The following is a 144,179-nucleotide window of genomic DNA, read 5'->3' on the forward strand; positions in this document are numbered from 1 at the left end:
TTCCTTTCCACTGTCACCAAATGCTGCTCATAGGGGGTCGTTTTGACTGTTGGGTTTTCTCTGTATTATTGTAGGGTCTTTACCCACAATACAAAGCGCCTTGAGGCGACAGTTTGTTGTGATTTGGCGCTATATAAATAAAATTGAATTGAATTGAATTGAATTGAATTACAGTTTCTACTCTACTTTGAGCACTCCGGGGCACCCAGGGATCAAACTACCAACCTTTTCATTAATAGGTGACTTGCTCTACCTCCTGAGCTACAGCCAAGGTGCACCTCAACCAGATGCTTTTGGTAGCTACCAACAAGCTACTGACATAATTCTGGCCAGTTTCAGATGATTTGATCTTTGTGTTATCCCGCTGGAAGCAGCCATCAGAAGATGGGCACACTGTGGTTATAAAGGATTGGACGTGGTCAGCAACAATGCACAGGCAGGCTGTGATGTTCAAACAATGCTCAATTGGTAGTAAGGGGGCCAAAATGTGCCACAAAAATGCTCCCCCACACTATTACACCACCAGCAGCCTTAACCGTTGATATGAGGCAGGACGGATACAGGATGTCATGTGGTTTAAAGTCTGACCCTACCACCCGAATGTCACAGCAGAAATTGAGTTTTGTGAGTCTGTGTGAAATGCAAGCTCAGTTTTCTGTTCTTAGCTGGCACCCAGTGTGCTCTTCTGATGCTGTAGCCCATCTGCTTCAAGGTTTTACATGTTGTGTGTTCAAAGATGCTTTTCTGCATACCTTGGTACCTTCCCATCTGCTCAAAGCAATCTGGCCATTTTCCTCTGTCCTCTGACATCATCAAGGCATTTTTGCCCAGAGAACTGCTGCTCACTGGACACTTTCTCCTCTTTAGACTGTTCTCTGTGAACCCCTGAGATGGTTGTTTGGGAAAATCCCAGTAGATCAGTATTTTCTGAAATAGTCAGACCAGCTCAATCGTACTGCATTCAAAGGGTTAGGGTTAGCAATTAAGCATTTCAAAATGTGATTGTCACCTCTTCTCATTTCCCACAGAAGAGACTGGCTCAAACTGTGACCCATAATTTGAAACCAAGTTATTTTTGTGCTCTAACCTAAAAATGTGGTAGGAAATATAGCAGCAACAACTCCCATTAGTTGTATAAAGAGGATGTGGACAAATGATGTGGTCATTCAACTTGAAGAGCACATCTATTCTTGGCTGTAGAGATATGATTAGTTGATTATTTTAAACCTCATCATGATGCAGTTGCAACTTTGCAACTAGCAGGAGAGGAATACGCTGTCGCAAACACTGTTTGTTATTATGTAGTTTACTTTTTTTTGCATGTAACGGTGCTTGATTTGGAAACAAACTTTTTCTGTGAGCCATTTGTTATAATACAGTGAACTGAAAATAATGGCCTCCACAGGCGTTTTATGTTGCATATAACTTTGCAAAGCAAAAAAAAAAAAAAAGAAAAAAAAAGTAGTTTATTTTTTTATTTATTTGTTTTAACCTGCAGATGGAGACGACACTGAAGACAGCCAGAGCTCCTCCTCTTTGGCCCAGAGGGAGGCGGAGCAGAGGAACAGTTAACCTGCAGCACGCTCCAGCCAGCAGACAGAGAGTTGCAGGATGGACTGCAGCTGCCACCATGATGAACATGTTTGTCCAAAGTGGGCTGGTAGCTGGAGGGTAGTACCGTCACTGCTGATATGCCTTCAAGCAGGGCACTAACTCCCAAATTCCACTGGAGAGGTGCTGTGATGTGATCACTCTGCTGTGCACTAGAATAACAGATTGATTGCAGGGTGCTTTTCAGAATCGGGGAAAGCAGAGAGGCCAATTTGTAGCTCTTGTAAAGCTGATTTTATTTTCAGTCTTAGTTACTAAACAATACAGGCTGCAGGACTGAAATGAGCAAAGAAAATAGGCGAGGCTCCTATGTGAGTTTTGTAGTAGTTGAAGCAATTTTTAAGACCACTAACATGTGCTGAAGTAATGGCTCACAGTGGGAGTAGCATGTGTGTAGAAGTAGTGATGCTGATAGATTGTACTGCCAGTTTATGGCTTATGCTAATGCTAGTTGACAATACCGCAGAGCGAAATGGTTTTGGCTGAAGTAAAGAAAATGCTGGGGTTGTTTATGTGCTGAAAAGTGTGTTCTCTGAGTCTGATCTGTGCTGTAGGATGTAACAGAGCAGTAGCCTTGTGGACTGTTGACACCAACGTTACTTATTATTGCACTTTCAGTCTGTATAAATGTTGGTTGCTCAGTGATTAAAGAAGTGATGATGGTGTACATCCTTTAAATATACTTCTTTTTAAACTTTTCTAACAATTCCATTATCGCAACTTTTGAGGAACAGTTTGAGATCTTTGTAAATGCATTTATTCCTTTTCTTGCAGAATTAGATGACAAAATGTCTGCGTGCTGTCTAATGCGTGTAGCTGGAGTCGGTCTGTTTAATAGCCACCAGGGGGCGATACCTGCGGTTTCAAGAAAACGTCCTGTCCTGTAGAAGTCTATAGGAAAACGGCCCTCAGACTTGACCTCTGTAATCACTTTTGTGTTGAGTTTATGGGCTCGGCCACTCATTTCAGGTCATACCGAATCAAACAGTCAGTTTTGTAAATTTTGGTAATTTTGTGTCAGAAATTACGATTATCAAGGATCTACTCATTGACTCGTGACTTGTTAATCACAAGTTGTTAGCCAATCAGTGTGTGCTTTCTGACTGAGATGGCTATTGTCACATCCTGTTTTGAAACACCAAAAATGCTCCTGAGGAACTTCAGACACGTACTGTGTGGGTGATGTCACGGTGGCTGTGTATGGGGGTTAGCACTGAGGTGGCCTCCAGAGGGACATAGTAACTTATATAAAGTAAGCATATGGCCACACATTGGATAACAGAAGCTTCCTTACAGGTTGCAATTAAAATATTAATATTAAAAACATTCACCCAAATGTTACTTCTAGCTACTGCACTGATTCCAGACTGAGACTAAAACTTAAATAAACACTGATCGCAGTCACCTCAGTATACTTTATCATAATAATTCTCCCTCTTATTGGATTTTTTTGGGGTTGTTTTGTGTGTTTTTAGAATACTGGGAACCAGATTGAGGGAGTCGGCCCTTGGGCCTTATTTTGTCCATGTGCAGCGTAATGTAAAGACTGGAAAGAGGGGAAGGTTGCTCTGTTGCTCTGTCCGAAGGTAACAAAACACATCAGCCTTCACTGCTAAAGCTCAGTCATGAGAATGTAATATTTTGTTTGACAATGATGAGCTGTTTTGTCACATAATGCTGCTTGGTCAAGACCTGTTGGCTTCATAATATAACACACTGGCCATGTTATCTTCACTTTTCAGTGTGCAGGGTGGAGTGATGGAGTTCGCTGAGTGTCTAAAACAGAGACAATATGACCTCGGGGGGGAGGGGGTGCATAGCCAGAAACATGAGATACTTTAGGAATTTAAAAAAAAAAACTGAATCTTACATAGCTATTCTAGTTGACAGCTCTATAAATATAGAGCTGACACTTAGAATAATAGGTACCTTTTAAACTTGACAGCTAAGCTAATTATGTCTGGGCTCCAGCTACATTGGTATGAGGCTGAATTTGTGATCTGGCAGCAGTAAACTCAGTAAGTGCATTGCCCAAAATGTCAAACTGTTCCTTAAATGTAGATATGCAATACTCAATGGAGCTTCCAGGATTTGTAACATGTATTTGTTTGTTTGAAAGTCTCTTTTTCTGGCACTGAGGCTACGTTCCTGCTACTTTGTGTAATACTGTAGCTAGCTGACATTATCATCTGTACAGACCACCCTGCATGCACAAAACTGTGTGTCCCATCATTTTCTTCCACAGTTTTGCTAACTATAACCTTCCTGTAACACTCCAGCTTGACACTGAGCCATTCATGCTGACAGTAACGTAGCTATAACTGTTTATTTTGTAATCCTCACTCAATCAGGTGTTCAAGTTGTAAACTGCCATGTTACTGTTTTAGGGACTCACTCTGGTTTCAAGAAGACTGTGTAAACCCAGCTGTTCAGCATGTTGGATTTTGGCAGATGCATGGTTCTGCTAAATTTGTATCTGTCTGAATGTCTATAACCATATTTTCTACTCTCTGTGTTGAGCAAAGTGAAATAAATAACGACACGAGTGAAAATGCAAGTCTTCCGTGTTGTTGTACTCCTGCAGTTTGACCAGCAGGTGGCACTGCTATTCATGAACCCTGCATTGGACTTGAACCACGAGCAACTAGTAAGTGTATAGAATACAATGAGAGATCACTACAATAGGTGTAAATGGTGGGAAAAATCAATGAAAGGGATTCTACGATATATTGGAAAATTCTGCTTCACTTTAGGTTTAATAAGTGTAATATTTCCATATGTGCGGGGTTGAAAGACCATCTGTCTGCTGTGCCTCTCACTCCCCTTTATGTGTGTGTGTGTGTGTGTGTGTGTGTGTGCTGATTATGCAAATAATCATTAGACAATTGTACCAGGAAGTTTCAGTAAGAAAGAAGAAAAAACCCCAACCAGTTCCTATAAGTTCCTCATTCCCTCATTGGTGCAACAGTCTGTGTCGACCAGCTGACCCACATGTCAAGCCACCACAGCACCAGTGCTAAGTGTGTCACCCACTTCTATGTAAAACACAGAGAGGAAGACGATAGCTGAGGACTAACACGGTTCAACATTTTGGATTAACAGTTGTCTTAACTGGGGATACAGACTGAGAGAGGTAAGCTCCAATCGATACCGAGTGCCAAAGAAATCAGACATTTACAGACACACACACAGACACACACACACACACTCAGGAGAGGTAAAAGTATGTAATGTCTTCTCATTTGGAGGAAAAAGATAAATGTTTCAAGGGTAGGTTTATGAAATGTAATTATGTAAAATGAGGGTTTTTGTTTTGATTTTGTTAGACTTTATTTATCAAGCATAGTTACACTCTCATTAAATACAATTAGTTTTACAAACGTTCTCTGTGTTCCTGCATGCTTTAAACAATGCTTTATTTTTTTTAATTATAAATGTTTATTTCACATGTTTTCACATCTATTATAGCACCTGATTTAATTTGCCATTAAAATTCATTGTATTTCTTCACTTTTCCCGTCTTTGGCTCAGTCCACTGCAAAAGGAGGAAGTGTGTGCCAGTGTAATATATATATATATATATATATATTGCTTGTGTGTGTGTGTGTGTGTGTGTGTGTGTGGGGGGGGGGGGGGGGGGGGGGGCACTAAGCCCTTCAGACCTCCAGTTTCCGGGTGTTTGCTGACAAGTTAAAAATATAACAGAGGCACTGAAGCAACAGTGCAAAACAAGCTTGTGCAGAACTGCCAAACTGCCCCCTAATGGACTCCTATTCAACAACTTTTTTCCCCTCACCATGAAAAATGTAGATTTGTTCCTGTTTTGCTGTCATTTTAGTTCATATATATGTGTTTAGATAAGTTGGGCTGGTTCTCAGGTGTGCCTGTTTTCTGTTTGTGCTAGTTTAATGGAGCATTTCCCCCCCAACTCTTATCCAAATAACTCAAGCCAGCTAAGTCCAGCCAGGCAGCTTTGTTCTGCATTCAGCCCTTCCACCTCAATATAAAAATGTTAACCATTTTTAAAAAAATGATTGTTACTGAAAACTCTTACAAAAGTATCATTATATGGTAAGATAAGTGTAAAGATGTGTTATAGTTTGTCACCAATAAGCTAATTTAGCTCAACAGTCATTCATGTTTCCCTGGAGATGAATCCTGCTGTCTTTGGGATCCTCATATTTTTCCTAAAGTGATCCACTTTACAGATGAACAGATCCTAAAGTAACAGCTAAAAGCTATGATTTAATAACATTTCTGTCTGTAAGCGGTGCTTTCTGTAACTAGCATACATTAGTAAGCTACCACATGCCAACAGTGACTAAAAATCACCCTTTTAGGATGACTGTGGAGAGCATGTTAGCTAGCACTCTGGTAATTAATATTGGTGCCAGTATTAGCATGTTGCCAACTGTGAGCCTGACAAAAAGAGGCTGTAAAAAGTTCCAAAGGTTGTGTTTCTCCCAGCAAGGAAAATGGAAGTGCATACAGGATTTTTCATTCTGAGCGTCCTGGCTGTCGAGAGCATCTTGTCACATTTCCTTAAAGACAGCTGATATTATAAAAGCCTCCTGGCATCACTTTTGTAAACCATGTGTGTATAAACCTGAATATTGACAAGGCAGCAGCAGCTCACTTGGATTTAAGTCTGCAAACACTGAAACAGCATAGATACCTGCATATGAGACCAAATATTAAATTGGACTCGAAACAGTTCCCCATATAAATCAAAGGTTTTTCTTTTTGCTCACACCTTTTGACATATGATACAAAGAGCTTCAATCAACAGTGCATGCTTTTGCACCTGTTATCAGTCATCATCACATTCATGATATTTAACGTAGGCGGCAGGTGGACGGTTTTTGTGTCGCCTGCCGTGAAGCAGGCAGACACTCAGGACACTGTTGTCTGTGTGTTAGTATTTCAGTAACCGTGCAGGTGACACTTTTTTTTCTCGTTTACTTGCATCAGCTCTGTCTGCCTGATATAAACGTGATCTCATTCTGAAAACCAGTTTCAAATCTGTAGCTATTCCTCCGAGGGCACAGAAAGAATGCAGGTTTGTGTCCCACTCTGCCAGTTCCAGTCAGCATTAACTTGTTTAATATTTAACCAAGACTGCAAATTTTCCCTCTACACTGTAACCAAGGGCCATCGCAGCAACACCAGTTTGGTTCTTTGATTTCACAACAGAACTGGAAAGTCGCAGGTGTTTGCTACCAAGCTTTTTATATGTGCTCATATTTTTTTGTAGCAGGTGTAAATTGTAAATTTGTAACAGTTCACTTCTTTCTTCCTTTTTCTCACTTCCCCGTGCAAACAGAATGGGCTGCATGAAGTCCACACTGAGTCAAGGCCTGAGCGGAGGGGTGGAGGGGAAAATCATCCGGCAGGCTGCGCATGCTAACCAGTCACGCTACGTCACAGAGCCGACCCTCAATCCAAAAATCAACACAGTAAGTGAAAAGACCGGAGCGGGCAACATCTAAAGTGGGTTATTGGATTACTTTCATGTAAAGTAACAGCAAGAAAACCTGTGTTTGTAATGAAACATCAAATCATAAAGGGCAAACGTGCTCACATTTGAATTCAGTCAAAAAAAATGTTTTGTTTACTCCTCATTACTATAAATGAATAACAGAATCATTTTAGAAAAAAAGTGACTCAGTGAGAACTTCCTATTTACTAATGATGAGTAAAAAGAAAGGTAAAAATATCTGTGCAAGAGTGTGTCTCCTAAAAACGATGCCTGTCATGTCATGGTACAGTAGAAATGATTACAATAGAAACACGACATAACTTTAATTTTGTTTCCTTCTGCAGAATAACTCCCTGTTACCTGGTCAGGTGTTCCAGAAGATGGAGGGTATTACCCTTTGTTTCTTCCTTTCTTTCTTTCTGTTTATTGTTATCGTCTCTTACTATAATACCACACTTACTGTGACACCTGTATGAGGTAGCTTCTAAGGCAGGGATCCTCAAATCCAGGCCTCGAGGGCCGGTGTCCTGCAGCTTTTAGATGTGTCCCTGATCCAACACACTTGAATCAAAATGCTGAATTACCTCCTCAGTATGCAGTCAAGTTCTCCAGAGTCCTGCTACTGACTTCTATATTTGACTCAGGTGTGTTGAAGCAGAGACACACAGAGGCCTGGAGTTGAGGATCCCTGTTCTAGGGTAATGTGGTCATTTTTAAAGGTCTCATTTTTGTCCAGAATTGACCCACCTCACCTGACTAAACTGCATTTCTCTGTCAGTTACCAACCAGTAACACTAAACTGTCCATATTATATTAGAATTATATTAACTTGAGAATGTGCACAAAGGTGTTTAAGGTTATAAGTTCAAATTCAAAGAATAAATGTTACTCATTAGTAATTAGGTGCTTATAAACAGGTGCATAAACCGAGCTGCAGTCACGCTGTGCTGTTTAGTGGTCACTGAGATCGCTTTTCGTTTTGCCAGCTACAAAACCCCCGATGAAGTCACCACAGTCTTTTCGTCATTCCTCTTATCCGACATCTCTGTATATGATTCCTCTGATCTTTATAAAGTTTAAAAATAGCACAACCTTTGCTCTGATCTATGGGCTTACCTTCATGCAGTAAATAATGCCAATTTTTCTGCTTCCTGTTTCAGAACAAAAGGGGGTGAACAAAATAGTGATCGGCCTTTACCCGTATGAAGCTGTGCATCCTGATGACTTAGGATTCAAGAAGGGAGATAAGATGAAAATTTTAGAGGAGTGAGTGTGCGGTATTTATAGGACACTTATTCATCTTCAGGAAATGTTATTCATCATTTCTACGCTGCGTCACAGGATGAACCAAACATAACCTTTTCAGTCTCAGACTAGGAGATACAGTTAGGGCCACGGTATGTTGGACAAAGACTCGTTTGGTGGTTTTGATCACCGCAGTGGATTTTAAATCAATCAAGAAGTGACTGAAGTGCAGACCTTCAGCTTTAATTCAAGGGATTTAACAGAAGTGTTGCAGAACTTGTTTAGGAGATGATTTTATGCACCCATATCACCCATTTACAGAGACTCAAAAGTAATTGAACAAACTAACATAATTTTAAATATAAGGATTTTTTTTTATTTAGTACTTTAGTGAAAATCCTTTGCAGTCAGTGACTACCTGAAGTCTAGAGCCCATGAACATGAAGTAAAGCCCCAGCAGAGCATGTCAGGAGTGATGCTCTGCTGGGGCTTTACTTCACCCACCTTCAGCTGCTGCTTGTTGTGAGTCTTTTCCTCTTCAGTAACACAAAAGCGTCCTCTATCTGAATTTCATTTCTGTGCCTTGAGAAACTCGCAGGCTGCTTTTGCAGCTTTTTGGGTCATTTTGCATTTGCACTATGAACTGCTGCCGTCAGTTTTGCAGCATTTGGCTGAGTCTGAGCAGAGAGTACCGTACAGTTCTGCTGGCAGCCATACATGAACGTGACCTCCACCATGTTTGAAAGATGATGTGGTATGCCTCAGATCTTGAGCTGGTTTTCTCCTTCTCCTAGATATTTTGGCTCGTTTAGATGTTTTCTGGCAAATTCTAATCTGGCCTTTGTGTTCTGCACCTTATTGTAAACTCTGTACTTTCTCTTCATTTCATGAAGACATCTCTTGATTGTAGACCATGACAATGATACACCTCCTCAATCAATTTCAGATTCACAGCCTCACCTGGAAATGAAACTGCCTGTCAGCCAGTCATCCAGTTACTTTTGAGTCTCTGAAAAACTAAAGCTATGTATAAAAATGACTGTAATTCATATACAGTTAATGCAATACTTTTGTAATAGCTCTTGAATTCAAGATGAAAGTCTGCACTTCAGTCACATTTTGCTCGTTTGATTTAAAGTCTACTGTCTGCAGAGGCAAATTCACAAAACTGTGTCCTCCAGCAAACTATGAACCTGACTGTGTAAAGATGTCATTTCTAGAATTGGGTCTAAGAAAGAAATTCTAAAATGTGCATTTCAGGCTATATTCCTTACTGTAATACAGAAATAACATTTCAGTTTGGTTCATCCATTCACAAACAATATTTCTCACATTCTGTAAGTTCGGTGGCAGGCTAACAGATCCAGTGTCATCTTTCTGCTGCTCTGCCAACACAAGCGATTGTGCTAAATTGTGTTTCCATGAATTCGCAGACATGGCGAGTGGTGGAAAGCAAAGTCTCTGGTAACCAACAAAGAGGGATTCATCCCGTGCAATTACGTGGCCGAAGCCGACACCATGGAGACGGAGGAGTACGTAATTGTTTCTTAATATTGCTCCATGTTGTGCAGACTGCACTGCTCATTTGTGTATTCTGCATCAAGGCTATTTATGCTACCAAATATCGATTATGTTTCACGTTCACTGCAGTTGGTTTTTCAAGGACATCACAAGGAAGGATTCAGAGAGGCAACTGCTGGCACCAGCAAACAAGCCCGGCTCTTATCTAATCAGAGAAAGTGAAACATCAAAAGGTATGGTGACCACATTAGCTCTGAGATACCCGGATACGTTCACCAGCGGTCTCCACTCTGGAGTTCAGACAGTGCGCGTGCTTGATTTATACCATTTTGAAGGACCGGTCAGTCTTTTTTACTTGATGATTTTTCCACAGGGAGTTACTCATTGTCCATCAGGGACGTAGATGCTCGGGGAGTCGAGTCAGTGAAACATTATAAGATCCGGATGCTGGATAACGGTGGCTGCTACATCTCTCCCAAAATCTCCTTTAATGACATCAGCAGCATGATCAAACACTATCACAGTGAGTACGACTCTCCAATTGAAGGCAAAAGTCTGTTAGCACACGCAGCAATGATGTCATGGTGTACTCGTGTAGGGGGATTACTTACAGAAAGACATTGCAGTATATGCAGTATATTATTGTAATTGATGAAATATTTGATAATAATAATATATGGAAAAATAAAAGCTCATTAATAGAATTTTTTTCTACCACAGATCTATTTACAGTACTTAGATGTACATATGATGAACTGAAAATACAGTAATAATACTGTAAATAAAAACAATACTGCATAATGAAAATAATACAGAGTACTGTAGATAAAAAACAGTAACACTGCAATAAAGCAATAATAAAGCGGTAGTAATAATGTAAACACTTTTACAGTAACTTAACATTTTGTAGTGTAGCATTAAAATACCTCAGATCCTTTTAGTTTAGGCCATACAAACAGATATTTAAAAAATGACAAGAATTTTTTTGTGACGTGTGGTCAGAATCAGTCATTTCTTCAGGTGCCAGGTTAGCTCCCTCCACCTGCTTCCTATTTTTATGCTGAGCAAAACTAATTGGTTTCCAGCTCCCACTCCATATTTAATGACAAAGAGCGGTATTGATCTTCTCATTTCAAAAAGATTACATCTGCTATATTATTCATTGGGAAAACTGAGCACTGTGTGTGCACCTTGCAGACAAATCAGATGGCCTGTGCCGTAAACTTGACCGTCCTTGTGTAAAGCCCAAAGCTCAGAAACCCTGGGATAAAGATGCCTGGGAGATACCCAAAGACTCCATTAAGATGGTGAAGAAACTGGGAGCAGGCCAGTTCGGGGAAGTCTGGATGGGTGAGTACAAAAAAAAAAAAAAGAATCAAATTCATTTACTAGGAATGGTTTCTCATGTCCAAGTTGACAGAAGTAGTAGTTACTCCAGCCCTAAAGGCCACAATGAAGTCTCTTTGAGCTACACAAGACAGTTGTGTCTTAAAGAGCACGAGGGGCAGAGCATGTGTCTTTTTATCACTGGTAAATAATTACCTCATCAATTCTCTGACGTGTCCAGTATCATTTCTGAGAAAGGAACCTGCTCGGTAATGGCGTTTCAGCAGATTTGGGAGATCGCAAATCAAATGAAAGACTGATAAATAAGTAAAACTGAGCTTTTAGTCAAAGAGGCAAATAGGGAGCGTGTTCTTTTATGAACTCCTTCATGAAGAAAGAGGATTTCTAATTCCTTTCATTCCTCATTTACTGTAAATGCAGACCCAGGGAAGTGAACAGTACAGGGAAGTTCCATTTCCCTGTAGTTAAAACAAAAACAACTTCCTACTTTTGTTACCCGTGAGGTGCAGTGCTTATCATTCGGCCCGCATTCTCTGAAAAAGACTGGACTGCATCCCCGTCTGCCTACGGGCCCCCGACGATCCCATTCATGTGTCGATGAGCGCCGTCGTCTGCGGAGGAAATGTTTGAGTCTGCAGGCTGATTTGCGTTAGAGGTTTCAGAGAGGTGATGACACAAAAAAAAAACAATGCAAATGATGTGTAGACAGAGTCACCACAGAGCAGGTTTTATTACACAGCTTTATGAGCAAAGCTCAGTATAACCTGATACTGACTGTTTTATGGGATTTAAAGCTTTGTCGTATTTTTTTCTTGTTGTGGTGTCTGACTTACATAAGTGCTGTTTCAATTCTTTAAACGTGAGGGGAAGTATGTGAGAAGGTGGTGAAGTGTGTTGCACTTTGTGCAATCTTTGGGCGTGAAGTGGTGTGTGTGAAGTATAAGCTTTAGCGCCTGTGTCTGAATCTTTTTTCCTAAATTTTTCCTAAAGCTGTTTGTCGATGCACTTGGCTGGGTTAAGCTTTACGGTTAAATGCACCGACAAACAGCAAAATTACATAATAGCAACAAGAATTATTAGCAATGCATCGGGCACATTTTCAGTCATGTGAAGAATTGTATTCATTTTGTTGCAATAATACGTTCAGATGTTTTTCATTTGATGGCTGGGATAAAAAAAGAAAGAATAAATGATGTCAAAGGAGGTGTTACAGTTAACAGTAAATCTATAACTGACTCACAAACACAAAGCCACAACTCACTTTACACCTTTGCATTTAAACTCACTGATGCAGTGAGACACTAAGTCAACTCATAAATCAAATTATTATTGCCATTATACAAGGCAGTGACAGGTCCTTTCTCAAACTGAAGCCATAAAAGGTTTTTTTCTACAGGATGTTTTTTTTAACTTGGAGGCAAAAAAGCCGATGTGACCTGATCCAAGGATGGCCCGGAGAGCTTTAAAAGAGCTCTGCCAAAATCCCATCAGTAAATAATTGTGCATAGCAAACTGCACAATCTGATGCAGACTTTCAGCTGCAGGATCGGAAAAAAAAGAAAAGTATGCGACTCAAAATTTAGGTGGCAGAAAACGGCCTTTTCATCGTGAAATAATCAGCACAGTTTCCCTTCCTCATATGCAGCACATTTTCCTCCCTGTAGCTGTGCTGAAGATTTGTGTGGTTTTCATTTAAAAGCATTTCTCATCCTCCCTTAATTTTTTTTATAACACTAATAAAATATATAATATCCTGTAAAATTATTTATATAATACTTTCACAGGTTACTATTGAAGAGCCCATTCAATATTACTGACACAACCTGTCATAAATCATGTATTATTATAATAATAATATCATGGCACATGTAACATGTATATCATAATTCTCATCATATGATGGTTTGTCTTGTGGTGATTGAAATCTAATGTCCATGACAAAAGACAAATTTAATAAAAAAAAAAAAGACAAATTGCATTGGGGTGTAATGGTTAGCATAATCGACAGGCCCTCAGTTTCCTCCTCCCCTCAGGTTAAGAGTCTGGGTGTCATCCTCGACAGCACTCTATCTTTCCACTCCCATATCAATAATATTATCTGGACTGCATACTTTCATCTCTGAAACAGCATCTCTGTCCCTCCCTCTCCCCACATCCTTGCTCACAGTCTTGTTACCTCCCGTATTGATTATTGTAATTCTCTTCTATTTGGCCTCCCTCTCAAATCCCTCTGTAAGCTTCAAATTGTTTAAAATTTAGCCGCTCGCATTATCGCTAAAACCCCCTCATTTGACCACATCACCCCAGTCCTACAGCAGCTCCACTGGCTCCCGGTTCAATTCTGAATTCAATTCAAAATTCTTCTGAATACATTCAAAGCCATCCACAGCCTGGCCCCTCCCTATCTATCTGATCTTCCCATCGCCTCCTCCTCCCGCTTCCTTCGTTCTTCTTCCTTGGTGTACCCCCTGCCCGCCTCAGCACCATGGGGAACAGAGCATTTTCTCGCTCCGCTCTCCCTCCTGACATTCGTAATATTGACTCTCTCCCCGTCTTCAAAGCACAACTTCAAACTCTCCTGTTTAAGAAAGCCTACTCACTTTATTTCCCGGGTCATTTGAATTCTATTTCTTTTATGTGATTGTTGTTTTGTTTTATGTTTTTCTTCTGTAAGGTGTCCTTGGCTGTTTGAAAGGTGCTTACCAATAAAATGTATTATTATTATAATCCTGTGTTCAACTAACAGAGAGACTCTCCTCTGTACCCTGGCATAGAGGCTGGGGAGGCTTCGTAGTGAGATCCTTCTATAACTGGAGCACACCCTCCAGTCCCACTTCTTAAAAATGGGAACTACCACCTCAGAGGCACCGCCCCAGATTTCTATGTGGCATTGGAGAGGCATATCAACCAAGACATCACCACAACATCTAGAGCCCTTGGGAGGTCAGGGCGACTCTCATCCACCCCAGGGCTCCTGCCACCAAGGAGTTGTTTAACTGCCTCAGTGAGCTCACCCCTAGTGATGGGCAGGTGATTCCCATGTCCCCAGACTCTGCTTCCTCTATAGAAGGCGTGTGAGTGGTATTGAGGAGATCCTCCAAGTATTCCTTCCATCACCCAACTATATCAGCTGAAGTTAGCAGTGCCCCAGCTGCACTATACACCGTGCAAGTAGAGCACTGCTTTCCCCTCCTGAGTTGCCTGACAATTTGCCAAAATCACTTAGCTTTGTTCCATGGACTCCTACTCTTCCCACACCCAAGTATTTGCTTCAGTTACCCCCAGAGCTGCACTCCAGAGTCCCACAAGCTAAGCAAGTCCAAAAAGGACTCTTTCTTCTTCTTGACCGCCCCCTTCACCTCCAGTGTCCAGCATCTGGTTCAGGGATTACCGCCACAACAGGCACCAACCACCTTGCAGCTGCAGCTCCACGCAGCTGCCTCACCAATGTGCACAGGGGTGTGATGTGCAGAACATGGTCCATTTAGCTTGAACATGGTCCGTTTGGACTCAATGACCCCTCACTGAGGGCAACCCCAGACTGGAACAGAGTCCAGCCCCTCTCCAGGAGACTGGTTCTAGAACCCAAGCCATGAGTTGAGGTGAGCTCAACTATGTCTAGCTGGTATCATTCAACTTCACACACATCTCAGGCTGCTTCCCCACCAGAATGGTGGCGTTCCATATCCCAACAGCTAGCCTCAACAACCAGGGATTGGACTACCAGGGCTCCACCCGACACACACTGTACTTGAACCCTACGTCACCTCCTTTGGGTAGTGATCCCACCGGAGGGCGAGACATGTTCTGTCTGAGCTGCGCCTGGCTGGGCCCAATGGGCTATACTTGGCCACCAGGCAGTCTCCCTTGAGCTCCCTCCCCATTTTACTTAGGGATCAGTTTGCCTTGGGAGAGCCTAACAGGGGCATTAGCCCCTGACAACATAGTCCCTGGGATCACTGAGACACACAAACCCCAAGTCACGGAGTAGAGAGGGGTTTGTACTTCTCTGTTTGTTTCCATTCATCTCTTTTTACTCTGTTTATACTCCACTCTGCATTTAATCATCAGTTATTATTAATCTCTGTCTCTCTTTCACAGCATGCCTTTTGTCCTGTATCTCTCCCCTCAGCCCCAAACAGTCACAGCAGATGACTGCCCCTCCCTGATCCTGGTTCAGCCGAAGGTTTCTTCCTGTTAAAAGGGAGTTTTTCCTTCCCGCTGTTGCCAAGTGCTTTCTTATTGGGGGTTGTTTTTATTGTTAAGTTTTCTCTGTAATTATTGTAGAGTCTTTACCCACAATACAAAGCGCCTTGGGGTGACTGTTTGCTGTGATTTAGCGCTACATAAATAAATTTGAATTGAAGTGTTTAAGCTGCTGCCACAGCGACCCGCTAAATAAATATTCAGTTATAAATAAATATATGGTACAGCAGCAATGGCACAGGTAGTTTTATGATAGTTATGATAGCAGTAAAACATACTAATATGATAACTTCTGCATTTCCAGTAAATGGAATTGCTTAAATGAGCACAACCTACAAATCTGCCATAGCCAGCTGAATTTGTCTAACAGGCTTCAGCAGAAAGCAGATGATGATTTTTTATTTTTATTTTTATTTTTTTGCTGACAAGAATTATCACTTTAAAGGCTGTGCTGGCATTTAGAGGCTGTGCGTGTCCTTTTTGTTCCAGCTTTGAGGGGTAAAGAGTTCACGCTTTACTGGAACTTTGACCAGATATTGTATCTAATCCTTTATGTGTCAACAAGCTGTCTAAAAAAAGAAAAAAGAGAGAGAAATGATGTTGTCTGGTTTATTCGGCTCACACTCAGTCAGCTGAATAACCCGTAACTGGGTGTGTAACAGATGTCATGCCTGGCATCATGAGGGCATTGAGGGGCATTATGGGAACTGTAGGACCCAGTGCTTTTGGAGCGTTATCAGTAGGGGCCGGCTAAAAGTGAGCACATCCCAACATGTGTGTCATGGATTCAGGCCTCATTTATGTAGTCCTGTGGAATACTAAATTACAGGTGTGCCACATTACCTCATATCTGAAACCAACATAAAAAGAAAAAAAAAAAAAATCCCCCCTTTACAAACTCTCTCGTTGAATGAAACAAACAAATCAGTGAACAGCTTGTGGTTGTGTCTGATCTTTTTTCCGAGCCGTCACTGAACTTCAAACTATAAACAGTAAACACAGTGTTGCTTCCATTCATTTGCATTTTGTTCTGTCAGGTCCCACAAAATGATTTGGTTAACGGGGGAAATATTGGAAACACTCTGAAGTTAGTCTGATCCAGGGTGTGTAGGAGCAGAGGAGCTCAAAGCCACGCAGCAGGTCAAAGCAGTGGATGCTGTTCTTCTTTCCTCATGTCTCACTTTCTGCCCATTCAGCGTACTACAACAACGCAACCAAAGTGGCGGTGAAGACGCTGAAGCCGGGCACCATGACGGTCGAAGCTTTTTTGGATGAAGCCAATGTGATGAAGACGCTGCAGCACGACAGGCTGGTGCGGCTCTACGCTGTTGTCACCAAAACAGAGCCCATCTACATCATCACCGAATTCATGGCAAACGGTGACTAAGCTCTAAAATTTTCTACACGAAACTCAAAAGTTAAAAAAAAAACAATCAAACTGAACTGGATAGTATAGATGCATGCATGCAGAACCCTGACTCTGTTTGCTGCTCTGACTTGTGTTTAGGGAGCCTGCTAGACTTCTTAAAGAGCGACACAGGATGCAAGCTGCAGCTACCCAAGCTCATCGATTTCTCTGCGCAGGTGATTATACCAATATGCTTCTTTGTGACCTCACTGCTCGCTCCTCTCATTATTATGAATCCTGCACAATTTCAGTAAAACAACAAGGGAGCACACTGGCATTATTGTTAGACGTTAGATCCTATTCCTGTAGCAGTTATTGTTATTTTTAATAGCAAAAAATAATATGTTAACAGATTATTTTTCCTTCTGTTTTAAGCAGATTTTATGCAGATTTTTTTTTCTTTTCTGCTTATGCTTAAGGCCCTCAGTTATACACTACAGGCTCTTGTTCTTGTTCTGTTGCAGATAGCAGAGGGCATGGCGTACATAGAGAAGAAGAATTATATTCACAGAGACCTGAGGGCAGCCAATGTCCTGGTGTCTGAGAGCCTGCTCTGTAAAATAGCTGATTTTGGCCTGGCGAGAGTCATTGAGGATGATGAGTACTCTGCCAGAGAGGGTAAGGGTGTGTGTGTGTGTGTGTGTGTGTGCATATATGAGAAGTGAGTGTGTTTCCATTTCTTTTGTGGAAGAGGGGGTTTTCCCACCACAAAGGAGACGCTGCCCTGTCTCGATGTTTGTGACATGTTGAAACAAAAAGCCCCTGTTGAGAAGTGGAAGCATCCGGAAAGATTTATGTCGACATCAGAATCTTTTGGTTTCATATACTGATTGCTCCACTTTTTCTGACTGAAATCACACCACAGTGACCAATGCCTCTGATGGCCCTAAATTACACACAAGCTCCACCTTTGCTCACACTCCCACGAGGCTAGCATGACGCAGAGAGCGTACAGGGGCTTTAGGAAGAGTTCAGATGCCTTCACTTTATGATTTTGTAGATTTTATTCTCATTTGGTAAAACTGGCACCCCCCCCCCCCCCCCCCCCATCAATCTACAAAATTAAATAAATAAATAAAAAGTAAAACATGTTTTAAGAACTATTTGAGAATGTATTAAACGTTTAGAACATTTGTGACCTTTTTGTAACCTTTCTCAGCTGTGTAAGTCTTGAGCTCATTTGGAGTCTGATTTTGATTTCACACCTGTAATATCACTGCAGGACAAGAACAGAGGATTGATATGTAGGCCTCTGTCCACCATTTCTAAAGACTCGACCGATTAGTGATGGTGAAACATTTGAATCACCAGGATTATAAGACTGCTCAGATGGTGCGCTTGAGAAATAAAGTCCCCCTCTTGGGCTTTGTCGAGGAGAAGCCAGCTGTTTCTGTAACTGAGCTTTAGCAATCTTTGACACCGATAAGGGAAGTGCATGGCAGCTAGACAGCTAGACAGAAGCCATAATGAATAAAAGACATCACACTTCACTTTTTTTTCTTTTTTTTTGGCCACATTGCATTTCAAGCATTCTAAAAGCATGAGAAAAAAATTCTATAGTCAGCTGAAACATATGGTGACGTGTTTGCAGAACAAGCACGATGTTTGGTGAAGAGTGGGTGTCCGGTGTGTGTGTGTGTGGTGTGTGTGCTCTTTCAGCAGCAGGGACAGAGGATCCGATCATTCAGAAAAGCAGAAAGATAACTGAAGAAAACGTCCTACAGAGGTGGATGCAGTGGAATATCAGTGGAAAGATGGCAGATAGATGCTTGTTGTGTGCCTTAGATTGGATGCATCCCATTCAATATGATGAACAAAAAGATGTACCAAAGGAGCAAAGACAGTGTGCTGAATTAAAGGTTAAAGAGTCCTGGAGTCCTTTGTTAATGACACATTTGCATCAATCCATCGATTTTCTTCCACTTATCTAATTCAGGGTCTCAGGGAGCCGGACCCTTTCCCAGCTGGCTTTGGTCGAGTAGCGGGCATCGAGCTTTACAAGTTGCCAGTCCATCAGAGGGCTAGCACAAAAAGAGAGACAACCATTCACACTCACTTTCACACCTGAAGCTAATTTAGAAGTTAACCTAACACACGGGTTTGGCTTTTGGCTGTGGGAGGAAGTCAGAGTACCACGAGAGACCCTACATAGGCACACAGAGAACATGCAAAGACCATACAAACAAAAAAGGGGCCGAGCTTGCTGGTGGATTCAAATCCAGGACCAGCTTGCTATGAGGCAACAGTGCCTCATAGCATGTACTGCCATGCCATCAACGACCGCTTTCATGACTTAATTTTTAATAGATAAGGTGTGAAATTTCACTTTGTCATTGTGGGTTATTGACTGGAGGGTGGAAAAAAAGCACAATTTCAACTCTTTCAAATTAAAAGCAACTTTGTAGTAAAGTGTGCGCACTGAAGTGTGAATACTGTAGTCTCTCAAGTGACTTATGAAAGCTGTGATCAGCGATCTGGAACCGGGGCACTGAAACTGTTGTAGATGGCGTTTTAAAATAAATCCACCTGCACAAATCGAATCTGAACCTCCGTCTGTGAGAATGGTGCAGGTGATGTTTGAGAATGTTTGAGATAATCAGTTGAATATAATTTGCAGATTCAATCAATAGCATAACTGTGTGTGTCTATGTCTGTCTGTGTGTGTGTGTGTTTGTCCTTTCACAGGCGCCAAATTCCCCATTAAGTGGACGGCTCCAGAGGCTATTAACTATGGCACCTTCACCATCAAATCAGACATGTGGTCCTTCGGTGTCCTGCTCTATGAGATTACCACCTATGGGAAAATCCCTTACCCGGGTAAATATTAACTGCACTGTGTGCCAGCAGAAACGCCATCCTGAGCCATACTTTTTGCTTATCAGCACCTTTCTGCTATTTTTTCCTCTTATCCTCTTGTCATGAGGATGTACTTAGTTTTTCACACGCTTCTGCTCATTGGATTCGTTTTTGTCAAATAAATAATGAAGTGTGGCAATAATGGTGACGATATGTTTTGCTGTTCATCTCCGCTTGCATTTACCTAATTTCTGGAGCCTAGCCCAGCTGTCATAGGACGAGAGGCAGGGTACACCCTGTGCAGGTCGCCAGCCGGTCACAGGGCCAACACAGAGAGACAGCCAAACCATTCACACTAACATTAACACTTATGGGCAATTTAGAATCTGCAGTTAAGCTAACCCCAGTAAATGCATTTCTTTTGGACTTTGGTGTTTGTGCTGTGCTTGTGTACATCATAAATCTTACCCCTGACACACGCTAACCATAACCTCACCTCACTCTAAGCAGGGTGAGGCATTATGCTGAGAGAGAGAGTGCCCTCTGCTGGTGAATTGTATTTCTTGCACTGCATGTGAAAAGTTCTTTTTGCCAGTCACTGCTGCTGTTACAGCATCATTTACACTCATGTCCCACTTCTGTCACTTCTGCTCCTCCTCCTCCTAAGTGTCATCAGTTATTCCTCCTCTCACTACTGATGTGCCTGGACTTTAATGTGTGTGTGTCTGCATCGTCTGTAGGCATGTCTAAAGTAGAGGTGATGTCCTCGGTGCAGCGCGGCTACAGGATGCCTCAGCCCAACAACTGTCCCGCTGAGCTGTACGATATCATGATGTCCTGCTGGAAGCACAGACCTGAAGACAGGCCCACATTTGACTACTTACAAAGTGTCCTGGATGACTTCTACACCTCCACAGAGGCACAGTACCAGCAGCAGCCATAAATGGAGACAAAACCAGAGACTTTTGATGCATAAAGATATTCACAAGATGTTTGCATTATGTTTGGAGCTACTTTAGATACATGATTGTATTTTCTCTGTTTATATTCTTGTATATATAACATATTCTACAGTAAACTATGTGACATATTTACTGTGGACAAAATACACTTTGCATATTCCAGAATATACTTTTTACTGTTGCCATTTAGGGTGTGTAAATATGTTTGGGGCAGTTAAAGCCTCAGTGATTTTGAGGAATTTTATAAAAACATGAACATAAGATAGAAAAAAAAGAAACTGTATAATGTTACTTTTGCCTTTTGACACTAGAGTCGTATAAATAATTGGGGGCATTTTATGTTTTTGAAGGTGACTGAACAAACCACAGACATTATACACAGAATTTGTGAAGTAAGGATATGTAAGTTAAGAATACACTTTTCACGCTCTGCAAACTTTTAGTGATGATATTTTGGTCTCAAAAGAAGCTGAGTTGGGTTAGTTTTCATTATATGATTGAATTTTTGAATTTCATGAAATATAAATGTTTTTCCAGCAGAATGGTACTTTTAGATTTTATCTTAGAGTTCAGAACTTACTATTTCAGAAGCTGCTCTTAATTAAAAAAAAAAAAAACCGTTTTCTTGTGACATGAAATTTCTAAAGCAGGGTTGTTTTTATCACTTTGCTGTTGTTAATCACCTGCAAGTCCACTTCATATTGAAGTGCTGCAGCTATTGCTTGTGTGTGTGTTTTCTTTATTATGTCATCATTTCAAACATGCTTTGTTATTAAAAGGAGATTTATGCTTGGTGTTTGAATAAAATTGTGTACATTTTGTGTAAAGTGCAGTAATGTTTATGGTGTATTGAATGCCGTTGTACACATGTGAAAAGAGCTTTAAGAAATGCAGCAGGTAGCTGTTTCTTAATAGAACATGTACACTCAAACAAAAAAGACATTTAAAAATATTAACTTGTAAAACGATTTTTTAAAAAAGAAGACGGCTTTTATTTTGTCGTCTTGTTTCCTACTCTGGTCACGTGGTCTTCCAATATGGCCGCGCCCACAGGGTTGTAGCAGCTGATAGTAAGTTTGGTCCATGTGAGCGGGCTTTAAATGACAGTTGAGGAGCAGCAGGCTGCAGCTGACATCTCCACAGAGAGACGGAGGAGTTTGTGAACGCCTGCCTCAACCTCAGCACCGCCAACATGAGCAAGAACGATTTAATCCTGTGAGTACGTTTCTTTGTTTCCCTGGACAAACAGGAGCTTCTTACATTTGGCCGAACGCCGTCTAAACTGTGACCTTATGAAACCCGCGTCTGTTTTTCTTAAGAAACAGTTCTTATTGTGGGTTAGCGTTATTATAATTCCGCTTTCACAATAAAAAAAAAAAAAATAGCATTCCTCATTTCTCAAAGCTACGCAGCCCGGCACCGAAGCGAAGGTTCTTCCTCTTTTAAGAACTTCATTCACAAATCCAGCAGTCTAATACTGTCCTGTTCATATTTAAAGATCAGTTTACTTAGCAACATGAAAAACTACCTGAAGCAAATTCTGTGGATCGTCTAATTAATTCGGCATAGGTAATGATTTAAAAGTCTTACTAATCTTTTTGCTTCATTCTGTGTCAGTGACATCAACTCGGAGAGAGTCAGGGATTTCCTGAATTATCCCAGAAACCAAGACAAACTATGATAGAATTAAACGTTTAGGTTATAAAAACAGACTAACAGCAGCTATTTCAAGTTTGCACAAATCCTTCTTTTAAAGTTAAGTGAACTGCACGTAATTAGTCATCTGTGAAATTTCGATCCATCCTAAGCAGCGCTGTATTTAACTGTCGTTTCTCCTGCTTGGAGAAGATAAGCGAGCAGAGGAGTGTTATCTCCCAGAATCACTCTTTTGGTGAATGCCCTTCAGCTGGATGCCCAGTGTGATTGCAGGGGGGAAAGGGAAGGGTGGGCCTTTATTTTAGATAACACAAGGTCGCTGGTGTATTGTAAAGTGGTTAGGACACTATCGGCTCAGCTCCATTCTCTCAACTCTGTAATATAAATTGAAATCCCCAGTTTGCTTTGGCCATGCTGCAAATATCCTAAAGGCAAAATCAGTATAAATTTGTATTATTTTTCTACATTAAAGTGTTGTGTGATCAGTGTGAATAACAGGAGTCAATGTCGCCCAAGAATCCACCCAAAGTGTTCTTTCCTTACCATAAAAACAGGAAACACCAATTCTAAAATAGTGTTTTCCATCCAGCCCCAAGGACTTTCCTCAGCTGAAGAACGACACGTTCCTGAGAGCGGCACGAGGAGAGGAAACCGAACATGTCCCAGTCTGGTGTATGAGACAGGCTGGACGATATCTGCCAGGTACAGACTTCTGATCAGTTCTTGCCTCTCTGGTTTCTATCAAATGCACTGCACATTTCTGAATACCCTCAATAGGTGCCATCAAAATTTTTAGATTGTATTAGTCCATCTGGAAAAGGTTGTCCATGCATTTGTGTCATCATGCTTAGACTACTGTAATGCCCTCTTTACCGGCTTAAATAAATCATCTGTATCCCGGCTCCAAGTGATACAAAATGCAGCTGCTAGACTCTTAACTCGTTCTAGCAAACGAACACACATTACTCCTGTTCTGTTCTCTTTACACTGGCTTCCGGTTATTCAATTTAAGATCCTTCTGCTTACATTTAGAGCTTTAAATGGACAAACCCCTGACTATTTATCTCCGTTACTAGTTAAATCCATTCCTACACGTCGTCTTCGATCAGAAGATCAAAATCTCTTAGTTCCCCCACGCACAAGATTAAGGACTAGAGACAGATCTTTTCAAGCTATAGCCCCCAAGCTCTGGAACAACTTACCCCTTGAGCTCCGCCTAGCTGACTCTGTTGTTTCTTTTAAAAATCAATTGAAAACTTTTTTGTTCAACCAAGCTTTTCGTCAATTACTCTCATTGTATTGTCTTTTTTAATCTGTTGTTTTATTGCTGTTTTATTGCTTTTTTTTGATGCAAAGCTGTAATTCGTTTTTTAAATTGATTGTTTTGTACAGTGCTTTGTGACTTTTTGTCTGTGAAAGGCGCTTTATAAATAAACTTTACCTTACCCTTACCTTATTTTCTTCATGATCATAAGCATTAGGTTCACATCCCTGATAATCATTGATTCCATGTTACTGAGTTTTCCCACTGATTTTTAGTGTTTTGTTGAATCTAACCTGCAGAGTTCCGTGAGTCCAGAGCAGGGAAGGACTTTTTTGAGACATGTCAGTCACCAGAGGCATGCTGCGAGCTCACTCTGCAGGTATAGGCCTGGATTCTTGAGAAAAATCTAATTTCACAGTGTTAACATCAAGTCAGCAACATCATTATATTGTGTGAGATGAGGGAGTGGTTATTACACCACCCACAGGGTACCAACAAGAACAACATGAGTAACTTAGTTCTTTTTTTTTTTTCTTCACTTCCAGCCTCTGAGGCGTTTTTCCTTCGATGCTGCCATAATCTTCTCTGACATCCTAGTCGTCCCACAGGTGAGGCTGTTAAGACTCAGTATGTGTATGTGATATTTTTGTCAAATGTATAGTAGAAGAGGTTTTCTGTAATCACAAAAATTTACAGTTTTTCAGTAGAGAAAGTGGGTGTGTGTGGGTGTGGGTGTGTGTGTGGGTGTGGGTGAGAGAGAGAGAGCAAATGTTGGGTATAGAAAAGCGCTTGTGTGTGTGTGATTGGGTGACTGAGGCTTTTAGAAAAAAAGTGCTTTGAGTGCTCAGTTAGACCCTTATTCCACCGACCGGGTGCCGGTGCCAGTATTTGAACCGTTCAGCAGTTTTTCCACCGCGAACGCACTCGGTGCTCGCCCGAAAAAAGGGTTCAACTCCGGCCCCGCAAGCTAGCTGGTCTGGAACCAAGAACATGTGACGAAAGCGGAAGAAGGGTGTGACTCAACATAAAGTTTTCTACTGCTGTTTCACTGCATGGTGTGTGTTACATGAGAAAAGTGATGCAGTTTTCACAGCTGTGAATTAGGTTGGGCCCTAAGGCTGAACTTGCTGCTTTGTATCAGTTCATGTCAGAGATAAAAGGACGCAAAGTGCTTTCGTAATCACTGTCTGTGTTTACCTCTGTGCCGCACACAGATGCTGCAGTAGTTTTGTTTGGACCATAAAACATGTTCGCAGCACAAGAAAGGAGAACGTGTTCTCCCACGTTTGTGCCCTTCGGCTTCCGTGTCCAGACGAGGACCCGCCCACACTCATACGTAAAGGAGCAGTTTACAAAGCGTGGTGGAAACACGGGCTCGTTCTTAAGTGTTTCACCGGTTCATTGAAACCTTGCTGGGATAGGTTCCAGCCCTAAGATAATGCGTGATCAAGAAAGCAGATAAATTGGTTGGATTTCAACTGATAGTTCTATTTGTTGACGTTTTTTTTTCTTCATTAGTCTTGGTTTCTTCCTCCTCCCTTCAGGCCATGGGCATGGATGTCCAGATGGTGGCAGGTAAAGGTCCAACATTCCCAGAGCCCCTGAAGGAGCCAGAGGACCTGCAGCGGCTGCGGGTCAAAGTGGATGTAGGCAAGGAGCTGGCCTACGTCTTCAGAGCCATCACACTGACCAGACACAAAATCGAGGGCAAAGTCCCACTAATCGGATTCAGCGGCGCTCCGGTTAGAAGCGAACATAGGCACACAAACGTGTTTATACATTTATAGAAAATGAAACGCTTGGGTCTTCTGAAAGCTCTCTTTCTCCCCCCTCTTTGCTGTGTCCCTCTACAGTGGACACTCATGTCCTACATGATAGAAGGCGGAGGCTCCAACACCCACTCTAAGGCGAAGCGTTGGCTGTACCGGCACCCAGAGGCCAGCCACATCCTGTTGAAGATGCTGACGGATGTGATTGTGGAGTATCTACTAGGACAAGTGTCAGCTGGTGCTCAGGTTAGACTTCAGTGACATGTGCAAAGCTAACAGATCACTCGATATAAATCTTTTTTGTTTTGATTTGGAAGGAAGACCATATGACATTCTCCTAGAAGAAAACAAGAAGACTTAAAAATGTTGAAAACCTGACAGGACTGAGTCAGTTTAAGTCTCATAGTTTAGGACGTTTAAGTGACAGACTTCAATAAATGTACATAAATAAATGCAGATTGTTGATCACACACCTTATGGAAACAAACAAACTCTACATCAGCACAAAGTACAGCTGAGGCAGCAGTTTTCTTGCTTTTGAGCACAGTCTGGGCACAAACCTAAATTACTACAGCAAGTCTAGACAGTCCTGCAATTTTCCATATTTGGGGCAGTACTATAAGTTTTCAGTGCGTCTTTCTTTTATGTTAACAAAGCAGTTTCAGCTCCCCCAGCATGGGTCAGCATTTAGTCTGCTTCACCTCTCAGTTTCTCTTGTCTTGAAAGCTTGATTTCATGAGCAGTGCTGCTTATTATAATACAGTTGTTTCTTACTCACCGTGTAGCTCTGCACTGCATAAATGATGTCTTCTGTCATTCGCGAGACATCGTGTCACCATCCACATGATTTTATTCGTGTGTTTTCCAGGCTCTGCAGGTGTTTGAATCCCACGCCGGCATTTTGGGACCTGCAGAGTTTAAAGAGTTCTCTCTGCCTTACCTCCGAGACATCGCCCGCCGCGTCAAAGATAAACTGAAGGAGGCAGGACAGGATGTTCCCATGGTGAGAGAGACACCAAACAGATGCGCACATAAACATACTTTTGTCCCTCAGTGTATAATTAGAAACAAATTTCCTCCATTCACACACATGCCATATATGTGGCCTTCTATGCTTGCACATCAGCCTGAATGCATTGCAAAGAAAGAATGACCTGCATATCAGATGCTAAGCTTCAAGCAACGCGATAGTAAAAAGCAGTTCTGTTTGTTTTATTTACTTATTTATTTATTGATCATTAGTTGCTGCTTTATTAGTTTCAGCATTTGGTTCTATTCTTATCAGCACTGCTTCCTCCCTGGAGGGATCATTAAGGATTCATGCAGTCTAATGAGAATCACTGTTCTGTGGCATTACCTGTAGGTGGCAGCATTTCCCCAACAATAGTTCATGAAGAAGTTAATAAGAAAATCTGTTTGTTTGCTTTTCTTTTTGTGTGGTTGTTTCAGATTGTGTTTGCAAAGGATGCTCACTACGCTCTAGAGGATCTGTCTGAGTCTAATTATGAAGTAGTCGGGCTGGACTGGACCATTGACCCACAATCAGCACGGTAACACAGACTTATTTTGTCCTTAGATTTTCCTGCAGCAGCGTTTGGCTCCAGACTCTGTGTTGAAGTCTGAGCTTTAATCAGCTCTGGCTCTTTCTGTTGGAGTTAGTAAGATTTGAACCAGTCAAGCATTTCTGGAATGTGATCCTGAATAGAGACGTAGCAATACAGTCAAAATCACACAATCTACCGTTACAGTTACACTGCAGAAAACTGGCTTGAAGTGAATGTAGCCAGACACAGCAGCGATGGTGGGCCGTACTGCTGACCTCCCTCTTGTTCCTGATCTACTCATCAGATACTTAACCTGCTGGTTGAAAGATTAACTTGTGTGTCCTCTGGTGTGCGTGTTTGTGAATTCAGGGAGCGCACAGGAGGGAAGGTCAGCCTGCAAGGAAACATGGACCCGTGTGCTCTGTACGCTCCAAAGGTAACCTCCAACTTCACTGTGCTTTAAAAGCCGTATGTAGAAATCTCAAAGCTCATACACTCCCTCACACACTCACAGCAGAATGATTAGAGAAAGCCTTCCATCCTCAGTCAGTCTTTGTAAAAGAAAAATATCTTTTTACTTTACATACAGCGAGGGTCAGTAGTGTCACACTGTTAAACTGTAGACGTGCAGGCCTGTAGACATATTTAACACCCTTCCACTTAACAAAGCCGATTAACTCTGGTAAAAGTGACATCCACTGTTTTCTATTCCATTTTTTTGCCTTTGATTTTTTTTTTTTTTGCTATAATTACATAATCATACACTGTTGATCTGGAAAGTTTTTGTCTTTGAAGTTTTCCATGCTTCTTCTTTAATCATGTTACTTAGTCTGGGGTCAGTTTCCCAGGATATTGGCTGTGGTGTCATCTGTACCAGCTGTTGCTGTTGGTCACAGCAACATCAGGCTGCTTGGCAACTGGATTATTGTCATCCCCTCAAACATCTTATTTTCTGCTCGGTGTGGTGCAAAAAAAAAAAAGATACCAAACGGCACAATGAAGACTTTTATAATATTCAGTCATCTGTGATGGTGATTAAAGAAAGTAATCTGTTTGAAATGTCCCTCATTTCACTCCACATATTTATTACCATGTCTAATAACTGTGTTCAGGTCATTTTAGAAGATCCTGTGTGACTAAAGAGCTTTTAACCACTATTGGAGGAAAAAAAAACCACTTACCTAACCATGGATACTAATTTTTATTGATTTATTTAGTTATATTTCATTAAATAATCACACTCTGTTCTGTCCATAAATGCAACCCTGCAAAGTACAGAGTCCCTGTTAAACAGGTGTGATGTAATCTATGATTCCAGTAGCACTGTAGCATCTTTGAAGGAGAGCATCTCTCTGTAGGAGTAAAAACTCGCTCCTTTATACTGGCAGCGATGACCTGAAACATCTCTATCTCTTGATTATGGTGGCCACAGACAATCTGCTGAGATTAGCTTGCACTCCTTGTCCTGATTCCCTCATTATCATTCAGAGAACATGTTCTCTCACAGTTGCGCTAATTTCATCTAAAATTACACTCCGCCACCTCTTACACGCGCTCTTCTTCCTCCTCTGCCTCTCACTCGGCTTCTGTCAGTTGCTGAATTCAACCTTCAGCTCACCCGTGCACTTTGAACTGGTGCGTGTATGTGTTACATCACATCATTGGCGACGAGTGTGAAGAATTGTGTGTTTGTTGCAGGGAATGACATCTGTGCTGTAATTGCGCTTAACTTCTGCCACCTGTTGTTGCTGTTAAGCATCCCAGTGAAAATGTATCTTTGTGACTGAGAATGTGTTTTGCCAAAAGGGGTGTCGTCCACAATTTGTGTGTAACGAAGCGGAAGATTGATGGATGGATAGCTGGAAATTGTAGGACTGTGACAAAGGACTGAATCAATTAAACGTTTTTGTTCACAGAATCCAAGTTGGTGTTTTAGCAGTTCAGAAAAACTTTGTTGGGGTTCTTTTGTTTCGTTTTTTAGCTTCAGAACTGTCTTAATTCTTGGCATAAATTGTGAATCTCTGTTCCTCCACATCCCAGAGGTGCTCTGTTGGACTGACTTGTGGTGACTGCGGAGGCTGTTTGAGGACAGTGAATTCATTTGTCATGTTTAAGAAACCAGCTTGAGATGATTTGAGTTTTGTGACATGGTGTGTTATCCTGCTGGAAGCAGCCATCAGAAGATGGGCACACTGTGGTTGTAAAGGCATGGATGTGGTCTGCAGCAATACTCAGGTAGGCTGTGGCATGTAAAGAATGCTCAGTTGTTGCCAAGTGTGCCAAGAAGATATCCCCCTTACCATTACTGCAGCAGCAGCAGCCTGAACTACTGATACACGGCATGATGGATCCGTGCTTTCACGTTGTTTTATGCTAAATTCTGACCCTACTGAATTTTGGTGAGCCTGTGTGAATTTTTTCCTGCCCAGGGCACTATTATTTATTTTATATATATATATTTTTTTTTTATTGTTTCTCTGTAAACCCTAGTGATGGTTGTGTGGGGAAACTCCCAGTAGATCCAGTTTCTGAAACACTCAGACCCACCAACAACCACGCCACATTCAGTCACTCGATGCTTCTTTCTTCCTCATTCTGATGCTCAGTTTGAGGTTCAGGAGGTCGATGCCTAATGTATCGAGTTGCTGCCATGTGATTGGGTGATTTAGATTTGTGTTAAACAGCCAATAAAGTGGGCGGCGAGTATGAAACTAAAACTCGTTACAGCGAAGTTTATGGTTCTGAACGCTCTCTTGTTCTCTTCAGGAGCGCATTTCTGACATCGTGAAGAAGATGTTAGACGGTTTTGGCGCAAGGGGCTACATCGCTAACCTCGGCCACGGCGTTTACCCCGACATGGAGCCGGAGAACATCGGCGCCTTCGTCGAAGCTGTGCACCAACACTCTAAACAGCTCATCAAACAGATGTGAAGATAAATATGTCTTATGAGGCTGATGGAAGAAAAATGTATGATGATGCATTATTTTATTAAAAGAGGAAAGTAGCAGGTGTCTGTGTTTGAATCTCAAAACAACAAAAATCATTAAAAACATTTTGTTTTCAGCACATGAAAAATGGAAAATCCTTTCTCTGTTATTTTAGACAATTTTCATTATGGGGCTGATTTTTTTTTCAACAGGGGAAAAACAAATGTGTGGACACTAATATAAGATGAAAAACATCAAAATCAGCGTGTAATTTCATCTGCCGGAGCTCTCCAGGACAAACATGGTGATTTTGTTTTTTTTCCAAAGACAAGATTTTCTATTCAGCTATAATATGTTTTTCTGACCACGACTGGATTATGTGTTTGGACTGAAAAGGAAAGTACATGCACGCTGCATTTTAACTGAATGGGATTGTATTTTTATTAATATTAGATCAAAAAGGTCTAAAGAGCTTTGACTATGTACTGTTTTTTTTTTTTTTTTAATCCAATCTCAGTTCTCTAAAATGTCCCTGCAGCACTTCCAAAAAAGGAGACAAATTTCTAAATATCTGTAAACATCTTCAAACTGAGCTCTTTATCAGTACGAGGAGTTTCTTTCTCAAAGGCTGCCAAAGTAAAAAAATAAATAAAAGACCCAAACTGCTGTAAAAACAAAAATGGGTGATTTGGCAGCAAGGGACACTCTGCTGCAGTTATGAAATCAATTTTTAAAGGAAAAATGTCAGCACGCAGCAGTTGATCATTCCGCCATCTAACATCTTAAATGTGAACAAATCTCCTGCTGAATCGCAGCAGGAGGAGTTTTATTTTTACTCCCGCTGATAGAAAATCTTTTAACAAATGCACATTGTACAAGACGATGTTGCTTTGGTCTGATTTTTATCTTAAATCTGAATTTTGTATAGAAAAAGTGGTTTATTGGGGGCAGTGTGTGATTGAAGTCTATTTATTTCTTTTCCATTAAATAAATATTTAAGTTTAAATATAAATATATTATTCACTTCAATTCAATTGTATTTATATAGCACCAAATCACAACAAACAGTCCCCTCAAGGTAAGGACCGTACAATAATACAGAGAAAACCCAACAGACAAAACAACCCCCTGTGAGCACTTGGCGACAGTGGGAAGGAAAAACCTCCAGCAGAACCAGGCTCAGGGAGGGGCAGCCATCTGCTGAGACCGGCTGGGGCTGAGGGGACAGAGACAGGACAAAAGACATGCTGTGGAAAAGAGACAGAGATTAATATTATATTATGTTCTTAAATTTCCATTTTACAGGAAACGCACAACCCACGGCCACTCAGGCTGGACAGGCTTTGAGGAGTGTATTAATCCTTCATTCTGTCCACCACTTTGATGCTGGCTCAAATATGTCCACCAATGGGGGAATTGCTTTGACAGCTGGTACATGCTGTTCTCAAGATGAATTGTAACAGTACTCCTGGTGTAGTACTGTAGACCTAATACCCTAAATTACAGTGGAAATACTTTGGCGCTGGATGGACTGAAACATAATGTCCCTGAGGTTGGATTTAGGATTGGATTTAGGTCAGGCGAGCGCGGGGGCCACTCAGTGGTATCAGTTCATTCATGCCTGCATACTTTTCGCCACATGAGGTCGGGAATTGTTGTGCTCCCAAGACCAACCGCACCAACATAGGGTCTGACGGTGGGTCCAAGAATTTCATCCTGATACCTGATGACAGTCAGGGTGCTGTTGTCTATCCTGTAGAGGGCTGCGCCTCCCTCCCCAGACCATCACTGACCCACCACCAAACCGGTCACGCTGAACGATGTTACAGGCAGCATAACGTTCTCCACAGCTTCTCCAGACCCTTTCACGTCTGTCACATGTGCTCAGGGTGAACCTGCTCTCGTCTGTGAAAAGCAGACAAATGCCAGTGCTATGCAGATGATACCCAGCTTTATCTATCCATGAAGCCAGATGACACACATCAATTAGTTAAACTGCAGGAATGTCTTAAAGACATTAAGGCCTGGATGACCTCTAATTTCCTGCTTCTAAATTCAGATAAAATTGAAGTTGTCGTACTCGGCCCCACAAATCTTAGAAACATGGTGTCAAACCAGATACTTACTCTGGATGGCATTACTTTGGCCTGCAGTAACACTGTGAGAAACCTTGGAGTCACTTTTGACCAGGATATGTCCTTCAATGCACATATTAAGCAAATATGTAGGACTGCTGTCTTTATTTGCACAATATTTTTAAAATGAGAAACATCCTGTCAAAGTGATGCTGAAAAGATAATTCATGTATATATTACTTATATGCTGGACTACTGTAATTCATTATTATCAGGCTGTAAGACTGCTGGGGGACTTCATGTGATACACTGAGATGCTCAAAGAATTTCTTCTCCATTTACCTCTTTTCACTCCCCATGTGTTTATATACCACTGCAGCGTGTCTTATCTCCCGTAGTCTGTCTGCATATGTTCTCTTTCTTCTTTTCTTTCCCTCATCCCATAACTGGTTGCAGCAGATGACCGCCCCTCCCTGAGCCTGGTTCTGCTGGATGTTTTTTCCTGTTAAAAGGGAGTTTTTCCTTCCCACGGTCACCAAGTGCTTTCTCATAGTGGGTTGTTTGATTGTTGGGGTTTACCTAACAGTATAAATCACCCTGAGATGGCTGTTGTTGTGATTTGGTGCTATATAAATAAACCTGAATAGAATTTAATTGAGTTGAATCCCAGCAGATTTTAGAGCATTTCGTGCTTTTACATGCTGACCAGCTTTATGGAGATGCAGATTTCCTTTTCCTGAAGGACTTAGCACCTGCCCTGTTCCAAAACTACTACCAAATGGTTTGCTGACCATGCTTTTACTGTGCTTGACTGGCCAGCCTACGTGCCCAATTTTTACACCTCAGAGGAATATTGTCAAGATGAAAATGAAGAACGTCCGACCCCAAAAATCCACCTTCAGTAATACCTCAGCAGCACCACAAATGGATCACCTCTATGCCACACTGATGCAGTAATTCACGGTAAAGCAGTTCCAACCGAGCATTTAGAGTGAAGATATTTTTCAAAAGCTGGACATCAGTGTGTAATTTGAGATACTAGATTTCTGATTTTTAATAACCTATAAGTCATAATCAGATTTAAAATATTCCACTGGATATGGAATATATGAAAGTTTACTTTTTAAAATAAAGTCATTTTGATTAGGCATTGAGTTTTGTCACACAGGCCTGGCAACCCTTGTTAATGCAACCCATATTATTTTAATAACTGAGGCCTATTCTAGGTTTGGGGTAAAAGGGCTCAAATAGTGCAAAGAGTATTTCAAAAGCCACTTATATACTTTATGTTTGCATTGATGGCTTAAACAAAGACAGTGATTCAAGGCTGAGGTCTGGGCTGGAAAATGGGACAGAGACGTACCAGTGACTGGGTCTGTAACTGGGACAAAAGTGAGACGGTGTCCTGCCTGAAGGTGTGGAAACAAGTTTTCATCTGACAGTCTCAAGTCCTTTGAGAAATGCTTTGTAATGAACATCTTTATAAATAAACAGCTTAAACAGCACAGAACAGCGTGGCCTCTAGAACACAGTAAATTGAACGAATCAGCTCCTAAAGAAAAAAGTTACACTGAAGATATCTTTAATTCTGACCTGAGTTTCCCTCTCAGCTCTAGTAGGCCTGGTTAACAGCTTGACCCTGATGGAACTGAGCAGTTTGCACTGTTCTGACAACATGTTACATAATAGCTTCTCAGACTTGGCTAAGTCCTTCACAGTTTCTGCCATTTGTGAAGTCAAATCCAAGTGATAACCACCACAGCTGAGAGCTGTTTTTCCAAAGATCCCAAGACAAGTCAGGCTGCCTGTGTCAGCACTCCAAATGGGAACTAAAAGTCTGCGCTCATCTTCTCAGACTGCAAATGACTGATTGGAAGGAAAACCTTCAAAATGACTATAATGAGTGTCATGAAGGAGAAACATCTTGGATGGCCCTGTTTTTCAGCTCTGGAGGGATTACCCCTGGCAGGTACGTGTGCGGGTGTGTTGCGCCCTTATAGTTTATGGATGCAGCGAGCTCATTAACCTCTCCGTGAGCCTGGATGTGCTGGAGGTTTCTTCCTGCTATAAAAGGGAGTTTTTCCTTCCTACTGTCGTCAAGTGCTTGTTCAGGTTCATCTGATTTTTGGTGTTTTCTCTGTATTATTGTAGGGTCTTTACCTTACAATATAAAGCACCTTGATTTGGTGCTATGTAAATTGAATTGAATTGACTTGAACAGCATTTTCTCCTTTATGAATTCCTGAATGAATGAGTGTGACCTTGATAGAAGTTAAAGTCAAAAAATAAATAAAAATAACAGCATTCTGCATTGTGCTTCATAGTCTGATTTCTCCACTTTGCCATCGAGTGAACTTAAATTTTACAGAAAAAACACTGCCATGAAATATTATATGACTTAACAGTTAATGAACACACCTTTAATGAAGGTTCACCTTCGTGTTAATATGACTGAACAAAGTCCAGAGAGCTGTCTGGACTAAATCCAAAGATCATCTGAGTTGATTTAGAGCTAAAAATACCTTTCGAGGAGACCATTGTTAAAGGCACCCACAGAGTTGTATTTCTTCATTGGAGAGACGGGTCATGCTAACATGATTTTTTTCAGGTTAATGAGGTCATGAATGTCTTAATTTGCTAGATGCAGAATCCATAAAACAGACACTTTCCTACAAGCGAAACATTCACTCAGTCAAGCCCAGGATGTGTTTTTACTGTTGCTGGTGAGTCAAAGAGCAAAAAGTGTGGAATCACTTCATGCCAGGTTCAAATGTCACTTGACGACAGGCAGTGGTGTTAAAGTTGAGCATAATCTCCACCAATCAGGACTCATCACTCTGAACTCCTTCCAGCTCAGCTGCCAATGAAACACTTTACCAAAAAAAAAACAAAACATTTACTGGCACCCAGTCACAATCCTCAAGGTCTTTAGTCGCCATGAATTTAACAATTTAGTAAATGGGGGATAAACACAAAGCTACATTTTATTACACAGAAATCACACGCATCATTACTTAATCATAACAGGAGCTCAGAGAAGAAATCAGTTAATCCAAAATCGTGGGTTTTTTTTTTTTGGTTTTTTTTTCCGGGAGGCGGCTAAGAGCGTCAGATAAGCAGATTCTAGTAAATCCGTTTGTTGTTGCTGCTGCTGATGCTGTTGTTGTTGTTGTTGTGAAGGATTCCAGCAAACATCATGTGACCCCCACTGAGGGGTTTGAGGGAGCTGACTTCTGGGGTTTCCTTCAATCCGGTCTGTGGATTACAGCAGTGACGCCGGGTTGTTGTTCCTGTGGACAGCTCTAAACCGAGTCCACTCATTTTAGCAGGTAGTGGTTTGATGGAGGCCTGAACTTTATTGTGAAAGGATTTCTCCACAAATGGATTTCGGGCAGTTTGACGGGGCATTTGAAAACAGTCATTTCTTCAACATAACTTAATGTGTAAAACATGAAGTAATAACAATAATACAGGAAATAAGGTGAGAAATGGGGGATGGATATTGTGTGTTTTAGTAAGTTTGGTCAATTAAAGGATTTTTATTGTTTAAAAACCCAACAAACTATCCAGTTAAAGCATTTAACACATCAAAATCTGTTCATCTGTCCATTAATAAACATTACATTTGGGTTGCACCCCCTCAATTTGCACTTTAAATAGCGTGTTAATGTTTCATGTTGTTAATCCACACAAAAAATACATTTAAAAATTAATGCATCTACTTATTAAATGTAATTTTGCCATAACCACAAGAACAGAATTTAAGCTGACTAATATTTCAAATTAACTTCTCAACTAGGAGGAAGGTCTCTAAAGTCATGTTGAAACATACCTTAAAGTGGGCCCAGTTATTTATTTATTTTTTTAAATGATCAATCACTTATATTGCATGTTTCATGTTATTTTCCTGAAAAACAGCTGGAGTTTTGTTAATATTACAAATGCTACTTTAGGCAGTTGCAGACTATTTAAACTGTCAAATCATCTGTAGAGCCTGTGAGCGTTTACAGTGAGCCTGGCTGAAAACATGCAGAAACATGTCATCCAGCACGGTGCAGCAGTGTGGCCGTGCAGCAGTGCCTTTGTTGTTAAAATGGAAGCTGAATGAAAAGTAGAAATTCAGCTTCCAGATAATTAAGACTGTTCAACAGTGAGTGTTATTAATATGTACAAAAATACACAAAGCTCAAAGCAGCTGATGAGAGGGGAAACAGCAGCAGGCTTTCATTCATCTCAGTCCTTTGTGTCGCTGCGGTAACACACACTCTCTCTCTCTCTCTCTCTCTCTCTCTCTCTCTCTCTCACACACACACACACACACACAGTATACATGGAGGCTTTTGTTGTGGCCCCCATATTGCGTAAACAGTGAAGACAAATGAACAAAAATCACCGCTGATTGTCGACAGGTAAGACTGAAGCGCCTTGGGCTGTGTGTCAGTGGGCCATCTGGGAATAAAATGGCAGGCTGAGTGTGTGTGTGTGTGTGTGTGTGTGTGTGTGTGTGTGAGTGTGAGTGTGAGAGAGAGAGAGAGAGAGAGAAAAGGTAACAATGAATCTATGCTCTTTAGAAATGGAGATCAATTTCCACATGGTCGCTTTAAAGGCTTTGGCAGGAGAATAATATATAAGTGTGTGTGTTTCTGTGTTGTGTCTGTGAATCATTTCATTGTGTGCATTTGTGTGTGTGTGTGTGTGTGTGGCTGGCTTTTATGTACTTATTTTGTGCACAGAGACTGAACAGGTGGATGTGTGGTTGTGGGTTTCTCCGTGTGTGTGTGTGTGTGTGTGTGTGTGTGTGTGTGTGTGTGTGTGTGTGTGTGTGTGTGTGTGTGTGAGAGAGTGCCTTTGAAGGAGGTCCAGGCTCCATCTCTCAGCAAATCAGCAGGCCTGAAAATCCAATCTGCCTGGAGAGACAGCAGGCTGTACATCATCTGCCATGGATGGACACTATCAGCGCTTTATCAGTGACCGCCCCCCACCCAATACACACACACACACACACACACACACACACACACACACACACACACACACACACACACACACACACACTTTCAATGAGCACATGCATGAAAGAACACACACAGCCCACTGTGACAGAGACTGATGGGTATTATTACCATAGTGGTTGTGTGGAGGGAGGTGGAGGCAGAAAGTGAAACTCTGGCTTTAGTCTGAGGACCTTGAGATGCTTTACACTAATGCAGATGCTGACAGCTGTGACAGTCCCTCTTTGGTGATGATACCTTTATATTCTAGCATGTATGCCATGCTGATATTAACCTCTGTTGGTACCAACGTACTCACAAATGGTCCTACATCACACCATCACACTCATTTGAATAATGGCGGACTGTTTCCAAAAGACTTCATACCATCAGCAAGTTGAAGCTGACGAAGTGAAGGTGTGGGAGGAGGGGGGGGGGTTTCCAAGGCTCTATTTGACCGTTAAAGAAACTCTGATGGTATGAGTCATTATAATCAGATAAAAATAAATAAGTTGAAGGTAAAAAAGAAAAAAGTTAAGGCAGAACTCTCAATAAGAGTGTTGCATTTTTTTTTTATGTTCAGACTCAAAGCTGTCACGTGCTCTCACTTTGTCACAATTGGACGGCTATTTTTGGACAGGTTAGAGGACCAGAAGTGTATATACTGTATATACACATGTCACAGTAGCCACATCTATCTCTCATACACCCCGTGGGCAATAAAAGGCACAAGGAATACAGGGATGGTGCACTGACTGGCTGCAGGCTAACTAAAGGTAACATATTATAGATCAGAAAAAAGATTCAGCTCTCTTGTGACACATCTGCCTCTTTTACTTTTCTAAGACAAGCAGCAGAGACGGGACCGGGTGCAAGGACGGCCACGACTTCCTGAGGAGGCTGACTCAGTGCTGAGATTCATATTTTTTAGATAAATAGCATGTTAGCTTTAGTTGGCCTGCAGATGACTGAGGCCAAAACAACAAACCTGATGCTATCGTGTTGTATTATTTAACTGGCGCCAGAATACCAACCCACATGAGAGCTTTATGTCAGAACTGAAAGTGAAACTGAAAAATGAGGCAGCAGAACTGGAGAAAGAAGTCCACACAGAGCAAAAAAAATCCAGATCAGTACAAGAAAGAGTAAAATATATAATCCAACAGAGCACTATTGTATTTGTTTGTATTTTGAAAGGCTTATAGGTCATGAAAATCAGAACTCCAGTGTCTCAGAGTTTTAGAGTGTTTTATCTTTTGAGCTTGAGTAAATTACTATTCAGACAGTATAAATACTGTGTATATCTCGGTCTAGTGCAGCACACACCACCACAATGATGGGAAAGACCGCTGACTTGACAGTTGTCCAGATGATGATCATCGACAGCCTCCACAAGGAGGGTAAACCACAGAAGGTCACTGCTGAAAAGGCCGGCTGTTCAGAGTGCTGGACCGAACTGTACTAATGGTAAACTGACTGAGAGGGAAAAGTGTGGTAGGAAAAGGTACACAAACAACAGGGATGACCGCAGCCTTCAGAGGATTGTCAAGAAACGTTTATTCAAGAACTCCGGCAAACTTCACAAGGAGTCAGGTATGAGGTATTACGAGAAGCCCAATAATATCGACGAGCTATCAAATCAGCCTGGCCTTCAATAATGCCACAAGCTGAGCTCCTGCCTACAACGCCACATGATGTAGTGGTTCATAGAAAAGGAGCCCCAACCAAATACTGATTGTATAGATAAATATACTTTCCCAAAGTTTGACATTTCTGTATTGTTTGATCTTTGGGAATTCTCTAATTATTTATTTCAGAACTGAATTTCTGATTTCCATGAGCTATAAACCATAATCATCAAATTACAAAAAAAAAAAAGAAAGGCTTGAAATATTTCACTTTACATGTAATGACTACAGACTACATGAAAGTGAACTTTTTTCAGTTCTAATTTAAAAAATGAAGTTTTTTAGAGGTATTATTTTTTTCGCATTTGCTAACAAAAACAAAAGCAAATAGAGCCTGCAAACAAAAGCTGGAGAAGTACACAAGACATAGGAAAACATAATAAAACATGCAGACAGCATCAGCTCACTTTTTAAACATATAATTAACTAAACTTGTGATTTAGAGAGCACTGCGAATTGTGAGATTGCAAATAAATACCACCAGCTTGGCAAGTAGATGACAGGCGGGTTGTGTTGTTGTGTTTGGGACAGGAAGCACACTTGGTTCAGTCACCCCACAGAGCGAGCGTGTGCAGGGTGTGAAATATACGCAGGATATACATGTCTACAGTGTTTCGGTGTCTAAGTGTACTTACGAGTGGGAGGGGCAGAGCGAAGGGAAAGAGAGACAGATTGGGGGACACAGTGCAGAGTGAGGTGAAAAAGACTGAGCTTATAGCAATCACTCTTCCATCTCTCTGTCTGGATAATTAATATAAATCTGCTCATTTATCTTCAGCCAATCAATCTAGATCCACACTCACACACATAGGCGCGGACACACACACACGCAGCGTTACGAGCACACTTAATGCTTCTTGATGCCCTGATTGTCTGCTTATATGGCTCTGCAGAAATCTGTAATGAGTGAGAATGAAGCAGGGAAGGAGAGATAGAAGAAAAATATTCTGATTAGAGAAAAATGAGTGAAAGATTGATGGAACTCCATCAGCCTCCGTGTGCTTCATTTATCACTCGGGCAGATTGGTTGGATGGGTGAAAATACAAGGACTGCACCACAGAAGCTGGGAGGATATATGGGCTTTTAGCCATTTTGGATCACCTGCTGTTGCAGAGTTTGAGATTTAGCTAATGGAATTCCAGGTTATTACAAGCTGGCTGTTATATATTCATAGTTTTGTTTAAACAGCAGTAAAATCACATCACATGAGCTGCTTTGCTTTGGAGGCAAAAATAGAACAAGAAGTTGGTGGGGGAAAAACTGAAGTTTCACCACTTGTTCCACTTCCGGTCCATAATATCCACCCACGAGAGCTTTGTTTTGGAACTGAAATTAAGAAAAATGAAGCAGCAAAACTGGAAAGAAACAGCACAGAAGCAGAATAAAGATAAACAATGAAATCTGTTATTTCTTTGAGCTTTTTTTTTTTTTTTTTCTTTTTTGCTGTATTTTTTATATTTGTTTTGTTTGATTCTTGGAAGATTGTTTTCATTTGTTATTTAACAGATCAGCCTTTTTGGGTACAATTCAGATCACTTTGAATGGTTTAGTTTTTAGAACCTGTTGTTGGGGGAAGAAGGGAAAGCCATAAATATAGTGGAATTAAAAGAGAAATAATTCCCTGAATAATATAGCAAAGTAGAAGACACATAAAGTGAGTTTTCGATCACTGCCCACAGTAGCTCACAGGTATTGGGTGACATGGGCACCTGCCTAAGGCTGCAGCTTGCCAGGGAATGGAACAAGGCCAATACGTTCACCGAGTAAGTTGTACAGGGCTCTGCAAAGTATGTAACTAGGCCCCACCTTCACATTGTGTCAGACTGGATGCTGGTGTTTAGAACTTCAGTGAGAATGTGATGCAGAACTGTCCTTGTGGTCATGTGGAAAAACCATGACAGTGAAGCGCAGGAACAGCAGCTGTAAAACTCTGATTTTAAATAAAAGTAACGGTCCTAATGAGCCAGCTTGGAGTGCATCCCTCTCTGTTGCCTCTGCCTGCTTGCCAACTATTTACTACATGAACATGTTTTCCAGTATCAGTCTGTCAGACACACAATACATGGGCACGACGGCATTTCTCATAGGGACACACAACCTAAAAACACACAACAGGTTTTAATGTCATTTTAGACAGACAGTTTATTGATCCAGAAGGAAATTCAGGCATTTTGAACTAATACAAGATGAAAAGTAATGGACTGACCCAGAGTACTGATGTCATACTGACTTTAAAATAATAACCCGAGCAGTATGGATGTACATGTTTTGGTACTAGCATCTAATCTGGTTTTAAATCCTGACACAGTTCTGAATTGCCACTGTTGAGGGTTTTTAATGATCTTATTTCAGTCACTGACTCTGGTCACTGCATTGCTCCGTTTCTGTTGGGCCGAGTGACACCTCCAAAATTAATGTTGATCTGGTTCCTTTAAGTCAACATCTGACACAGACGGCAACAAACCGGGTTGTAAAACTGGACAGTGATCCTAAACTCATTACACAGAGTAGATCAGTTGTCAAGTCCAGCTTTTTAATTTCTTTCTCTGCATCACTTCAAAATTTTAATCCATGCTTTTATCACAACTCGTTTAGACTCTGCCTTTAAATCCTCTCTTAAAACAAATTTCTTCTCTTTGGCTTTTAACTCAGTTTTTTTTTTTTTTATTGTTTTATCTGCGGTTTTATTTTATTTTGGCTCTTATTGTTTTAACTGCTGTCTTCTATGTGTATGTTTTTACTTGTGCACAGCACAACAGCACTGATTTGAAAGTGCTTTATAAATAAACTTGAGTTTTCAGCCAAGCCATGGTATCTAGCACTAGATGAAAATCAAGCTTTTTAAAGGAGGGAGGTTTGTACATTTTCTGTCTAACCAGCATGCAGAACGCTGGATAAAATATTACAGATTCATCACAAGTGTAGTTGGTAACGAATCAGTTTTTGCCTGACGAGCACATTATCGATTTGGTTAACTTTCACTGAGGTGCCATCATAAAGGTTTGCTGTGTTTGCATTGACAGTGTCCTGAGGTCAGTGAAGGGGAATTTCCACTGCCACAGGGCCACCTTTAAGGACGTTTGCACTATGCTGAACTTTTCAACCTTTTGTGATGTATTAAATCTTCCAAGAGCGTCTCATACCCTAGAGTTCAAACGCTGTACGTGCTAGTGTCTGCATGCACCTCAGCAGATAAACTTTGACCCAATCCATGCTGGTTCAACAGACTTTATAAAGAAAACATCCTTGTAACGTGTTTCACACTTTATTCATAGAAAAAGCACTGAGATTCCAACACAAATCAATATAAAATGGTAGTAGCGTTACATAAATAGTAATAAATTCTCGCTTTATAGACAGTAGCTCAAGAAGTCGCACAAAAAAAAAAAATTACAAAAAAAAAGTGTTGATGATAAGCTATGATACTTCTGTGGCAACAAATACTGGAGATACCTTTTCATAATCAGTAGCACAAAGAGGCAACAAACACTTTCAAATATCCCTTAAAGATGGAAAGAATTCAAAAACAAAAACAAACTGGGAAAACAGTAGGTGAACTAGATCTCTACCAGCACATATTACTCGCCTACAAACCAAAGAAAGACAGGGAGAACAAAAAAAAAAAAAGCTCAGGAACTGGCTGAGTTAGTTCATTAAAATAACTTCTTTGTTGTAATGCTGTCAGTGAATGCATCACATAAAGGCAGCTGACTGGAGCTTCTCAGCAAAATAACTTGTCTTTTGCAACACAGTAACCAAGAGATCGATTTATCCTTTCATTATCTTCATTATGTAGAAACCTTGCAGATTTACTTTGTTCTCCACAAGCTATTTCAGTGCACTGATGTCACCGTGCTTTAGGGTGGCAGAGGAAGGCGTCGCACTCAAATAGAACGGGCTTCGAATCCAGAGTCGTTCCTGTGTGCTTAAGAAAACAAACTATGGCAATGGGATAGATGACCTGAACTCAGCCAGTTTAATTAAGTCAAATGGAGCCAAGAAAGCAATAAAAAAAAAAAAAAAAAAAAGTTAAAAGGAACACGAGGTCCAGGCCGTCTTTTTGTTCATACAGTTGCGTTTCTTAGACGTTTGCGTATTGTTTTGTCTCACCACAGTGTTGCCACGCAATGCGACACCTCTGAGAAGACACTGAAGGCTTTAGTCCTGATTAAAGAAAACCAAGAAACAAAAATAAAAAGTAACAACCTTTGTACATTGATTGATCAGAAAGGCATTTTCCACCATCTTTCATTTTTGCCTCCTCTAAATGTTGCAGCTGATACAGGCTGGCGACTGTGCACTGTCCAAATACAAGCATGCTGGGTCTCCTTTGATCCCCCCCCATCCTCATTTTAATAGTGGTTCAGCCTGCTGGGTCTCTACACTTAGTTTTAAGGGGGGTATATTTAGGAGGGGACAAAGACCATCAAAGTGGTTCTGCATAGTCAGGTTTAGTAAGAATCCATTTACAAATGAATGCCTTCCTCACGTTACTCAACTCCAAATAACATGCTTACTTTTGGAAAACACATTTCCCCCCCAAATCTAAAGAACACAAATAATAATAGTAATTATAGCAAATAAACAAACAAAAAAGAAAAAGAAATGTACACAGGAGCACCTGAGAAATGCCTTGAAGTCTTGCTCTTAAAAAAAAAAAACAAATGCTGTCAAATACCCCGGTCCAAAACAATTCAAGTACACCCCGCCAAAAATCATAAAACCAAAACCATAACATACTTATCATAAATAATTATAACTTTACAATTTTCTGAATTGACACTTTAATATTTACAATATTTTAAATGCTAAATGCTACTACTTTTTGTTTTGTTTCTTTAAGTGGTGTCCCTGAGAACTGAGTTTAGCCTCTCTTCTTTTGCTCAGTTTTCCTCCCCCCCCACAATCCCATTCCCATTCTTCTATCTGCATTTCTTCAGATCCAAAAAGAAAGAAAAGAAAAGGAAAAAAAAAAGGCCCAGAGTTGTGACTGACTACCCAGGTTCTGGGTGAAGGTAGCTCTTGTGGAATGTAAAAGCAGACAGGAAAATGTTCCTCCATTCAAAAAGTGTTCCACCAATAAATAAATGCTGAAGCAGGCAGGAACGTACTGAAGAGGTATTTGTGTGAAGTGCTTTAACGATGACATTTAGTCTGACCAGTAAAAGATTCAAGCTCTTTCTGTACTGCATTACTGCCATTAACAACAACGCTTTGCCACTGGGTAAGAGAAGGGAGTGTGGAGATCCCCCGCAGAGACAAAATAGCTTTCTGTGCCAAGATATGTGGTCTCAAATGCATACAATGAAGTCATCAAGTATACTGTATCTGTGTTTGCACAACGACCCTCTGAGAAAGACGAGGACTCATCTTCAGTCTGTAATAATCACAACCAGCAGCCTTCCCAGGTAACTTTATACCTTTTCCATCACAAGACCAAGAAACTGAAGGAAACCTGTTTAGTTTAGCTTTTTCCCATGATAGGGACCAGTCTATTTACTTCTGTAACCATTCACCTGATGTTTAACATTTTACATGCAAGTTTTGTTTGGTTTTTTATGTTTTTAGTGTTTCTGAACACTACTTGAATACCTTTAATATTTTTTTGTCCATGTGGGACAAGAAGAATAAGCTAAAACCAAAACTGGATGCAGCAGGGCCAAAAAAACCCCTGTGTAGCATCAAGCTTAACATTATATTAAAATTATACTGAGGCTGCTGTAATCTGCCCCCCCTGCTTGGTCTAAAACATTCTAGGGAGTAGATTTTTTTTAAAGGCCTGAATTTTTCTGGCCCACGAATGCATGTTACTAAACCAAGTTAGTTAGCATAAGTAAATAACTCCCGCATCATATGTATATTTTTTATATTATATTATATATATATATATATATATATATATATATATATATATATATATATATATATATATATATATATATATATATATATATATATGAATGAGGCGACAAGACCATCAAAGTGGTTGTGCATAGTCAGGTTTAGTCAGCATCCATTTACAAATGAATGCATTCCTCACTTAAGCTAACCACAGGACTAGCCATCTGACTAGCCATGGCTAGTCCCATATAAATAGTCTATATTGACATATAAAGATGGTTGAGCTAATGAATTAGCAAATACCTGTTACCTTACACATGATCTTTTGTCATAAATGTCATAAAATGTGTCTTTTTTTGACAACCAAGCAGCAAAATAAGCTAACAGCACACTGACATATTTGCATATGGTATGTGTTCCCTGTTCCTGTGTGGGTTCTCTCTGGGTGCTCTGGCTTCCTCCCACAGTCCAAAGACATCCTTGTTAGGTCAGCTGGTGACTATAAACTGGTATGAATGTGTGAGAATGCAAGCATGACCTGTCCAGGTGTGCCCCATCTCTCGCCCTGTGACAGCCAGGATATGCTCCAGCACCACTGGCAATGCTTCCTAACACAGCTTGGTGTAGACATCGCCACAGCACACAAACTGAACACTATATTAAATGGTGAATAACATAAGTTATCTTACTACATCATCAGACAAATCTAAGCATGTTCCAGCAGCTCAGACACATCAAAGACATGCTGTCAACAGGCAACAGTGTTGCCACACACTGTCTTAATCCCAACATGTCCTGTATAGAACCTTTAGCATCATGTGCTGTTAGTGGGGATTTTAACCCAAACCTAAACAAGTGATTTTGGTGCCTATACCTAACCAACCAGTTAAACCAGTCTAAATTAGAGCAAGTAAAAACCAGATGCTAAACCAAAATTTCACCATGAGACATGATGCCAAAGAAAACCGCTGCAAGTTTTTCTAGGCCCAACTTAATAAGACTGCTTTGGCGACATCTGCTAGAAATGCAGTGAATTTTTGTTGGTTAAGACATGTGACCACAGGCCTCAAACTTCTCCCTTCAACAGTGTCATTCTGTGGTTTTACTGATTATTCAGCCAGCATCACGACACACCCAGGAAAGCATTTCTTTGAGAGAATACATCTGAGTTCTGGTTCTTGTGATGGAAAAGGGACTAACAGTCAACAAGTCCCCAACAGGTTCCAACACTTCCTTGCATAAACACAAGAAGGTGAACTTGTTTTTAAGTGATAAAAATGAAGCAGAGGCTTGATTGGTATTACTTGCCGACTAAATCTCAATGTAGTGATGGAAAAGTGGGCCCTGGAGTCTCACACATTTAAAAGGTTTTGGCCACAAATAGCTGAAGAGTATATTGAGACTCCACCAGTTATCACAGTTGTATTTTATCACTGTAAATAAGCTTATAGGAGGGCATAACAGATACACTGTATTTATATATAGACGTGTACATGGAGACTCAACCACCCTACCTCAGCTAAAGCAGCCTGAACGTCACTCTCAGAGTTCTGGATTTATAAAACACACACCCTGTGAAGCATCGTTGGTCTTCCTATTAAAGATATTCTTTAGAAACCAGCAGGTGAAGGTTTTTAAATCTGCAAGTAGTACCAACTTCTCCTACAGCGAGACCACGTGTGTAGTTCTGTATTCTGTCCTCTCTAGTCTAAAATGCCCTGAATGAAACAAGAGGCCATTTCTGATCAAGTTAAAGCTGACAGTACAGTCGAGGTATGACAGCAACACTACGCGTGTTTTTGACCTCAGTGGTTAATTTTTTTTTGGAATGACATTTCTTGCACTTTGAAAACCTCTTCTTCTTAACTCCAGCTGAAAGCATCTTCAGTACATGCAGCTAAATCATTTGGTTTTCATATCATTATTTTCCCCCATTAAACAAAAGTTTCTTTTGCTTTTATCATCACATTCTTTTGACTTTTTTTCCTTTTTTTTTTTTTTACATTAAATTTAACATCAGTCGGAGGGCAAAATACTTTCTCTCTCTTTTTGTTTAGGTGACATTTCAAACTTTTCCCCCTTTTGCAGTCTTAGTGAAGTAGAGCAACATACTGCAAACACTTCCTGGTTCACATTCAAGAAACAGAACAACAGGATAAAAACTCAGTCAGCAAATGGCTCAAAATACGTAAAAAGAATAAACAAAAACTTAAATTAGAAACATAAGTTTAACTGCTTCCCAAGAAGAGGGTCTCTGTGAGAGGAGGGTAAGGTCAGCCGAAGCGCTCCCTGACCAACATCATCAGTTTCTTCTTGCCCTTGTAGATCTGTTTCAGGTTGTCTATGAACTGGGCGAACTGAATGTGGCCGTCCTGCGCCAGCAGAAAAGTCTCCCGTGCTTTGCTCAGGAACTCTATGAACTCTCCATAGTGCCGCGGACTGATGTGTGTCAGTCGAGAGTGCGTGGTGTTGATATACGCCGAGATCGTGGCGTCCAGGAGCTGTCGCAGCGGTGCCTTGTCCGTTGACATCAGCTTCCCAGAGTTCCTTCTCCCGGGAATGCCCGCAAGACCCGGCGCAGTCATAGTACACCGCCGTAGGATGTCGGACAACACCGTGGCGCAGTGCACGCTCTTCACCACCAGCGGAATAATAGCTGCGAGCTCATTTTTCCCCAGTGAGTGGCTGAGCGCACAGGCCCACAGCACATCATTAATAGCTGGGTGAGTGTCTTGGTTGTAGGCCAGGTTAAGGTGTGTCATGGCCAGCGAGGCCAACTTGAATGAGCGCAGGGGGTATCCTCTATGCTCCATGTACCTCGCAATGGTAAACAGCTGCGAGTAGGTCATACCCGTCGACGCCGCGTCGATCACGATCTGATAGGCCGTCTCAAAGGCGATGTGGTCCTTCTCGCACAGCGTCAGAGCTGACAGGGCGCAGTTCTGAGGGTCCTTCATGGCACACTGCAGGGCCAAGGTCCTTGCACAGCTTGCAAGCTCCTCCCGCTGGGGGTAGTCGAGGCTGAGGCGCAGGATGGTGTTATGCGACATGACGGTGGCCGCCACTATGCTGGTGGCTTCAGTGGGTGTGAACAGAGTATACCAACTTTGTAAGATGCTCACCAGTGCCCGCAGACCTGATGAGAGAAAGAATAGATTTACCATTCAGTGGCTGTGACAGAATCACTCACTCTTCACTATAGTAAGCTCAACACTTTGGAGTACCGTCCAAATGCAGTACACTCAAAGCATCCAACAGTGCCTCACGAAAAGCAGCGTACAGCTGATGGTCACTACCAGAGCACTGTATACAAGCACACATTGAGCTGAAGGAAAGACTGATGAGTGGAAAGAGAGCAGAACATCGCTACATATACAGCCACAAAGTATTTGTACTTTTTATTTTATTATATATAGGAAACTACAGATGGAAAGAGAAATTCTGGGGGGGTTATTGGAGATAAAAGTTAAGTTCCAAATCATCATCATCCTCCTTCACCAGTTTTGATTACTTTCCCAGAGAGTCACTTTTGGTCAGTCTGTGAGCTACAATCAACATTAACTAGTAACTGACTGATGTGCTACTTTTCAAGCATTTAAGAGGAATTTTGAAGTTGTGTCTCAACCTGCAATTGTCCCAAAATGCTAAGTTGTTAAAATCGTGTAATCATTTTATTATACTTGAGGTAATTTGAGTCTCTGTTCTTGAAGGGTTCTGGATGCATGAATTTGACTCCTTAACCAATGGAGCAACATATCAGTCGGCCCTCTCGCGCACACATCCTCAAATTATCAAACGAGGGAATTTCGCTTGGGGGAAAATGCCGTTAATCTCTCCTCGGTTTGACTAACAAGACTCAAATGAAGCCTTAAAGCTGAACTTCGATGCCTCACAGCAGACTAGAGAGAACGTCCTAACACAGCATGGAGGCTGTAATTAGAGCATGAATCCTGTTTTAAAATGGCCGCACATACCAACTTCAGTGGCGCAGGTTACCAGCCAGCGAACCATCTCTCTCCTCCTCCAGTTCAGAGTGGACAGAGTCATCCTCATCACCTACAAAACACACAGAGGACATGATGTACACCGATCTCACCATTTTCTACAATTAAAATAAGAAATGGCAACATTACACATTTCATTACACATACCCTCTTGGCAGTTTTGATAGACTACTTGCATTTGGGAATCATAACATTTGTGTTGTGTGTGATTTTCATAATTTAGCTGTTAGTACAGCACCACATGGCTCCTCTGATGGCAGATGTAACCAGAATATGCTCGTAATTGCACAGATGATGATTTGTGACCCTTCCATTTTGAGTACTTTATTAGCAGTTTTGCTGACAGGAATTCAAGCCGATACTCTAAATACCAGCAGAAAGAGACGAGGGGGAAGCCACAGCAACACTGCTGCCTGATGATCTGAGGACTTCTCTGTGTTTACTGTGGGACCCATAAGGTTTAATTATGTGGTTTCTTCTCATCAACAACGGTAAGACTCTGTGTGATGTTTTTGCTGTTAATTTGTAGCGGGGCAGCAGAGGGCTGCAAAAAATTACAAGTTGAAGGAAACTGTTGCATGTTTTGACTGGTGATCAGTGCTCTGATTTCTCTTTTTTTTCCTCCTGTGGTGAAACGATCTGTGAAAATTACTGACTTGCCCTCATACTTTCAGTGCACACTCTCTAAAGTACACACACACACACACACACACACACACACACACACACACACACACACACACACACACACAGCACCTGCAGTCCGAGCTCCAGTGCCACGTTGAGCAGGGTTATATCAGGAGGGTTGTCTGCGGGTGTAGCTATCTTAAAGGCATCTTGGGCCAGTTTAAAGATTAAGGAAGAGGAGTGGATGTTTTTCTGGATAGCCTCGAGCACCGTCCGCAATCTCAACATGTCCCCTGCAAGCAAAAACACAATGCAAACTAAGATCTTGATGGAGAAACACCTCAATGACAAACGCTCTCATTCTGAGTAACATCTGAACGGACATTTTCCGATATGGTGGCGGTACCTTTAGCGGCAGTGAGCATGGTGGAAGCCAGCTCACACTGCTGTGACTCCAGATGTCCCAGCGTGAACCAGCGAGGATATCTGCTCGGAACTATGGAGATACCATGATGAGGGTGGCCGACGTCCCCAGAGCCCGCCGATGACTCCAGCACCGGCAGCCTGAAGCATACAGTAAACGATCTGTTTTAGATATTAAAATATTAGGCACTTTGTCCTAATATTTTATTTATTCCAAGATGAATTTTAACACTAAAAGAAAAATACACACTGAATTAATGCAGTATGTGCAACCATATGACTTTTACATCAAACTTAAAAGTAGGACATGAAGCAGTTTAACACGACAGATTACCAAATCATTGAATAAAACAATCACAATCTACTACTTTTGTACACTCACTTAGCCAAGACAACAGCCCTGCAAAAAACTGCAACTTCAAACCTAAATGCTCACCAACACCTCTAAAGAACTTATAGCCGGTGTTACGGCCCGGCTCAAAAGCCACAACATAAAGTGGAGACTGACACCAGAGTTTTAAGAACAAATGGGTTTTATTTTGTATCCTGTGGTAAGCACTGCTAAAACCATTGCACCCAAGCAAGCAGAAGAGCAAAAATAGTGAGCCCTGCAAAGCTGACCTCATACCTGCCTTTATCCACACCTCATCAGCTGCAGGTAATCAGCAATGAGCAGAAGCAGCACATGAAAGTCTCACTGCCACTACAGAGAGCAGGGATTGCAGATGGGCATTTTTCAGACTGCCTTTCAGCCAGGACCACTATAGTGAGAAGATGATTGACATTTTTTTTGTCTGCAACAACTTATATTTGGTGTCATGACTCCGTTTTGGAACATTCCCACCCATCCATGTGCATACAAGGAAAGCCGGAGACGAGGAGAACGGCTGCATAACCCCACAGAATAAAGCTGGCATCAATGAAAAGAGACATGACATTGATTAAGTCAGATTCAGCACCATAGAACAGGGGTGCCCAATACGTCGATCGCGATCTGCTGGTTGATCGCAAGAGGAGTGCAGGTAGATTGCACGGAACGCCCAGTGGAGTTGGGGAACAAATGTAGATCGCACGGCATTAAAAGAAGTGCAAGATGGATGATAAGCTATCGTCCATCTGTTTCGTTACCACCCTACACACGCTCATTTAACCACGCTGGCTTTGCTAGTGGCTTGCAAGCTGAAAAAGTGTGGGCACCCCTGCCATGGAAGGTGCTGGGGTGCAGGCGGGTTGCAAAGCAGCTTGCAACTCTGGGCAAACTAAAGATTTGTGATTTGAGTGTAAATTAGTCACAAAGTAATCATTTAGAGCACATTTTTCTTCTGAATTTGGAACGCTACTAAAATTCAAAAAAGCCACTTAATGAAATGGAGGCCCTGTTCATTTTATTGTGGCCTTATTTGTATAAAGGCAATATTAACATGATTTACACATGCAACATAAAATACTATTAATCAATAGCTGATTAATGCTGCAGTGAATGGGAAATCTGACCTCATGGCGCGGAGAGCCACTTTATAAGCCAGGTCTGCGTCATGTGGCAGCAGGGCAGAGAACAGGTACTTGGCGAAGGTGTGCATTGGAACGCTTTCCCTGTGGATGACCTCACCCAGACCGCTGAACGGGCCAGCTGGAGCAAAGAGAAAAACAAAGAGAAAAAAAAAATAAAAAATCTTTACCTTCTGTCTCAAGAGCATGCCAAAAGCACCATTGTGTGAGGCATGGTCTCCACTGCCTGGATGTGACTCACGCTGAATAAATATTGTATTGTGAGTTAAGCTTGTCAGTCACACTTCACAACCTTCGCAATAAAAACCTCCAACTTTAACATTCTGAACTCAAAACTGATTTCCCAAGTTTCAAAATCTGATATAATCTTTTGTAGAATGTGTTTGATATTGGACAAATAAAAACAACAATTTTAAAAGTAAATTCACGTCTTACCTTCTAGTAGCTGTACGGCCTGCTTCCGTAGTGTCTGAACCAGGAGATCATCCAGCTCCAGTTCTTGAAGCTTTGCAACAATCTGCTCTTCATTACGACACACCTAGAACACAGACACACAAATAGCATTCACTAACTATAAAGTCCATTTTCAGAGAAATATGGTCTGAAGTAGCCAGAAAAAACAGACACTATTGCAAGTGTTTCCAGTGGAATTCAACTAATTTCAAGAATTTCAAGACTGTCTAAATAAATCACTCCACTAGCATTAAAAATGATATGAAAGAAAAGGCCTTGGAATTTTAATACTTTAAGGATTTTGAGTTTGAGATACACTATATTACCAAAAGCATTCACTCACCCAACCAGATCATTGAATTCAGGTATTCTGATCACTTCTATGGCCACAGGTGTATAAACCAAGCACCTAGGCATGCAGACTGCTTCTACAAACATTTATGAAAGAATGGGTCGCTCTCAGGAGCTCAGTGAATTCCAGCATGGTACCATGATAGGATGCCACCTGTACAACAAGTCCAGTCTACTACTAAGTATTCCACAGTCAACTGTTAGTGGTATTATAAGAAAGTGGAACCAATTGGGAATGACAGCAACTCAGCCGCGAAGTGGTAGGCCATGTAAAAAACACAGAGTGGGGTCAGTGGATGCTGAGGCGCAGGGGTCACCAACTTTCTGCAGTCAAACTTCATATGGCCTTCAGATGAGCTCAAGAACAGTGCACAGAGAGCTTCATGGAATGGGTTTCCACGGCTGAGCAGCTGCATCCAAGCCTTACATCACCAAATGCAATGCAAAGCATCGGATGCAATGGTGTAAAGCACACTGCCACTGGACTCTAGAGCAGTGGAGACGTGTTCTCTGGAATGATGGATCACGCTTCTCCATCAGGCAATCTGATGGATGAGTCTGGGTTTGGTGGTTGCCAGGAGAACAGTACTTGTCTGACTGCATTGTGCCAAGTGTAAAGTTTGGTGGAGGGGGGATTATGGTGTGGGGTTGGTTTTCAGGAGTTGGGCTCAGCCCCTTAGTTCCAGTGACAGGAACTCTTAATGCTTCAGCATACCAAGACATTTTGGATGATTTCATGCTCCCAACTTTGTGGGAACAGTTTGGGGATGGCCTCTTACTGTTCCAACATGGCTGCACACCAGTGCACAAAGCAGGTCCATAAAGACATGGATGAGTGAGTTTGGTGTAGAAGAACTTGACTGGCCTGCACAGACTAGAGTCCTGACTTCAACCTGATAGAACACCTTTGGGATGAATTAGAGCAGTGACTATGAGCCAGATGTTCTCATCCAACATCAGTGTCTGACCTCACAAACGTGCTTCTGGAAGAATGGTCAGAAATTCCCATAAACACTCCTAAACATTGTAGAAATCCTTCCAAGAAGAATTGAAGCTGTTATAGCTGCAAAGGGTGGGCCGACATCATATTAAACCCATGGATTAAGAATGGGACGTCACTCAAGTTCATATGTGTGTGAAGGCAGACGACCAAATACTTTTGGCAACAAAGTGTATTAAACGACCAGCAGGTTATCACACACTCTTGCATCTGTTCACATCTATTGTTACAGCACACACAACAAATTTATTTTACTGAAACCAAAAAAAAAAAAAATCTAGTTCAAGGCCTTTATGCACATGTGATTAGTTTTAAATGCAATTCTTGGTTGAAACATTAAGGCTGCAGCTAATTCTAGTGACATTAGGAAAGGTCTGTGCAGTCATGTTAAGCCCTCTAAAGCAGATTACCATTTACACAAAGAAATGGTTTCTTGGATTTATTCTAAATCACAGTGAACACACACACACACACACAAGTACTGTGACTTCCTGCTTGTTTTTCAGGAAACAAAAATGCCGCAACCCCCCCTCCCTCTCTCCTTGCATGGCATTTACTTTCAACAAATGGTAAATTACAGTGATTTACTTTCACGGTGACATCTACAGATTTACACCAGCTTCTTTATATAATGAAGTGTGCCATAGGTGTATTTTAGTGTTCATTAGCAATCCAAGCATCCTCACTTTAATGTATTCTCTATAAAAGGTATGGAGTTAGTTCAATGTGATATTAAATTATTACCTTATCCTGTGCATACAGTCCCTCGGGCATTATCCTCTGTTGACCCATACCCATCAGAGCCACCTCTAAGGCCAGAGTCAAGTAAGACTCCCCTGCATCTGGACTGCCCCACACTGGCACATGGTGGTACACTGGAGGTCTGGGGTCACAGTCTAAAAGGAAAGAAGCCCCAAAACAAAAAGAAATTCAGTCATCAGATATCTAAGAATGCAGGGGACAGAAAAACAAAGACTCAAGCATTGCAAAGCTTCCTTTCATAGCAGAAAGGAATATGTATCATATATACAGTACCAGTCCAAAGTTTAGAGTTTATGGGCAAGTGTGTCCAATGAAAGATTTCTATAATATCAATATTAATCTATTCTAGCACTAGCATTTGAAAAAGCATCGTTTTTCCCCCATAAATCTTTCATGAAAAAAAATAAAAAAATCTGGCACTACTTTTTGAAATATATAAATAAAAGCTGTGTGGAATTTATATCAGTGTGGCTTCGACAGTAGGTTGTGTTGACAAATCTAAGATGGCTGCTTGCCCTACACTAATGCTTGACAATTATAACTGAGAACAGATGCCACAAGAGTCTCAGCTGTTGATTGGTGCCCATTTGTTCTCTCTTGCTCCCCCTCCCCATCATTCTGCTTAAATCCCCTCTGAGCAAGAGACACCCCCCCCCCCCCCCCCCCAAAAAAAAAAAAAAAAATCCTGTTTATTCTAGGGATGTATGTGTAGTAATCTAGAGAAAAGTGGAAACTGGGCTTACAGACTTAACCCCATTGCTAACTTGCTCTTGTTTTCTTTCTCCTCTCGACTGATTGGTTGATTTGAAAATACCAGAGAGGGAAGCATATTTTGATTGGGTTAAACAAGGTCTAGATACACCCAGTTTACAACAGATGTTCCCAGCTGTCTCACACCGGGGAATGAAAGCATGGTGCCCACGCTATACTCCCGAGCACGCAAAATTATCATACCACTCTCCTCAAACTCCCAAACCACCACAAGACAATCATTCTTTCTGTAGTTCTATCTTCAACACACACACACACACACCAAACAGATGAGTGTGCCAGTGGTCAGCATTGTCTGAACTGACAATAGTTCCCTGTAGCCTGGTAACAATGAGAAAACCAAGCCCCTATTCTGTTCTGTTGCAATGGCCACTGGTACAAAAAGAAAAAAAGAAGAAATCCCTGGACAGAGTGAGAAATGCAAATGGTGATAAATTCTATACATACCACACACACACACACACACACACACACACACACACACACACACACACACACACACACACACACACAGGAGTGTGGTCTGGTCTAAATGAGCAGGGTGTTCCAGCCCAATCCATTCATGCTCTGCTAGTTTATGGCTGCCTGCAGCACAATAGTGCCTAGTCCTCGTATAAGACCATGGCGACTGTTGTGTGATGAGTCACTGCTGGTGAACCTGATCACCTCGAGTTCGGATTATATACTGCATCAGCCGGTGATGTGGGCCCAAAATTATACCTTGTGTTTAGCAATTGGCCTCTTTGTATAGTTGTGTAAGAAACCTGGGATCTGACTCATGGTTATGTATGCATTTTGCTGAGGTGTATGTTAAGATTTTGGTTTGCTCTGATAGATAGATGCTTCAATAGATGCTTGGCTCAGTAGTGCTGCAGACTAAACAGCGGACGCCCAGAGGCTGAATTTTTTTTTAAAAATCCAAATAACATGTTGCAGCATGGCAGCAAACGAGGATTTCTAAACTTCTTTCCTCAACCAAAAAAAATAAAATAAAATAAAAAATAAAATAAATAATTGATCAGTTTAAAACTTTGTGCTTGTATTGACTTACTACACACATTACAGCCACAGCAGTATGGTTTTTACCCCATTGATACCATTGTCCATCATATTCTACACCATAAACTATAATTGGTTTTGCACTGAAAATGCAGTTCTTGCTGAAGCCGTCTTACTATCAGAAATGGGATACCTCAGGGTTCTATCCAAGGGCCATTGCCATTCATGAATTAATATTTCTAAGCCACGCTTCAATGGATGTTTTTTTTTTTGATGATACATTTTTATACGCCCCAGGCTCCAACTAATCGTCAGTCTGCATTTGACAGTTTCAAATCAGCACTCTTTAATCACAGACTTTCGATGCAGAAAGCAAAACACATTATCTACTTCTACCACTGACTCTCCGACTACCCTGCAATTAAAACTTTAAATGGCACCCATATTATCCTACAAATACCTAGGAATTTGGCCTATAGGAGACTTTCATTTAATTTTCACACTCAGCGTTGCATGGTTCAGAAGATAAACATCACACTTGGCTTCTTGTACAGAATTAGGGATGCGTGTCTACTAACCATAAAGCAGCAGAGCTGTTCTGTGTAATCGTGCTGCTCCAGCAGTTAAACTTTGTACACCACAGTCCATCACGCTTTATCAATAATGACTCAGCATCCTTCTCTGTGTGAAAAAGTTTTTTAATGTCCTTACAGTGAAAAAATAATTAGCTGTTTTGCTTATTAGCTATTACTCTATAATTAACTATTATTTGCTTTTATTTTTATAATAAATACAGCACACAATCCATTAACTGCTTAATTTGAGATGTTCCTTATATGCACACTAACCTCTGCAGATCTGCCCTCAGACTAGAGACCCACATTCTGTCCTAGGAGACCTTTACTGAAAGCTTTGTTATGTGATGTTTTATATGATTTCTGAAACTGGTTTTATTCATTTCTGCATGTCTTTTTATTTCTCAACCAGAGGGCCCAATTATGTAAATATAAAATTAACAAAATGATATTAAATAAAAACAAAAGAAAGATTTTCTTTGCTTATGAAAATCTAAGGTGACTTCAACTCTGAGTCCAAGACCTGAGCGATGGCAGGAAACACAGAAAACTCACATTCACAAGGTAGAAACACCATTTCCTGTTTACAGTGTAAAGGAGGTTTGTGAAGGCAAACCATAAAGTGCATCACCCTGAGAGTTTGGTTAACAGCTGTGATAACTGCTTGAAATAAAAAAAAAAAAAAAAAGCACTGTGCCTTTGTTTTCATACCTCCGGTGTCCATGGTGTTGTCGTCATCAATGCGGCACATTTCTGTGAGCGTGATGAACAGACAGCCAATCGGGTCTAATGGGTGGCCCACCCAGCCTTCCAGGTTGGTGGTGGAGGTTACACCCCTCTGAAGAAGTTCTGAGAATGGAAAGGGAGGCTGACATTAGAGTGACCATTTGAGATGCTGCGCGCTCTCCAGAAAACAAACGACACTCGCACCTTTCTTTTGGTGTTTGTAGATGTCCATCTGCCTCTGCTGCTGGAGGCGGAGCGTGTTGATGATGGCGACAGCCAATCGTAGGGCTTCTCTGGAATAACCATGTGAACGCAATGCGTCGACGCGAGCGCATGCTGTTGGGACGTGGTCTGTGCGGTGAACACAGAAGAAAGATAAGGACAAGACACCTTCACAAGCACAAACTCCTTCCTGTGTACAGGTGCATTTTTCTTGTAAACCTCCACTGCGCGCGCACACACACACGCGCACACACTCTGTCTACAGGACATATGAGGCAGTTAGTAATGGCATGCGCACACTCAAACTCACATACACACTCAGTGCAGTCTCAGCAGAAAGCCTGTGTGTCTGATAGCTGGCTTAAGTTGCAGAATCTGACAGATCTTAGCTGGAAGCTGCTTACTGCAGATACTGGCCTCAATATCAGCAGAATTACTGTGTGTGTGTGTGTGTGTGTGTGTGTGTGTGTGTGTGTGTGTGTGTGTGTGTGTGTGTTTTGGGCTGGCTTTCAGTTGAATTTGAGATTGTGTGTGTACAAACTGTCACAGAAACACTGTCATTCTTCCTGAAAGTGAAGTTTTTCTATTCGCTTGCAATTGAGAAACTGATTCTCAGTGCACGTTTGGAAATCATGCATGTGCACTCTTACACATTACAAACTGTAAATGATGCAAAAGGTAAATACCATTACTATTCCTGGACATGAGTAATGAAACCCTACCTAGCCAAAGCGGCAGACCCTGTGGGTTGAACAGCAGGCTCTCCCCCTCTCTCTGATAGGACGGAGACATGTAGTAGTCGCTACTGATGATCCTCTGCAGGTGGCTGTCCTGCCAGTGGAGGTCGCAGGCCTCGATGGCCCGACTGAACACAGTCCTCCTTGGCCTGGACAGAGAGTCTGACACAACACACAGCATGATTATTAGTAGAAATGAGGCACATATAGTGTATATTGTTCACATTATTAAGTCTTTATACTAATTCAGATTAGTTCTTGCTTGCATTTGCAGTGAGCTCAGATTTTAATGTATGCATATTTGTGGGTTTTGGTGCTGACCCTGGGCTAGGTTGCTCTGCGGCAGAGCGTTGGTAATGTTCGGAAGCTCGCTGCCATAGTTGCCGTCCTCCAGAGGGCAGATGTCCATGTCCCCCCATTTCTTCAGCTGCTTCAACCAGCCACTCTTCTCCTCACTCTTACAGTGAGGATTTAGCACCACGCACACCCACAATGCACCTGTGGACAGGGAGGTGGTCAGATGTCAGAATCAAGGACAGCAGAAGCTCTGAAGCTCTATTTCAGAGAATGATCCTAATTCTGTGAACTGAGCTTGAGGTGCGAATGTGCTGCTTGGTTTCCTTTTCTTATAGCACTGGAAAAACAGGAGCTTTAAATGTGACCTCGTGTTTTCCTTATTTTCTTTAACACACTGTTCCAAGTTTGGATGCTCATAATCCCTGGGAGCCAAAAGCTCAGGCTTTAGGCAGTTCTAAACACTCAGTTTCAAACCTTTGTTTTTTGTTTTTTTTTTAAAAACTCTTGGCTGTGTGTGACATCATTGAGAGCGGATATCCCTAATATGGTCATCTCAGAAACTCTGCTGACCCGCTGCTCAAAAATGTTTTCTATCAGGTGCACCAGTCAGATGAATGTAGGCTTAAAGTGATCTGTACCAAGGCCTTAGTATAAAACAGCTGATAAGCTAAGAAAGAAAATGACCACCAAATTAATGATACAAAAATGAAGCGGTGGTTGCAGCCATCAAAAACTTTCCAAGCTTTTTAAAACCCAGAAATTCATTCTTTTGAGAGTTGCTAAACGATTCAAGACTGAATTTGCCAGTGATTTATTTCTAAAAATTAAAATTAGATTGTTAATCCTAACAGGCAGCTTGATGCACTAAACTCACCTGTTCAACATAAAAACATTAAAATCCAACTGTGTCAACAGTCAGGCATCCACATATCAGAGAAAATCAGGCCGCACACGCCGACTGTTATTTCTGTCTGTGTCATGATCCCCCTAGCTCACCCAGGAAGTGTTCTTATTGACCTCCTAAATACTGCAATTGATTGCAGAGAAGCTGAGCAGCAATATTGATCGGCAGCCTTTATCATTCACTCAGTGCAGGCAGAGAGGAGAGGCCCAGGCATGAGGAGGAGCAGTGGACTGGATAACCTAATAGCTTACTGGCGGGATAAATGTTTACCTGGCACAGTGACTAGACATTTGTCAGAGCAACAGAAGGAAGACTTCTTTAGGCCCATGACTGCACCATCAGGCTGATCGCTCTTGATTTTCCAAACTACCAAATTGTCAGACATCTCTCTCTCTGTGTGTGTGTGTGTAACTGGTCTTACCCAGCTCATCCCAGAGCTGCCTGCACTTGTCCGTCATTCCCGTGCCTTGTTGTCTCCATAGCGACAGTCGGGGGTCCGCCATGAATTGTTCCGTTATGAGCGTTAGCATTCGGGCTCCGTTGGAGTCTCGCATTCGTAACATCTCTCGCACCTGGAAAGAGAGCAGGCTCAGTAACGGGGTGTAATTTGACAGTTTGACTGGAAAAGCAGCACGTAGCTGCATCCTATACACAGTCACACAGGTTGAAGCGGAAGGTGGAGGCAAATACAAAGACAGCAGACAGCTCAAGTTAACCTACTTGTCAATAACGCAAATATTTGACATTTTGTGCATATTTGCCTTCTTTCTGGGAGTTGGATATGAAAATGTCAGTTTAGTATGGAGCTGGAACATAACACAATATATTGTTTTTGCATTTTAGATATAAATATAACAGATGGGTATCATTATCCATCCTCTGAGCTAACTATACAAGGTAAAGAGTGCACTTTCCCATGAGTACTGCTTTAATACACATAATAGAAGCAAGTGTCTAAAACCCAGAAAAGGAGTAAGGACATCTAATTTGAAATTCAAACAAATGGAAAAGACAGAGCATGACTTTTGGCTATTCACACTGCATGTATTATACACAGCATTCTGAATGCCAATTAAAACAGAAGAAACAGTTTGGCCCTGAAATTGAGAACTTGGCATTATCAGAATGTGTTAAGTGGGCTTGTTTCACTCAGACAAAGGAAGCATAGAAAGCTACACTGACTGATATTTAATCATAATTGCAAAGCTGTTAATGCCTAATTGAGAGAAACAAAAATATTGTGAAGCAGATATTAAAAGGTTATTCTCAGGAGCTGCAGGCACATATTCTGTTGAATTGTAGAATTGTTTTTTAACATAGTTACTATTTACTAGAAACTAAATGCTGGATATCCATTTGGTCAGGATTACTGTAACAAATATTTTGAGGTATGGCTAAAGTGTTGCCATACTCTCTGCTATGTTAACCATATTTTAGTCAGCTGTTGTAGAAGTGGGCACTCAGTTAGCAGAGCTGTTTTGCTGAGCTGCCTGTTGGGGTCCAAAACAGTGTGGAAAAAAATCAAAACAACGAGCTGGAAGATGGTTTAAAAAAAAACAAATAAAAAAGCCACTGAGTGCTGAGGAGGACTCAGTGGCTTTAGAGATGTGGGTTGGTCACTATGAGCAATCCCTTTCAAAGTTCGCCTTAATTTTGTTATTCTGGTAGTTATTTTGCTGGTTGGATAACCATCTTGCCAAAACAAAACAATTAGTGTTAAAATGATGGAAGGGAAGGGAAGTGGTGAACCTTAGCGAACATGGAGTTGAGCTGCTTTCCGGAGCCGTAGTATCCTCCCTGGGACAGAAACTGTTTGACTTGCTCCCTGACTTGATCTTCATCCAGATGCCAGCAGTTATCATCGTCAATGCTGGCACCTGCAGTTGGGTCTGGGGCACCTGAGAACACACACACACACACACACACACACACACACACACACACACACACACTAAATGACAGGGCTAGAGAATCCCACAGTGCTTGAAATGTATGCAGACAGCAACAAGACAGCACATGCATTCTAACAAAATCCTTGAATTCGTAGCAAAACTTCATTCCTTCCCGTCCTCAATCCACACCAAGAGAAAAAGATAAACAGACAGTGACCATGGGGAAAGGGAGTTTACTTAAAGGAAGCCTCAGCTGCAAAAACACCATTTTCTTAGCTCAGTACAAACATTTCATCTAAAATGTAATCCCTCAGTGCTGAAGGATGGCTGGAAATTTTTACCCAGAAACAAAGGTGAATTCCTCTGAACCTCTGCTGAATCATGGCACCGATCCTCTCTGCTCTCAGGCCTCTTTGTTTAACTTTGAACTTATAGCGCACCTACATGACACTTAAGAAATGCTGCTCATGTTTGCTTCATATCCCCCCCGAGTGAATAATTAACCTCTTTATTTTTCTTCTGTGTGTGTCGGACTAATACTACAGGGAAATGTGGATATGCTCAGCATGTGGAAACTGCTTTGATCTAGCAGGAAGCAAGCTGAGGAAAGCCCAGAGATGCATTTCCAACTGGCTGGAAGAACGCCGCAGCAAATAGCAACATTCTTCCATCAAAGCCAGACTCATGCCTGGATCAACTGAACTTCAACCCCCATGATCCCCTTTGTCAAACACAGGAAGCACAGCGCAGGGCTTCCTGGACGAGAGAGCTGGAGAATGTCAACATTTAGCGAGCAGGATGAAATAGAGGAGGAGATAAAGAGGTTTGTTTGGTGAAAGGATGTGTCGAGTTTGTCGTTTCCCCGATGCAGAGCTGTTCTGGCTCTCCTCGTTTTTAATCTCTCGACTTTCTCTGGCCCTTTCATCTTTCCTCTCCTTTCTGTCTCCTCTCTTCCATTTCCCCGAGTGCCATTGCTTCTGTCTCTTCCTCTCAGTGTCCCTCTCCTCTTCACACATCTCTCCCTATGCCTTCTCCTGCATCCATTTCATCATTCAAGCTTTTTCCTCTGGCTCCTTCAACCTACCCCTGCCAGTGGGAGGAGGTAGCGACTGGAGAGTGGGAACAGAGAAATCAAACGAGCCATTTGAAGCCCGGCTTGCTGCTTTGCCGGAGTAATCAGGGGCTCTGACGTATGACAGCCCGTAGGCTAGCATGCAGCATGTTTCAAGTTGCAAGGCTTTTAAGTGTGGCCTGTTGCTGTGAAGATATCACTGAAGAGGGATGGGCAGCACCTCCACAGAGCAAGAACTTTTTTTTAAGAATTAAGGAAAGCGCTGTACTTTCTGCCTGTCATGAATTTATGGCATTAAAAACCTGGTGTAGATACAGTCTGTGGTCTCACCGTGGACCTGGTTGATCTCGGAGTTCGAGGAGAGAATCTCATCGGCCAGTTTCTGAGCGGTGGGCAGCACCTCGGTGTGGTGGGCTGTGATCAGATACTGGACCAGCTTCTGTAGCTGATCTCGGTTCATCTGGAACAATGTCTCTGAGATAGGCAACCGTAGCTTCACCTGCGTCAAACAGAAGTGGGCGTCCAATGTGTCAGCTAAATACATTCATTACTGTGAAGCTTTCTAAAGGAAAGTCCCAGCTGGAAAACTCATTTGGTCTTCAATCTCATGGGACATGCCTTTATCCAATGGTACTATACATGTTCTAAGCAGTTTTTAAATATATGAAATTAGCTTTTTTCTCACTGGTCTTGTCAAACAAGCTGTTAACCAATGAGCATACCCCGGGGTATCTCCTTTCTAAAAAACTTAGAATGACCAAGATTTACAAAATGGACTCCAATATTTTATTTGATAAGACCCAAATTCAGTGACTGGAGCCATAAACTCTCCAGGAAAGTGTTTCCAGAGGTCAAGTCTGTGAGCGGTTTTCCCCATAGACTTCTATAGGACCAGAAAACTTTTTGCAACCACAGGTGGCCATTAAAAAGAAGCTGGAACAGTCCATAGAGCCACTTTAATTTCTGGCCCTACATGAGAGAAGCCATCACTGCTAACACTGATTTTAATGCATGTGCATGTTTTGGTTACGTGATGTTAAGTCAGTGCTGCTTAGTGTTCAAAGTACTATCAGTGCATACCCTGTGCTGTGGTTATTACCTGTTCAGGCTTGCGAATCCGATATAGTGAGAGTGCCACCACATGTGCGCAGTAGAATATGTCTCGATTTCCACAGCCACAGGTGACAGAGGTGATCTTGCAGCGGTCAAAGCTGATGGCCACCTTGTGGGTGACCTCTGGCTCTGACGAAGTGGCCGGCTCGGTCACCGTGCCACTGAGGTGAAATCCTGCAGAGACACAAGGAGGGAAGGAGGACACAGGTGAGATTTAAATGGTCCTAATAAGTATGACAAATTAAAACATTTTCAACAGTCTCCTTTGTTTAAGTTTTATGTGTGGACCACTAAGAAATAAAGAAGCAGAGAAGAAAGAAAAAAGTAGGAGAATCTTTGGTAGTCTGAGCTTCTCCAAACATACAGGGTGAAGCTTGAGTACAAAACACATCTTCATGAGGCACAACAGTGCACTATGCCATCTGATTCTCTGGGTCTCTCTCTTTAACTCTATACATTTGTGTGTGTGTGTGTTGGGGGGGGTTAAGTTGGAAGGTTGCTAGGGTGGGATCATTTCCTGCCCACACACATACACACACTGCCCCCAGGATAGTAAGGCTAGTTGGCTAAATAAATAAACTAACTCCACTTTGCATAATTCGTCTTTAGAGCCCTGACACACCAGGCTGACCATTTACTGCTGGCCTCGGTTGCTGAGTGTATGCAGATGACCATTTCCTGTACTTTTTACGGTATGCCAGACCTCGATGGCTCTAGCGGGCCCTTAAAAGTAGCCACTTGGCCAATTTCACACACAAATACACAGACACAGACAGAATTGAGTGGATGGATAGCGAACACTAACAGAGCCATAGTTCCCTCTCTAGTTCACATTGGCCATGAGCAGTCCAACCAACCAGTCTTTGTGGTGTTCAACTGCATTTTTTTAAACAAATGATTCAAGCTGAATGAAGCCGCCCCAACCCTCCACTTACCCAACACTAAGAGATCTCTGTCAGTTGAGTTCCCTGAGAAGTTATGAAACATATTCTCCAGTTAAAATTGCGCAGAATAGAAAAACCTGCTTAAAAGGTGTTTGTGGCTTTTTAAAGGGATATCAGAAACTGTGTTTAACCAAGCGGCAACCTCCTGGACTGACACACAAGTGCCAAACCTGCAGTTCATGTCGTGGCATGAAGCTGGCTCCAAAGGCTGTGTGGTAAAGCACAGCCAAGAACTGTGTGTTTTTTAAAGCAGTGCCTCTATGTTGCACTTGCACAGTTTATGGATGCAGCTTGCTAACCAGACTTGCTAGTGTCAGCTGAAAACTCTGCTGTCTAAATATGGTCACTTCTGGTTTAAGAATAAAACATTTCAGCAGCCAAAACACTCATGTTGAGGTTTTGAAATGCCAAATCCAGAAAACAGTGGATAAAAACAGACGCACAAGCAATGAATGATGTTAGTGTGGCTGCATCCACTCATATAAGGTTCATTGATTAACCCCATGTGACATCCAGAGTCTAGAAGCAGATGAAAGGGAGAGCAGCTGAGTATCTCCAGGCTCTGTCTTTGATCCTCTTCTGTTTTCTAGTTATTAAATGCTTAAACTGTCTTTTCAACACAACACAGTTGTCACAAATATGGGTATCCACAAAGATTGGAACCACCACCAGACTGATGTCAAGTGGTAAATGTCCAATAGAGATCATTTTGGAGGAGGGGGAAGAAAAAACAAACTCAGGTCAGCAAATGAGGAAACAGGATAAAGGAGCTGAGTTTTTTTTTTTTTTGGGGGGGGGGGGGGGGTAGAGGCAGGGAGAGTATCTGGTCCGTCATGTTTTCGCACTTTGACAGGTCAATTATTTATGAGGTGAGGGGTGTGTGTGTATATACACACACAGACTTTGGATTACTGCATCTGACAAACCACTGCAACCCCACTGCTTCTTTTACAGCCAGAAGTACAAGAGAGAAAAATAAAGGGATGACAAACATGCTAGCAATATTATGGCTATATTAGGCAAGGCAGTTGTGGTTTAGGTGGGAGGTACATAGCTAAAACCCTAACAAACCAACAAACATTGGTGAAAACACAAAGACCCCCACAGACACACACGCACACTTCAATTCTGGGGTACGGGCCAGCATGGTAGAGTGGCCTAATAAGCTTGTTTTAAGCCATCCCCTGGCAAAATCCCACAACAGGCTTTTCCAAACCAAATGTTGAGAGCACAAACACAAGGTAGCTCACAAACACACACACACACACACACACACACACACAGCCAGATCCAATCAACTGTAAACTGCTTTCACCAAGACAAAGGAAGATAAGGAGCCATGGGAGAGTAAGTGAAGAGAGTGATGGCAACACTGAGCGCACGCATTGTCTCACCAACTCAAACACCTTCTGAACCAAAATGAAACCGGTCAGCTGCCCACATCCTGCAAACATACTCTATTTAGGTCAAAATCTCAAACCATTGCCCAGACCACTGACAAAAGGGCTATAAATGTTAAGCACAGACACAAAGCCGCAACTAATACCGAAACCATCCCAAGTGCAGAGGCTCAACCTAAAAAATAACAGTGCAATCCTCTGCTGCCCAGGCAATTATATGCAGTCGTACCTTCCAGGTAGAACACCTCGGAGTATGAAAAGTGTGCATTTGTACTAATTACTCAAAGCTGTCAAAGAGAAAAGGCTGATGTTTTTGTCCAACTTTACATGTCCTGAGTGCTTTCAGCATCTCAATAATTTTCATCAACGGCTAATGGTGCAATGTCCCGGTAGTCATAGCCTTACTGGATTGCATTTTATTCTCTCAAGACTTGATTATACTCTTTACACCACGACTGTTTAGTCATTCCTATTATACTGCTTTCAAGACTGCTTCAAGTTCAGTGTCTGAGACACAGTTATAGCTGGAGCATTATACTTTAAAGTCTCCAGAAAAGTTCACATGGTGACACAAAAGTGAGGCGCGCAAACATCCGCGTGGACTCTCGTGCTCACCGTCTGACGGACCCAAGTGGACAAAAACTAGAACACCAGCTTCAAAGGTAACACCACCAACAGTGGCATTAATATGAAAGATGGACTTTCATGTCACACACTGAAGCTTAAAACTTCACAACACTTTACCATCTTACAGTTTTGAAACCAGATATGATGACTGAGGAGCGGATCTGAGTGAGAAACTGAGGGAAATTGACAGGATGCTAGACTGTGAGCACGCAGTCACACATGAATACCCTGTTTTATCCTCTTATTCCAATATGAACATAACTTACAAAATTAACCAAGTGCTGCATTTAATACAAATTTAAAATACAACCAGAGGAGTTTCCCACTGATGGCTGATTAGAAAGAATGCAGGTTTGAGGCATTTCTGCATTGGCTTCACTTTTCAGACCCAGAACCTATGTCCATCTTCTAAATACAGTCCATAGTGGCAACACGCTCGTGCCAAAGCAGCCCCCTGCGGTATCTGCAGTGCGGGTAACCCTTTCAATCTGCGTGTGGCCACTTGAACTACCCACATGCATACCTACTTCTATACGCCAACACACCCAGCAACCACCAAAGCCACACTGACTAATCTGACATACTGCTCTAGCTGGCTGCAAACCATTAAACACAATAACCTGTTTACAGCATCTCTAAACGTACCTAGGGATCGGTCTTAACATTGCCTACTAACTGACACACCAACTGATTTACAAACTGTCCGCTGAGCCAAACGGGCCATCTGACTATGAGAGGAAGGACAACTGAGACACTGTGAGTGAACAGAGGGAAGTGAGGCCGATGCATCTGTCAGTGATAGACATAAAGAGTCCTCCAAATTGTTGAAATTTCTCCCTCCCACAGAGTCCGTCTGTCCAACCGATCTTTGTGTCTTGCAGCATAGTAATATTGTAAATGTCAGAAATGGCTTTCTATTCCTCTGCTCCATCTTTATAATGGACATACCTGTAAAATCTATTTGAATTAATCACAGCTTAGAATAAGGGAATTCAAATGTGATCTTCCTGTGCTGAAATCATCACAGCGGAGAGCTAAAAGATCAGGCAAAAATCAGGGGAGTGCATTTCTCAAAAGCATTGGGGGAACATTAGAGAGCCATCGTCCCCACCGAGCTGTCTAAATAATGTCTTGTCAGTCATCCCTGACTACTGCACTTGTCTCTAAAACTCTAGTCTTAGCATTTCAGATGAGGAGAGAAGTTTTGATGGTATGTGATATTTTGTTTTAAGTCTTTTCCAAAGCTGAGAGTGCTGCTTTCTCTCCTGTATTTCTTGGGAACTATTCCCCCTCCAATTCTTTCCATTGTCTGACAGGTTAAAGCCTATTGTTGCTCAGGCCACAGGGATGATTGTGATGGTGACACTGCTGCTCTTTTCACTTTCAATTAAGTCTGAAATGGCTCACACAAAGTTCAGTCCGTCCGTCTGGCACCCCGTCCCTGCGCCCCTCCCTTTATCTTTGGCCAGTTTTCCTGCATTGTTGCTGGGTTTAATAATCTGGGTAAGTTAGCAGCTTCTGGCAATCACACCTTGGTCACATAATATGGCCACTCAGCAAATTAGGTGAAACTCATGCAAGACTTTAAGGCCCAGTTTACATGAGAACATTTTCAGTGGAAACGGTGTCGTTTTACCATTTTCAAAAACTAACACCACAGCTATTGCTGTTCATATACACTCGCACATGTGCAGAAAAAGTATGGCGGTCGCAACCTTAGTGCACATGTGCAAGTACCCCTGTTTTCATGTAGTTCTCATGGAAATGGGAGGCCGAAACGCATCAAAACTTGACTGTTTTCATCTGAAAACGTTCTTGTGTAAACGGGGCCTTAGACTCTTGTGGTTGGATGACTCAAAGAAGAAAAAAAAAAAAAGTTTCTGGCAGATAAAAGTTTATCCTTTAGAAGCTCAAAGGACTTCAGGAAGTCACTGCTTCTAATCAGAGTTGAAAACTCAAACAGGATGTAGTATATACTTGCTAGGGCAGGCAGGTTCTCACAGGCTTCCCAGTTTCCAGTCTTCAGGTTAAGCTAACTAGCTACTTATCCTTTTACAGTACAGATATGATATGGGCAAAGAGACTACAGCTGTTTTTCTTTGTATGACAAATTTATCTTAATAGAGCTGCTCTTGTAAAAGCAAATATGTTTGGTACACCGGTGCATTCAGATGATCATTCTGATTGTGAAAACTGGTAGACATGACCCCCAAAAGCTTTCAAAAATATATGATTCCTGGTTCCTCTGATTTAAAGATTTAAATTCAAGTAAAGAGCCTGACTCTAACCCTACATTAACCTGATATTTTGGAGAAATGCAAAAATGGACATTTTTGGGAAAAAAAAAAAAAAAATGTAAATACGATTTGATGTGTAAATTATTACTTTATTTTATGCCTGATTGCCAAGATTTGGGAGGACAATTAAATGAAAACAAAAATGATATATTCTAAATACCTAGTGTTAGAGTTAGGATTAGGGTTATCACTGATGACGACTCAGACAGTGAAGCTTGGTGTAGCCATTTTTCTCCAGTTATAGAAATCTGTGTGTGTGTGTGTGTGTGTGTGTGTCTCAACACTGAGGGTGTCTTCAGCAGATGGGGATGCAATGATACTTGATAAAAAAAAAAAAACGCTGCATCAGACAGTCTGCAAGAACACACAAACACACGTAAACATGGTGAACAAAGCAACCTTTTCAGAGCCTGTCTGCTTTTGTTCTTAATGCCACAGTGAGCAGAAAGATGAAATGGTGCAAACTAGTCAGTGATATTCACAGAAGATACCGCTAATCTCTCTCTCTCTCACACACACACACACACACACACACACACACACACACACACACACACACACACACACGCTTCATGCATCCTAGTTGTGAGTCTGGATCAGCAAAACAGATGAATTTCTAACAAAGGTGAATTGGGAGTGTGATGTGTGTAAACTGGGAATGTTGCCAAGTATAACGATCTGGCCAAATCCTTGGGGGGGAAAATCACATGGCACTGTGGATGCATGTGTCTGTGTGTGTGTGTACCCAGCATGTGTATTTGTTTTGTGTGTTCTATTTCAGGTAGGTACGTGTGCCCTGAACACCCTACCCCAACACTCACTCTCTCTCTACCACTATACTACTGACACGTTTTATGCCCAAGAAACTGTGTGCATGTGTGGTATGACTGGTTACTAACACTCACTGTGCAGGCTGCTCCACATTTAGACTCTCATACAGGGCTGTGTCCATTCAAAGCTAAGATATAATCTTTGTTTTGACTCCGTTTAGGGAAAGATGGAATATGATGAACTGCCAACTCTCTTGTGGCATAAAAAATTTAGGTTTTGACTGAATTTGCTCTTAATCTGGATTACGTATATTTCAATCAACGCATATAGTATTGCAAGTGAGTAAGACTTCAGAGTGTATAATTTTGGTTTGTCTGTAGTGTGGAAGTTGGTGCGTGAGAAAACCACAAACAGCATGAGAGACTGGAGGGACCTCCACTATACATCTTTCTATTATACTTTGTGACACCCTGCAGCCAACCAGCTACACACACACACACACACACACACACACACACACACACACACACACACACACAGCACTGTGCCTGTCTCCCTGTTATACACCATCTGTCACTTGATGGCAACCCCGCCTACAGAAGCAAATCAGCCTATCAGGAGGCCAAGAGCTCCCTATGCTAGGCCATTAACCCTTAATCAGCTGGGGATATGGAGCTGGGTGGTGAGCCAAAGTGTGTATGTACACACACAGACACACACAAAATAGACTATAGCATTATTCAACCAAAGCCTCAATTTAGGTAGACAGAAAAACCCCGCCTACCCCTTCCACTACGCTTTAAAGCTGTGGAGGAGACCATCCTTGATTCTATTCATCTACTCTCCCCACAGCACTGTGCCTACACGACAAACACTTTAACGGGGGATGCAGCGATCCTTTGTGGGCGTCAAAATGAAGGCGTAGCATTTGGCAGAACAATATTGATGGGTGGCTAATTAAAGGGAAAAATTGAACTTAAAAAAACCCCCTCAGATCTCCTTGACTCCATATACTAACCAGCACCACCCATAATGAAAACCATGTCTCTGCATGACTTGGTGAATTGTCTTGTCCCCCTCCTGCTCTGGAGAACCTCTTTAAGAAGAGCCTGCAGAAGGTGGAGAACTGGTCCAATCACTTGCTGCTACTCTGCGCTCTTAGAGACTGCAGAGCAAAGAGACTACCACTGGTAGCTACAGTGGAGTTTCCACAGGATGAGAGACTCACTTGGGCAGTACTTCCAAATAAAATATTTACAAGAGAAACAAATGTCAAAAGCTCCTTTGGTGACACATATGCACAGATAAGTACGAAACACCGTCACGTGTAAAAAACATCTATGTTTGAAGTACTTTAAACATAAGTGACTTGTGACAATATGCCATTTCATACAACATGACTTCATTTATGAATGAGTATGAATTAAAAAACAAAACGGTATTAGTGAGAATTTAAAAACAGATCATTTTTACACCTTGAACTGGCATTTCTGTTCTCAAACTGTTTCCTACTAATGCGCCACAGCTTAGTTTAGTTAAATAACCATCTTAACTGCTCCCAGTTTTACAAGATGCCTAGATAAACACATACAGTGCAGTTATAAAAAAAAAAAACAAAAAAAAACCTTGTACACTAAAAATCCTCCTCTGCCACCCACAAACTCCCTGTCTCTTCACGCCAACTGTCCTCTGCTGTCATTTCTCACTGCGCTTCTCGGTCTGCGATGACACATTGCTATTTCCAACTTTTATCAGGAAACTGCATCTCAGCAGAAGTATGCCCTGTAGAAGAAAAGAAAATCCAAAAAAACCAAAAACCAAAACCATGTTGGTACCTCCCTCTTCCTTCCTCCCCCCACCCGCTATCTTACTTCCCCCTTTCCTAAAGTAGCCCAGGATTCGTCCTCCTCCAGCAGCCAACACATCACTCTCAGCCTGTGGCCCTCCCTATTTCCCATCTGTTCTGACAGCTCCAAGGTTAACACAGCAACCCCCCCCCCACACACACACACACACAGCCATCTATTCAATCTACCATCTATCTCTGCACTACACACACACACACACACACACACACACACACACACACACACACATAGAATCCTCTCCTCCCCTCTGCCTATCAAACCATCCATCCATCCATCATTCACCCATCCATCCTTCCCTCCTGCAATGTTTGCTGATGCGATAACAACTGATTGATTCATTTGTGATTTCCCAGCAGCCCTGTCCCAAACACGCACGCAGACACACGCACACAAAATCCTTGCTAACCGGCGGGACTCATTTGTCATGATTACACTGAATTGATTCCCTGATTTGCTCCATTCTGTTGCAACTTGTGGGGGGAGAGAGAAAGAGGAAGAAAGAGAAAGAAGTGGGAGAGAAAGGTTTAATCAAGTCCTTTTCAGCTGATGTGTCACTGTGAAAACAAAAAAAGAAAACTGCAGATCTGACAGTACACATGCTGGTAGAAATCAGCTGACGAGCCCCAAACCCAATTGAGCAAAGGGCAACAAAGAAAGAAAGGAAGAAAAAAAAAAAAAAAAGAGGAAATGAGAAGAAATTCAGGGGGAGGAGAGGCAGGCCTCGGATTACTCTGAAGGGACGAGCGTGTTCAGCAAAATACTTGAGAAGTGATAAAGACAAAAACCAGTCACAACCATCCGAATGAGGAAGAACAAATAAGACAGAGCCTGCACACCCTATTTTAGAGGTATCTTGACTGAGATAAAAAGCTGTGAGGCTGGATGGCTGACATCCTTTGCTTGCCGTGCATGAAATTCAATCAAGGACTCGATTTGTCTACTTTGAAAGCAAGCTGAGGCGATCCATTTCAAGACTCTCACACATTCCGCTTTTAATGGAGAGCCGTTTGGTTGATTCATAGCATTGTGAACGACACTAGAATGAAGGTTACTTGGCGAGGAGAAACGCTATAAATGGTGCTTTCAGCTTTTCAGGAAGATACAGGACCAGAAACCTGAGAGCACCGAGAGCTGAAATGCTCACACGCAAACACAAGAAATACATTGTGGGGAAGACAAAGCTGAAGCTGTGCGGAGGTGAAGCAGAGTTAAAGGGCTATAGTACAGTGTCCTACGCTGAAGCGTTCGCCGTTCACTCAAGGCTACATTAGTGATAAGGAGGGCACATTTTTTTTTGTGCCAGCCTGTTTGCTGTGTTTCAGTATAGAGGCATTATTGTGCTGCAGCCTTGTCGTACAAAGGGGCGAGCAAAAGCAATTTATCATGCTGCAAACACTCAGACTCAAGTCACTCCTTGCATGTGGTGAAGCCTACAAACATGGTTAAGAAGAAATCCTGGACTTCCACCTCCACCCTTTTTTTTTTTTTGGGATCCCCATGTCTTAAAACAGGTGACGTATACGCACAGAGGAAAGCTACAGACAGACTGCAGAGGGATGGAAACCTGCTGCGACGCTTTAGAGATGCAAGAATGCAAAGCAGCTTCGAGCGAGGCAACAGTTTTCACTTTACACAAACGTCCCGCAGCACACTGGGCATCAGATCATAATCAAACAATAGCACTTGTGTTGATTCCCACAGAACCTAATGCACCCAAGTGTCACGTCAGCCAATCAGAACTGAATATGTAAATAAGATGCTCAGTGCAAACCAAAGTGGAGGTGTGCCTGAAGGCTAGAACAATCAGGGAAACAGCCTACTTCATATCTGTTCTGGTAGTAAATATTAGTCCAGGGAGCCATACAACTTTCTATTAACCCCACTGTACAGAAATCCAATTAATTACATCTGTTTCAAACACACACACACACTTTTCTGAAATGTCTGAACTGAAATTAAAAAACAACCCCAAGCTGCCCTAATGCTGTCTGATGGTTTAGAATAGGACATAATGTCCTCTCTTGATTACACCAGTTTCCAGATGTTTACATGTGGAAAAGAGCATCCATCTGCTACCTTTCCTATTTGCTTTTCAAGACAAAACGCACACACAACAGGACACACAGACACCAAGAATACACAGCAACATTTAAGCTAATGAAAAGAAGCCTGTAAACTGATACTGCACTGGATTTACCCTTTAGTTACATTACATAGACTTACTGGATGTATACACAGTACACTCGTGTTGGTGTTGCATGTATACACTCATGTACACATGCAACACCATTTTTTTTTTCCTTTTAACTTAAGTGTAATCACTTACAGTCCCACATACTTGTGTGTTTATCAAGTATGTGAGACTTATGATATGGATGTGTGTGTGTGTGTGTGTGTGTGTGTGTGTGTGTGTGTGTGTGTGTGTGTGTGTGTGTGTGTGTGTGTGTGTGTGTGTATGTGTGTATTCTCATCAGTGTGGGTTGATTTATAAAAATGTGTGCATTGTGTAAGCTAAATATGCACACATATATGCACATTTAAATAAGCATGAATTTCCTGCGTGTGTTTACGTATGCCGAGCCTGTTGTCCCCGTCTCTCCCTCTGCTGCCCTTTTGTCTCTTCTTTCTCAGTCTCACTCGCACTTTGCCCTTTTCCTAAACCTGCCGTGGCCTTAGCCATGGTTTTTGTTTAATATGGCGGCATGCAAAGCAAAAGGAACAACCATCTGCCATATGCATGCAGCGGCTGTCTTAGGAACAACAAGGGCTGGCATCACAATGCCTCTCTAGCTTGTGTGTGTGTGTGTGTGTGTGTGTGTGTGTGTGTGTGTGTGTGTGTGTGTATTTGTTCTTCATGCACAGTCTGCAGGGCAAGATAAGTATGCATTTAAGAGGCTTATATTTCATTTCAGGAACTGAAGGAGACAAAATGGCTCCATTCTGAGTTGGCGAACACAACACAAGGAATGGTGGGGTGGCAACAAAAACAGAAAGGAAAAGAAAAAGCTTGCTGTGATGCTGTTTGTGTATGCACACACAGAAGGAAAGGAGGCACAAAGCCGAGCATTTGTAGTTAGTGCACAAACACAATTGAGCACAAAGCGGAACATTTCAAATACAAATCCAGCTTTATTAATCTATGTGTTTTGTTTACTGTACAGCTAAAAGCCAAAGTGCGACGAAAGCTGCCAGATCGCCGTCTGAAGACTGAGCAAAAGTAACTTTTAGAAGTAGTGAGTGTTGACCCAGGCTCATCAAACACACGCCACACTCTCATAGAGCTTCTGAAGCAAAGTGTGCTGGATACACGAGCGCACAAAATTAGCCAAAACAAAAAAAAAAAAAACACAGTATGAATAATTAAATAACTTTTTGATGCTTTGCACAGTACAGTAGAGCACATCAACGGCATTCATGGCAGACGCTCGTGTGTTTCAACTTTAATTCTGACAAACAAAGGGTGCAAAAACACTTTGACTTTGAAGCCAATAACCTCAGTTAATTTTAGATACTAAGATTCACTGAATCTGAATTTGGAGCTGAGCAAGCCAGGGGAAATAAAAGTGAGCGCTGTTGGTTTACTGGTTAATTTAGCTGCCTATTTACCATAGTAACAGCCAGTCCCGCTGAGGCTCCGATCAAACAAAAGAAATTCAGACGTGGACTCGGTTCAATCCCTGCTGGCGCACTAAGTTTCAGCAAATCAGAAAATAGTCACTGTAGTTAGGTTCAGCTTCTGCAAGATTATTTTCTTTAGTTGCGTTTTTAAATTGGAAAGATTTTGTCTAATGCAAAAGGTCATGACATTTGTGGTTTTGTTGGACCGTCACCACGTCTGAGTTTAGAAACCTTTCCGCCCCCTGATTAGCCTCCACCCTGTGGAGCTGATCACTGCTCACCATGCACAATCATGCATGAAACATGAATAATGAAATATAATAAAAAAAAAAAAAAAAAAAAGCAGCTTGCAAGCCAATATACAAGCTGACGACTCACATGTCCCCCTTCTCTCAGTCTCTCGCACACATGCACAATGGCTCTACAAGGGTGTAACACTCATTTATCCATTAGCTGAAAAGCAATCACAGATTTGCACAGACACATACACACACACACACACACACACACACACACACACACACACACACACACACACACACACGGGTGGGGGACTTCTGGTTGACTTCATCAAGCTCTCATCAAGCCAAGCCACCATATGGGGATGGGGCCCAAAACAGAGGGGGATTGGATTGTGTGTGTGCATTTGTATGTATTGCAAAGGACCCCCCCCCCCTCCCCAAATCCCCAAATACAACACAAAGGAAGCATGCATCACCAAATCGGGTTTGTCTTGCATGGATTATGACGCTACTGCTGCCCCATTAAGACTCCCCCAGCGCGCACACAAACACACGGACACCCTGAAGGTGTGTTGAGCTACAACAGCTGAAACAAGGCAACGAGCGGTCCAGACACCCTGATTGCTACCCCCTCCCTTTTCATATCCACATACGCGTGCATTTCTGCTCATTCCATCATTGGGTCTCCATTTCCGCCCCTTTTATTTTTAGTCTCACATTCCTCCTTGTTCTCTCTCTCTCTCCAAATGTAACCAGCAAGCCAGCATGGCACCCCGAAAATCCTGAGAATCCCAGCACCCCCCCTCATCTGTCTTCTCCTCCTCACACCCACCGTGTACCATGGGCAGCTTGCTGACGTAGGCAGACATTCACATACATTGAATTTTAATCTGGGCGTGACCTGCTTTTTCTTGGCTTCACTCCCTCACTGGCTGCCCCCAAAGAGTCAGCCTTTCACAGGCAGGCACACCCCTTCTCCCCAAGCACCGTCTACCTCGACACCCCCTCTAAAAAAGGTCCACATTGCAGGCCTCGAGGCTGGGGCCTCGCCTGCCATTGTTAGCCCACAATGGGTAAGAGGCGGCTGGCAGGCTAGCAACAGCCAGGAGGCCTTGTGGAGGAAGCTGGGGAGAGAGCAAGGCGAGCAGTCCCTTAAGGAGGGAGGATGGAGGAAGAAGGGCTGCTTACAAATATGCAATATAAACCTAATTTTTTTGAATGAATGAGAGCTAAAAAGAGACTGAAGAGGGGAAACTAAGTACCATAAACACCATTCACCAACTCAAATAAAACCCCCAATATCTAACAGAAGAGGGAGGCAGCTTAACCACCACAAAAGAGGGTGTGTGAATGATGCAAGCTCTGTTGACAAAGCCACTCTAGCATCGTAGTGGACACAGGCTGTCTACTCTATTGAATCCACCATCTAAAGCTGGGATCAAGCTTAACAAAGTGAGCTTTATCCTCCAGTGGAGGTTCATTTATTTATTTCAAATCGCAGCATCTGTCAGTGCAGCAGGGCTGTGTCTCAGTGTTTACAGTGTTCACACAGACATCGGCACTGTACCGTCATTTACTTCAGCAACACCACAACCCTGAAACCACTTCTGCTTCGCGTGGAGGGCTCCAGGTCAATCGGTGATAAACTTTCAGGAGCCGTTAAACTTTATAGACTTATTAAGTCTATGTATAATTATCAAGTGCTTATCATTATGTTGTCCATGGGTTCTAGATTTATTAAGCAGTCATTGACTGCAAAGGATCTTCATCAAAATACTGAAAAAACAATCCTACTTGCTTTAAACATTCAACTTGTTCAGTTTTTTCTACTCTTGGGATCTGTGTGATGTCAGAGAGGGGACACCATGAATATGCCCATCTCAACGACACAGCTCTGTGAGCACAAAACCCCCAATCACCTTCTTTTGTTTAATTAGGGGCAGCCAATCAGAAGTAGACTGACTTGAAAGGAGAAAGAAGGGAGTTAAAAATGGCTTGTTTCAGACACAGGGTGAAGATCCAGTATAAGATAAATAAAGATCATTTTTCAACTGCAAAGCATGCAATCATGCAAAGCAACTCTAGTAGAAAAAAAAATATGCAGCTGGAAATGTACAGATGTTAGAATCATCTTTATATGCAGTGTATTCCTCATCTTTGTGTTTGAGTTCATATTTGAGAGAAAAAAAAATATTGTGAGGGAAACCTAAAGTTAAGTTTTTTCAGCTGCAACACTTTTTTTTAAACTTCAGGATCTTCCCCCTTGTTCAAAAACAAGTCCCATTTGACTAAGGTTTGGCTGCAAAGAATGAGTTTGAATGAACAAAGCATTAGTTGAGATTTACATGGATTAAAAGCGCAATGAAAACCAAACAGCCACCACTGACTTTTCAACAGCTGACACGCTAGGATCCACTGACCTGTAGCATGACAACACACCAGAGTTTCAGCTCCAACGGCAACACGTGACGCATAAGGTAACTCTTACTCTGCACCTCGCTGTCGAACCACAAGCCACGATCGAATGGAAAAAAAGCACACACACACACACACACACACACACACACACACACACACCGGCAGTCATACAATGTCAACCATCACACACAAAAGCATGCAGCTGTGCATGGGGACACACACACACACACACACACGCTCCGTTCCAATAATGTCTGCCGTCATGTTCACGACCACAGGCATGCTTGTGCATGAACACACACACACACACACACACACACACACACAGCTGAGCCGTGGGAGCAATCATCTGATAATGTCAACTGTCACAAGAATACACAAAGTGCGTGCACACACGCGCGCACACAGAAAGAGAGGCAGAACAAAGAAGTGGAGGCTGGTAAACAATGCTCCACAATGCTCTCTGGCAGGGACTTGAGTTAACAAAAGAAAAAGGTTTCCAATCACTAGACATGCATTCACTCACACACACAAAACTGGGGTGCGAGAGAGGGACAGAGACCTTTACAACACGCACTAAGGGGCACACAATGCCAGGCAGACCATTCAGTTGCTCTTTTTCGTCTTGGCCCCCTTCTCCATCAATGAGCTCTGAAATTAACAGTTTCCCTGATTCCATTTCTCTTTGCTCTGCTTTCATTAAGAGGGTCTTGCTCATTTTTCTCCAAGTTGGTAATATAGGAGAGATCCGGTGTGCACTCGTTGGCAGACTCAGTATGGCACCACACACACACACACACACACACACACACACACACACACACACACACACACACACACACACACACACACACACACACACACACACAATAGTTTGGATTCACAGTGCAGGGATGGGTTAAGATTGAACCAACAGTGATGCAAGCCTTCCAACTGGTTCTGTGCGGACAACGAAGGGCTGAGAACAACAACCCCAAAGACGACAGTATAGCATATAGACTGAATGTATGTGAACATGTGGGCTGCTAGTATGCAGGGTTTTCATTCAACCACAAAGATCATACAAATTACAGATCAATATCGTTTTAATATTGAGAATGGAAAAAAAAAAAATCTACATAACAAGAAAGCACAGATCCATGTTTCCCAAAGGCAAAAAATACACCTCAACTCAAATCCTCCTCCTCTGAGCCCAGACCTGCAGCAACTCTTAAGTGTTCAGTTGTCAAGAAAAATCAAGCACAGGTATTTGTCAGTCATCCCCTATCTTCTGCCATTTCCCTCTGGCAATGAAAACTTCTACTGTGAAACGTCTTAAAGACAAGCAACCTGGACCGACATTCTTTACGCTTCAGCGATTCATCTGAAAGAGTTGCTTTCAGAAAAAAGTGTTGAAAAATTAAAGGCCAAGCCTAATTTAACCTGTAAATGTACTCTGCAAAAAGTGAATGTACATATGGCTTTATGTTCACTTTAGCACTAGCTGGAGTCTTAGATCTTTGAGCATGATATAATTTTTACATGTTTTAATAATATGGAATCACCCAGGGCTCCATTCTGGACCCTGTGCTGTTTAAAATGTAAGATACATGCTGCCTGTAGGACTGCATGTTTATATACTGTTCAAAAGAAATTAAAGGAACACTTTTTAAATCAGAGTTTAGCATCAAGTCAGTTAAACTTCTGGGATATTGATCTAATCAGTTAAGTAGCAGAGGGGGTTATTAATCTGGGTTCCTCCTGGTGCACAACAATGCCCAGCCTCATATGGTAAGAGTACGCAGGCAGTTCCTGAAGGATGAATGTGCTGATGCCATTGACGGGTCCTAACGCTCACCTGACCTAAATCCAACAGAACACATAGGGGCCGTGCAAACTACTGAGTACCATTTTGAGATATCAAGCATAATCTGCCCCCCAGTGAGATCTGATGTGTTTTCAACATGTGCCTAAGTCAACAACAGTCAACACTTAGAACCTGGCTGGCCTCTAGCCTTACTGGTGATGGTCAAGTAGAGGACAAAAAAATGAGGGGTTGTCTATGACTCCTAATTCAAGCCCATCCCAGTCTGTATAATTAGTACTCATTTACTTCCAGGTGATACACTGACATTGCAAAGGTGTTGCGCATCTGGAACTGTTAATGTGACCAATCACGTAAACTAGTATGTATTTGAATGAAAAAAAAACATTCAAAGTTCATGCAAAGAAGGGGAATATTTTTATAGAGACAATGAAAAACGCTTAAACACATTACTCATGTGCTCTCTCTTAAAGCAGTCAGAGAATGCTTCTAATTGCATGGATGTGCATGAAAAGGTTCAGCATCTTGTTTTCTAAAACCACTGTGGCAATTTGCTCTTGTGGTTGACCAACATCAGCTGGTTTTGCCTTTTTTAAGCCATAATGTGATTTCAACATGATGCTTCCTCATCTCAATTGACATTTTACTTCCACCAAGTCTAACCTCTGCACAACTTACTTTCCTCACCCCACTCAGTAACCCCTTCATTCAATCTCTTATCTGTGGCGGGTTTTCCCCCTGCAGCCATCTCTCCCAGTTTGCCACTGACACAGACACAATGAGAGGCTGATTAATAAGTGTGTCTCCCCTTGTTTTTGGAAAGTGTCAGAACAGGGAAGGCCATCTGAAAGGCACTTCAACCCAAATTATGTAGATTTAAAAACAGCTTTGGACACACGAGGCAGCAGGAGGTGGGGTGGGAGGGGGGGGGGGGGGGGTCGCAGGACGGCACTCTACTCATGAATATTGATGAATAGACACTTTAAACATATCGTCTCATGGTTCGGCACATTGGGAGAACCAGCCAATCAACTTCTTTTGAGACATTCTCTTCCCACCGTCCCAGTTCAAATCTGTCGAGCGGCGCTGCCAAAGCATTTAAATACTGTTTAGTAAAAAGGCCTAAAAATAGGACTGTTGCATAACAGGTAATATTCTCTCTGTCTACAAACAAAGGCCTAAGACTGATGTGTTTTCATAACTAAAGCTGCCATGCACAAAAGAATGTGATATGTAACTTAGTTTTTAAAAAGGCATAAGTCAACAATATGAATGTTTTTTCAGTAACATAAAGTCCTGTTTACAGCCAGAATCCCGGTTAACTCGCTTATTTTGCAGGTAAATTGGTATCCCGCAGGAACAACGTCACTATTTGTGGAGGAATTTCTGTTTCAGATCTATGAGGTTCTGGCTGGACTCTGAACCTAAGTAGTTAATATGAATTTCTGTTTAATGTCAATATCTATTTATGTAGGCAAGAGATTTGCAATTTTTGCCAATTTATCACAGCGAATTGCCGTATAATCAAAGATTTCATATAACCGCAAACTTGACCCCATTCAACTGCAAACTGATAGACCGTTTTCTGTATTGCTGCCACTGAAGAAGCAAGCGACTGCGAGTGGTCGCAAACCTGGTCCCCGTCTTTGAAGGCAGTAAGATTGAAGGTCACTGCACACAATCGTAAGCATTTTGGTCGTGCTGCGATCTCCATGGTTTTCATCTAGTGTGACTGCAGCATGTAAAAGACCTTCAGCGTGTTAACCCTAGAACACTAAGGTGAGTTTTGTAACACCGTCACTCCCAGTTTCACGCGGGTGAAAAATCACCTGACGCTGGTGTTCTAGGGTTAAAGATAAACAGCTTAATGTGTTTCAACTGAATGTTTTTGCAGGAAGTGTCTGACCACATCTGACTTTTTCTAGAAGACTTATCACTCTCGTAGTGACGGTGCAAGAGGTGAATTCTGCAAATGGGCAAACAGTGGAAGCTTTTGCTGTGTTTCTTTTTACATATTTTCTCAGTTGAACTAGTTTTACTTGCAAAACAGAGGATGAATTAAAAAAAACTCAGAGAGCTTCAAAGAGAATCCCTCATACTTTTCTACCACTTCCAAAAAAAAATTTGTTAGTTGTGTAAAGTTAAAGAGTGCTGAATGCAGCCACCTTAATCCTTAAACAGGTTTTAAACACTGTTTGACAATATAAGAAGAACTCCATTTGACGTAGACGGACACCTTTACACATTTACGTGCATGCATCGTGTTGCAAAGCTCTTCCCTCTCATTCACTTTGAATATGGTGATACAATGTGCCAAACTTTTTTGCACTCAAAAAAAAAAAAAAAAAAAAAAAAAAAGCTCCAGCATGGCCACTGAAGCAACGTGTGTACCTGCCCTACAGCCGTTTCATTCCCATTAACTTTTTTAGTGCATTTCAACTTTGCTGATGAACTGGAATTTTATTGGAAAAATCAATCATTTCAGATCCTCTCTGTATTAATACACTGCACACAGTTTAAAGTTGCAAATGAGATCCCGCAGTCAGGATGAGACCACAGGCAGCATCCCTTCACCTCTTTGGTGTAGCGAGGGCAGAAAATCAGAGTTACTGCATGTCCAAAGTCAAACACCAGTGGCAATTACATGCAGCCGTGTTTAATTTCCAATTCTCTTGACTCGCTTGTGTTTCTAGTTTTTGCCACGTCAAGGTCACGGCCATTAAAGACACACACATGCAGCAGCACACATGCAAGGGAGGGACAAGAGAGGGAGAACGAGTGAAAGCCTATTCACAACAATGTGTGTTGCGGGCTGAATACAGAGCATAGCACAAAACAAAAGCATGAGCGACAGCCAGCTGGCTTGGCACCACTTGGCACGGGACAAGCCTGCTTGTCCTTGGCATGACAATGAAATGCATGCGCGCACACACACACACACACACACACACACACGTAAGAACACACACAGACGCGCGCACACAATTTCTCCCTCTCTTCTCAGGTATAAAGAAAAGTGGAGCTACAAAGAGGCCCGACACTTAAAAAGAGTTGTGATCATCAGATCCCAGTGAAAAGAGCCAGTGCCGGCTACAAAACAGAAACAACAGGATCCTCTTTTCATCTCGGAAACAAGAGTGGGATAAGAAACACAGAGGAACTTGAACAAGACTCAGCTGGCTGCTGTGGAGAGAGCTGGACTGATATTTGGGACAGGCTTTTTTTTTTTTTTTTTTTTTTTTACCTCATTTGCAGTGCTGAGAAATAAGTGGATGGGTTCAACAAACACGTTTCAAGTTTTGAGTCAAGAGCTGCAAGTTCCAGCTTCACGAAGGACAAACATCCTTAATAAAAACACTTTCCATTATTTGACAAACTTGTGCAGCACTCTTAGGAAAAGGAGTTAACTAATGACTGACATCAATTTTAGTTACTGTAATTTAAATGGCACACATTTTGATGTGACTTAGCCTTATTTATGCTAATAACTGAACCCCAAACTGCCACCTGTGATGAAAGGATAAAGCAACATTGGTCACTGATCCTGAGCAAAAAGTGATCAGCAGCTGTGTAGAACTGCTGGTCACAGATCAGAAGCCCATCAACATCAACAACTAGGCACAAACAATCAGCTCAACTGCAGACCACAGTGTCTCAAAGCTGACCAGCTCCAATTATGCAGCATTATACAGTTTCCCAGGGAATCTAACTAATGCAGAGGGTCAGTACCAAACTAATCAGTATCAAACAGTGGAGACCAAAACCATAATCGAGTGTAAGCCATTGTACAGCCATGTTTGACCACCATGTTCAGTGACAGTAACAGGTCAGGGCATGTCAGGAGAAGATTTATTGGAAGTCTGAGTTCATACATTCAGACTGCAGAGCTGCTCAGTCATACAGTTCAGATAAGAAAAGAAAGAACCGATGGTGCCAATACTAAAAACAGCTTTGATTATCAAAACAAATTCAACCATTTCCAATTTAGTGATGAGGCTCTTGTGCATTAATGCTATGTTTCAAAACTGACCACAAACTAATGCGAGAACAAACCGGTTCCAGTTATTGATTAGAGGTGTGATGTTAATGAATGACTGGTTCACTTCCGTCTGTGTGGGTTTGTTATTTTTGTTCTTTACCTCGTCCCGTAATACACGTGACTTGAAAGGCGCTTTTCTCATTGAGTAAGGCCAGTGAGCGTTGGTGAGGCATGTAAGGGCGCGCTTTAGGCCAACACGCAACTGGCCGCAAACTAAACCTGAAAGTGAATGTATAAATAGTGAAAGGGACTTGAGGCACGTTAGAGCTGAAGGAATTACTCAGTTGGTGATGACTCAGTGAATGGCTACCTCTTAGAGGCCCATTATACTCGCCAGATTGGCTGTGTTACGGGCAAACAGTGATGTCGCTGCAGCGCTGTTCCATTTATACCAGCAAGTTTTCTTGTGAATACTTCAGTATACTCCCCCCAAAATGATAGGTGGCGCCACTCACAGAACACCTCCACATCGGCACAGGGAGGAGAAGAAATCAAACCCAGAAGCAAAGAGATGCAGTTGCAATAATTGTACCTCACTGTGAAATACACCCGACACACAGCATCTGCTGGAGTACTGTAGCCTCTGAATATGCTGGCGAACACATCAGAACAAATATTTTAGGTGAATTTCATCAAACATCAGTAACTTCAATGCTCGTGTGGCTCCACGGTGTAGTGGTTTACACAATCGTTCCCTGGGTCGAGTGTAGATCCTCTGAAAATGTAATAGACTGACTTTTTTAGGTTTTCCATATCTCAGGATGTACAGTTGGCTTTGTTAACAGCATCTTCAGAGAAAACAACCTTAAACCTCCTTTTGACATGAGTTTTTCTTGACTGACGGCACCTTACCTTATCCATACCTTCTCCTCAGTCACTGCAAAACCTACCAAAGAATGAGCTGAGAGGAGTTCTGCTCATATTTCTCATACCAGAGCTATGTTTTCATAGAGAGTTAGTGTAGTTAGTGCAGTCAGTGCATAGGAGAAACTACCACAATTTAAAGAAAACACACTGTCTGCCCACTTTTCACTTGCCCTAAATACTATTATCATCTATATGGCTCACGGGACAGTAGTCATTGTATGGAAAACAGCTTAACAGCTGTTCCAGTGACTCAGATGTCATTCAGAGTATAAATCCTGTAATCACAGTCAGCATGCTCACTGTGTTCCACTAGTCATGCTAGCACAACTGTTCCAAACATATTGATATCTTAAGTCAACTCTTTTTTTGCAGCAGCTTTCATCAATAACTCATATGAGTCACAACGAGGGGACTGGGCAAGCCTGGCAATACACTAGCTACCATTGTGCAACACTGTCTATAGCTAAAGGCTAAATGTAGCTGCCTGAATCCCAGACGCCCCACCTCTAATTCTTATTTGTTGAGACATTACTGCCAGCAGGAGAATAAAGACATGACTAATGGCCAGAGTTTAATCTTCACATCCAGTTACAACGTGTCAATTCAGAAGCATGCAGTGGGGCTTAGCGGTGCTGGAAAACGGCTGACTGTAAAACCTTTTCAAGGATTTGATAAGACAGGCTGGCATCAGGAAATAATGGGTGAGAATGGGAGTGTCCTGGGTTTACTCATTCTCTGTGGGCTGAGGATGTGTTAAATATGTAGAAAGAGATGAAATGAGGCAAATGTATTGACATAAAGGGAAGGAGAGAATGCTGTTCTGAAAAGGAGCTTTGTATTATATATAAATATATGTATATATATTTTTAAAGAGACAGAGAGGGCCTCCTTACTCAGCAGGAGCCGTCTGCCAAGGCAGGAGTCAGGCAGGGGGAGAGTGAGAGTACGAGTGTGTGTAAGAGAGAGAGATGTAGGGGAGATAGTGGCCACGTGCCAAATACAATGACCCACAAAGCTGGCAGGGCACCGGGTGGTCGTGAGTGTGCGTGTGTGTAGGAATGTGGTGAATGCTTGCATTCCTGGGATGCATGCTGCCAGTTTCTCCGCAGCAACAGTGAGAGGAGGCTGTAGAGTCTGTCTCAACAGCAGGAAAGGAGGGGTGGGAAAGGACTGGGAAAGAGCAAGAAAGGGTAAAGGGTTGTTTGTAGTGAGGGGGGAGAAAATAAAAAAAAAAAAAAAAAAAAAAAAAAAAAAAAAATCAAATCAGCCTTTTATTTACAACCTGCTTTTTATTGCAGAATTGTAAATGCACTACATTTGGCATCACATTACTGAGACCATTAACCAGGAGCATCTCCCTCATTTTTCCAATTCTGCCAACTTGATCCACTGTTGTGTCATGTCAACATGTCAGGTGTCGTAGAGAAAGAACAGATGTACTCATGATCTTTTAAAAACTGATGAGGGCCTCATATATTCTAAAGCAAGAGCTGATGTGCGCTGGGTTCTGTTTATAATACATGAAGAGGCTCCACAGGCTAAACAGTCACACATTAGTTTGGATCTACATTAAACTGTGTATGGAACTAAATTACTGTCAGCAGCCTTACCAGGATGTCCATGGCTCTAAAATACAACTAAAACAAGGAGCATGTGACACAGGACAGAGTAAAATATTACATATCAGACCTAACATGAAAATCATACGCCTTCCTTTTGCAGAGATGCAGTAAAGTACTGCAAACCAAAGCTCGATAATAATCCTTGGATCCATTGTCTCATTATTTCAGTCCATCTGACACCACCAGGTTGCACCTGACTGTCCAGGAGCTCAGTGATGCCCCGGTCCACGGAGGAGATCCCCCCCAGACACCATCCATTGTATCACTAGGGAGCATGCCCTGACAATGTCAGGCATACATACAAACATGTGGGAGCTATACAAGCTACTGAGTACAGTTTTGAGTAGCTGCAATGAAATTTCAGCAAAATGAATGAGCCTGATATATCATTTTTCCACATTGATTTTGAGGGCATCTTTGAATTGAGCCTTCTGTAGGTTGATAATTTTCATTTCCAAACAATGCGGCTTCCTTTCATTCCTAACACATTAACTAGTCCATATCAGTGTAGATATCCGGCATGATGTTTTCGTCTCTCAGTTCTGATGTGTTTCCAAAGTGTTCCTTTAACTTTTTGAATATATAACTGGGAGGCCCACCCAAGTAAAGCCTGTGTGTGAGAAGCACACACACACACACAACACACCGTTATAGCTATAAGTAAACTCTGATGTAATTATATGACATGTGTCATGTTGCTAATTTTCTGCATCTAAAATCAATTACTTATCAGTATGAAGCAATACTTGGTCAAAAATCACTGTGATGCTTTGTTGTGTCAACACAGCCCAGCTGGAAGTCAGCAGACAATAGAAAGGAGTGGATGATTGGACAAAAACCAAAAGAAAGATGAGGGCTAGAGAATGCAGTGTGTGTTTCTGATTTTCATAGCTGAAAGAGGCACTGGTCCCATCTGGCAAGGACGGGAACACACACACACACACACACACACACACACACACACACACACACACACACACACACACACACACACACACACACACACACAGCTATTGTCTGTAGGAGGGAAGAGGGTTAAAGGGTCCCCCTCCCTCCCTGCTGACTCCTGGATGCTTGGAGCACTAATCCTGTTATCTCCATCCCAATAAGAAATGAATTAATGAACAGAGCTTGGAAAGACACTGCACAGAGCTTGGTGATGGTCCTGCATGGAGGCCAGTGCGCTCACAGGTCTCTGCCTGCTTTTGCTTAAATTAGTAGAAAACACAGGGAGGATTCTCCAAGCAAAGATATGCATTTTTCCCTCCTCATTTCAAAATAGATGTGAAGCCAACACAGGCTTTCTTAAATTGAGAAGGAAAAAAAAAAAAAAAAAAAGCAATACTTTATATATCGATGAAAAACTAGCAACACTGGTGAAGTCTCCCTGGATGAAACCCTCTGGTAAATGCTAAATTTAATATAATGTAGAATGATGCATAGGGTAAATTTGTGATCATATCCACTTTCCCCACAGGGGCTATTAAAGTTTCATCTTATCAGACTCCCACTGGAGATTATGGAGCGCTTGTAAAAGGCAAACTTCACAGAGAACCAGTCTTTGAAAGCTCAGAGTTCTTTGTATGAGTCTGGCATTCAGTTCAGGATTCTGTTTTAGTTTCAGTCTCTCATTTTGTTCCGGCCGATTCTAGGAACTCAACACTTTGCTCGCTTCTCATGAATTCAGTCAGATCAAGACAACAACTGTCTTATGCAACCAGTCTTTTACTCCATTCTGGCTGGGAGTTGACCAACTTTAACGCTGTGCTTAAAATAAGTGCAAACTCTTGATAAGAATCATTGGGACTACTATATTAGCACAGCACGAGGTCTCCTACAGTCTTACAGACAAAATTAAGTGTCATCTGCAAAAAAAAAAAGATCCTCCTCAACTCAATCTCTGCTGTACATTCCCATCCTGACCCCAGCTTTGTAGCAACACACCCACACCGACATTGGACACTTTCCTCCAAAGCCTATTTGGTTCTCACCTGAAGGTCTAATGGGTGCTGTGCCTATAGTAAGAGGGAAGGTTAAATTTTAATCAATGCCTGTGAGATGACAGACAAAATCTTGTGATTTTTGCTGCCCCCCCCCCAAAAAAAAATGTTCATATGCAGATAAGAAAAAAACCCTGCAAGTGTAAAAATACATGGACTTGACTCTTAACACAGAGACAGATGTAGATTGAGGATAAGTCAGTCAAATACACTAGTGATAGACCGACCTGAGCAAATGCCCTTCAGGACTTTCAAGTATATTAACTGTTAAAGAAGAAGAATCAAAGCAAGCAAAGAGATAAGGGTAGTGAATTTAAGCCCTTGGCTAGCACCACAGATATTAAAAGAAGGATTTGATGATGGTGTGGATTTTCCTTTTGGTGCCATCATCAAAAGGGAAAGCGCACACACGCTCGCTAACGCACACACACACACAGTGACTGCCCAGACTTCAGCGTGTGTTCATGCACAGCTGCTGTGCACACAACGCTCTAAACCTGTATGAATGAAAATGCCTCTCATTTGACACAAAACCAGCCTGGTCTCACTTTAAAGCCACAGGGGGAAAACCATCCGATCAGTGCCGTGAATACATTGTGTGTGTGTGTGTGTGTGTGTGTGTTGAGGGGGGGGCTGTTTTCAGCTCAAATATCTTCCATTATTTTGTTTTTAAGAAAAAAAACAAAAAACAAAAACAACATTGACTACATTTCTATAATGGAAAGTCAATGTGGAGATCATTAGCTAGGAATGAAATACCATACAATGCAGGGGCACAAGATGGACCACAGGACAAGCTCTAAGGTTTCAAGCTTCAGGGTGAGGCAGGTTCATAGGGTGGGTGGGTGTGTGTGTATATAGAGTAACAGTTTAAGATACTGAGATCTTATAGTTACATTCTTGAGTCATAAACACTCCCTCTCTTTGCTTTGAACCCAACAGAAAAGTGTCACTGCAGTCCTGTCCACACACACACACACACACACACACACTAACAAAAGGAAGGTCCTTTCAATGTGAAGACCTGAGGGAGAACAAACAGACAAATGGGGAAACTCCCCCCTTAAATTAACAGACAGCTACAAGACAAAGCTGCAGAGAGCAGAGGGGGGTGCAACTACGATGACACAGAGTGGCCAAAAGAAGGAGAGAACATAACAGATCTATTACACTGCATATAATCATAGTGAAGGAAACTTGCATGGACGCATTGTTTTAAGTATGAATCACCACATTAAAGGTAATAATTGCCCTTAATCATCTTTATAGTTTTCATATTTTGCAGGTTCCCACTAAAAACACTTTTCCACCCACTATTGTAAATAGGCAAAAATATTTGGCCAACACTTGACCCAAGTCCATGATATAAATATCCACTCTTTTTTTAAAAGCTCCATTTTGGTCTCCACCAACTCCTGGGGTGTGTGTGTGTGTGTGTGTGTGTGTGTGTGTGTGTGTGTGTGTGTGTGTGTGTGTGTGTGTGTGTGTGTGTGTGTGTGTGTGAGTGTGAGAGAGAGAGAACTTTGCCAAATAAAGTCGATCAATCAACTACAAAATATGTGACTAATATTTGCTCAAATACGGAGCAAAAATCTAGATGTGTTAATTGGGTTTTGTTAAAGAAGATAATGAGCTTAATGCAGTTATACTAATCAAACAAACGCCTTAACACAATAGCCCGTTTTTACCTTAATCTGATTAATGTGTAATTACTGACGTCCATGTAAGTGTACTGATTTTTATTTATTTATTTTAAGCTAAAGTTTTAATGAGCAGTCTGTCTCCAAACACATTAGATCAGTGATTTAAGTTTGGATCATATCACGTGCAGAGCAGAGGATGAAATCAGCCAGCCTCTGGTTTCCAGCCTAGATGGCCAGCAGGGTCGTACTTCGGGAGTTTATGAGGTTGCACATCGTTTTCTGGGATTCATCTCTGCATCTTGTTGCCATGGGAAATGTAGCTCTCTATAACAAAGCAACCGGTACTCACAGAGTGCCAGCAGCATTTAGAGCTGGTTCCAGGCAAGCCCTGAGTGGCCTTTCTCGGCTTTTGCAAAAAGACTCTTTCCTGGCTTTGTGGTATTTGATATCAAAAGCATTCTTCAGTTTTCTGCTCGCCAGTCAGCTACTGTTGTGCTGCCGTCTGCTGAGCCTGGTGAATCAGTCACCTGGCAACACAGTAAAAACTAGTGCCCGGTTTCACCTCAGCACTTCAATTTAAGTCAGACTACCAAAGCTTCTCCTAACTAGCATGCATAGCAACTTTTTTTATTTGTCAATTCACATGTGAATTACTTTTTTTATTGCACTGACTTTGATCAGAAAGGTGGAGTCGAGGAGGTTGAAAAAAGAAAAATAAGAAGAACAGGAACTGGACAGTTGAGGAGGTTGTGATCATGGTGCTTTGTATCTGTGTGCCAAAGTACCCTCGGGCCTCAGTAACCACTGGCTTCCAATGAAATGGTCTTTGTAAAAGGTGTGCCAAACTAGGCTATAGACCAGTCCAACAAAAGCAGTGGTTAAATAGCATGGGAACCCCCCTAGGGGTGTAGGCCAGGGTCACTTAGTGTATGCACAATGTGTGACAGTGTGTGTGCAGTTAAGTACTATCAGTTTAGCATGCACAGGAACAAAATAGAGTCTGTATCAAGCTCCCAATATACTTGTGTGTGTGTGTGTGTGTTATGATATGTGGATTGTGTGGCAGCCACAGGGGAAGCAGCTAATAGTCACAAATGTGAACAGGCATCTGTTACTGTGGGGCCTTTGCTGTTATCGGTCTCATGACCCTGAAAACCAAGGGAACGCCTGCTCGCTGCACCCTCAACAGCTACTGCATATGGTATGTTTGTGAAAAATGACTGAAAGTATAAATTTCACAATATAGTTGCATTTGTAGTTTTTCTTTCAGCATTAACCACTTACTAGTACTTCTGTACTACTCATTTTTATGTATTTTCAAAGGATTAAATGGCTAAACGTAATGTCCAAGGGCCTGATGATGATGATAATGAGAATACATCCACAGAGAATGCTGACCTGTCTACCTACTCTTGCAGTGGCATAGACAGACCAGTGGAACTGCATACAAGCAGCTCTGCAGAGAAGAGGAAAGAAGAACACACAGAGAGAAACCTATGGGAGAACACCAGAGTCTCACTATTCACATACAGCAATGAATGATTTAGCCTACCCATTTTCAGTGGACATAAGTGGATGATATCAACTTTACATGTGTATGTCAACAGCAGTCTGCAAAGCCAAGTTAGCGTAGACTCTGTGCAGAAAGTCTGTAGCTCTGCAACTTTGAAGGCTGCCTCTGCTCACCCAGAAGTTCAGAAGCTTTAATCTCAACCTTCTTGTAAATCTCATTCTTAGCACCAGGAGCCAACAACAGTACTGCTTTACTGGCTCTTCCTGTGTGCATGTCACAGAGCACTGTTCATGATAATTGCCACTGGAAAAGAAAAAAAAAACCAGAACTCCTGATCCAAAGGCAAAATGGCTGGACTTGGATTCAACAGAATAGCTTCTTTAACCAGCTGAAGATCAGGCAGATCAGTTCAATGAAACTCGAGAACCCCGGAGCTCTAACTGCAGAGAGATCTGTGCTCAAAACCACTCCCTATCAGCTGCTGGATGCAGGCAGCCACATTGCCTCCAGTAATCTCAGTCATCACTTTCAGTTTCAGAGAAAATTCTCAAAACACCCCAAGAAACAGTTCAAAAAATGCTAAAAATGAGTTATTGCCTCACCCAAGCTTATCTGTTGATCTAATCTTAACTCTAAAGACAATGAGAAAGGATAAAAATAATAATAATCAGTTTGGAGGATATCACCTACATACCTTACTGCCACTTTTATGTTACAGTCAGGCCTCCATGGACAGAGGCAGCAGAAGCAGCGAAGGAGAGATGAATAATAGGACAAAAAGGCCAACTTAAGGCTAAGTAGCAGCTCAAATGCTCACCATGGCTGAGACTCCATCAGAGAGAATTACTCTGACAAACCCTCTTCAATCAGACAGCCATCCAACCACCCCCACCGCCACATCTCTTTACTTTACTCTCATCCATCTTCTTCTACATCCTACCACTCAGAATGAAGAGATGAAAGATGATTAAAGGTAATAGCTGTGAGTACCCAGTTAGCTCTCCCCCCTCAGAGAGAGAAGAGGAAATGAGAGCATTTATTGTTGGTGATGAAATGCACAATAAGCCTCATTTCTTAACTTACCATAAAAACATGTCCCATTAGGATGGACATAAGGGATGGGTATTAAATTAGTACTGCTTCCACAGTAGTCAGTGGCAAAGTATTGATAAGTACCCAAACAAATAGCTGCTATTGGTATTTAATAGGTGTGGGGAAAGGGGGAAAACCCCCCCAAAAAACAAAACAAAAAACAGCATAGCATCGCAATATTTTGCGTGGCGATATTGTATTGATACTGAGATGCCACATATTTTATCAAATTAAAATACTCTGGAAATGTTATGAACAAGAGGGCTCATCTCACACACCACCATCCAGAGATAATGTTAGCCACTTACATGAAATCAGCCCAAAAAACCCTACAACACTGGACACACTTAGCGTGACAAATCTACCTCCTAATTCACAGAAAGCTAATGGCTCAGTCACGCAGGACAGCAGCCTCCTTGCATCTACCTAATAAATAAATAAAATGAATAAATAATTAACGTGTACTGCTGGGTGATTGTATTGAATTTTTATCCACATTCTGAGAACGATTACAACTTGCGGTGACTAAATGTTTGCCCAGAGCTTGAGGGTGTTGCACACTCACGACCACTTTTGATACACAAGGTGATTACACAGGGCACCTGATAGGCGGCAACCTTTCTGCAAACAGTTGCAGTCTGAGTCTCAGAGATTGTCTAAGGGTTGTAAATAAGTCCCATCCAATTTATAAATGCAGACAGATTGCCAACATGTTGCCAGCAATCTGAATGAGTCTTTGTCAATGAGCCCAACTTGAGGGGACTCGACTGAACTGGCTGCCAACTGGTTGTATTCTGGTTGTATTCCACTAGAACAGGAAGGTTGCTGAGCGCCAATTTAACAATTAAACGTGAAGTTCTGTGTATTAAAAAAAAAAAAAAAAAATACGGCCAAATGTAAAGTAATAACGAATGTTAAAAAAAAAAAAAAAAAATAGTTGTTCTTAATCGGGGCAAGAGACGCATCAGGAAACAATAATTAAAAACACAGCATTTTTGAATATGTAAATCAGTGCAGCACATTCACACAGCAGCTGCTGTATAAGCGTCTTCAGCGTAGCTTCCATTTTGGCAAATCCAAGTCCGGTTTAGATTTTTCAAACTAAAAATGCAACTGTTGTGCTGGAGGCAACCCAGGTGAAGTGAAAGATGATGGCTGGCAGCAATAACTCCTACTTATGTTACTGTAAGAACAATCCAAACCTTCATGAGCTAAAGGCTGACAGTTGATGTAGAAAAGTCATCTTTTTTGACTGCTCCAGTCTAATGGTGGATTTTACTGCCGCAGCACTTTTTAGGCTGATGAGAAATGTTTAAAAACAAGCCGAAACTAAAGCTGTCTAACTGCAGAAGATGATATTGCATCTCCAAATTTTGCAGACCCCTGCACACAAAAGCAGCCACCAACTCTCTTGTACTGATGCCTGAAGGCACATCTAAGGGAGGTTCATTTTAACGTGCTACAGTTGCAGTTAAACAGCTCTAAACGTTAATTATATAAGTGTCAGAAAAACAATTAGAAAATGTTATTGCCAAAGTATGGTGAAGTTTTAGGTGCTGAACTCTGGATTATGCCGCTACACTGAATGCTGATGGGTTTTAGTTAGAACAAGACTGTTTTGGGGACATTGTTGTAGACAAATTGAGAAATGGAATAAATAAATATCACATTTTAGCAAAGTATGTGCAGCCTGGAATATGACAAGAGCAGCAAAGAGTGCAAAAAGATGTCTAGCGCCTCCATATTTCTAAGTCACGAATAAAGACAATTAGACTAAAGGGCAGTGATGCTGTCCACCAGTGTGCAGCAGCGCCTGCTCTGGAAGTGTACGCACGTTTCAGGAAAAGGGAGAAGAGAAAACTCGAAAAATATGAACGAGCTTTTTGGTGTTCGAAGCAGATGAGATAAGATACCATTTAATTGCTTCTTTTATAAGCTCAGCTTTAATCCCATTGTTACTGCGATGGTGTTTCATCCTACTGATAACACACAACACTTTAAAACACTCATTTACACACACACACACACACACACTATATACACATATACACACAGAAAGATGCTGCTGTAGCAGAAAAAGTGCTTAGCATGCCACATGCTCTCTTTTTTGGGGCAAACTTATCTAGGTGAAAATTAGACTTTAAAATCACTAAGAAAGAAGTTTAGAGATCAGGCTGCGTGTGTGTTGAGAGAGGACCAGAGGAAAAGGAAGAGGGGATTTCAGATGGGTTGTTAGATCTTTTCTCAAATTCAACACTATTCCCATCAAGGTCAAGACACAAAGTAAAAGCAAACAGGAAGTAAGCAACGTAAAACAACATTAGCTTGGAAGGATTTGAAAAATCCTGGATGTGGATGTGATAAACAACTGGCTTATGCAAAAACACTATAAAAAAATGTCTGAAACAAGGAGCACTGAACACACACACCACTACTGGTGGACCCCTATGTGCACACACTCGCCCCCACAATGGTGATGTAGTGTAAGGCAGTGGAGAAGGCACCTAATCCCATTACACCATGACAACTACTAAAAACCCTGTATTCACTGACAAATGCCCAGATTTGGACACACACACACACACACACACACACACACACATTTCACAGCCTTAAAGTGGACATTTAGTAACCTCTATGTACCCTAGTCGTGGACAGTTTTCTGTGCTGATGTGAGCAGACAGTTTAAGTGGTCTGGGTTCAAACATCTTGAGGCCATCTTACAAAGGTAATGGGTAGAAACCCAGAAACCATTTGCTTATTACATTAGCTGTAGACTTTGTTTACGGCTGCTAATCACCCTGATGCTGCCCGCTCAGTACACAGTAGCAGTACTAACTTGCTGTAGTTTAGTACTGTTTGCATTGATTGTTCCCCCCCCCCCACACACACACACACACACACACACACTCTACACCTACTAATAAAATGCTACAAGTTAAATAGAAGCACAAGCCTCTTGGACAGGCTGTACCACACAACAAGTCATAACTGGTTGGATAATTTTATTGAACGTTATCCAAAAATGCAACAACAGCACAAACATGGTAAACAGATCCAGTTCAGTGACTCCAATTAGTGATGTTCAGTATCCTAATTGATGACTTTTTTAATTAATAAATAAAAAAGGTAAAGTAAACTTTCAACCTTAATAATCTACAAATGATAAAGTTGCTCATCTTGAACAGAATCCAACAACTGCTATGTAGGCAACTGCAGTGCCTACATAGCAGTTCCATTGTTTTTTTTAATTTTCTATTTTATTTAACAGGTCTTTTTCTTAACAGAAGATCATGAATCAAATGCATTCAATGAGGGCGGGGGGGCGGCACACAAAAACAAACACATGTACTGCGTCTGGCTTGTCTCTTCCATCTTTGTTTGGGTGAGAGGAGGATAGAGATGGCACGTTGGGGTGAGCAGGGTGTGTGACTAGAGGAGCCGGGGGAGGACAAAGTATGTGTGCATGCGCATAAGAGGGTGAGAGGTCTCAACTACACTGATCCTCATGGCTATTGACCACATAAATCATGTTGCATAGAGAGGCTGTGTGTGTGTGTGTGTACGTTCACGCGCACAGGCGATTGTCCCTTCTGTCCCCTGTATGTGCTGCCGCACTTGACTGCTCCTATCAATTCAATTTCATTTCTCCCTCATGCTCCAGGCAGCCCCCACCCCACCACCACTGAAGTCTGTGGTCTCTCTCCCTCCCTGTGTGTGATGGACTGCTGAGAGCCTAATGAGGTCCCTCCCTCCCCTTTGGCTTTTTTGTGACAGGAGTGTGTGTGAAGGGGGTGGGGGGGTGGGGGCGCCAGAGGTGACAGGTTGGTTATGTACTTTGTACATTTGCCTTTCAGCTCTCCTCTTCCTCCCTCCTGCCGCTTCTTCCTTGCTTCACACCTCCCCTCACCCCCCCTTTTCCCTCCATTTCTCCCTTCATTACACCCTCTCCTCCCTCTCCCATCCACCTTCATCTCATCCCTCCCATCTCTGCCCAGACCTTTTTTTTTCCCCAAGCCTATCCTCCTCCTCCACTCTCTGCAGTCGTCTTACCATTCATTTGTCGGTGAGACTGCGGCCTAATGGGCCATAGCAGGCCTTCCACAAAAGAAACCCACACAGAGTGCTGTTATTAGCAGACAGCGAGAGAAAGAGGAGGGAGGCAAATGGGCAGGCGTAGAAAGGAGGGAGGGTAATCCAGCAGAACTGAACAGAAAAAAGGTAAACTGGGGTGATTCATTTTAATGTGCTGTTCAATTAGCAAGTGCTGAGGAGGCATCTTCCACTCTCTGGCCTCATGATTGTGTATCTGTGTGCTCTGGCAGTTAACTGACTGGCTTGTTCAGAGGAGCAGAGGCCAATAACTGCACAATATGACCCAATAGCCATTTACAAAACAGACTGATAGATATGCAGCATGTGTTTAGAGCTTCTTCTGCTGCCCCTGCATAGCCACAGGAACTGTTTCAAGTGGAGGGTGCTATACGGATGGAGTACAAGATCACTGACACACACAGAAAGATCTGCATAAATGACATTGGGTTATGCACAGTTTTACTGAAGCAGTTTAAGTGAAGTATCTACAGAAGTACAATGTAAGAAGAAATGCATAAACTATGGGCAACACACATTACAAACAGCAACCACATATCATCATTACTGGTATTATTACCATTGAACAATTTACAGTCAATTATTAATTGGTGACTAAGTCATCCAAAGCCATGCCATGTTAAGTTAATAATTAACATAAGATAGCATGGGTTTGCACTGTAGGAGGAAGCTGGAGTACCTGGAGGGAAAGAGAGAACATGTAAACTCTACACAAAAAACAAACAAATAAATACCCCTGCTGACTGGTGTACTCAAACCCAGGACCTTTGGCAGAACCTTCTTGCTGTGAGGTAACAGGGCCATCCTCTGCACCTCTGTGCTGCTTCCCGTATTTAATTTGTTTTATCCAACTTGTGGCAGTGTCGCTAATGGTGGTCTTGTTATAGGCCCCAATTAACTTGTTGCATTGCACGGCTCCATGAATATATCAAATCGCTCACAGCTGTAGTGATAAAGGCCAGGCGGCAAATTTAGCAGAGACTGCAAACAGGACAACCTCACAGTCTCCATTCAAATTTTGTTATTCAGATTCATTCACATCTCAGAGCTTCGTGAAACTTTGGTGGGTGGAGACAAAACAAACTTGACCAACCGTCAAAGACACAAATCATGTGAAGAGTTCAGCAGTGACGAATTACATATCGGCTCTTAACAGAATGCGAGAAAATGTTTTCATCTGACAAGAACATAACAGAACTATGGTGAGGAGGAGGAGGACATCTGTAGGCCACGAGAATACCAAGCAGCGCAAGAAGAAAGATATTCTGCATGCTTATTGACTCCCATTTCCTGAGATCAAAGTCAGCAAAATGTATGGAAATAGTTTATAATCCAACTATAATGGCTGTCTCTCTCACACAGGGCTCCTATAGGCCCCCTGTCTGTCTTGCTGGCAGTAATAGCACTGTTGTGTAGGGCTTTCAGTGCTGCTGAGATTGGAAATGCACGTAGGATAGAGGCACTTGCTGCAATACACAACTGTGTCTGTATTCAAAAGAAGGCGGGGGGGGGGGGGGGGGCGATTATTATCTGTGCCTATGATCTACGACTGCCCATTCCAAGTGGAGATGGGCAGCACAATAAAGCACCAAATACACTGCATTCAAAAGAAAGATGGGAGCATTAGCATAGAGATCAAGAAACAGTCAGATCTGGCTAACACAAAGTGAGGCATAATGGGAGCAGAAAGAAGGAATTTTCTTTCAAATTCAAAGCCAGCAGAGCACTGCGTTCAAAATGCTACAGATGTGGAGTTCAAAAAGAGAATTATATGACTTTAAAGAGATTCCTTTCCAGCTGTTGCCATACACAATATGGCATTTTATATTCATGCTGTGCACATGTGCATTGTGGACTGTGCAAACCCAGAAGTGGCCACAACTACAGAAACTTTACTCAGTGTAAAAAGGTCAACGCTAAAGCTGGTTCAGAGAATCCCAGATCTTTCACAGCCCCCCCCCGATCGCTTTGGTGCAATTCTCACATCAGGAGTGCCATTCTCACCACTCTTTATGCAGTTCTCAAAACAGTGAAGGCATTCATAGACTCCCCTGTGCAAAAGACACTAATCAATCAAAACCTTTCACATGCAAAGTCAGTTAATCACTTCATCTCTGATCAATGAATCAAAACCCTTTTGCCATTGTGATGGGTACAGCAGCAGAAGACCACACAGGAAACTGAGGTTACATTTGGCACAGACTCACCAAAGTTGGACAACAGAAGATTGGAGAAATGCTCCACAGTCACCCGATCTCAGTCCGGTGAAGCAACTTTAGCGTGTGGTTAAAGGGGAAATGTGGATGAGCAGATGACAAATCTGCAGCAAATATGTGACGCCATCATGTCGATATGGACCAAAATCTCTGGGCAATGCTTTCAGCACCTTGTTGAATCTATGCCACAACGAATGAAGGCAGCTCTGAAGGCACAAGGGGTCCAACACAGTACCAACAAGGTGTACCTAATAAAGTGGCTAATGAGTGCATATGTATAGTCTTGTGTGTAATTAGCGGTGACATGACACATGACTATGTATTGTTTCAACTAAACCGCTTTCTGAGAACGTGTGTTTATATATCTGCTTTGATCTGAAGGGCAGTTTCACTGCTGTCACTGACAGCATGTTACTGACCTTGATCTTTCATACATATTTGAAAAAAAGTTTCAAGTAATTTGGTTGAAAACACTAATGCATATTCAGCAAAGTGAGATCTAGAGTTTTGACTGAAAAGTACAAAAAGGTTTTGATGAGTTGTGAGATTCAGATCATCAACACACGTTTCCTTAGTAGTGAAGCACACGTAGAAACTATAGCAGTACACACACACACACACACACACACACACACACACACACACACACACACACACACACACACAAAAAAGCCTAATGTGGGCGGGGAAATGTGTTACTGATTTGAGAACTGCATTAAGAGCAGTGAGAATGACTTTTCTGATGTAAGAATTGCACCAAAGCAATTGAGAACAACTGCAGATGTAATGGTTCAGTTTGCGTAGCAGCTTTTTCAGCAAGCAAACAAGAAGGAACCTAAAATTATGATGATTATTCTTAAAACTGACAGGTTTGATGAACATTAAAAGGAAGTTTAAGAACGAAATTGTTACAGTGTCTGCACGATGTGAGGAAAATCTGGAGTGTGTGGCAACACTGTTGAACGTAATGACAATATGATCAGCACCACAAAAACTGCAGTATTCCTATTACACATATGGATGAAATAAAACTGTACTGCATCAAGCTTCCTATCAAAATCTCTCTAAATTACATTTACACACACACACACACACACACACACACACACACCCACACCCCAAATCAAACATCATGGATGAGAAGCACCAACAGCGGCTGCAGTGGACAGTTTAAACTGTTTCTAACACCAATGCCAAGAGCAGACCATATTACAGATGTTCCACATCTGTAGGTCTCTGGGTGATGGTACTCTACATGACATCTTCAGACGACCCACGCAAAACAATGAAAAGACCTTAAGTTTGGCTCATGTGAAAAAGTTTGAACCATTCCAAGAAGTGCAGTAAAGACAGGCACTTTGAGTGCGAGTTCTGCTTGGGTGAGTTCTATCCAACCATCAAGTAATCAATAGGAGGACAGAGATGAAGAGAAGAGTTCTGCTCATTTCCCACAAAGGAAGGGAAATGGGTCTGAGGTCAATACGATGAGAACAGGTTTTAATCTGGGCTAACATTACTCTATTTGCAATGCCTAAATTTAGGCTGACAGCTGTCACATCCTCTCCAGACAGGTCTAAGCTCAAAGAGATTTACCATTATTCACTTTTAAACAATACCTGTCACAGCTTTCAGCCTACACTTAAGTCATCCTGGATTTTCCCCTCCTGCCGTCATCCACTCCATAGGCATTACTTTTATTTTTATGGAAATGCTTCATTAAATCTCACGTGGGAAGAGTTATGAGATTATATTGCAGGAAAAAAAAAAATAAAAAAAAAAATAGTGTAGTATTTCTGGTACACAAGTGTAACAACCTGATCATAGGACTGGGTTTGGTTTGGGTCTCCTTTGCATTTCAGGTGCATCTTTACTCAGTCAGCCCATTTCCCCCCCCAAATTTGTTACCAAAAGAAGACATAATAGCCCAGGCTGCAAGCATCAACCTTTCCTTTCAGGTTCGGCCTCTGAGACAGGGACAGAGGCCAAATGTGCACAAACCACCATAGTAAACACACACTTGTACACATACAAAAAGCCAATAAAAGACAGGTGTGGAACAGTGCAATAACTGAATGCAGCAGGCTGTCAGCTTCAAGAGCTAAAAAGGACAAGGCCACCATTGATCTCGGCTGATAATTGCACACCCATCTAAAGGTAAAAGCACTAAAAGCAGGTTGGAGGAAAAACACACAGGATGGGGACGCATGAGAACAGGACAGAAGCAGTAAAAAAAATGTGTTTGCGCTGCATTTTAATTTACACAAACATACACACATTGGTAGTGGAACAAAAATTGTAAGAAAGGAACCATTGTTGAGGGACAGAGCTGAGCAAACAATACCAGCGGCAAAGAATGCCATTTTGCTAGCTACTGCAAACAGGGCCTGAGTGGAAATGGCAAAGTAAGATATCACAGCAAAAAAAAAAAAAAAAAAAAAAAAAAAAAAAAAAATGTGCTGGAACACCTGAGGTCAGGTTAAGGCAAAAAACAAGACAAAACCACACTGGGAGCAGTGGTGACGTACAGCAAGGGGAGCAATCCTGGGATGTTAAGTTCTTGCATTTTAGTGGCTTCTTTGTGTTTAAAGTGAGGGCCATTTATTTTGGTTACAGTCTAACAAAGCTGGTTGTAGCCATTCTTCTCATGAAAGCATTTCCATAAACTGTCCATCGGTCCGATCCTTGCACACACACACACACACACACACACACACAGGGGGGGGGGAGACAGACAGACAGACAGACAGACAGACACACATCTCCTGGGCAGACTTCTGGCCCAAGAATGTCTCAAACACGCTAGTTTGTGCAGTATGCTTTTAATTTATGCATAAAAGCAAAATTGGGAACAACAGGCACCGCCACAAGAATGTCGTCGACTGCACTGTCTTCCTCTCATGTTGAACTTGGCTGTTCAAAAACAAAAATCTAATCGTGTATAACTGACAAGAACTGAGAGTTCAAGCCTTCCATTGTGTGTCCCTTCCACACCCACACAGAGGTGGGACACTGTTGTGTGAAGTAGCACAGCAGAAAAAGGGGTTTCCAAAAAGAAACTGCAACACTCCAGTAATCGCTGTCAAAATACCAGCAACTACATCACCCACCCCACCATGTTCAGGACAAGAAGAAAAAATTAAACCACCACAATACAAGTACAATGATGATCTAGATTGGCAGCTAGGTAGTCCAGGAGCTTTTACTGCCTTCTTTGACTGCAGGAGCAGCCTTCCTGTAGGTCTGATGTAAATTTGTGGTGCCCACTCCAGCTTCCGCAAGGGCAGTGTACAAATGCATATACACATTAATGACTGTTGACAATGAACACAAAGCCATGGAGATCATCTCGAGCCCTTAAGCAGGGACATGAATATTACTTCGATAAATTAAAAAAAAAAAAAAAAAACAAAACAAAAAAAAATTTGTTTTTCTGGATGATGTCTTAATTACTATTGTTAGAAAATTGCTCATGTTAAAAACTGCTGTAACTTCCAACAATTTTCTCCTCATTCTTGCTGGTTTTGATGTGGCGCCTTGACAGCAGATCATGTGTGAACAGCATGCATGGCTCAACACTGAAAACATATCACAACTGTGTGTTAAAGCAAGGGGGGGAAAAAAAACAAAAAAAACAAAAAAAAAACTTAACAAAAAGCACAGGGCCAACTGTTTAAGTGAAGAGTGTAGAGCTCTTGGCAGCAACAGTGAGACAAAAGACGCAGTGAACACTTCCATATTTTGCTTCCATCATGCCTTTTGTGTCTTAAATGTAATGTACAAATGGTAGAGGAAGCCCTCAAAGAACAACAAGCTTTGATTAATGATTTTATATAATCAGGACACACACACATACACACACACACACACACACACACACACACACACACACACACGGCTGTCCCTTTGATGAGTATGACAACAGAGAGTCTTCCTAATGGCCTCATCTTTCACGAGTCTCTCCAAGAGCTAATAAGAGTGCAGGGACGATTTGTCTTACCGATTCTCTTTTCAAGTGTGGCAGGAGTGGAATTAATTACCCTGATTAAATATTGTCTGTCTGATTTTCAGCCCTTCCCTGCTGCATTAAAACAGCAGATAGCTAACTGGCTAAAGTTTGGGCTCAGAATGCCTTGAATATACACTGATAAATACATATAGAACAAATGCATTGACAGGAAATAAAATGCATCTTTTTCTACAGTTACCGCTGCAGTGCAGGATAAAGCACTTTTAAGTTCAGTGTGTAGCGCTTCATATAAAAGGGATGATGAGCATTTAAAAAGACAGCTTTTCTATATAAATCAGTTTGACCAAATTTAACAAAGAGCACACAGTTGAAATTATACTGATACACACCCACTGAAACACCCCCCTTACCCCAGTCTTCACTGAAATTTAAGTAGTTCAAGCCCAGCAAATTACTTCAATGTAGGGCTGCAATGATTCCTCGAGTAAAGGCCTTTACACACCGACCGCGTAAATTCCGTGCGAATGTTTCATCCACTAAAAATATTTTTTGGACTCGCCTGTTCTTAATGCAGTCGTTCACACCCACCGTGTTATTTCACAGAAAAAAAAAAAAAAAAAAAAAAAGACCCTTTAACACCAAGTGGATCATCACTGACGTTTTCCCCACGCCTTCCTTTGATTGCTCTGTTATTCTCAAGGGTTAATAAATGCCAGCTGCCTCCCAGGGATTTGTGTCTCCTTCCAGTCTCAAACTGGGGATCTTTCGCATGTTAGCAAATGTGTCAACCACTACACTATGGAGCCACTTCCAAACTATTAAGGTTTAGGAAAAGCTTTTGTGTGTTTTTAGTTAAAGTAGAGCCCTACACAAGTTTCACCCATTCCAAAAAGACATAATGACAGTAAGAGGAGGAATTATTCATGAATTTATTCACAAACAGACCAGTACTGTGCCCCCCCCCCCCCCTCCTTTCTGGTGAGACTGATGAGAAAAGGGCACAGAAGAAGAAATGAAGACAGACCGGTTGGTCAAAGGTTCATCTTACAGCAAAATAATGACCCAAAACATAGCTCAACATAAGGCTTCTAATGAAAGCAACAGAAAAGTGAAACAATCGTGAGAAAGTCTGCAGAGAATTGAGGCAAACTTTATTTAACTTCCACAGTAGAAAGAAATCCACAAGCGTGTACGGCTGGTGAATCACATTTTCAAGCCGAAGAGACTTTTAGCAACAACTTGAAAAATATAACAGTTCAAAACTGTTAGACCATAGGTGTACATAAACAGGATATAAACAAATGTAACATGTTCTTGGAACACAACACAAAAGTGCTGGAAGACAGCATACACAGATTTTAGCAATCATTTGGAGTTTTGCATCTGGACATAATCACTGAAAATGGTCATCATCACTAGGATGGCTCAGCAATCAAAACCTCTAGCAGAGCCATACCATTACATATACTGAGTCTGAAGTTTACTCATGATTACCCCGAAGAACGTGAGCCAACACAGTGGAAACACTGCTGATTTGCAAGCTCAGATTGTCACCGTCTTCAGCAATTGTCTGGCCTCTTTCTTACTCAGTCATAACTGACTCTTTCCAGTTTGCCCCATTCCCCCTGTCAAAACCACCAACTCAGCCAGCAGCAGCCTCACAGATGAACAGCAGAGGACATGGGAGGGTAGGGGGGAAAAAAAAAAAAAAAAAAAAACCTCATTCAGATTTTGTTTTTGTCAGACTTACAGCACTTTACCATGAGGGAGCTTACAGACAGAATATGATTAAAGAGCGAGTCATCTTTTACTGAGGAAAGTTGCAGAAGACGGGGGGGAGAGGGGAGAAAGTGTGCGTAAAAGGCATAAAGGAGCCCGATAGATAGAAACCACATGGAGTTATATGACAAAAGAAAAAGACAGAAAGAATGGCAAAAAGAGCGGTGATCGAAAAATGGAAGGAAAGATGAAAAGCGAGTGGTGTCAGTGGACCCAGCCCGGGACTCGAGTCAGGAAGAAAAATGGGAGATGAGGCAAGCGAGGATGAGCTCACCACCTCCTGTCTTTTATCGCAATGTGTTCTTGAGAAATCCAAGAGCAGATTTACACCAGAGGCTCGCAAGATTTTCTACAACAAGGAACCCCACAGCCGTTCTGCCAGGAAATTACATCTGAGGAAATACTGGCAGGACCAACCAAGCTCAACACACACGCACTTTCTGCAGAATGAAGAGCGTGTAATACAGCAAAAAACTCAACATTTCCATTTAACTACTAGAACCAAACATTTGTGACCTACATGAACAAAGTGACATCAACCACTATTATCAGTAAATGCCATCTTATTTGCCGATCAGTCCACAGGGCCGATATCCAGTGCACAATTACTTGACCCTAGCGCAGATATATCAGGAAGAAGTTAAACCTTTCAGGGGTTAACAGACAAAATGATCTTTCATGATCACAGAACACATAAAGGAATACAAAACAGAACAGACATTTCTGTCAAACATCAACTTTCGGTTCTTAAATAAGTTTTCAGTCCACTGAGTGACTGTCCCGTACAGTTTAATCCCATTCAACTTTGCTGCCTTGCTTTGTCAGAGCCACTGGTGCTTGAAAAGGCGTCAAGGACCCATTACAGCTTTATGTAACCTTGTGAAGACAGCGATGTGCACACACATAATACTCCCCCCCTCAAAAACACCCCTTTCTGTGAACAAGGGGTTTTTCTACAGCTGGGTAACAAAGCATGACCCAATAATCCCAAAGCTTGACTCAAAGCTAAAGAAGCCCCCCCCCCCCATTCCCTCCCTCCACTTATATCCCTTCCTCCCGCTCTCTGAGGACTTTATAAAGGCTACAGCAAGGGGGCTTCTGGGTGAGTATGCGCAGTGTACAAAGGAGAGGGGGGGGGGGGGGTTACAAAAACAAGCATGCTTTGCTTTGATTATTGTAATTATGACTTGGAGCAAGGAATAGATTATTATGAACACACGAGGCAATGAGATGTTGATGAGCTCACGTCCCTTCAATCCATCACTATTACCATTAAAAGAGACTCATGTGCAAAAGCCCTTCACTCGTAATGCACGGGGGGGGATCCGAGGGACAATACCAGTCATCCCATTTCTTAATGGTCAATGCATCAATAGGTGTCTTTGCCGATAAGGGTTATCGGTTTTAACTAAAATGACCCCGCCATTTCATTAGTACTCAGCTCGGTTGAGGGGCTGTTACAGCAATAAAGACCAGCAGCTAGAGGCAAGGGAGCACTGAAACATGTCCACTGCATATGGCCCGGTACCAGATCACAATAATTATTACCTGAAAAGACAAGAGTGACTTCAGAGCTCGCTCTAGGCGCAGCGATTCTGAGAAACACGGGACAAAAACAAGTCAAAAGACGAGCATGAGATTAAAAGAACAGGAGCTCCCGCTGTGCTTGTGATAGCTGTGAGGAATTAAAACAAAACAAATAAAAAAAAAAAAAAAAAAAGGAAAACTGTATAACCCATGATAGCTTAGCTTGTGGGTTTGTCACATCTATGCTTCCCAAAAAGTTCCTGGTTCTGCATTACAGTTTACAGCTGAATTTCCATAAAAGTGGCCGATCTGCCCAAAAGAGGTGACCTATGCAGACAGCTGACTCAGCTCCTCAAAAGTCAAATGCAGACACGAGCTGCAGCACAACCAGCTCAGAGTATTTTCTAAACCATTAATATGCAAACCACACAGTTCAAAAGTTGAATAGAAGTTCCAGACTGCAATCCCACCCCAAGCCATGCAACATCAACATGCATGTGTCAGCATGCTGCTCCTAATCACTCACCAGCAAGTTCCTATTACACAAGTACATGAGCCATGTCATGTTGCTTTCCTAAAAAACACGTACCACCACTATTTTAAGTGGTGATTATAACACGCCATATCAAGCGAAAGCAGCCTTAAAACTTGCCATTTGCAGGTGCGTAACACAATCCTTAAGCATTGTGTATGAGCGAGCTTGGTTGCCCAACCTATTCAAATCTAACTGTGAAAAATAACCCAAAACGATTGTTCTCCTGTTAAGTCAGTAAAACCCTTCCACAGTTACCGGCTCCCATGGTCCACACGCACAGTGAAGAGCAAGCTGAGTCTTATCTTGATGTCAAGCAGCTATTTGGCCCGTCTTGTGTTTTGTTGACAGAAAGACAAAACCATGCGCCTGCCTGCTTTGACTGACATTGGGGGTGGTGGTGGTGGAAATGATTTGCCAGCAAAGCAGGTAAGACTGGAAGTGGTTGCTTAGGGGTGTATGCTTTGTTTTGACTGATGAACTTTCAGCTGAAGTTTATACCCAAAGGGAGCCAGCAGAAAAATTAGTGACCCTAATGTACTCTGTAGCTGCAGACACCAGGGTGGAAAGACCCCTCGCCCCCAAGCTAAACCTCAGTTGTTGTGATTGTAATGTCAGGAAGTGAAAAAAAAAAAAAAAAAAAAAAAATAGGTCATCACTTAGTACCTACACCTTTGTTAGTAAACCACAATCTGAGTTAAAGTTCACGCTTTAAATTCTTGAGGTAGACCAGGTTCTGAATCATCAACTCTTGAAGAAAAAAAAAAGACTCAAACTTGCAAAACTTATCAAACCAGACTGCAACAAACCGCAGCTTCACAAGTCTCGGATTTCATTTCGTTCAATGAGCATTTACGAAATGCAATTAGATACAGCAGTCACCAAGAAAAGCAGCAGCAGCAGCCACAGTTTGCAGCTTTCCCCCTGATACCTCGGAGCAACATGAAACCCAGACAAGCTTCACTGGCTCTCACGCCATATGGTCTCAGAAAAATCCTCCACGTTCCTATAAAATACTTTTCCCCCTTTTGTTTTTAAACTATGCATCGGCTTCATCGGTTCAATTTCCCCTATGTCTGAGCTCAATTTGCGGCCGTGAACGAGAACCTAGAGAAAAATCAGAGTGGAGATGGAGCTTTGCGGAATGGCCCTTTGTTTGGAAACAGCCTTCTCTGCAGCGCTGGAAACGCGAGACGCTTATCGATCATTTCAACTGGAAACCTTTTGTGTTGCAAGCGACTGAGAGGCTGCGGGCAAACGGCAACAATAATAACGAAAATTAATGCTGTATTGCAACTACTAATGGGTTCTCTTTAATTATAGAAACTACACAAATACTCCCAACGTGTTTTTTCCACGCTGGTGGCGTCTGAGCTCTTTGTCCGGTCCGAGCAGCAGCCGCAAATAAACAAAAAGCCGGGGGGGATTTTTTTTTCGGATTAACGCTGGATTAATCATAGTAAGAGACCCAATAACCGCCTTTGTTCCTTGCTTAAGCCACCCTCGACCGGTGTTGAGTTGAGGAGAAAAAGAAAAAAAAACTTCTACAATGGGGAAGGGAAAAAAATAAAATAAAGCCCAGACGCTATAACGTTGGGTCCTTTTGTATCCGCGTCTGTCAAGCCCTCCTCTTCCTCCGCCTGCCTCACGACTCCAGCCACCTCCGGCTGTCGACGCTGACCCTCGCAGAGGCAGAAAAGTACTCATAGTTGCCAAGACACGGCTTCCGCTTTTTAAAAAAGCAAGTTGAGGCTTTAACCTAAAGGCAACGCTGGGCAAAGTAGCAGTAGCCATCGGCAGAGCTACAGAGTAATGCAATAGGAAGCCCTTTAATTTTTAAACAGCAGTTGGTCGGCTAAGCTAGCAAGCGCCCCCTTTTCTACGCTTCCCTTTTAATTTGGGTGTCAACAAAAAGCTTTAAATTCGACCAAATATGCCTCAGTACAAGTGAAATTAACTGAAAGACACACAGAGAACCATGTGCGGTTTTATGTGCGCTGAAAAGAGGCGCTTTGCATACTTTCCGCGATAGCACCGAAAACTTCCATCAATCATCCCCCGTAAAAGGTCCAAGAGCAGCCGCAGCAGAGACTCGAAAACAGTCCAGTGTTTGTGCCAGGCAGCTTTTGCTTCGGTTAGACACAAATATTCCACTTACCGACTTGTAAAACGTTTTCCACACAGCCGGTTTCTAGCAGTCTGATACCCCGACGGAAAGGCAGTCCGTCTCCCGTCCCCACTGCCCCGGCTGCCCCAACGGTAGCTGTTGTACCGGCGGTAGATCCTCCACCGCCACCAGTGGTTGTAGCTCCGGAACCAGCACCCCCAGCCCCACCGGGAGCCGCAGACGGACCTTCCTCCCCGGCGACTCGGCACTGAAACGAAGAGTACATGCATATCTCCTTTTCGTTGCGGGGAAAAGACCAGTAGACGATGCGGCGCTGGACGGGCTCCGGGATCCGCTCGAAGCGCTCCTCTACTCTTTCGAAGGCCCACTTTTCCGCTACTGCTTTAGCAGCGCAGTCCAGAAGGGACTCGGGAGAACGATACCGGGAGCTGGGTAACCCGCTGCCGTGGCCGGGCCCCGGCCCGGGACCTCGGGGTGCAGGGCGAAGGCAGGGTCGCTTGCTGGCCGGTGGTACCGAGAGGAGAGGATGAGGCGGCTGTTCTCTGCGTCCTTCCGCCATGGTGAGCCGATCAACACTGACGAGACGGACGGTGTGCGGACACCGAGCAGCAGCAGGAAGCCAACAACTCACACACACACATACACACTAAGCTCTCAGTGCTCCCAGAGCACTCTAAATAGGGGCTTTTGTCAAACTAAACGGTAATTCAGGCAAAGCTTCCGGTCACCACTTTCAAAATAAAACACTCACTTGAATTAGAAAAGAAGGGGACTCTTTCTGTTAGATTTAAGGAACACAGCACGGACCTGATTTTTACCCATTTTCATCAAAATTATGCTTTTGAGGTTTGAAGTGATACACGATCAGTCACATATGTCCCATTTCTTAATTTTACATCTAGCAGCTGCAAAATTAAACAAGGGGCTCACAGATAGATGAAAACAGTGATAGCACGGCTGACTCTGTGGATAGCAGTTTTACCAGCAACTTTGGCATAATCATCCTTACCACTCTTAACTCATGTTTGTTACTGTGATTTCCCAAAGTGACAATGGTCAGGAACTTAAGGTTCATACTAAGAATTTGCACCATTCATTCTTCTATTAATGATTTTGTTCTTACTCTGACACTTTAGTTCCATAGCCTCCTGTCAGATTTACCTTCAGTATCAGTTAATATAGTATATTATTACCACTGTGTTAAATGACAAAATTACCAATGTAATATAACCACTAAACACTGACAGCCTAATATTTTTTTTATCATTAATATTCAAGTTAATTGGTTGCTTATTATTCCTTCCTGTTTTATAACACGGACAAGTTTTCCAGATGCTAAAGAATTAGATGATAATGCTTTGAAGGTGGCAGTCTGACAGGCCAATAATCATACCTAATTCAGGTGCTTCCAGCTCTGCTGCCTCTGTGGCCACTTTGGTTTTAAAACTGTTGTTCCTTCAAGGTTTTTGTGCGCTCCTCTGCTGGAGTTATCTCATTCCATTTTATTGAAGTGCAGGCTGTTGAAGCTCATCCTCTTTTTTTCTGCATGTGTTTCTGGAGTCGTAGAAGCTTTGCTTAGCTGCCTTTTCATCTTCCCACTTGCACTTTATAGAAAATGGCAACAATGTCTTCCCACCTCAGATAAAGCTCCGCCAAGATGTATAAAGGCTTTTGAAGGTAAATACCGGTCCTATTCTCACTTAAGAAGTTGATGCTGGCATTGCCTCTAATGTCTAAAATGTACAGAGTCTTTTTTTTTTTTGTCTTTTATTTTAAAATGAAAAACTCTGGATTTCCTGTCTCTTTCCCAGTAAGTTTGTGTGACTTGATCCAGCTTAGCTGGCACAGAGGGCAACAGAGCAGGGAGAGAAGGGATTGATTACAGGTGGAGAATGCTGTGCATCATTAATCAGCGCTGTAACAACAAAACAGCTTAAACTCATGTCCCAAATCTGCTCCCTTGCTTTCAAACAGTAAATATACAAATGACTGCTAACACACACACACGAAGACCGGGTAAAAAATAAGAGTAACAAGTCATATGGATCGCATACCTACATGCAGTTTTGCTTTGATGTCTCATAACTGTAAGAATACACAACTGTTAACTGTTCAAACACAGTAAAAACACTTTCTTGCTTCACTCTTCCTTTTCAAATGACAGCAAGGTCCTTGATGTGAGCATTTCACACTAGTAAAAGAAAGCAATTTCAGCTCCACTGCATGAATAACAAAGCTGCTGTTTTGCTAATTAAAGTCACACCATTATGTGCCCTATAAATATCAATTGCCTCTGATCAGCAAATACGCATTCATTTGAATGAAGTCCAGCATGCAGTTGTGAGTGTGCCTCCCACAGCAGGACACAGAGGGTTTAAACTAATACTCTGGCTAATGCTCATTTCACATCACAATGGAGCCTAGTGCTCATTTACCTGAGGCTATACCTGAATGTTAAAGACTTTAAAAGGCATGCAGTGGGGCTTATATCTCTATCGTGGTATCGTTTTTGACAACAATAAGAGCTTGTCATTTTTCTATTTGTGCCTTACGGTGAAGTTGTGATGCTGTGTGTGCATTTATTGCATTTTGTGTATGTCATTCCTTCGCCTATCATCACTGTAAATAATATTTATATTTCACTTGAGTTTTATAGTGTAGTGGTTTACACACTCACAGATCCCTGGTTTGTCCTTGGGAGGAGACACAAATCCCTTGAGTGTAAAAAATCTGCCAAATCAGATATGCAGTGCTACCTGCTGTGGTGACCCCTTGTGAATAAGGGAGTAGACAAAATTAGCTTTTATTTAGTTGGAATTCTCTGAATGGCTACGATAAGAGACGAGTAAAAGCGACAGCTGGATGCAGTCGGGAGTTTTACTCTGACATCTGACCTCTATGTTTAAGAGAGTTTTCCACTTCTGTGAATCACATTAAAAGTATGCACAGTTGTTCTGTGAAATTCTCGACTTGGTCAGTGCTCTTGGTAAGTGATGTGGACACGATCTAGCCCAACCGGGAAGCAGCTGTATTAATAAATACAATTTTAATAGTTCCCTTATAGCCTTTGGTTCAATAGTGCATTTTGTAAATGTGTTTTTAATGAGTAGAAGCAAAGATTGGCATTAGATACAGGCTAAAATACAGAATCTTTGTTCCAGCTTTCCTTTAATGCAACATATTTATATTCTTGTGATAAAGATGAACAATGGGTTTGTTTATCTTGTAAGAATACATGACAGCGCAACAGCGCCAAATGAAACCATTTTCTTGTAACCTTTAGCAGACATATGCTTTTATTCACTTTGCCAATGATCACTGCAAGCAGATGGTTTCCATTGCTGCTTGCTTTTATGTTGTTTTCCACGAGGGAGAAAACTACACTGCTCAAAAAAAATTAAAGGAACATTTTTTTTTTTTTAATCAGAGTTTATCATCAAGTCAGTGAAACTACTGGGATATTGATCTGGTCAGTAAGTATCAGAGGGGGTTGTTAATCAGTTTCAGCTGCTTTGGTGTTCATGAAATTAATGACAGGTGCACTAGAGGGGCAACAATGAGACAACCCCAAAACAGCAATGGCTTTACAGGTGGGGGACGCTCACATTTTCCCCTCTTCATCTTTCTGACTGTTTTTCACTGGTTTTGCATTTGGTTAGGGTCAGTGTAGCATGAGGTGATACCTGGAACCTACAGAGGTTACACAGGTAGTCTAACTCCTCCAGGATGGCACATCAGTACGTGCCATTGCCAGAAGTTTTGATGTGTCTCCCAGCACAGTCTCAAGAGCATGGAGGAGATTCCAGGAGACAGGCAGTTACTCTAGGAGAGCTGGACACGGCTGTAGAAGGTCCTTAATCCATCAGCAGGACCAGTATCTGCAAGGAGGAAGGAGGCCACTGGTGTGAATGTCTCAGACCAAACAATCAAAAACTGAATTCACGAGGGTGGCGTCAGGGCCCAGCATGTACTCACTGCCCGGCACCATTGAGCACAATTGGCATTTACCACAGAATACCAGAATTGGCAGGTCCACCACTGGAGCCCTTTGCTTTTCACAGATTAGAGCAGGTTCACCCTGAGCACATGTAACAGATGTGAAAGGGTCTGGAGAAGCCGTGGAGAACGTTATGCTGCCTGTAACATCGTTCAGTATGACCGATTTGGTGGTGGGTCAGTGATGGTCTGGGGAGGCATATCCACGGAGGGACACAGACTTCTACGGGTGAGGCAACCTCACCCTGAATGCCATCAGGTATCAGGACAAAATCCCAGGACCCACTGTTAGACCCTACGCTGGTGCAATGGGTCCTGGGTTCCTCCGGGTGCACCACAATGTCCAACCTCATGTGACGAGAGTATGCAGGCAGTTCCTGGAAGATGAAGGAATTGATACCATTGACTGGCCCCCACGCTCACCCCAGAGGTGTCCAGTAGAACACCTCTGGGACTTCATGTTTCACTGCCAGGTTGCACCTCAGTTTGTCCAGGAGCTCAGTGATGCCCTGGTCCAAGGAGGAGACCCCTCAGGACACCATCCGTCGTCTCATTAGGAGCATGCCCCGATGTTGTCAGGCATGCATACAAGCATGCGAGGGCCATACAAACTACTGAGTACCATTTTGAGTTGCTGCATTGAATTTATGTGAAATGTTCTAGCCTGCTGCATCATTTTTTCCCTTTGATTTTCAAGGTGTCTTTGAATTCAGGCTTTGTAGGCTGATAATTTTCATTTCTATCAAAGATGTGGCATCCTTTCATTTCTAACACATTACCCAGTCCATATCAGTATAGATATCAGCATGATTTTTTCCCCCATTCAATTCTGATGTGTTTTCAAAGTGTTCCTTTAATTTTTGTTGAGAAGTGTATATTATTTACTGAGTCTTTTATTGTTTTTTTTGCTGACCACTCTCTATATGCCCAAAACTATACAACATACTGTAAGTACAAATAGTCTGAGGACTATAAAATTTAGAATATTTATTTAGAAATATTAAATGTGAGAAATGCTTTAACCTCCTAAGACCCGAACTGTATTGTGGTATGCATTTTTAACTTCTCTTAGTTATTTGGGCTGATTGGGACCTGATGAGTGTAAAAACAAAGATTTTTCTTTTTACATAATGCAGTCTCTGAGAAAAACGATGTACACATATGTGGACATTCGTTTTAAACTTTGATAAAACACAATAAAATCAAAGTTGAATAATGATGTGCAAAACTCTTTATTTTGTGTCTGAACACAGCAGACTTTTCGTGAGTGCAAAACAAGATAAAAAAAAACCAACAACAACAACAATTGTGCCCCTTTGAAAAATATGGCTTTCATTTGAAGTGCTGCTAATAGTTGAAGTAATATGCATGTAACAAGGTAAACATTCTAAACATTTTGGATTGTTACTGTTCTAAACTCTTCATTTCAGTTGCTGAACATGGCATGAAACACTTCACTTAAACTCCAAAACTGCTATTTTTTTCCCCTGTGGGAACATGTTTACACTTATGTGTGAAAGGCCGTGTAACAGTTGCGACCTGCCTGTAAGCAAAGAAACACCTTGCATGTAACACACTGCACTCGTATTTTCCCTGAGCAGCCTTTTGCTCTGCAGCGTGCTGCATTTTATAAGTTTACCACCTCCGGCAGATGTGCATTAGCCTTCCTGTGGACTGAGACATGGGGCACCACCTTCACTGGACGCTTTTTCCCTTGGACTAAAACTTCTTCATCATCTTCTTGCTCTGAAACGTCAGAGTTATCATTGTCATGCTGAGCCAAGAAGGTCATGGCCACTTCCATACGGAATTCAAGGAACTGCATGATGTTCTTCTTTGGTGTGCCACATACAGTGAGGTCTTTGCGGTACAGAAGCCAGCTGTTGGCTAAAGCCAGATCCGTAAAGTGCATTAGCATCCGCAGTGTCCATTTCTTTGTACGGCCACTCATGCGATAGTAACTCATCATTCTATCGACAAGGTCAACTCCACCCATCTTGGAGTTGTATTCACGGACAATGCTTGGTCGCAAGATGGTCACATATTGTTTCAGTTTTTTGTCCCATCTCTGGCAGGTGTCTTCTGGCTCTCTATCATGAACAGTAGACATCATCAATACTGGTTTATTGTCATACCACTTCACCACACAAATCTTTCCATCCTCAGTGGTAACTTGTGCTGAGGTACCTCTTCCGTTCTTTTTCATTGTTTTGTCAGTTGGTAGCTTCTGCACTGCTGAAGCGGCCCGATTTTTCATAACTGTACCAGTTACATACATCTGCTTCTTCATCATATGTTCCACACCTTGGATGGATGTGAAGACCCGATCACAGTAAATCTCATGCTCAAACTGGGCTTGATTTGGTGTTAGCGGAAAAGCCCTCCACCGCAGCGCCCTTTCTTGATGACTTGGTCCTGGTGTTGTCTCTTCAACAAGATTGTTTGAGACATCAGCCTCATGTTGCTGTGGCTGAGAGCGATGCCTGGGAGTGCGTGATCTGGCAATGTCACGATTTGAACGATATCCATCATATTCCTCACGAAGACGTTTACACCCCCTGATAGGCTTAGAGCAGTGGTCCCCAACCTTTTTTGAGCCGCGGACCGGTTTAGTGTTAGAAAATATTTCCACGGACCGGCTTTTAAGGTGTGGCGAATAAATACGTCAAAATAAATGATATGACCATAACCAAGTGTGATATTTTCTACGTATAATAATAAAAAACGGGAATCCACTTTGTATTCGTATGCAACTCTATCAGCAGCGTTCTCGTAACATCCCGCCTCAACATGAATAACAGGCTCTCTGCCCACAGCGCTCCCTGGTCAGCTGTTAGAGCCATGGTAAAACATGCCTTCAAAATAAGATACACCGCAAAAACAAATACAGTAGAAATCACCTCAGTCGGATTCAAATGGCCCAGTTTGTGGTCTAATATCGAATTTCGCTGCAATGGCTTCTGCTTCATCTATGAATTTGCTTCTGCAAATTTTATAATCTGAAATTTTACTCGTAAGTGCAAGTTTGTAGCTTACACTTGCCACGATTGTCCCCGGTGAAATGAACTGATATAAACACTAAAACAATTTCCAGGCGTTGTTAGTGTGTGTGTAGTTGTGCATGAACGAGCCGATGCATGGAAGTGGGCGGACAGGAGCTGAGGAGGGTTTTAGCGCTAAACTCATCCAGTTTATGCGATCACATTTAACTGGAAATTTATTACAATGGGACCAGATTTTTCATCCGAGGTAGGCGAATATCCGACGGATTTATGTGATGATTTTATTGGAATTAATGTTAGGAAAAATCAGGACCTGCAGATGCCATCCAACTAGAGCGAAAACCCGATTTGTGCGACTTCGACTTAGGTGATTTTTACTGTATAAAGCGCATGAAAAATACAACTCACCATAACACTGAATCAGTGTAAGCCCCCTGAGCTTGTTTCTCTGATACTCATTTTTGCTGGCTTCTGGTTTGACTGGGTTCGGCCGATTTCACATGGAGCGTGGCTGCAGAGCCGCGGTGTCAAGCGCTGGAGAGTCAGTTTGATGGCTGGGTCTACCTCACTGCTATCCCCGGTGTTGATAAATAAAAATGGTAAATGGACTAGTTCTTACATAGCGCTTTTCTACTCTTGTTGAGCACTCAAAAATTTAAAGAAGCGTTATGTAGGTCAACCAACCGATTTCGTTAGACAGGCCTGAAGCTTCTGGGTTTAATTTTAGCGGTGACGTATCATGTGAGCAGAAACGTCTTGACACGTCAAGAGGAAGTCATGGAAGGAAGTAACGGAGCGAATCCGCCCATTTTTCAAAATAAAATATAGTTTAGGCGCAGATAATAAGTAAAACGGAAATAATTTAAGTTATTTATTCTTTATGTGCGGCCCGGTACCAAATGTCCCACGGCCCGGTACCGGTCCACGGCCCGGGGGTTGGGGACCTCTGGCTTAGAGGGCTGTGGAATGGGATCTTCACACCCACTACTGTCTTCCTCACTGCTGCTTGGTTCCTGTCGTGGAGGTTGATATTCAGTATCCCCTACGAGATCATCAACATCTGACAAATTTTCCATCTCTGAGTTTTCTCCATCAATTAACCCCAGCAATTCCATTACTTTTGAGAGACAATAACGCTCTGCAAAAAAAACAAAAAAAACAAAAAAAAAAATCTATGTACATTTATTTCTAAAACATGTTATATCTGCTAGTACAGTAGTAAACTATTGTTTCCTACCAAATTTATCAGAAAATACAATTTTATTCTTACATTTTGTTGCTAGCAGTTATGATAATGTGTACATGTTATCAACAAAACTAACTCCCTATGTCCACATTTGTGGACATTTTCAGCAAAGCTACCTATGCTAAATCCCTATGTCCACATACATGTACATCATGTTTATCGGCTTAGCAAATCATTACATTTATTAACTTTTGTAAAATTTGACTTCCTTAACAAACACTAAACACTTAAAAAAATATCTAAACAAGAATCAGCCATGAAATGTGATTGATTTTTTTACCTGAGCGAAATTTGGATCGTGAGTCGCCACCTGAACTTCTGGGTGTGTTGGCAGCCATCTTGAATCTAACCTGTAATGTGTTATACCCTTCTGCCAACACTAAGTGACAGTATAATGGCCTTGCATGTGGACACCAGGCCCTCGTAGCGCAAAATTTAGTATCGTGGTCTACACGACCCAAAATGTGATGTCCACATATATGGACGCAGGGTCCTAGGAGGTTAAGGAAGAGGGGATGTGCTAGACTTCCTCAACAAAAATGCAGAAATAGATTTAGTTCCTTGAGCTTCCCTGTGAACAGCATGCAAACTCTGCAAAATTACTTGGACACTCAAGGAAACAGTTTCAGACTCTGCAATGCTCCTCACGATCACTGTGGGTCTGATGCAAGTTGATATTTTTTGTGAATGGGGTCTTAAGTGCATAAATTCTGACATCTGAAGCTGATTACGCTGCATTACTTGAGTTTTTTTTTTTTTTTTTTTAATTTTTAGGTTTTGCATAATTTTACAAACAAAGAGCTGAATTTCATCAAGCTTTGTGAACTCGGAGCACAGGCACTGACCTTGACTTTCTGAGTTGCTGTAATGTTTCTTAATGCACTTGAATGTAAATCCTAATACCTGCCAGGTGTTGCTTCTTTCACAAAGGAGACAAGTGTTACTATCATCGGTTCTCGTTCCCCAGGTGGAGAACTTGGGATCTTGTTCACAAGTGGGGGGAAGAGTGGAACTTGAGATCAGCAGATGGTTTAGTGCAGCATCTGCAGTGAAATAGACGCTTAACGAGTGTTAAGGTAAAGAGAGCTGAGTGTTCATTCAAAGCTTTAATGGCTGACCTACGATACCACCCACACCTGTGGCCATAAGCTGTGGGTCGCGATTGAAAGATTAAGATTGCAAATGAAGATGTTATAGGTGAGGTTCCTCTGAAGGTTGTCTGGGCTCAACCTTAGAGATAGAGTGAGGAGCTCGGTCATCTTGGAGGGGCTCAGAGTAGAGCTGCTGTGCATCTGCATTAGCAGGAGCCTCTCCCAGGTAGCTGGATGACTCCTGGATTAGGCGTTCTGGACATGTTCAACCATGAAGGGACACCAAGGGTGAGACAAAACATGCCAGAACCATGCAGTATTCCCTGGATCAACTGGAGCTGATGGAGAGGGAGGTCTGGGCATCTCTGCTTAGAATGCTACCCCTACAACCTGGACCTTGATAAGTGGTAGAAGATGGATGGATGAGTTTCTAGTGACCAATACAGAATGGCTCTATATCACTCTGGGTGGAACCATATCTTATGCAAATTACCAGGTCCCAACAGTTCAATATGAATGGCTTGGAAACCGGTTGAGCACGCTCCACTATCTGCTGTTCAAAAGTGGTATTTACTCATCCCACAGCCTGCAGGATTTTCATCAGCCTCTTTACTAAAGCAAGAACAGAATTACAATACTCAAGTTATGAAGACTCACCATCAATTGTGTTTCTTTACAAGCATTATAATACGCATGGATCTAATAAATGAAAGATAAAAAAAAAAAAAAAACCCACTTCATGTCAGTTCAATTAGATTCATTTTCTCTCTTCACAAAGAACCTCTTATTAGAAAGGAAAGAGAACCATCCACTCGCATACATGGATAGTTTTGGTGCTGAAGTCAATAGACTAATCATATTACCTCAGAGGCTGGGAGGAATTTAGTGCTCTTTGGGTGAAAAAATGATTCTTTTGTAATTATATGAAAAAAAGACAGGCCGGAGGCAATCAGAATAACCGTGTCTGTTAAACTTATAATTACAACTTGCTAAATGAAATAAAACCACCTTAATAGATTTTTGGATAGCCATGCTTCCCATTTATTTCTAACAAATACATATAACTATTGTTCCTCACTGACCTTGTGAGGGCAGTTATACTTCCTCATTTTCACAATAACTGACAATTGCACAGGCAGAGAAAATGTTTCATCAGCCTGGGATAAAGCCAATCTGCACATAATGGCTGCTAAAATGCCTGATGAATGGATGCCATGGTCAAAATTAAACAGACTATCTGCTCTGAAGTTGACTCTTTGGAGATGTGGGAGAGACATTAGTCGCTGAGCGCCGAGACAATATCCAGATCTGTGCCTCTCTGTGTATCCCCTTCCCTCTTTTAAAGACTGTTTTTTGGCGTGCAATTATATTGAACAATAGGCTGAAGCCAATGGAGGATGCAGCCCGTTACCATGGAAATGATGATGATGGATTTGTAGATAGACAGAACAGGTAATTGGAAAAAGATTGATGGGTGACAGGGTGGAAGAGAGAGATAGAAAGGGATGGAAAGAGAGAGAGATAAATTACCAAAGCAGCAGTGGGAGGAGAGAAAGTCCTATTACACCCTATCTTTCTGGGATTTACAATTATATAATGATGCTTCCGCTCTCATCAAGTCAATAGGCAATCATTCTTTTTTTGCTCTCGCAGTCACTCCCACTCCTCTCTTTCTTCCCCTCGTATTAGCCCTTCTTTCCCCCCCGTATTCTGTTGTCTGTCTGCTCTTCTCACTATTTCTCCCTCCTGACTCCAAAGGAGAAAAGTGGATCCATTGTGTATAATTCTCGATATCACTCGGTTCAGGGAAGTGCTGTGCAGGGTTTGAGACATCTTTGTTCGAGGCACATATACAGATGCATCCACACAGGCAGCGTCCAGGGAATGTAAAGACGTGGGGTGTCAGTAATGACATGTTTGCAGTTATTGTGGAGGAGCCTTGAGGTTTGAGAGGCTGGTTTATGATCGGGAGGTCAATTCTCATCTTCCGTGCTCCCGTGAGCAAGGCAGGGAACTTTGTGTTCCCACCTTACAGTGTACACTCAGACATTGCCAGCATGACATTACTCATTTGTTTTGGAACTCCTCCATTTTTTTTTTTTTTCTGAGCGTAAAGTGACCAAATTTTATGGGAGCTTGTTTCTGCCACTGAAAATAAATGCCATCCAGAACTCAAAATTTCAAGTTAAGTATCTCAAAAGTTCAACTTATTAACTCGAATTTTCAAGTTATTTTCTAAAAATTTCTAGTTACATATCTCAGAATTTTGATTTTATAATTCAAAATTTCAAGTTAGCCTTACCAACTAGGAAACTCATTGAAGGTACATTTCATCATTTCCTTGTTACCCAGAAGCAGCAGGCTGAAGGCATAGGCTGTCCAGCAGTTCAACATGAAAACATTGTTTCCTTACCTTTTATGCAGCGCTTATTCAATAGAAGGCGTTCAAAGGTCAAAAACCTATTGAGACAGTGACCAGTGACCCCAAACACACCAGTAAGTGAGCAGCAGCTTGGTTGTAGACCAACAAAATTAAAGTTATGGAGTGGCCGTAGAAAACTTGTGGGGTGACATCAAAAATGCTGTTTCTGAGGCAAAATCAAGAAATGCAGAGGAACTGTGGAAAGTTGTCAAATCATCCTGGCCTGGAATACCCAACTCCATGCAACACAGATGTGAAGCAATTCTTGGAAGCAGTGGTTATACGACTGCTTCCAAGAACTGCTATTTTTTGAACAGCCCAATATTATTTTTTTCTTTATTATCTATAATGTAATTAGAAAATGGATGGATGGATGGATGGATGGATGGATGGATGGATGGATGGATGGATGGATGGATGGATGGATGGATGGATGGATGGCTGCATGGATGGATGGATGGATGGATGGCTGGATGGCTGCATGGATGGATGGATGGATGCATGGATGGATGGATGGATGGATGGATGGATGGATGGATGGATGGCTGCATGGATGGATGGATGGATGGATGGATGGCTGCATGGATGGATGGATGGCTGGATGGCTGCATGGATGGATGGATGGATGGATTTTTCTTCATGATATAGAAGAGTAGTAGAATATAATGTTCCCAGTGCCTGGAAATAAAAACTATTTAAAGGTTCTGAACTTTACTCATGTTTTCAAACTCACTGCTATTATTTTGAACACAACTGTAGTCTTCCACAAAAAAGCTAGCATACACCATACACCATACGTGCATTCATATTTCCAACCCAAACCCACAATATGCGGCATTTTCTCATACGTCATCTAGATATACCCGTTGTTTTCATCCACAATCCCAGCACACACACACACACACACACACACACACACACACACACACACACACACACACACACTGCTTTGAGGACCTCTGCTGTGTAGCTTACAACAGGTCTACATGCTAACATACACACTCTCTCAGGTAGAATAGTCATGTTCTGAAGAGGGAGGAAAAATAGATAGAAATAGATCAGTGTAGCCAGTGAAAGCAGGAGGGGAAAACACAGCCTCACCACAGTGTGAAGACATTCAGCAGACAATATGTGTGTGTGCAGCTGGCCTTGACACATGCACACATGCCTTTTGTCTCCCAGAATCTGGCTTACCAAGGGGCTGACAGCTCGGGAAATGTTTCCTCGCCATAAACACTCCACTTGAGTGGTTCATCACTGAGGGACAATAGAGCAAAAAATATCCACCTTTCTATCTCTCACTTCACGTCTGTGTCCTTTGTCTGTCTGCATAGAAAGAACAGGGCTCTCTAATTCTGCGCCGATAGATAAGGACCTCTATTTAAAGTCGATTTCAATGTTAAATGTTAACATCTATCCATCCATCCTCTTAACCACTTATCCAACCAGTGTTACGGACAGGCTGGAGCCTATCCCAGCTGACGTTAGGTGAAAGGCTGGGTACAACCTGGGCAGTCCATCACAGAGAGTCTAAACAACAGAATCCCTAATTAACTTCACATTAATGCCTTTGGGAAGAAGACTGGAGAAGCCAGGAAAACCCAGCAAGTTCCATCCAAGGATATTCTGACTGTCAGGTGACAGTGCTGACCACTGCATGACCACGCCACCCATGAAACGTCACTAATATGAAAGTGTGCTCAAACTAAAGATGTTAAATGTTGATTTTAAATCTAGCTTTTAACATGGTTTGCTCTGAATTAGTTTCCAAACAATAAGGCCAATAATGCCATTATTTAAATGATGCTGAGTCAGGTTTTGGTATCTACAACTCATTTGCAAGTCAAATATTCTACTGCTGAAGTATCAGGGAATAGGAAACAGTTAAGTGTTCAGCAGGGTTCAAAAGGCTATTGGTTTATGAAACGGGTTTATGAAACTGTGAGACTCTTAAGACGACCCTATTGGTTGCTTGAACAAGTAGGTTGTTAAAACTTTTCATTTTCACAATAGCATCTAGTGGCCGTGCCAGTAATTATGATGGGCAAAGTTGTGGCAAAGTGTGTGGCAAAGTTAGGAAGTCACCAAATCCAGGTAAGGTTGAATGCATAGATTACTCATTTTAAATGGGCAATGTTTCTTTTAACCATGAGCACCTATTTGACCTTAACTGAATATCTTTTGCCCCGCCCCCAGCGGGGGAACAGGGTATTGTTTTTGGTATCTTTTTAAATGACTTGTTGACCTTGACGTCATTGGCGTTAAAAACTTCTTTTTAAAGAAGAGGGCTGCAGAAATCACAACAAATATAACATCACGGTTCTATGAAGATATTTTAAGTGGCCTAAAAGGATAATGTAATGTAGGTGCAATGATGCAGGCTCATAAAGATTCTTGCAAAACAGGTCATATCTTCATTTTATATATAAGCCCTTCATAAATCCTGTTGACAGCACTCTGTTTACCAACATAAGCAAAGAGATTACACATAAAAGGACACATAAAAGGACACAGAAATGTCGGAATCATTTTTTGGCACAAAAAGGGATCTTCACTAGCAGAAAGAAAAAAAAATCACAACATCCCCGTTCCTATTGGTGGAAAACGTCAACCAAACAAAAAAATGATATGGCAACCTGTGGCATTTGGTTGCTGAGCAACAAGTGAAAGTTGTGGGAGTGGGCAGAAGAGGGAGAAATAGTGATACTGATCGCAATTTTTGAAATTTGAGAGATTTGAGCATGTTTGGTGTGCAGTGAAGTGTGTAGTGTGTTTAGAGCAGGGCTCTTCAAATCCAGGCCTTGAGAGCCCCTGTCCTGCAGGTTTTAGATGTGTCTCTGCTTCAACACACCTGAGGCAGATATAGAAGTCATTAGCAGGACTCTGGAGAACTTGACTGCATACTGAGGAGGTAATTCAGCCATTTGATTCAGGTGTGTTGGATCAGGGACACATCTAGAACCTGCAGGACACCGGCCCTCGAGGCCTGGAGTTGAAGAGCCCTGGTTTAGAGTGTTGTGTAGTCATGGACAAGGCAGATGCTGCCTAAAAGCCACCAAAGCGTCAGGCCTGTGATGTGCTCCTCTGTCTTGTGGTGGACAGGAACTGGTTTTTGGAGTGGCACAAATAATTTGCCTGGCGTCTTATTGTGACACGATGTAAATAGTTGTATATAACTTTGCTAAAACGTTTTTGAAAATTATAACATATTTTAATCTAACTTTTTCTACTCTGATTTTATGTTTTCTGTGTGATTTTAGGTCCAATGTGTTAATACAGTATGTCAAAATGAAAATATAACTGTACAATACAATTATACCAAACAAGGCAAGTTAAACAGTTTTCAAGGTGAAATATAAAGGTTAAATGAAAGTAGTCAAAAATGGCCAATTATACCCTAGACTCCACATAGGGCAATAAATAAATAAAAAATATCTCCCTCAAAACCTACTGGAATCATCTGATATTCAGTACACAGGTGGCCATCTTGATCCGATTTGCAGGTTACTTGAATTTAACCTCATTTAACTCCATTTAATGGATATTTTTGGTCATATCTCAGCTGAAAAAAGACACATCATCCTCATTTGTTGTAGTGAGAAGCAGATCATTATTGCCCATGGACATGGGCCAAATTTACTGGGATATGATCCGGATACATGAATATATGACACAACTTTTGACTCTGGATACAATCTGAATACACTCAGTTCCCCCATTATTTTCTAATTGTAAGCAATAAAGCTTTTACAAAAAAAAATGAGTTATTTTAGTTCAACTTCTTAAACCTTGGAAAATGATGTGCATGGACAATAGGACCTGTGTCATATTTCTGTGATTCAGTGTTTGGAGAGTGACATGTTTGTGAAATGGACAACGTTCAAATCAGCTGGAACATTTTTTGTGCCTGGCACATTGTTTTAATCACAATAAAATTATGCTTTTGGTTGTGCTCTTATTTACATTGTGTCACCAAAGCAGAATAGCTCCACTTATTTTTACACCAGATACCCTGTCTGAGGGAATCCCAAAGGCATTTGGATGTCCTCCCCACTACAGTATGATAATCATAATCACAAAGCATGATCACGAATGTTCTCTATAGCAGAAGCTGAGGGGTATGCTATGAACAAAGTTCAACACAGTCAGGCTTTCTTTGCATTAGTTCCATCAACAAAACCTAAAACCCCAGCTGGAGATAACGGGTATCACAGTGGTGATAATCAGCTTTCCCTGCTGAGCAAGATTTTCTGCTTCAGCCTCTGTGTGTGCTCAGCTAAAAAGGGGCATGCCACAGGTCATACCACTGTGAGGGCCGTCCACTCCAATCAGAAACCTCATCAGATGTCAAATCTGTAAAAAACATATAAAAAACAGTAAAATGCAACACTGTTGCAAATAAGACAAGAGATTAATGCTGCAGAAAATTGTCAGTCTTGAAATTTAGCACACAGAGGGTAAACATTTAAATTCAAATGAATGATTTGATTCCTGAGGGCGCTCTCAGTGCTGGTGTCAATTTCTAATGTGACTTCTGCACATTAGAGCTCTGAAAATTTAAAATGAACACACTTACACAGTAAATGTTATGGTCCCATTTAAAGGAGATGTGGAAATCACTTAAGTTAGTACGAAGCTCAAAATTAAATAAATTTGATTGATCGAACAGTTTGGACACAAAAGCAATGATTTAATTCTCAGCAAGAAGAAAATAGGACTCAGATGTCAAAAATACCCCATCATTTAGAATCAAGAACCTATGAAGGACAAAAAAAACCCTGCAGATTTATGCAGCTTAATGGTAAACTTGCTGAAAACAGTAGATATAGAGGAAAGATGCCAATCATGGCTGTAAGAAGGCAGATAAGACAAAAGCAGTGGTTTGATGAGAACAATATTTCTTGAATTCATCTTGCTGAACGCATCATGTCTTTTTCACACACAAAGGATAATTATGGAGTTCCACAGAGGTCTGTGCTAGGCCCAATTCTATTTATATTATACATGCTTCCCTTAGACAGTATTATTAGAAAATATTTAATACATTTTTATTGTTATGCAGATGATACCCAGCTTTGTTTATCCTTATGTATTGTATATGTTTTTTTCTTTGGATCTCTCTTGCAAAAGAGATCTCGATCTCAGTGAGACTACCTGTTTAAATAAAGGGTTTAATAATAATCATAATAATCAGTGAGGCCAACTGGCACACATCAATTAGTTAAACTGCAGGAATGTCTTAAAGACATAAAGACCTGGATGACCTCTAATTTCCTGCTTCTAAAGTCAGATAAAACTCAGCCTCACAAATCTTAGAAACATGGTGTCTAACCAGATACTTACTCTGGATGGCATTACCTTGGCCTGCAGTAAAACTGTGAGAAATCTTGGCATCATTTTTGACCAGGATATGTCCTTCAATGCACATATTAAACAAATATGTAGGACCGCTTTTTTGCATTTGCGCAATATTTCTAAAATTAGAAACATCCTTTCTCAGACTGATGCTGAAAAGCTAATTCATGCATTTATTACTTCTAGGCTGGACTATTGTAATTCATTGTTATCAGGCTGTCCTAAAAGCTCCCTGAAAAGCCTTCAGCTGATCCAAAATGCTGCAGCTAGAGTCCTGACAGGGACTAGAAAGAGAGAGCAGATTTCTCCCATATTGGCTTCTCTTCATTGGCTCCCTGTTAAATCTAGAATTGAATTTAAAATCCTTCTTGTCGCATACAAGGTCTTGAATAATCAGGCCCCATCTTATCTTAAAGGCGTCTTCCACAGCATGTCTTTTGTTCTGTCTCCCTCCCCTCACCCCAACCGGTCACAGCAGACGTCTGCCCCTAGCTGAGCCTGGTTCTGCTGGAGGTTTCTTCCTGTTTAAAGGAAAGTTTTCCTTCCCACTGTCACCAAGTGCTTGCTCATAGGGTATCATTTTGACAGTTGGTTTTCCCCTGCATTGTAGGGTCTTTACCTTACAATATAAAACACCTTGAGGTGACTGCTGTGATTTGGAGCTATACAAATAAAATTGAATTGACTTGAATGGTAGTTGTGAGGGATCATTCAAAAATACCAGCAGGAAGCAACTGTTTTAATCATGAAGGTTTTCATACATCCATTTGTGTCATCACTGATTTCTTTCACCACAGCACTGAGTTAGAGCTGTTGTCCATTTCATTGTAATGTAATCATTTAGAGGATGTTTTTTTTCTTTTTGTGTGGTCTGAAGCAGTGGCACAGCTGAATACAGTGAGAGAATGATTGCTGACACTGTACCTGCAAACTGCTTGACAGGACAACAAATTCAGTTGCCCCAGAGAGATATTCAGCTTTCTGATTGCATCATAATGGAGCTCTGTTGCTTCTTGCTTTGAGATAGCCACCACATCCCCATGTAGTACCCTAGTTTACTCTTTGATACAATATCCGTGTTGTCACGTGTTCATGACTCCCTCCCAGCAAGACCTAACATACACCTTGGATGGTGTATGATGAGGCGTGCCAGCTGCCTTTCTTTGCAGCCAGAAAGGTGCTTTATACAGTAAATGAGTGCTACTGCACTACTATACCTTTATATGTGAGATCAAACAAGAATTACATAAAAAATATAATTTTGATCATTATTCATATTAATATTATTCATATTCATAGTAACCAAGGAAAGATGATGAATATTAGCTTACATAGGGGAGAGCAGTGTGTCACGATTTATGAGGTGAATGTGTCATCGATGTGCTAAATCTGAATACATTTTAATGACTTTTAATGACTGCTGATTAGTTAACACAATGAAACATGTCTGTCACAGTTTTTCGTGTGTTTTGAAACTGGGTAAACCTGGAAAGTAAATGTGCTTGCCTGAGAAGCGCATCGGCTTCAGTTGTTTTAAATGCGCTGTATAAATAAAACTGACTGTTAACACAAAGGGTTATTATATTCAGATATTTACATAGTTCATGTTTGAGGTATATGTTTTCCATCTACCCATCCATGTTTCAGTGGGGCAGCACGGTGATGTCTGTGTGGGTTTTCTCCGGGTACTCCAGCTTCCTCCAACAGTCCAAAAACATGCAGCTGGTAGGGCTAAGTTAATTAATTGTGAGTGTGAATGGTTGTCTGTCTCTGTGTTAACCCTGTGACAGGCTGGCGACCTGTCCAGGGTGTACCCACCTCTCGCCCTGTGACAGTAGAGATAGGCTCCAGCTCCACGATGACCCTGAATTGTGTAAGCGGAAGAAAATGGATGGATGGATGAATAAATTATTTGAATGTGTGAATATGGTCTGTGGGTAATCTGTCTGCTAAAATAACAACTACGATGCCCAAGAACACTTTGAAAATTGAGATTAATGCTGGAGATTCGACATGAGTTGTGCCTTTCACCAGTATATGAGCCACCTGGATATTGTTTGCTTCTCCGAGAGGACTCTGTGGCCTCTGTGCTCGGGGTCTACGTCTGTCTGAGGGATTTCCCTCCTCTTCTCTTCATTTCTTCTGCTCCTCAGAATTCTCTTTTTCCTGGTTTTCTTGTGTTTGTATAAATTGGTGGTCTTGCCACGGTAATGCCCACAGTATGCAGTGTTTTCATTTACAATGCCCTCCATAGTTATTGGAACAAAGACAACACAGGTGTGTAAAAACATTTACTGACTAAAAAAGTCAATTTAAAGTTATCAATGAAATGTTGGCTGATACTGGCATCAACTGAAGCTAGAGCCATTTCCTGTATAGTGTCTAAAAGAATCTGAATATTTTATTACCCACTTCTGTGTAAAAGTGATAAACGCTCCACACTAACACACTCTCGTGTCTGTTCTTTCCAGTCACCCATGACAGCTAAAGCCCATTTTGCAGCATCCTCTCTTCGAACAGTCGGTGAACATTACATGTTCAGTGTAGCCACGGGATTACAGACAGCTGATTTGTTAATTATTAAGTAAAACATAGTCTGTCAGTACTTCTCACTGTGGGAATCTCCTTCTGTGCTCACAACTGCGGTCCAAGGATAAGGATAAGCCATTGGGGTTCAAGAATCTGGGAGCTATTTAGTAAATCTGTTTGATTAGCCTCCAGGCCCGCCAGCTATCGCCATTTTGGGGGGGGGCTTCTGGTGGAGCCAGGCTATCTGGGTGGAGGCTAACAGTAACTGTGTTCAAGACTTCCTGTTCCATCCAGTGGTCATTGTTTGCAACTGTAAAATAACATTTAAAAAGCTGACAGGCTAAAGTGTCGTCAGGTAGCCAATTGTTTCGGTGCCCCTATCCATTTTTTTGCCGTTTACCTACATGCTACCAAAGCCCGCTCAGCTTTGACATTTCAGTTGCACTCTTACAGCAAGTGGACGACAAATTGAAACCATAATGCTTTCTGCTCTCTTGCCTACAGATTCTGCATATTCATATGCAGATAGGAGGTCGGCAGTGTAGCTGTAGTCCTTCTCACCTTTGATGGCTTACAAGCTCCACTTACTTGACTTCTTATACAGGTTTTGGTTTCTGATATAAGAGAAACTACAGATGAATGAAAACCTTGGAGTGCCATTCAAGCACATTGCTGTAGATATTCTAGCTTTTACTAATAACTAATGGTTATTGCTGTTCAGTTTTGAAGACCTTACTCAGTAAATTCATATTTCACTTGTCTGGTGTTTTGACATGGTGGTTGTAGTCCAACCCAGTCAGGAGCAGCTGGAGATTAATAGGGCATGACATCAGTTGACAATATGAAAAGGTCAATGGCTTTTTGCAGCTAAAACCTTGAGATGAACAGCAGAACAATAATGATATTTGCTTCCTCTTACATTGTGCATTACCCCTGGTGTGCAGAGGAAGGCCAGACATAATTAAAATGTTCCCTTTTAAGTCTCGTTATTCATCAAATCCCAACTAACAAATCAACATTAAGAACAATCTCTCAATGAGAAGAGTCTATTGAAAGAGTTTTAATGGGGTTATTATTGTTGTTATTTAGTTCATTGTGATTTCAAAATAATGATATGATGTAGCTGCCTTGCACACCTGAGCATGATTATGCTGAAACGCCTTGGGCTACTGCACAATAATAATGGAAAATTGAGGCCATGTCTTAATCTTCTTCCTAAATATGAAAACTGCCACTACTTTGCTTGTGAAGCATTATGGGCAGTAGGCTATTCAATAAGTAAATAAAAGTGATACATAATTTTCCACGTTTCAGTTTGGCCTTGAGACATCTCATCTCTTTACTGCTCTCCTCTCTTCCTGCCCCTCTTTTCCTTTCACTGCACGTCATCTTGTCAATAAAAATCTAAGTAATGAACCAAAATATGTAAACACATATATGCAGAATTCCAAAATATTCTCATGTTAGGGAAAATAGTTAAGTGGTAAACATCCACATTCCTGAAAGACAGGCAATATAATGTGTAGATTTGACACCATCTTGGAGAGTGCCTGATGGACCACTGCTTGTCTCTGCACTCTGCTGGGAGATCTTGGTGACGGATGAGAAGGGCCCACTCATGCTGTCCTGTCATGCGATACATAACTCTAATCCACATTTCCACATAAACAAAAGAAATGAGGCATTTATACTTGTCCATTACCAGCTTAGTATTACAACCACTATTTCCTGCACAAATAAATCACTGGGCCTCCTGCGGGGGTTAGAGAAAAGGCCACATGGTCACCAGAAAGTTTAATCCTGTACTCAACACAATGTCATTGTTGTCACCAAACTCGCCGGCCCTGACTTCTCCAGACGGGAGGGCTGATTCTGTGACACAGAAGTGAACCTATTTAACTGAGTAAACAGAGTTAGGCTTAAAGAGGAGAGAAGGCAAAATCAAGGAGAAAATGTGATTGGTTGCTCAGTGTGGTATACAGTATAAGATATATTTTTAATATATGTGTATATAATTAAAAAAATATATAAAAACAATAATAAAAAATTATATAGAATATATAGAGAGAAAGGGATGTCATTCCACAGCAGTGTGTGACCAAGGTGGTGAACAGCATGAGGAGGAGGTGCCAGGCTGAGTATGGTTCTTCCACATGGGCTTCAGTAGCATGTGGAAGAACCATTTAAGAGGTTATTCATTTAACAAACAGGGGCAGTTTGTTAAATGAACAAACTGCAACATCATCCAATCCAATAAATGACACCAAACAAGAGTCAACAGCAGAATAAGCTGTTTAGCACTGGCAGAGAAGATATGGCAAGTTTTTCATGAGTGCAACTCACAAACCCAACTCTGCTGCTCAACCTTACAAATGAGCCTGGTCCTGCCAGAGGTTTCTTCCTGTTAAAAGGGAGTTTTTCTTCCCACTGTTGCCAAGTGCTTGCTCATAGTGGGTTGTTTTAACTGCTGGGTTTTCTCTAATTATTGTAAGGTCTTTACCTTACAATATAAAGCACCTTGATGCAACTGTTTGTTGTGATTTGGCGCTATATAAAAAAAAAAATCGAATTAGATTGAATTGAATTGACTCCAATTAAAGAGGAAATAAACAGGCTTTTCAGCAGTATAAGATTTATTGCCAAGAATAATTGTAACAATAAAGAAATAATCAACCAAACACAAATTTTTGGGATGATTTTATATATCTTTAACCTCACTGTAGTGTTGTAGTACTCGAGATCGGTCTTGGTCTCGAGACCGGTCTCGAGACCGCTTTTTGATGGTCTCGGTCTTGTCATGGACTCGACCGCATTTGGTCTCGGTCTTGTCATGGACTCGGACCTTGCGGACTCGGGATTTTATTTCAAGACCAGTCAAGACCACAGCTGTGGAAATATCACTAAATTGCCAGAATACTGTCCAATTTATTTGTTAACATCTTTGCTTTTATTGGATGCAAAACGTACTGATTCAAATCCAACAAAGATTGCGCTCCTCTGCCTCTCAAAGGAGCGCACCTCACAGACTCCGCCCCGGCTAGGTCGCTGCTATTATCGCTGCTTACGCCTGTATCATTTCACCGCAGTTTGCAATCTACCACAGAGCACGGACAGTTTCATTCACAGTGTGTACGTTTGATCTCACTATGGTCACGCGTGTGCTGCATAAATCGAAATAACAACCGGCATGAACACGAAGAGAAGTAAGAGGGAAAATGAAGATCAAAGGAAAATTTCAGGCTTCCGATTCAACAAAAAAATCCCAGCATGAAAGGTAAATACCAACCTTCATGTATTTTGATACACAAACTAAAAATTTAATGCAAGTTTTAGGGCTGCAACGATTCTTGGAGTAACGCAATTCGGTTATTAAAAATCCTCGACACAAATTTGTTTCTTTGATGTTTGGTTTCAGCTCTGCAGCTCAGGTGTCTCCGTGTAAGCGGAGCATTTCCAAAAAAAACAAAAACGACCCTTTAACGCGAGTGGATCGCTGAGATGTTTTTTCACGCCCCCACTTCTCTGTGCTGTGAGTGTGCATGTTTGAATGTGCGCGTGTTGTGCAGAGGATGTCAGCTGTTATTTTTTTCTTTACGTCAGCTGTAGCCATCAGAACAGATCTATAACCACAGTGTACTGGGGAAAGGGGGGCTGCCATTAGCACTAGCAATCGTTCGGTGCCCCCTCCACCACCATCAGTACAGAGGGGATCCTTCAAAATGTTTTTATCAACCACCTGATCAGCAACATGAAGAACAGAGAACTTTGTAGCTGCTCCATCCACCCTGTTTGTTTCACACAGAGAAACATCTGCAGTACGGAAGTTAAAATATGCTGATGAATTGTTAAAATGAAAAATTATTTCTTATCCAATTACTTGATTAATTGTCGGAGTAATCAATTGAATACTTGATTACTAAAATAATTGATAGTTGCAGCCCTACTTGTATTTAGAAAGCCATAGTCAAACATTAGTTTTCAGCACCAGTAGAGCTATGAGAGGCCTTCAAGAATAAAAAAACTACAGTTCCCAGCAAGATGATGTCACTTCCTATTGTTGCATTAAAAACGTGATAGTTTATGCTCACAATATGGTGGCTGATATTCAAATGTAGGAAATGCTTTTAGCAGCTGAGGAATCTGGATTATGTTTTTGTTGTGTATGTATGCTTAATATATAAATGTAACTTTTCTGGATTATATGCAAAAATGATCATTCTATCGATCTAATAAGGCCTGATTTAGAGTTCTGCATTGATCCTTTGTGTATAACTGAAAATCCTCTCTGAAGCAAACCTGACATGCACCTCGAGAAATGTAACTACACGTCCAAAAAAACTGATTACTGCTTTCTGGTTACGTCTTAGACCCCATCACTCAATTAACGAGTGGGAGCGGCATTTAGTGGTTAGCATTAGCTTACTAATTAGCATTAGCGTTAGCGCTGGGGTGAGAAATATTTCTTGCTAGAACCCGGAAGTTACCATGGCCACCACCAATGGTAACAGCAGAGAAGTAAGTAAGTTGTTTCTCCGCCATTAGTACATTGAGCTAGTGGTGGGCAGATCGATCCTAATATCGATAATATGGATGCCAACGTTGTATTGGTATTGATCAATATCAGTGTAATGAGATCGATACTTTGGCTTCAGTTTCTCTCCTGTATGCAGTGCTGCGGTTTCATCAAAGATGCGAGCTGACTGTCTAAGTGTCGCTCCTGTCACAGCACAGAGCACTTTGCTCCTCCCCTCCCCACAGTGTGTTTTTATACTGTCATGTGATGCATAACATATTTTATTTGGGAAAAACAAGGATTTTGCTATGAAACATTTAAATCAAATTTAAATTTAAATTTGTAGAAAATTAGTGAATGAAGGGACATTTTTTATTAAATTTTTTTATTATACTTTCTGAAAAATCTACCTGGAAAAAAGTTTGCATTTGTTCTTGAGTGATGATTTTGTACACTTCATTTATGAAAAAAAATTCCAGACATCAATGTATGGGGAAAATTGTTTTATTCTATTGTTTCAGAACAATAACTTTTATTTTGATAAAGTATTTTCTACTTACATATAAACTTTGCCCAATTCTATCCTGGGTTTTAACTAATTAATGATCCAAAGGAAAAAAATCTCAAACCAGTTAAACTTCATGGAAATTCTTCATAATTATTAAAAAGTATTGGTATCAGTATCGGTGATAATGGCCCTGTGGCATAGGATCGATACCAAATTATGAAGTGTTGCACACAACTACATTGAGCAGCATACACCAGGAGTGATTGACAGTGCTAAGACCCTCCTCCTGGCTCTGACTGGTTGTTTTTGACTGGGAGCGGTTCAGGGAGGAGGTGAAGGAGCTCCATTTTTTCACAGATTATCGGTCTCATACTGTCTGACATGGTGACAGTTTTAACAAATATGTAAAAACCAGATTTTTTATAAAAGTTACATCCTGCAGCTTTAATCTGTATAAGATTAAAGGCTTTAGTTCTTACTGTTGATGAGTGTTTGCCAGTTTTTCAGTTTTACACATTGCAGCTATGTGGTTTTGAAAAAGCACCCATTTTTACAAAGGTTGTTGGTTTAAAAACAACACAACTTTATGCATAGTTTATGAAAGGCAGAGAATAGTTAAGACTATTGTGATGAACTATGAATAATTGTTTTACATTCTGTGATAAATGATCTTTATTTAATACCCAGGAGTATTAAATAAAGATGGTTATATTTATTTGAGCTGTGAGTTTTTAATATCAGGGTAATTTTATGGGAATGCGGATCTTTCAGATCAATTTGAGAAGTGATTTTGATAATTTTTCACATTTTATTGTGTCATGTAGTGTCAGGCACTGGTCTTGGTCTTGTCTCGGTCTCGCTCCCCCTCGGTCTTGGTCTCGACTGGTCTCGGACCCTAAAAGTCTTGGTCTTGTCTCGGTCTCGATACCCTCTGGTCTTGGTCTTGTCTCGGTCTCGGGTTAGGTGGTCTTGACTACAACACTACCTCACTGCTTTGATTTTTTTGTTTCCCAAAATTTGAACTTTTATCTTAAAACTTGGCAGATCTTGGATTGATGAGCAGTGCAGCCAAGATCTGAGAAAACTGAAGAAGTGGGGAACAACAAAAGAACATTATCACCAGCAGAGGAATAGTATCTGAAAGTCATGCCCTTAAAAATAGGAAATAAATCCAGCAAAGACCTGGCACAGTACCTGACAGATGCATCTGACCCTTCAGTTGATCCATCCACTGTTTGCTGAAGCCTCATCAGAAATGGTCTCAGTGTCTGTCAAGTAGCCATTCTTAATGAAGAAAAACAGGGAGAAAAGGCTGAGGTATGCCACATTAGTCAGGCCAGGAGAGATTGTGGTACAACAGTGAGTGTCTGCAGCCACCTGTGAAACATGATGCAGCCTCTGTCATGGTCTGGGGCTGAATTTCAGCCAGTGCTGTTGGGGATCTTGTTAAAATTGATGGAATCATGAATGCAGAAAAGTACAGTCAGATTTTGATCCACCATGCATCACCATCTGGAAAGCATCTGATTGGCAGCATCTTCCTTTTTCACCATGACAACGATCCCAAACATGCTGTCAATGCAGTAAAAGCATACCTAAAACACACAATGGAACTCTATCAGTCATGGACCTCAGCATTATTGAAGCAGTGTGGGATCATCTTGACAGAAAATGGAACAAAGGGCAGCCAACATCCAAAGCAGATCTCCTTCATGAAGCCTGGAGAACTATTCCCAAAGAAAGCTGCCTCAGAGAGTTCAGGCTGTGTTGAAGAATAAAGGTGCTCATACCAAATACTGACTTTCAGCTCCTTAGAATGGTACAAACTCTGTTTTTACCTCATATACTATATTTACATGTCTATTTGCACATATTTCAATAAATCTATTTCCCATTGTCCCAACAAAATATGAAGAAATGGGGGTTGGTGCAAGACTATTGCACAGTGCTGCATGCTCGTTAGCTAGCTGCTAGGTTTTAAAATCCATCATTAATTGCAATACTTCTAATTCAACAAGTCCAGCACTTCCTCCTTGAAACCATTACTTTAGAGATGATATTGAAAATACAGGCCTGAGAACCACAAGCTTAAATGAACAAAATGGAAGACACATGTGAACACTGACACACAAATTAGAAACACTGTGATCATTAAAAATAAATTAAATATAGCTGTGATTTTCAATTGGCCTAACAGCCTGGTTGTAAAAGGCAAAAAAACAGACATTTTTTAAAATGTTTGACCTATGGCCTGTTTCCATTTGACCCCACAAATATGGACAATAATCCTCAGAGGAACTGACAAATCCAACTGTGAGACTTCACAATGATGGAAAAGGATACGTCAATGGGGACAAACTAAAAATCAGTGGAACACTTCAAGCAGTAATCAGGAGGTATAGAATGAACCATAGTACAGTTATTTAGTGGCAGTGGCCGTCTTCTTAAAATGCTGCCACGGACAGTATGCCGGTAGCACAATCTAGCTCTGAAAAGGACAGCCAGGTGCCTCAGACTTGGAAAAGGGATTATCAAAAGAAATCGGAGTTTCTGTGACGGCTCAGTGAGTTGGAAGGACATTGTATAGCATCAGTGCTATAAAGATGACTTCCAAGAAATAAAGCATTTCTTGCACTTTGGCAAAATAATAAAAAAAAAAAACAGTAAGATGAAACTTTGCTAAAGAATGTAAAAAGCATTCAGATGAATATTAAGTGCACATTCTTTGGTCAGATGAGATCAGACAGGATCATGTTCCCATGAATCTGAATGAATGCATGGCTGCAAAATCGAATCTAGGCGGCTGGATTGTGATGATGTGGGGGTGCCATGGAAAATGTGTTGGGGAGGTCATATTTATAGATTCAACCATGAATTACTGTGGATGAACCAAAAATATAAGTGACTCCCAGTCAGCAGAAGCCTGGAAGAAGGGGAATATTCCAGCCTGATAAAAATGAAAAGCCTCACAAAAGTTTCTAAAGAAGCAAAATGGTAAAATTCTGGCCTGAGCAAGTATGTTGCATCCCACAGATCACCTTTGGGATGGTTCATGGAGAAAGGTTGAGCCACACAACCCCTGCAGCAAAGATGTAAATGCAGAGTTTGAGAGAGCCAGATGGGAGCAGTGCATTTTTCCAGCCTTGACACAGAGGTGATGATTAAGACCGGGGTGTTAACAGGCTGAGGACTGTCCAGACAGTGTGTGTTTGTGGGTCTGTGTCACAGGGGGAGGGGAAGTGTGCAATCACCTATCCTGTGGTGAAACCGCCAGTGCACCGTTTGCGCCTGAAAACACTTCCTCTCTAAATTGCACGCTGACACGCACTCACATTCAGCTGATGAGCTGTTTTCTGAAGGGCTCCTCCTCCAGCAGAGGTGGCACAAGCCTTTTAGCAGCTACTTATGACCCTCCACCCCCTATAATACACACTCACACACACAGGCTCGGCAACCAACCCTCTCCCTCCCTCTTTATTCAAAGCTTGATTTCTTTTCATCAAGTCTGTCTCTTCCCTTTTTCTCATCTCCACCTTTCTCTGCTGGATGCTCTTTTGTGTCAAATCTAATCCCTCCTTCCCTCACAGCCTCTACCTCTCGCTCTCTGCTCTTCTTCACATCTTTGTCCTCTTTCAATTATGCTCTCTCTCCTCCTCACCTCCTTTCTCCTCCTCTTGTTCTATCTCTTTCACTACTATCTTGCGCTCCTCCTTTTATTTGCCTCCCTTTCTCAATATCCTCAGTCTCCTTAAGTCTTCCCCTTGCTCTCTCTCTCTGTCTCCCATTCTCTGTTCTCTTTACAGCCCTCCTCTCTCTGCTTGCTCTCCTCTTCTTTTTTCCCTCTGTGACCTCTCACCCTCTATTTTCTCTTTGGCGTTCACTTTCCCCTTTTCTCTTTTCGCAGCCCTTTTCTCCTTCGCTCTTGGTGTCAGCGCTTTGTGGAAGCTCAGCACCCAGTGGGACATCCAGTGGGAGAAAGGACTGAAAAACAAACTGTGGGGCCGAGAAAGGAGGGAGGGGAAAAGCAGCAAAGGACTGAAAGGGAGGAAAGGACAGAAAGAAGGGTGGATGCAAAGGTCTCTGTAAAGGAGACCAAATACCCATACCCAGTGAATTGAGCATTTTCTTAAAAAATATATGATTTTGACTGACTTAAGGGCCTGATTAAACTATTTAAGATAACCATTTCAGCAGCTTCTGCTTGCTTCATAATCAGCTATCTACATGGCACTTTTCTAGTATTACTGACTACAAACCACCTTCATTAAATGTTTTTTTTACCACTCATACATTCACATGCTGATGAATCCATCAGGGGGCGATTTAGGGTTCAGCATCTTTCCCAGGGTCGAAGCACTGACCTTCCAAGTGGTAGACAACCCGCTCTGTCTTCTGAGACACTCACTGACAAATACATAGATAAAAAAAAACAAAAAACCCTGCGGTTTGGGTTACAGAGAAAGAGTGCCAAAAAAAGAAAAAGGCTTTGCTGTTTGATCCTGCAAAGTGGACGGAGATGGCCAATTTATTTAAGCAGTCTGCAAGTTATGATGAAGAGGCAAATATGCCAAAGAGGAGTGAACACATAGCAGGTGCTTTGTCGTGTTTTCGTGCTCTGTGCTGTGAATTAGCTAAATTAACTAATCTCTTTTTTTAATGTTGGGATTTCACAGCTATAGTCTCACTGAAGAAGTCAGAAGCTGAAGTGAACCCATCCTGGGTAAAGTAATTTGCGGAAATGTTCCTTTAACCTGTCCTTCCCCCCTCCTCTGGCAAGTGTAGCCCAGCGTCTTGGATAATTTCAAGGTTTTCCCAGCCAAGTTTTTTTCCTCTTCAGAGAGAGAGTTTTCTGGGTGCTTTGATGAGGCCTGGACTCTCCTCTTTCCTTCTCTCTGTAGGTGTGGTGGCTGGAAACGACATGCACACATGAGACATCGGATAGGGAGCCTGACCTGTGGAGCTGGACTTACAGCAACTGGATTAACAGCATCCTGCATGGATTGATGCTGCTTTTATCATCTACGGTTGCATCGTTTCACTGTTCCTTCACAGCAGGACTGTGGATTTCCTTTTCACAGTTTAATTTGATGGTGGTCAGACTGACATTTAACTGAATTGAAATTGTGATATCTTAGATTGTAACACTGTGTGCACTCATGTTCTTATATTGTTATTTTTTGCTTTGAGACAAATTGGGAAGCTTGATACTGTTCTGTAAGAGCTCTAACTTAATTGTTCATACAAGGAAAGGAAAAAAAAAGTATTGTCAGGGTATGTTGTAGTGAATATATATTAAATTAGTTCATAAAACTAAATTGGGGCAGCACAGTGGTGCAGTGGTTAGCACTATTGCCTCATGGAAAGAAGGTCCTGGGTTTGAATCCACCTTGTGGAGTTTGCATGTGCTTCCTGTGCTTGCTTGGAGCTTCTCTGAGTACTGCAGCTTCCTCCCACAGACATGCAGTTAGTGGGGCTAGGTTAATTGGTGATTCTAAATTGCCCACAGGTGTGGTTGTTTATCTCTGTGTTAGCCCTGCCTCTCGCCCTATGACAGTGGGGATAGGCTGCAGAGTCAGGGGCTTCTGATCGTGCCACTGTAACAGTAGATCAGACTCACCTCAGATGACCCAGAGCCCTTCCTCTATTTCCCACCTCATTTTCAGCAACTCAAATCACACGAGGCAGTCACATGATTTCAGAAAACGGGGCCTCGTTTGGCTTTTGTCAAGCGATATTCTGAAAAAGGATATGGGCCTCGACGCAGGCTTCATTTGGACACGCCCCCTATGCTCAACACAGGCCTTGAGACTTTAGTATCAGATGTAACATCACTAACTCCAGCTCTGCATTAATTTGCATCCTGTATTTTGGCAAGTTTTCAGCATTAAAGCTGCTTTTTGGAGTTTCAGTCCCGTCTCCCGAGTCCTACGTTTGGGTCCACACTCTGCCTGCCTCTCAGCCGACACATGACAGAAGGATGTAACTAGACAAGGACCCAGCAGACTCGAGTGTTTTTCCTGAGGAGATTCAGGATTGCACTCAGCATGTTGTCACTGCAAAGGACGACTACAGGAGACTTACCTTCTTCAATGGATTTATTTCCTCCACACCCTGGTTCCACGCATTCCCAAACACTGCTTTGCTGGCACACTCAGTAATTCAGCTCAGAGAAAACCTCCAATTTGGTATCGGCAGCCTGGTTAAGGGGTGCGATAGTCCTCCCCTCCTGAAAAGCACTGCTGCATGGTCACTGCATCTACCCAACAACTCTCTGTCACCACCTTTTCAATTCACCTGCTCTTCACCATCACAGCTGCTTCCCCACACTCAAGACTTGATACTGCTCAGCTGTTCTGCAGTAACGTGACTGCCCAGCTTTTCTGCCACAATGCAGCCAATGCACACTGGAGGTCCCGCTGCCCGGCTCGTCTGTGGGTGCAGCCTCATTCTCACCTGCCTCCTCTTCTAAGAGGAAGTGAGGCTTTTGCTGTCAACACTCAGTTCTGTTATCTGAGACTGCTGGTCCATGCCACAAGCTGTTTATCTGCCTGCTTCTGCTGTTGCCAGGCCCAAGCTGACACCCGTGGCCTCCCCAGAGACTGTTGCTCCACCTGGAGGCCACCCCGGAGACTGGGTGCTAGTTCCAGTTCTCAGGGTGGGGGTGGCTAAGCTTCAGTTGTCAAAGGAGAGCACAAATCTCACACACTCTAAGCCCCCAAAGAATCCTGAGCCTCCTGTACCTAAGCCTGTGGGCCACCACCACCAATGTCCGCCCCCAGCCAATCCACCGTAGGTGTCCCATCACCTCTGCCAAAGCCGGGCCCTTGGAAGGTCGTCTCTACCGTTCTTGGTCTCGGGAAGGTCTCTTTGGTTTTTGACCCCCAGGAGGTCCTCTCCACCAAGCCACCAGAGGTGTCTTGTCACCTTCTCCAGCGTTGGCCTCCAGCAAAGCCATCTCAGGTTCTCTGTCACTGTCAAACCTTCAAGGTGTCTCCACTGCTGGCCTCCCGGCCGGCAACCCAGATTATTTTGTCTCCGCGGCTGGCCACCCAGTCAGCCTCCAGAATTGTCTTGTATCTTATGTTTTGGCCTGGCTGTTTTTGGACTTTCGTCTTCTGTTTTTGTTCTGATTCTGGCATTCGCACCACTCTTAATGCAGTTCTCAGAACAGTTATGGCAGTTTTTAGAACACAGACTCACCTGTGCAAAAGACATTAAAACAATCAAAGCTTTTTTCATTTATTTCAAAACATGCATAGTCAGTCAATCACCTCAACTCTGTGACCAAAAAACAAAAACCCTTTTGTCACCATTTTAAGACTTAGACAAGACTTAGCCTGCTTCATTTTATCAGACAGGCTCTATTTAGGTGCTTTCTTGATTCAACAGGTCTGGCTGTAATCAGGCCTGGGTGTGGCTAGTGAAAAAACTGGACTCAGCTTTCTAAAAAAATGGGATTAATTAATTAACAACTTTTTTTTCACATGGGACCAGGTAGGTTTGAGACATTTTTTTCCATTAATAAATGAAATCATCATTTCAAAACTGCATTTTGTCTTTACTCGGGTTATCTTCATCTAAAATTAAGATTTATTTGATGATGTGAAACATTTAAATGTGAGAAATATGCAAAAAAAAAAAAAAAACAAAAAACTCAGAAATCAGGAAGGGGGTAAATACTTTTTTCACAGCACTGCATATTTTATTTAATAAAAGCAGACAAATGCCAAAATCAACCAATTTTGGACACAGTTAGAAGTGAATGTAAGGAAGGCAGAATCTCCCAGTAGTAACAGTAGTAGCAACACTAACTCATACCTTAATAGCTTGACACACACTCTTAAAACAGGTCAAATGGCATCTTTACGTTTCCTTTTAAGGTATAACAACATAGGGTGGGTCAGTGACCACCTCTTCTCATCCTGTCCACACACCCTGACCTGGCAGTGCGCATCCTGTTCCTGAGAGGAAGCTCATTTTGTGGCTGCAGTTTCAACTTTTTCCACAGTGAATAAAATCATAGATAGGACTTTACGATGAGAGGAAAGGCCCCTGCTCCAGTCATGGAAACACTAATGTCATTGTTATGGTAGGTTAGTTGATCTGGAATAAAATTCTGTTGAGCCAAAAAGGAAAAGTGAAACCACAGGTTAAAACAGAAATACAGTATAACACCAGGCATGTTGTTTTGGTGTATGATTTTAGGCCTGCATTCAGCTTTTTTGGACTCCAAAAAAATGGGCTCCCACCAAACCAGACAGTTATATTTGAAATTGCGGACGTTACTTCAAAGCCGCAGAAGTCACCCACCTTTCCTGTTCATCTGACTCCCAACCCCCAGCTCCCTATTCTGCCCATTTCTTTCTCTGTATGGGCTCATTGGGCTCTGATTGAAGTGTGTGTATGTGTGTGTGTGTTTTTGTGATGTCTCTAATGGTGATAGGGAATGATTTGAAGTGTGTGTGCTTGCGCACATGTGTGTGTGTGTTAGGACATTATTCCACATCCAGCAGCCTTATGGTCTCATCAGCCACCATATCAGCCAAATGGCTTGCTTGAGCTGAAAATGTTGTTTGCCTATGTATGTGTGTGTGTGTGTGTGTAGTGGGGTACCCACAGTAGTGATAGACGAGTTTGCGTGAATACATCTGTCTGTTGTGTTTGTTTGTGACTTTTTTGCATGCTTATATGTGTGGGTCCTTGCTCTCTCATTTGCATGATCAAACAGGATTAAATGTATTGAGAGAATCAACAATAAACAATTCACTGACAGAAGACAAATAAGGCAGAATAGCACTGCATGTCAGATATTACCAAGACAGGACCCCTTTTTCTTCTCCCACTCGTGCCAAAGTGTTGTTACCTGAAGCTTGTAAGATAAATGAAGCTGATGTGTAAAAATCATTTTAGCTATGGTGAGAAAATCTTTACTGATATATAGTTTGTAGTTGACTGAAGACAAAATGACATAACAGTGATCAATGCAAATGAAAGTCATCAAGCCTTTGAGGGCTGGATTCAAAATCACACCAAAAATCAAGGTTAAAAACTGGAGTCACAGGCTGCTCCAACTTCATGTCATAGTGTGGCTCTGTATCGTATATGGCCCCATGTTCCTGTATGTCCTCCCAGAGATGTCAGGGCATGATCCTAAGGTCGATAGTGCCCTGGAGGAGGTTGTCAGAGCTCCTGGACATTTTGTGGAACTACCGGTAAATGTGATGCCCATTACCACTTGGTGAATGTGAGGGGCCTATGTTTGTGAAAGCAACAACTGCATCATCAATGAACGCACATTGCCATCTAAGCTAGTTAATGAGATGTTGCGGCTGCAAACCAATCACTCGGCCAGGCACAGGTGTCACCAGTTCACATGGGGTTTGTCATAGATGCAGCTTTCCCATTGCACCCAATGGACCCAATTATGGATGCATTCCCAGGAAAAATCTTTTACTAAATGTCATTTAAAAAAAAAAAACCCCAAAAAAACCAGACTCAGGCAGGCAGAGGGGGCTCAGATGGAGGGACCAAACAAAACAAAGGAGCACAAAAGTCCAAAACCAATAGTTCAGCCGGTCTGGCCACAGGGCCAGCGACACAGATGGACAACCTCAGGAGGCTGACCGTGGGGCCAGCAGCGCAGAAGGACAACCTCAGGAGGCTTGAACAGCGACAAAGGTGCTCTGGAGAATGTGCCACTTTGACAGCGGTGACAGCATTCTATACGACTGCAGCATGGACAGCAGCGAAGATGACTCCAGAGCCTTGGCAGACGTCCCCTGTGACAGCTCCGGTGGCTTAGCCCTCTGGTGTCATCAGGTCCTCAGACTTGGGCCCGGGAAGCTCAGATGGAGCGGGACCCTCTTTAGGCTGAAGGAAAGCTGCAGGCTCTGGTACGGAGGATGCAGGGGACGCTGCAGGCTCTGGTACGGAGGATGCAGGGGACGCTGCAGGCTCTGGTACGGACGATGCAGGGGACGCTGCAGGCTCTGGTACAGAGGATGCAGGGGACGCTGCAGGCTTGAAAAACAGAAGTTGACGAGGAGCTGCAGCAGGCTCTGATGTGGAAGATTGAGGCAGCAGTTGTGGAAAGGCTGAAGACTGATGTGACGTTGGGGACTCTGAAGACAGAAGAGAGGACACTAGATGCTCTGAAGACTTAAGGGATACCGAAGACTGTAAAGATGCTGGAGGCTGGGATGACTGCAGACTTTGTTGAGTGTGGTGGTTCTGCTCTTCATGCAGCCACCTCCTTAGGTGACACGGGCTGTTTTGTTGGGCAAACTGCTACTTCTTGAGGCTGAAGTAATGGTGAAGACCTGACCACCCCCACCTGAGGAACAGGTAGGGGTGCAGGCACATGTTGGTCCTTGGCCGTTCCCACCCAAGTTTCTGGGAACAGGAATGGGTGTGGGGACCGGCTGGACCAGAGCCACCCCCACCCTGGGAACAGGACCAGATGCGGGGCAGGCTGGGCCCCAGCCACCCCCATCCGAGGAACAGGTTTGGGCACAGGGTGCTCAGGCACAGAGAAAGCCTTAGTAGGCACAACAGTTTTTGAGGAGGCACCGACAGGTGCATAGCACGCACATGGCCAATTTATTAATTATTTGAGTGTAGTATTTGTTGTAGTCTAGTCGTATTAACAGCTGAGACAGATCAGAGTTTATCTGATGGTTCCTGATGCTTGACAGAATTTTGAACAAGAGGGATGACTGGCATCTGAAGCCCTGAAATTTGACAGTGTTGGTATTACAAAAGATCTCTGTCATGCAGAGAAGCCACAGTCTGACTGACCAGAGAGCAGAAGTTGTGGCACAGCTCGAGGACCTCATTCAGACAGTGAAACACTTGAAGACAAGCAACAGGGAGCAAGCAGCTTCAAGCGATGAGGTCAAAATGTAGCAGCTAAGGGAGATGTGACATTCATTTTGGTTTGGTGATTCATACCAGCTTCAGGAGGATGAAGGGCTGAGCCAGCAGGTTACTGAGGAAATGATGGTGGGCCAGTCTGATGCTCTCAGAGTCTCAGGTGGAGTTGATCTGCTGAAGCAGCTGAGAGAACTGAGACTCCAGCACATCCAGCTGGAGACAAATATCTGTCACTGAGGCCTTTGTAATAGTTCACATGCTAAAGTTTTAAACAGCACAGGATTTTTTGTTTTCTTGAATTTTTATTCTACATAGACCTCAGCTTCCACAGGCATTTTTTTTTCCCTCCTGCTCTCTGACGGGGACGGTCGCTTTCTATCTCTCTCCTGCTTGCTGCTTGCTGTAAGAGCGTGTCTTACACACTGTCCGAATAAGAATAAGATTAAGAAGCAACATGGATCTGGCAAACTGGGCCCTCAACACCACTGATCGAATTTTCTCCACTATGAGATCGGGGAAAGGGGAGCCTGCGTGTCCGAGTGGAACAGACCCCGTCCGCTACGTCATTGATTCTTGGAGCTCATGGAGACCTGTGTGCCTCTCAGCTCTGGAGGTTGAGGACGTGGAAGATGTTTACATATTCGGCGATTTGGTAGTGGTATCTCTTCTGGCCACAGGGCTGCCACTCTACCCTGGCAATACGGAGTTTGATGTTCTTGGATTTATAATAGAAACTCAGGGCCAGCCACCAGACTGTGTCCTCGACTGTGGATTTGTTACAGTTGATTACTTCATACAACAAAACTGCAGCGATCAGCACTGGAGATTTAAGTCTTCTGTACAATTCCA

At 42.0% G+C, this 144,179-nt stretch overlaps 3 protein-coding genes across 3 annotated transcripts; 2 read left to right on the forward strand and 1 right to left on the reverse strand.

The window, feature by feature from the left end:
- Positions 1 to 1,588: 1,588 nt before the first annotated feature.
- lyn (LYN proto-oncogene, Src family tyrosine kinase) lies at positions 1,589 to 21,364 on the forward strand. Its single transcript, XM_030751440.1, has 14 exons — positions 1,589 to 4,258; positions 4,493 to 4,744; positions 6,935 to 7,067; positions 7,435 to 7,477; positions 8,251 to 8,356; positions 9,769 to 9,867; positions 9,986 to 10,089; positions 10,230 to 10,379; positions 11,054 to 11,206; positions 16,606 to 16,788; positions 16,917 to 16,993; positions 17,282 to 17,435; positions 19,503 to 19,634; positions 20,354 to 21,364. Exons 3-14 carry the CDS (start codon positions 6,936 to 6,938, stop codon positions 20,554 to 20,556), a joined length of 1,536 nt encoding a protein of 511 aa, XP_030607300.1. The 5' UTR covers positions 1,589 to 4,258; positions 4,493 to 4,744; position 6,935; the 3' UTR covers positions 20,557 to 21,364.
- Positions 21,365 to 21,604: 240 nt separating this feature from the next.
- Positions 21,605 to 29,857, forward strand: urod (uroporphyrinogen decarboxylase). Its single transcript, XM_030752051.1, has 10 exons — positions 21,605 to 21,790; positions 22,821 to 22,933; positions 23,795 to 23,874; positions 24,041 to 24,103; positions 25,040 to 25,237; positions 25,349 to 25,510; positions 26,133 to 26,267; positions 26,714 to 26,814; positions 27,178 to 27,244; positions 29,575 to 29,857. The coding sequence occupies exons 1-10, from the start codon at positions 21,768 to 21,770 to the stop codon at positions 29,737 to 29,739; spliced, it is 1,107 nt and encodes a 368-aa protein (XP_030607911.1). The 5' UTR covers positions 21,605 to 21,767; the 3' UTR covers positions 29,740 to 29,857.
- A 14,604-nt stretch (positions 29,858 to 44,461) lies between these two features.
- Positions 44,462 to 108,355, reverse strand: zswim5 (zinc finger, SWIM-type containing 5). The gene is made up of 16 exons (XM_030750990.1): positions 107,827 to 108,355; positions 62,756 to 62,943; positions 61,987 to 62,155; positions 60,442 to 60,590; positions 59,114 to 59,264; positions 57,813 to 57,989; positions 57,477 to 57,653; positions 56,737 to 56,883; positions 56,518 to 56,655; positions 53,444 to 53,595; positions 51,331 to 51,433; positions 50,881 to 51,016; positions 49,370 to 49,527; positions 49,093 to 49,256; positions 48,307 to 48,388; positions 44,462 to 47,468 (listed from the first exon to the last, which is right to left on the reverse strand). Exons 1-16 carry the CDS (start codon positions 108,353 to 108,355, stop codon positions 46,606 to 46,608), a joined length of 3,483 nt encoding a protein of 1,160 aa, XP_030606850.1. The 3' UTR covers positions 44,462 to 46,605.
- Positions 108,356 to 144,179: the final 35,824 nt, after the last annotated feature.

Source organism: Archocentrus centrarchus, chromosome 17 (assembly GCF_007364275.1).
Source record: "Archocentrus centrarchus isolate MPI-CPG fArcCen1 chromosome 17, fArcCen1, whole genome shotgun sequence".
NCBI classification, from domain to species: domain Eukaryota; kingdom Metazoa; phylum Chordata; class Actinopteri; order Cichliformes; family Cichlidae; genus Archocentrus; species Archocentrus centrarchus.

Excerpts from the sequence above, each read along its gene's own strand:
- urod (XM_030752051.1), top strand. The coding sequence starts at position 21,768 with ATGAGCAAGAACGATTTAATCCT. Across the intron at positions 25,238-25,348 it reads TCGGATTCAGCGGCGCTCCG|TGGACACTCATGTCCTACAT; the intron begins GTTAGAAGCGAA and ends GTCCCTCTACAG. Across the intron at positions 26,268-26,713 it reads CAGGACAGGATGTTCCCATG|ATTGTGTTTGCAAAGGATGC; the intron begins GTGAGAGAGACA and ends TGGTTGTTTCAG.
- lyn (XM_030751440.1), top strand. The coding sequence starts at position 6,936 with ATGGGCTGCATGAAGTCCACACTGAGTCAAGGCCTGAGCGGAGGGGTG. Across the intron at positions 10,380-11,053 it reads CATGATCAAACACTATCACA|ACAAATCAGATGGCCTGTGC; the intron begins GTGAGTACGACT and ends TGCACCTTGCAG. Across the intron at positions 17,436-19,502 it reads TGAGTACTCTGCCAGAGAGG|GCGCCAAATTCCCCATTAAG; the intron begins GTAAGGGTGTGT and ends GTCCTTTCACAG.
- zswim5 (XM_030750990.1), bottom strand. The coding sequence starts at position 108,355 with ATGGCGGAAGGACGCAGAGAACAGCCGCCTCATCCTCTCCTCTCGGTA. Across the intron at positions 60,591-61,986 it reads CGAGATCAACCAGGTCCACG|GTGCCCCAGACCCAACTGCA; the intron begins GTGAGACCACAG and ends GTGTGTTCTCAG. Across the intron at positions 57,654-57,812 it reads GCAGAGCAACCTAGCCCAGG|ACTCTCTGTCCAGGCCAAGG; the intron begins GTCAGCACCAAA and ends GTGTTGTGTCAG.